Raw genomic sequence first — 144,179 nt, forward strand, 5'->3', positions numbered from 1 at the left:
TCTGCGGCCCTCTTGAAGATGAGCACTCTGCAGCCACCACAGCAGAGACACCCTTGTCCTTGGAGACAGGGTTATCAGACGATGCATCTGAAGATGCGATCCGGACCACTTGTCCAACAGGTCCCACTGAAAGGTTCTTGCATGAAACCTGCCGAATGGAATCGCTTCGTAGGAAGCTACCATTTTTCCCAGGATCCGCGTGCAGTGATGCACCGACACCTGTTTTGGCTTTCGGAGGCCTCTGACTAGAGATGACAGCTCCTTGGCCTTCTCCTCCGGGAGAAACACTTTTCTCTGTTCTGTGTCCAGAACCATCCCTAGGAACAGCAGACGTGTCGTAGGGACCAGCTGTGACTTTGGAATGTTTAGAATCCAGCCGTGCTGTTGTAGCACTTCCCGAGATAGTGCTACCCCTACCAACAACTGCTCTCCGGACCTCGCCTTTATCAGGAGATCGTCCAAGTACGGGATAATTAAAACTCCCTTCTTTCGAAGGAGTATCATCATTTCGGCCATTACCTTGGTAAAGACCCTCGGAGCCGTGGATAGACCGAACGGCAACGTCTGGAATTGGTAATGACAATCTTGTACCACAAATCTGAGGTACTCCTGGTGAGGATGGTAAATGGGGACATGTAGGTAAGCATCCTTGATGTCCAGTGATACCATGTAATCCCCCTCGTCCAGGCTTGCAATAACCGCCCTGAGCGATTCCATCTTGAACTTGAATTTTTTTATATATGTGTTCAAGGATTTCAAATTTAAAATGGGTCTCACCGAACCGTCCGGTTTCGGTACCACAAACATTGTGGAATAGTAACCCCTTCCTTGTTGAAGTAGGGGCACCTTCACTATCACTAGTTGTGAATACAGCTTGTGAATTGCCTGTAACACTGCCTCCCTGCCTGAGGGAGTGGTTGGCAAGGCAGATTTGAGGAAACGGCGGGGGGGAGACGTCTCGAATTCCACCTTGTACCCCTGAGATACTACTTGAAGGATCCAGGGATCCACCCGTGAGCGAGCCCACTGATTGCTGAAGTTTTTGAGACGGGCCCCCACCGTACCTGGCTCCGCCTGTGAAGCCCCAGCGTCATGCTGTGGACTTAGAGGAAGCGGGGGAGGACTTTTGCTCCTGGGAACTGGCTGTATGCTGCAGCTTCTTTCCCCTACCTCTGCCTCTGGGCAGAAAGGACGCGCCTTTAACCCGCTTGCCCCTATTGGGCCGAAAGGACTGTACCTGATAATACAATGCTTTCTTTGGTTGTGAGGGAACATGGGGTAAAAATGTAGACTTCCCAGCTGTTGCTGTGGAAACGAGGTCCGAGAGACCATCCCCGAACAACTCCTCACCCTTATAAGGCAGAACTTCCATGTGTCGTTTGGAATCTGCATCTCCTGTCCACTGCCGAGTCCATAACCCTCTCCTGGCAGAAATGGACATTGCACTAATTTTGGATGCCAGCCGGCAAATATCCCTCTGTGCATCCCTCATGTATAAAAGTGCGTCTTTTATATGCTCTACGTTTAGCAATATAGTGTCCCTGTCTAGGGTATCTATATTTTCTGACAGGGAATCTGACCACGCAGCAGCAGCACTGCACATCCAGGCTGACGCAATAGCCGGTCTCAGGATAACACCTCTGTGTGTATATATAGATTTCAGGATAGCCTCCTGCTTTCTATCAGCAGATTCCTTCAGGGCGGCCGTATCCGGAGACGGTAGTGCCACCTTCTTTGACAAGCGTGTGAGCGCTTTATCCACCCTAGGGGATGTTTCCCAGCGTGACCTATCCTCTGGCGGGAAAGGGTACGCCATTAGTAACCTCTTAGAAATTACCAGCTTTTTATCAGGGGAAGCCCACGCTTCTTCACACACTTCATTTAACTCTTCAGAAGGAGGAAAAGCTACTGGTAGTTTTTTCTCTCCAAACATTATACCCTTTTTTGTGGTACCGGGGGTAACATCAGAAATGTGCAACACATTTTTCATTGCCTCAATCATGTAACGGGTGGCCCTACTGGAAGTTACATTAGTCTCATCGTCGCCGACACTGGAGTCAGTATCCGTGTCGACATCTGTGTCAGCCATCTGAGGTAGCGGGCGTTTTAGAGCCCCTGATGGCCTTTGAGACGCCTGGGCAGGCACAGGCTGAGTAGCCGGCTGTCCCACAATAGGTATGTCATCAAACCTTTTATGCAAGGAGTCGACACTGTCGCGTAAGTCCTTCCACAGCACCATCCACTCAGGTGTCGACCCCGCAGGGGGTGACATCACGTTTACAGGCATTTGCTCCGCCTCCACATAAGCCTCCTCATCAAACATGTCGACACAGCCGTACCGACACACCGCAAACACACAGGGAATGCTCTGACAGAGGACAGGACCTGGGGAGACAGAGAGAGAGTATGCCAGCACACACCAGAGCGCTATATAACACAGGGATCCCACTATCAATGAGTGTTTTCCCTTATAGCTGCTTTTTTATATATATATCTATGTATATATTATCTATACTGCGCCTAAATTTAGTGCCCCCCCTCTCTTTTTTACCCTTCTGTAGTGTTCAGACTGCAGGGGAGAGCCAGGGAGCTTCCTTCCAGCGGAACTGTGAGGGAAAAATTGCGCCAGTGTGCTGAGGGAGAAGCCCCGCCCCCTTTTCGGTGGACTTTCTCCCGCTTTTTCTGGAATACTGGCAGGGGTAATTTTACATCTATATAGCCTCTAGGACTATATATGATGTATATTTGCCAGCCAAGGTGTCATATATTGCCCTCAGGGCGCCCCCCCCAGCGCCCTGCACCCATCAGTGACCGGAGTGTGAGGTGTACATGAGGAGCAATGGCGCACAGCTGCAGTGCTGTGCGCTACCTTGGTGAAGACCGAAGTCTTCTGCCGCCGATTTTCCGGACCTCTTCGTGCTTCTGGCTCTGTAAGGGGGACGGCGGCGCGGCTTCGGGAACGAACACCAAGGTCGGGTCCTGCGGTCGATCCCTCTGGAGCTAATGGTGTCCAGTAGCCTAAGAAGCCCAAACTACCACCTGTTAGGTAGGTTCGCTTCTTCTCCCCTTAGTCCCTCGCTGCAGTGAGTCTGTTGCCAGCAGATCTCACTGTAAAATAAAAAACCTAAATATACTTTCTTTCTAGGTGCTCAGGAGAGCCCCTAGTGTGCATCCAGCTCAGCCGGGCACAAGAATCTAACTGAAGTCTGGAGGAGGGTCTTAGTGGGAGGAGCCAGTGCACACCAGTAGTCTAAAAGCTTTCTTTATAGTTGTGCCCAGTCTCCTGTGGAGCCGCTAATCCCCATGGTCCTTACGGAGTCCCCAGCATCCACTTAGGACGTTAGAGAAACATTTGTACCAGGGTGCGGTTTGAGAAAGAAGATTATTTAGGGGATTACTCCATTAGATAATAGACAGGTTGGACTATAGAGTATTCAGCAAATTATTGTCGACCATTGAACATATATAATTGCGTCACATGCAGGTGACCCTTGACTTATTCCAGGTTCTAGTGGCCTGTGGATGCAAAGGCATGTTGGCGCATCCAGTTCTACAAGTGCCAGCATGTTCCTGCAGTTGTGGGTAGGCTGGCCACTGTAGCAATACAAGCACCAAGTTTCTGCATGCCAGTGCTTGCTGTGGGCTACCCAGGTGCAGTTTTACCAGCACAGACTGGCATAACCAAACTCGGATTTGGAAGTTCTGAGGTGTCATGCCGGGAGCCTGGCACAGCGGCCAGGAGATGGAGAACACAAGTTGAGGGTTTACAGCATGCTCAGATCAATCCTTAGGCCAGAGGTTTTCAAACGTGGTCCTCAAGGCACCCAAAGGCCCAGGTTTTAAGTTTATCCATGCTTGGTCACAGGTGACTTCATTAGCACATCAGACAATTTGATTTAACCATCTGTGCTGAGCCATGGATATACCTAAAACGTGGACTGTTGGGGAGCCTTGAGGACCTCGCTTGAGAATGTCTGCCTTAGGCCTTTCTGGAAAAGTTTAGGAAGTAGATTGTGGGCCTAATTGGGCAACAATATAGAGTTCAGCTGGTTTGGCACGTATGAAGGTTCCATGGAACCTCTTAGATCATGAAAAATGTATACAGCAAGACGAGTTGAACATAATCAAATTTTTTAGAAGAAAATCTGCAACTACAGTACCGGGCGTGCTCCAAAAACAGATACAATTGTATGTATGCAGACACGCTGCTTGCTTCTATTTAGGCAGGAGAAGGGATGTAAGGGGCGGACCAACAGTTAGGGCCTGTTCACATAATTAGCAGACATATGAAGACCAGCACAGAGGTACATATAAGCTTGTCATCCTCATTATATGCAGATGCCTAAAGGCTGGTGCCAAGTCTCTAAAAGGTGATCGACAATAATATCAGGGCTACAGTGTTGAATTTCAACGATGTCCACTATCCAGTTATCCTTAAGCCTAGGATAAGTCAATGCTTTCCATCTTTGCATTGAATTAAACTCACATAGAGGCAGGTTCCTGACCTTCACTCCTCTAGCTCAATGAGTACACGGAGGTGAACATGGTTTTCTCCTGCAGGGTCCACAGGATAACATTGGGATATGATGTAGCGACAGCGGATTGTCACCAAACGGTCAAAGCTTTTTGGCCTCCCCGTATGCAATGGGCCCATCCATATATCCCCGCCTCCTGGCTCAGGCAAATCAGTTTTATGTTTGGTGCGGCAGGAGCCGGAAAATGGTGAAATGGGCTGCTGGTTTTTAGCATCCCTAAGCTTGATTTTATTTTTGTCTTACTATTTTTTCTGAGCGATCTTTCTATACAGCGTCTTATACGTACCTTAGAAAGAGCTGCTCCAACAACTCCCCTCCGGGTCACGACAACACTTACCCACGTGTACAGTGCTGTTTCAGCTGGCATCTGTGTAGGATATACTAGCAGTTCCAGCATACGTTACCAGGATGTGGCTGGGGCACGGGAAGAAGGCATCGGTTCCGCTTAGGAGGGGAAATGCGAGACACAGCCGCATTGGTTCGGGATGGAGACTACCGAACAGTCGCTGACGCGGCTGCCACCTCTGGTGCACCAGCGTTAGGCCTCAGGGATCAGAGACTCCAGGGATAGTATGAGGCCGCGATACCTGGGGTTGATGTCAGCAGTGGGGAGGGAGATGCTCCCTTGGTCACCCCTGACCCTGGTTCATGACCAGTTTCCTCTGAGTTTCCCATAATGAACCGATTTCCCACTTCTGTCTGAGACACTGTGTACAGGACACAGTCGCAGCTTAGGTGGCTGTATGACTGGTGCATAGAGGGAAAGAAAAGACAAAAGAAATCATTTTTGGGAGCACTCTTATTTGAAAATTATTGCAGTATTAAATCGTGATATGCAGTAAGATGATGTAAAAATGAATAATCTAAAACTTAACATTTATTCTGTTCCTTAAGATATTGACCAGTGTGGTCTTCTGTTCATAGAAATATCGACCTATGTGGTCCAAATAATTAATATCTCTATCTAAATTTTTTAATAAGGAGATAGGAAGGTGAAAATATAGATTAAAATAGTGAGAGTGAGCAGCATAGAGTTGCTCCACCAGTGTTGTTCAATTGAAAATATAGGTGATCATCTTGGTGATATCCACAGTGCCTGGTATTCCTGAGTGGTCCCCCTTCAGAGTACTAGCCAGGTCTATCCTATCAGCTTCCGAGGTTGAAGATCGGGCTACTTTCAGGATAGTACGACCTTGAATAGTAAAGATGATATATGAAGGAAGAAAGAACCCACTTCTGCTGTCTGTACTCTGCCTGCTATGCGTCACTGGAAAAATTGGCCCCAGGCTTTTCCAGATGAGAGAGTGTTGGAAGTGGAATAGAGAAATTTTCTTCCCCCTTGAATGGGAGATAGAAAAAGGGAAGAAAGAAAGAAACACTTCTGCTTTCTGTTGTGACAGTAAAATGTACGCTGAAGAGGGCGGAGCCCTTGCCAGCACTACTGTCAGCCAGATGAGAGAGTGATGAAAAAAGGAAAAGGTATAGCACAAATGGATTAATTTTATTTAATACTAAATAGTATGGAGAACAACAATGATTGGTCTAATATTTCTGAATGAGGAACTGGCCAATATTCACACACTATTAAGTTCAGTTGTGTTGCCTAGGTATTGGTCATTCAGCAATTAGTAGTAATCCAGTTAATAATCAAGGCAAGAGTAATGATATCTGTGGAGATGAATGAGCTAATGTTCACCTAGAACGCATTAAAATGGTGGATCATTTGAAAAAACTCTGGTCTCTCACATAAAAATTAAACAATGTTGCAAAAACATCCTCAATCATTTGGTATGTAGACTTAATTCATTGATCAAATGCAATAGATCTGTGTTGATTCCACAAAACAGTATCCACATATGCAAAAAATGTTTAATTGAACTCGTTGAATAGCACAGTATGGTACAAGATGTATCATCAGAAATAATTAATTAGGTTAAATTAATTCAATTCAAAAATTCATTTATCCTCTGATGAACCAAATATAAATTTATACAAGTTCAGACACTTTGGAAATGCTGATCAATATAGAGGTATCAATGTACATGAACTCTGGTCTCTCACATAAACATGAAGCACTGTTGCAAAAGCATCCTCAATCATTTAATATGCAGAATAAATTCATTGATCAAATGCAATGGATCTGTGTTGATTCCACAAAAAAGTATCCACATATGCAGAAGTGCTTAATTGAACTCGTTAGATAGCACAGTACAGCAAAAGATGTATCATCAGAAATAATTAATTAGGTCAATTAATTCAGTTCAAAAATTCATTTATCTTCTGATGAACCAAATAAATCTATACAAGTTCTGACACTTTGAAAAATGCTGATCAATATAAAGGTATCAATGTACATGTATCCTTAAATTGTATTCATGAAATATCACTTTATTGCTATAGGTATATAATCAGAGATCATAGGGCTAATTGATTCACATAATTCACTCATCAGATAACAAATTAGGTCTGTAGGGATTCGGGCGCTTTTTAAATGCTGATCAACAGTGTAAACAGTTCTAAACCAGAGTCTCTTGCAAGGAGAATTGCAACATATGTAACAGTATAATAAAGCACATCAGTGGTGATAAAGGGATATGTGTAAATAAACATAAATCCGAGGTGGTGGTCCTGAGCATAGAGTAAGGGAGGAGGGAGCAAGGACAAATACAGCCGTGAATGAGCACTACATGGTGACGAGCATTACGTTACCAATCGCCGCTCCAAGCACGTTTGGATGCCGGCGTTTAGTTAGTCTCCTCTGCTGCTTCGGCGTGGCCTACTTCCACTTGACCTCACACACCTCTCACGTACACAGAGGTGCAGCGGCTACCCGAACCGGAGAGGGGGGGCGTGGCCGCACGACGTCCTTGATGATCAGTCCCGACGTACGTTTCACCACTGGGCTTGTTCACGGGAGCCTCAATCCCACAAGCCCAGCCCTGACTTTATAAAGGAAAAGCATGAATGATCAAATGGTAATTAGAATCAATCCACTTGATCAAGTGAAATCTTTTCAATTCATATGTAGTTTATACTCCAGAAAGATCCCAAAGAAATGGATAAGCTACAGCCCACACATTGCGCTGGATTTCATCTGTATATTCAGAATATGAATCTAGAGTAGATCAATCTTAGTTAATAGGTAGATTAGTATAGTAATTAAAATGACAGACAGATACAATTTAATTATGATGTAATTAGACCGAAGAACCAAGGAAAAGGAATGTTTCTTCATTGGAAACAGTTTTTTTTATTCTTATTAACTCTGATAGAACAGCAGCAACGGCCATATATATGCACACACAAGAGTGAATATGGAAGGAGATTTTAACTAATAATGATGCTACATGAACAGAACTGCATGACATAAATGTCAAAATGACTGGCTCTATAGAACTGCTAATAGAAGAAAGCATGTATATGTGAGCATAGGTCAAAATCTCCAAGCATATAGAATAAGCTGTTGTAAATAAATCAATTTCATATTTTTTATTTTATACTTAACTCAATATTGAATCTATGAGTTTTTATATATAACTGGTGCGTCAGTGTTCACTTGGGCGTCTGTGTTCACTGTAGGTTCACGGAGCGGTTGTGTACACTAATAGCATCTGGATCCACTCAGCGTTTGCTAACGTATTAATCGGTCCTGGAAGCGGGGGTGAAGTCTCCCTGTATCCCACACTCCTGAGCCAGGTGATACAGCATTAAATCTCTATCCATCTTTGAGTCGAATAGTTGGATAAGTGCCTGATGCACAGGAGTCTGTAAACTCTTGCTGCGGTTTCTTTCGCTTTGCGACTGAATACAGTTAAGGTCCTATATAAGGTAATGCAGTAATATGTTTCTCCTACATACTTGAAATGTATCTAGATGATTACATGCTTATATTGCTTATTATACTAATGTATAACCTGTGACTGATTGCTAGTGTGATTGCTAACTTTACTATAATTCTGTCAGCTTCTGTGTATTCTGATCCTCAATGCTGGTGCAAAGCAGGGAGGGATCGGATTGTATGTCACTATAACAAAATTGAAAGTGATTGCAGTCACAAATTGTGTAGTAAACACTGTACAGATGTGGTTTATTTATCATGACTAAGAGAGGCACGGGTGAGGAGGATACACTCTCCTTAGCAGCACCAACACTCAATTCATGTTTGCCCTGAAAAGCTGGGTTAACCTCTCAGGATCTGGTTCAAAATGGATTATGTGCAAATTGTTTTAGCTTCCATCAAAGCCTCTTGAATAATCCGAGGCAGGCTCAGGTTTAAGTTGAACCCCCATGTGCTACTTTTGCACAGACATTATCCAGTATAGCTGAGCGGATAATGCCAGCTCCTATACTAGGGATAGGTTACCCTATTAACCCTTACATGCAACATACCACCTGGGGTTTATCATATCCAGTACAGGAAACGACAGCCTCTCAACAAAAACAGGCTGAAAGGCCGGTGGTAAGTAAATCACATAGACATGAAACATCTTCACAGTCTACACGTTTCAGATGAGGACTCATCACACTCTGGGTCTGCATACAGAGACGAGAATGAAGGCCTCAGCTCAGTGGACATATCTGATCTAATTAGTGCTATGAAAGCAATTCTATCCTTAGAGGAGGCAGCAGAGCCTTTGTTAAAATCTAAGGCACCTGTGTTTAAATGTCCCAAAACAGTTAGAACTGAGTTTCCTGGGTCAGAACAGCTGACAGAAATTATGCAAGAGGCTTGGGTTACACCCAGTAAGAGGTTTAGAATTCCAAAGAAATGGAATTCCAATTATCCTCTTCCAGTTGGGGACTGTTTAAAAAGGGAGGTGGCTCCCAAAGTAGATACGCATGTCATTCGATTAGTGCGAAAATCTACATTGTCTCTGCCTTCAACATCATTAAATGATGTTACGGATAGGAAGATAGATGGTTTTTAACAACAATTTTTTCCTTGTCTGGGGCAATCATAAGACCAGTCATGGCTTCAGCCTGGATGGCAAAAGCAGTGGCAGCCTGGGCTAATGCATTGGAGGATGACCTTTCATTGGCATCCAGAGAGCAAAAATCCCATATTGCACACGTTAAACAGGCGGCTATTTTTATGGAAGAAGAAGCCTTGGATATGGGTACAATTGCCTCTCAAGTGTCAACAGTTTCAGCTCGCAGAGCAGTTTGGCTGCGTACATGGAAAGCTGACTCTTGAGTCTTTGCCTATTACTGGAGATATTCTTTTTTGTAAAGAATTAAACAGTATTTTGGAATCAGAAGCAGACTCCAAGAAAGCGAAGTTTCCTTCCACACACAAATCTAAGCCTATATTTCCAGCTTTTCGGTCCTTTCGGACTCAAGGAAAAGCAAAAGGAAAGGGTTATGGCAAACAGTCTCAATCTGACAAGTCTGGTAAGACTAAAAAGTATTGGGCTACTAGAGGGCCGGCATTCAGACCAGAAGATAAGCCATCAGCCTGATGGTGCGGGCCTCCACCTGGGGGTCCCCAGGGTGGGAGGCGGACTTCTTCATTTTGCACAGATCTGGCAGTTCACCACGGATGCCTGGGTGCAAAATGCGGTATCTCACGAGTTTCTGTTTGCTTTCAAAAAACACCCTCCTTAAATGTTTTTTTGTACAGCCCGTCTTCAGTGGAAACGAAGGCCAGGGCTTTGAAGGTGGCAGTTCAGAAGTAGCTTTAGTCAGGAGTAATAATTCCAGTTCCTCCTGCGCAAAAAGGACAAGGTTTTTATTCCAACATGTTTCTGGTTCAGAAGCCAAATGGGTCGTTCCGGCCCATACTCAATCTCAAAGTGCTGAACAAGTACATTTGGGTGCCTCGGTTTCACATGGAGACTTTACGTTACATTATTTTGGCAATGGAGCTGGAGGATTCTATGGTATCCCTGGATATCCAGGATGCTTACCTGCATGTTCCTATAGCTCTGTCCCATCAGTGCTATCTCAGGTTTGCTATCCTCCAGCAAAACTTTCAGTTTTAGGCCCTACTATTTGGACTGGCCACAATTCCCAGAGTATTCACCAAAATTATGGTGGTAATGGCAGCTTATCTCAATCAGCAGGGGATAAGGATTGTTCCATACCTCAACGACTTATTAATCCTGGCGCAATCTCAGGAATTGCTTCTTTGTCATCTGCAACAGACAATAGCTTGTTTGCAGAGACACGGTTGGCTCATAAATTGGCAAAGTCGTCCCAGGTTCCGTCACAATGGATGACTCACTTGGGGGCTGTGTTGGATATGGGTCTTCAGAGAATAATGTTACCTCTGAACAAAATATCCAAAATTCAGTCAATGATTCAGAAGCTGCTACACAGTCAAAAGGTATCCATTCATGCAGCAATGCATGTGATGGGGCTGATGGTGTCTACATTCGACATGGTGGAGTATGCTCAGTTCCACTCGAGGCCTCTGCAACATCTGATCCTTTCCACATGGAATGGTTTTCATCAGACAATAAAAATGCAGACTATGGTCCTTCCTCTGGAAGTGAGGTCATCCTGGTGGCTACTGACATCCTATCTGGACAAAGGGAGGCTCCTTTGGTATCAGATTGGGAAACTGACAATGGATGCCATCCTTCAGGGCTGGGGAGCGGTGTCAGGAAGGAGTTGCTTCCAGGTGCAGTGGACCAAGGAAGAAAGTTGCCTGCCAATAAATATATTGGAACTTCAGGTCATATATATGGCACTTATTTAGGCAAAGGACATCCTTCAAGGGAAACCAGTCCAAATCCGCTCGGACAATGCAATAACAGTAGGGTACCTCAACCATCAGGGAGGAACTCGCAGCCAAAACACATTGAAGGAGGTAAGTTACACATTAAAGTGGGCAGAACTTCATCATCCAGCCTTGTCCGCAGTGTTCATTCCAGGAGTCCTAAACTGGGAAGCGGATTTTCTCAGTCGACACACCATTCATGCAATGGGCTTTACACCCTGAGGTCTTCCAGACTCTGGTAGACAAATGGGGGTTACCGGAGATAGATCTCATGGCGTCCGATCTGAACAAAGTTCCCGAATACGGGTCAAGAACAAAGGATCCCAAAGCGACCTTTGTGGATGCCCTGTCAGTGAGATGGGACTTTCGTCTGGCCTATGTGTTTCCACCAATCGCCCTGTTGCCCAGTGTGATGCGAAAGGCAAAACAAGGCAGGGGCGCCGTGATACTAATAGTTTCGGCTTGGCCCAGAAGACATTGGTACACAGATCTGCAGAGGATGTCGATGGATGCTCCATTCCTACTCCCTCAACGTACAGATCTACTGGCTCATGGTCCTTGCTATCACAAGCACCTGGATCGACTGTCTTTGACGGCGTGGCTCTTGAGACTTCCATCCTGAAAGCAAGAAGATTCTCACAACAGGTAATTCAAACAGTGCTTAGAGCAAGGAAACCACCCTCAGCTCGCATTTATCACCGAATAAGGCAAGCCTATATTCAGTGGTGCAGCGACCAGAAATTTGACTCAAGTCCTTTCAGAGTTTCCGGCCTGAAGCATTCCTTCAGGCAGTAATGGACAAAGGTTTAAGGGTGGCTTCATTGAGAGTGCAAGTGTCAGCATTGACTGTATGGTTCCAAAAGAAAATTGCTAACCTACAGGATGTGCGTACTTTTTTCCAGGGAATGCTGCACACTCAACCTCTTTTTGTTCCTCCTACAGTGCTTTGGGACTTAAGTTTAGTCTTAAAGGTCCTTCAAGTTGCTCCATTTGAACCACTAAAATGAGTGGATCTTAAATGGTTGACAGCTAAATTTCTCTATCTACTTGACATTGCTTCAGCTAGAAGAGTTTCAGATTTAGGGGCATTTGTTATGTCGCCCTTCTTTACTGATAATTTATCCAGATAGAGTGGTCCTCAGAGCCAAAACGGAGTATATTCTGTGGTGTCTGAATTCCACCTTAACGAAGAAATTGTAGTCCCGGCCTTCCAAGGGCCGGACCTTTCTGCGGGAGATGCATCGTTGGACGTAGTCCGTGCCTTAAGGATCTACGTGTATCGTATCAGTGCTATCAGAAAGACAGATTCTCTTTGTTCTCTACGGATTTCACAAGAGAGGATGGCCTGCTGATAAGCAGACACTTGCGAGTTGGCTTCGGATGACGATTTCAGAAACATATTCTCAAGCCGATCTCCCTGTTCCGGCTAATGTCTCTGCTCACTCTACTCGTAAGGTAGGTCCATCATGGGCAGCACAACATGGTGCTTCAGCAGAACAGATATGTAAGGCAGCCACATGGTCTTCAATTAACACATTCATTAGACATTATGCCTTTGATACCTTTTCCTCTCAGGACGCTGAATTCGGGAGAAGGATCTCCTGTCCAATCAGGAGCGTCCCCATCACTAAATTGCTTTGGGACATCCCAATGTTATCCTGTGGATAACCTGTGGACCCTGCAGGAGAATTATTCATTATGGTAGACTTACCGTTGATAACTCTATTTCTCCTAAGTCCACCGGATCCACAGGGATCCCACCCTGACGCACCTGATTTGAGGATCCTTTCATTTACTAACCTCTTCCTTCTTGTACAGAAGTGTGCGCATGTGTGTTCTTTTTGCCTGATTAGGGCTCTCTATGATGCTCCTGCCTTGAGCTTTAGAAAACAACTGATATGCCTGAGCCAGGAGGTGAGGACATAGGGACAGCCCTTTGCATGCTGGGCGGCCGAAAGCTTTGATCCTTTGGTGCCAATCCGCTGTCGCTACATCATATCCCAATGTTATCCTGTGGACTTAGGAGAAATAGAGTTATCAACGGTAAATCTACCATAACAAATATTTTCTTGTCTGGAGGTAAAATACTTCATCCACATCTTCAGTCTGAATATCTAACTTATGAATGGTAAAATCCATATCTGGCATGGATGATAGTTGGGGTTCGCAGACAACAATGAGGTACCCTGCTTTGATGGATGCCTTATTGTGTCAAGTGGACCACAACAGGGTTTGCAAACACCAATGCTGGTACACTAAGGGACCATGCTCTGAAGGATGCCAGTTGCCGATATCAACTCCATAATGCCTTGTATACCCAACAGCACCTCAAAAGGAACATCCCTAGGAGGAAAAGATTATATCCTTAATACCACTATAGGTATTAATATAATGGAGGTGAAACAACAACAGTGACTGAGAAGAAGCGACACAACATCTGTCCAGATACTCCATTGAGCCTTCAGAAGATCCTACTCTGCGTCGGCATAGAACTCAAGAACTGTCGGAGTTCAGGAAGAAGGTAATCCTGACTAAACTCAAGGAGACATGGAATCAAGTGTCCATCAAGTTAGAACATGACACCATCCAAGTAACAGGAATCGTGCAGGTCTCAGAGTGAGATGACAACGTATCTTGGTAGAAACGCCTCTGAATACAGTTCAATAGTTATGATACAACTGTTGATTTATGGCCTCCCATTACTGTGGGCACTTGTCCTCCTTGCTGAATATCATAGGCTGATATTTGAGGGGAGGTTTATGGCAGGAACAGGTCTGTCAGATCTTATGACCTACAGATGTATCCTCATACATCTAGCCTCAATACACCATGTAGTGCAAGATGGCTGGTGAGCCGCGAGGACCCATTTAACATTGCGTAGTCGCAATGAGATGTGAGTAGGATGCACCAGGTATATTTGTATGCAACTGAGTCTGTATAAGAAGTACAATAGATCTTGGAATGGATGAAAACGGTGGCGGCTGCTTCATAGCACTTCTGATACTGATTCAGAGACTTCGTCATACACAGATATGCAAGGGTCACATATGAAATGAATCAGCAGTCTCCCGGTGCAACATTGTCAAATTATGTTGCGACCAAGATGCATTTTAGGAAAAAAATAAAATAAAAAAGATGCACAATACTAGCAGAATCTTACGGTACCTGGTGCACCCAGAGGGGCTGTTTGGCATTACTGCAGCAATAATGTATAAGGACCCATCTATATGATTAATCAACAGGAGTTTCCCCCACCCAGATCATGGAAATAGTTTCTCACTTGTGTGAAGCCTTTTATGTCTCACAAGAGAGGATTTATCTGTAAAACATTTCCCACACTCAGAACATGGAAATGGCTTCTCTCCTGTGTGATGTCTCTGATGTATAACAAGATCTGTTTTTTGTATAAAACATTTCCCACACACAGAGCATGCAAACGGTTTCTCACCTGTGTGACGTCTCTCATGCCTAACAAGAGAGGATTTATCAGTAAAACATTTCCCACACTCATCGCACGAATATGGTTTCTCACCTGTATGAAGTCTATTATGTGTAACAAGATGTGACTTTTCTGTAAAACATTTTCCACACTCAGGACATGGAAATGGTCTCTCACCCGTGTGAATTCTCTGATGTCTACCAAGAGAGGATTTATCTGTAAAACATTTTCCACACTCAGAACATGGAAATGGCTTCTCACCTGTGTGACTTCTCTGATGTGTAACAAGATCTGGATTTTGTGTAAAACATTTCCCACACTCAGCACAAGCAAATGGCCGGTCACTTGTATGAATTCTCTCATGTCTAACAAGAGAGGATTTATCTGCAAAACATTTCCTGCACTCATCGCACGTATATGGTTTCTCCCCTGTGTGGAGTCTCTTGTGTGTAACTAGATGCGATTTATCTGCAAAACATTTCCCACACTCTGCACACAAAAACGGCCTCTCACCTGTGTGAGTTCTAACATGTGAGACAAGATCTAACTTCTGTATAAAACATTTTCCACACTCTGAACATGAAAAAGGCCTCTCACCTGTGTGAATTCTCTTGTGTCTATAAAGAGAGGATTTATCTGTAAAACATTTCCCGCACTCAGGACAGGGAAATGGTTTCTCCCCTGTGTGAAGTCTCTTATGTGTAACAAGATGCGATTTATGTCTAAAACATTTCCCACAGTCAGAGCATGGAAATGGTTTCTCACCTGTGTGATGTGTCTCATGTCTAGCAAGATTTGATTTGCGTGTAAAACATTTTCCACACTTGCCACATGAGAATGGCCTCTCACCTGTGTGATTTCTCTCATGTCTAACAAGATCTGATTTCTGGGTAAAACATTTCCCACACTCAGAGCATGTAAATGGCTTTTCCTTTGAGTTAGCTGACTGATGGGTATTCAGCTTTGAGCTCTCTGTAAAATATCTGGGGTCTGTAGAACAGGAAAAAATATTAACTCCAAGAGCCAATCTATGTTTAACAAGACCAGAGTTTTGCGGAGAATACTCCTCGTGATTAAAAGGACCAGATGATATATCTGCACCATGTGTCACTGGATGTATATTTAGGGTAATGGCGTTTTCTCCTGGAGAATCCAGTGTGATGTCATTATCTTCTATTTTATAATCAGGAATTAAGTTGACGTGCTCCTCCGAGATATCTCCTCCGTCACATCCAGCTGCTGGGAATAAAATATATGGAAATAGGAATAAAAAAATGCAATTCCAAATAAAGAATCTGGCAAATGGTCAAACCCCACCCCCCCAATCAAACTAGCAAAATTCAATATGTTTGACAAATTCAAGGTACGATTTATAACTCATTATCTGAGTTTATTAACATAATATGGGGTTACGTTACAACTTTGAAATGTGATTTAAAATACTAAACCATTGGCCGCAAATGAATGCTGTCAGGTTACTACAAAAGAACAATAAATAAATAAATAAATTCAGGCAGAATAAGAGTCTAAAAACTAGATAGACCCCAAATGATCTCTTTAAACAAATGGTTGCTGCTCGGAACAGAATAATTCTGATCTAGCCCAATACATAAACAAATCTCATCCTTTCCTTCTGAGGAAACAGCCTTAAGCTGTGAAACGCGTTAGCCTCCACTAAATTGTGACGCCAAGTGACAGCTGAGCGTGGATCCCAGCAGAATCAGCTTGTGTTAGGCACCGGGGTCCGCTTGTCTGCGCGGCCCGGCGCCTAGCAACTAGAGACGCCGTGCGCGTACAGCCGCCGGCTCCCTAGCAACGCTAGACGCCGGGCGCGCTGAGCCGCACGGACCCTAGCAACGGGGACGCCACTGGCGGACCGCGTTCCCCGTTGCTAGGCTTTAGGAAATTAAGATATTCACCTGCTCTCTGGCCGTGCAGCAAGGCAGCTGCACGGCATTTATTCTAATCAGCCTTTAGCAGCTGATTGGAGGACTCCTTGTTAAATACACTCCCAGGGCTTCTCACAGACGCCGGTAATAGCTTCCTGCATGCTGCCTTTGTTTGCTGAGAGTCTGTTTCCAGTCCTGCTGTATCCGGTCATTCCAGTCATCAGAAGTCCGGTATTCGGGAGTTGTCATCTCATCCCAAGAGGTCGTTTGGTTCCCTGGAGTCCTGACTGATCACCGTTTTATATCCAGTGGTGTTCGTGAGTTGCGGCTCTGCCGTGTCTTGCGGCTCAGCCGCTTTACCTTTTATATTTTGTGTTTGGAGCATTTGCGGAGGGTTCCGCTTCCACAAGTCCTCTCTGGTACTCGGCGGTGCCGGGTAGGAGAATTGGACAAGTGGATATTTTGGTTGTCCTTTTCCCTGGCGGTTTCTCCGCACATATTATAGTTTTGAGTTTGCTTAGCCCCTGGCCTGGTTGTTTAGTTAGAGGGCCTCTTGTTATCACCCTGTCTCGGGTTTCCCTTTGTCTCTCATTAAGACCGGGGGGCATCGAAGTTGGGCAGACATAATCCGCCCTTCAAACGCGGCTGCCAAGGGCTCAAGAAACCATAGTCTCGCAGGGGATTTCTGACAACACGGGTGAGACAACAGAGTTAGGGCGCCAGGGGCTATTTTCCTGTCCTGCTCCCTTCCCCAGCATTCCGTTCCAGTGCTCCGGTCCTTGCCATAAGATCTCCTCTGGCCAGAGTGCTGGAATCATAACAGCTTGTGTGAAAAGAACTGCCCCAACCCACTCATGGAGCACACACTCTATACTGGCAACATAGGATCAGTCGGATTACTCAAATGAGCCTTTAACCTTTATCACCAGGATTCCTCCAAGATAAGGGTGAAACGTTCGTACTCCCATTTAAAATGTTATCAACTGATTTAGTTTTATCTGAGTGAGTTTTCCATCGTACACTTTGCCAGTGTTTATATTCATATTTAAATTTTAAATTGATATTACATCTTGCATGCATACTATTGTAACGTATTCGCATTATGCTAACAATTCTTGTGATCTTTAGGAGAATTTGGTATAATATATTTGTTTTTGCACAAAACTGTGAGATGTACTAACAGAAATGCAGTAAATGCACCAGTTTACAGTTATTACGGTGTCGGCATACTGGTCACACTTACAATTGCATTTATAGCAGAACTGTGTATTTTTATGGAGCTCGTGCTATAAATGTCCCTATATTACTACTTTCAGACAGCAGCCGAGCCCAATTTGAACCCGAGTAGACCCTTTCACAAAAAGAAAGGACCTGGGTTTCCTCTGTAGGACAGATCTGGGACACCGTACATCTAGTGTCCCCGCATCCCCGGCAGTGTGACAGGGCAGATCTGTGACACCGTACATCTAGTGTCCCCGCATCCCCGGCAGTGTGACAGGGCAGATCTGTGACACCGTACGTCTAGGGTTAATGCATCCCCGGCAGTGTGACAGGGCAGATCTGTGACAGTGTATGTCTAGTGTCCCCGCATCCCCGGCAGTGTGACAGGGCAGATCTGTGACAGTGTATGTCTAGTGTCCCCGCATCCCCGGCAGTGTGACAGGGCAGATCTGTGACACTGTACGTCTAGGGTCCCCGCATCCCCGGCAGTGTGACAGGGCAGATCTGTGACAGTATACGTCTAGTGTCCCCGCATCCCCAGCAGTGTGACAGGGCAGATCTGTGACACCGTACGTTTAGTGTCCCCGCATCCCCGGCAGTGTGACAGGGCAGATCTGTGACAGTGTACGTCTAGTGTCCCCGTATCCCCGGCAATGTGACAGGGCAGATCTGTGACAGTGTACGTCTAGTGTCCCCATATCCCCGGCAGTGTGACAGGGCAGATCTGTGACACCGTACGTCTAGTATCCCCGGCAGTGTGACAGGGCAGATCTGTGACAGCGTACGTCTAGTGTCCCCGCATCCCCGGCAGTGTGACAGGGCAGATCTGTGACACCGTACGTCTAGTGTCCCCGCATCCCCGGCAGTGTGACAGGGCAGATCTGTGACACCGTACGTCTAGTGTCCCCGCATCCCCGGCAGTGTGACAGGGCAGATCAGTGACACCGTACATCTAGTGTCCCCGCATCCCCGGCAGTGTGACAGGGCAGATCTGTGACACCGTACGTCTAGAGTCCCCGCATCCCGGCAGTGTGACAGGGCAGATCTGTGACACCGTACGTCTAGTGTCCCCGCATCCCCGGCAGTGTGACAGGGCAGATCTGTGACATTGTACGTCTAGTGTCCCCGCATCCCCGGCAGTGTGACAGGGCAGATCTATGACACCGTACGTCTAGTGTCCCCGCATCCCCGGCAGATCTGTGACATTGTACGTCTAGTGTCCCTGCATCCCCGGCAGTGTGACAGGGCAGATCTGTGACAGTGTACGTCTAGTGTCCCCGCATCCCCGGCAGTGTGACAGGGCAGATCTGTGACAGTATACGTCTAGTGCCCCCGCATCCCCGGCAGTGTGACAGGGCAGATCTGTGACACCGTACATCTAGTGTCCCCGCATCCCCGGCAGTGTGACAGGGCAGATCTGTGACATTGTACGTCTACTATCCCCGGCAGTGTGACAAGGCAGATCTGTGACAGTGTACGTCTAGTGTCCCCGCATCCCCGGCAGATCTGTGACACCCTACGTCTAGTGTCCCCGCATCCCCAGCAGTGTGACAGGGCAGATCTGTGACACCGTACGTCTAGGGTCCCCGCATCCCCGGCAGTGTGACAGGGCAGATCTGTGACAGTGTACGTCTAGTGTCCCCGCATCCCCGGCAGTGTGACAGGGCAGATCTGTGACACTGTACGTCTAGGGTCCCCGCATCCCCGGAAGTGTGACAGGGCAGATCTGTGACACTGTACATCTAGTGTCCCCGGCAATGTGACAGGGCAGATCTGTAACAGTGTACGTCTAGTGTCCCCGCATCCCCGGCAGTGTGACAGGGCAGATCTGTGACAGTGTACGTCTAGTGTCCCCGCATCCCCGGCAGTGTGACAGGGCAGATCTGTGACACCGTATGTCTAGTGTCCCCGCATCCCCGGCAGTGTGACAGGGCAGATCTGTGACACTGTACGTCTAGTGTCCCCGCATCCCCGGCAGTGTGACAGGGCAGATCTGTGACAGTGTACATCTAGTGTCCCCGCATCCCCGGCAGTGTGACAGGGCAGATCTGTGACAGTGTACGTCTAGTGTCCCCGCATCCCCGGCAGTGTGACAGGGCAGATCTGTGACACCGTACGTCTAGGGTCCCCGCATCCCCGGCAGTGTGACAGGGCAGATCTGTGACACCGTACGTCTAGGGTCCCCGCATCCCCAGCAGTGTGACAGGGCAGATCTGTGACACCGTACGTCTAGTGTCCCCGCATCCCCGGCAGTGTGACAGGGCAGATCTGTGACACTGTACGTCTAGTGTCCCCGCATCCCCGGCAGTGTGACAGGGCAGATCTGTGACAGTGTACGTCTAGTGTCCCCGCATCCCCGGCAGTGTGACAGAGCAGATCTGTGACACTGTACGTCTAGGGTCCCCGCATCCCCGGCAGTGTGACAGGGCAGATCTGTGACACTGTACGTCTAGGGTCCCCGCATCCCCGGCAGTGTGACAGGGCAGGTCTGTGACACCGTACGTCTAGTGTCCCCGCATCCCCGGCAGTGTGACAGGGCAGATCTGTGACACTGTACGTCTAGTGTCCCCGCATCCCCGGCAGTGTGACAGGGCAGATCTGTGACACCGTACATCTAGTGTCCCCGCATCCCCGGCAGTGTGACAGGGCAGATCTGTGACATTGTACGTCTACTATCCCCGGCAGTGTGACAGGGCAGATCTGTGACAGTGTACGTCTAGTGTCCCCGCATCCCCGGCAGATCTGTGACACCCTACGTCTAGTGTCCCCGCATCCCCAGCAGTGTGACAGGGCAGATCTGTGACACCGTACGTCTAGGGTCCCCGCATCCCCGGCAGTGTGACAGGGCAGATCTGTGACAGTGTACGTCTAGTGTCCCCGCATCCCTGGCAGTGTGACAGGGCAGATCTGTGACAGTGTACGTCTAGTGTCCCCGCATCCCTGGCAGTGTGACAGGGCAGATCTGTGACAGTGTACATCTAGTGTCCCCGCATCCCTGGCAGTGTGACAGGGCAGATCTGTGACAGTGTACGTCTAGTGTCCCCGCATCCCCGGCAGTGTGACAGGGCAGATCTGTGACACTGTACGTCTAGGGTCCCCGCATCCCCGGCAGTGTGACAGGGCAGATCTGTGACACTGTACATCTAGTGTCCCCGGCAATGTGACAGGGCAGATCTGTGACACCGTACGTCTAGGGTCCCCGCATCCCCAGCAGTGTGACAGGGCAGATCTGTGACACCGTACGTCTAGTGTCCCCGCATCCCCGGCAGTGTGACAGGGCAGATCTGTGACACTGTACGTCTAGTGTCCCCGCATCCCCGGCAGATCTGTGACATTGTACGTCTAGTGTCCCCGCATCCCCGGCAGTGTGACATGGCAGATCTGTGACAGTGTACGTCTAGTGTCCCCGCATCCCCGGCAGTGTGACAGGGCAGATCTGTGACACCGTACGTCTAGTGTCCCCGCATCCCCGGCAGTGTGACAGGGCAGATCTGTGACAGTGTACGTCTAGTGTCCCCGTATCCCCGGCAATGTGAAAGGGCAGATCTGTGACAGTGTACGTCTAGTGTCCCCGTATCCCCGGCAGTGTGACAGGGCAGATCTGTGACACCGTACGTCTAGTATACCCGGCAGTGTGACAGGGCAGATCTGTGACAGTGTACGTCTAGTGTCCCCGCATCCCCGGCAGTGTGACAGGGCAGATCAGTGACACCGTACATCTAGTGTCCCCGCATCCCCGGCAGTGTGACAGGGCAGATCTGTGACAGTGTACGTCTAGTGTCCCCGCATACCCGGCAGTGTGACAGGGCAGATCTGTGACACCGTACGTCTAGTGTCCCCGCATCCCGGCAGTGTGACAGGGCAGATCTGTGACATTGTACGTCTAGTGTCCCCGCATCCCCGGCAGTGTGACAGGGCAGATCTATGACACCGTACGTCTAGTGTCCCCGCATCCCCGGCAGATCTGTGACATTGTACGTCTAGTGTCCCCGCATCCCGGCAGTGTGACAGGGCAGATCTGTGACACCGTACGTCTAGTGTCCCCACATCCCCGGCAGTGTGACAGGGCAGATCTGTGACATTGTACGTCTAGTGTCCCCGCATCCCCGGCAGTGTGACAGGGCAGATCTATGACACCGTACGTCTAGTGTCCCCGCATCCCCGGCAGATCTGTGACATTGTACGTCTAGTGTCCCCGCATCCCCGGCAGTGTGACAGGGCAGATCTGTGACACTGTACGTCTAGGGTCCCCGCATCCCCGGCAGTGTGACAGGGCAGATCTGTGACACCGTACATCTAGTGTCCCTGCATCCCCGGCAGTGTGACAGGGCAGATCTGTGACGCCGTACGTCTAGTGTCCCCGCATCCCCGGCAGTGTGACAGGGCAGATCTGTGACAGTGTACGTCTAGTGCCCCCGCATCCCCGGCAGTGTGACAGGGCAGATCTGTGACACCGTACGTCTAGTGTCCCCGCATCCCCGGCAGTGTGACAGGGCAGATCTGTGACAGTATACGTCCAGTGCCCCCGCATCCCCGGCAGTGTGACAGGGCAGATCTGTGACATTGTACGTCTACTATCCCCGGCAGTGTGACAGGGCAGATCTGTGACAGTGTACGTCTAGTGTCCCCGCATCCCCGGCAGATCTGTGACACCCTACGTCTAGTGTCCCCGCATCCCCAGCAGTGTGACAGGGCAGATCTGTGACACCGTATGTCTAGTATCCCCGGCAGTGTGACAGGGCAGATCTGTGACACCGTACGTCTAGGGTCCCCGCATCCCTGGCAGTGTGACAGGGCAGATCTGTGACGCCGTACGTCTAGTGTCCCCGCATCCCCGGCAGTGTGACAGGGCAGATCTGTGACAGTATACGTCTAGTGTCCCCGCATCCCCGGCAATGTGACAGGGCAGATCTGTGACGCCGTACGTCTAGTGTCCCCGCATCCCCGGCAGTGTGACAGGGCAGATCTGTGACAGTGTACGTCTAGTGTCCCCGCATCCCCAGCAGTGTGCGTACGTCTAGTGTCCCCCCATCCCCGGCAGTGTGACAGGGCAGATCTGTGACACCGTACGTCTAGGGTCCCCGCATCCCCGGCAGTGTGACAGGGCAGATCTGTGACACCGTACGTCTAGTGTCCCCGCATCCCCGGCAGTGTGACAGGGCAGATCTGTGACAGTGTACGTCTAGTGTCCCCGCATCTCCAGCAGTGTGACAGGGCAGATCAGTGACAGTGTACGTCTAGTGTCCCCGCATCTCCGGCAGTGTGACAGGGCAGATCTGTGACAGTGTACGTCTAGTGTCCCCGCATCCCCGGCAATGTGACAGGGCAGATCTGTGACACCGTACGTCTAGGGTCCCCGCATCCCCAGCAGTGTGACAGGGCAGATCTGTGACAGTGTACGTCTAGTGTCCCCGCATCTCCGGCAGTGTGACAGGGCAGATCTGTGACAGTGTACGTCTAGTGTCCCCGCATCCCCGGCAGTGTGACAGGGCAGATCTGTGACACCGTACGTCTAGTGTCCCCGCATCCCCGGCAGTGTGACAGGGCAGATCTGTGACAGTGTACGTCTAGTGTCCCCGCATCCCCGGCAGTGTGACAGGGCAGATCAGTGACACCGTACATCTAGTGTCCCCGCATCCCCGGCAGTGTGACAGGGCAGATCTGTGACACCGTACGTCTCGTGTCCCCGCATCCCGGCAGTGTGACAGGGCAGATCTGTGACACCGTACGTCTAGTGTCCCCACATCCCCGGCAGAGTGACAGGGCAGATCTGTGACATTGTACGTCTAGTGTCCCCGCATCCCCAGCAGTGTGATAGGGCAGATCTGTGACACCGTACGTCTAGTGTCCCCGCATCCCCGGCAGTGGGACAGGACAGATCTATGACACCGTACGTCTAGTGTCCCCGCATCCCCGGCAGATCTGTGACATTGTACATCTAGTGTCCCCGCATCCCCGGCAGTGTGACAGGGCAGATCTGTGACAGTGTACGTCTAGTGTCCCCGCATCCCCGGCAGTGTGACAGGGCAGATCTGTGACAGTATACGTCCAGTGCCCCCGCATCCCCGGCAGTGTGACAGGGCAGATCTGTGACATTGTACGTCTAGGGTCCCCGCATCCCCGGCAGATCTGTGACACCCTACGTCTAGTATCCCTGCATCCCCAGCAGTGTGACAGGGCAGATCTGTGACACCGTATGTCTAGTATCCCCGGCAGTGTGACAGGGCAGATCTGTGACACCGTACGTCTAGGGTCCCCGCATCCCCGGCAGTGTGACAGGGCAGATCTGTGACACCGTACGTCTAGTGTCCCCGCATCTCCGGCAGTGTGACAGGGCAGATCTGTGACAGTGTACGTCTAGTGTCCCTGCATCCCCGTCAGTGTGACAGGGCAGATCTGTGACACTGTACATCTAGTGTCCCCGGCAATGTGACAGGGCAGATCTGTGACAGTGTACGTCTAGTGTCCCCGCATCCCCGGCAGTGTGACAGGGCAGATCTGTGACAGTGTACGTCTAGTGTCCCCGCATCCCCGGCAGTGTGATAGGGCAGATCTGTGACACTGTACGTCTAGTGTCCCCGCATCCCCAGCAGTGTGACAGGGCAGATCTGTGACATCGTACGTCTAGGGTCCCCGCGTCCCCGGCAGTGTGACAGGGCAGATCTGTGACACCGTACGTCTAGTGTCCCCGCATCCCCGGCAGTGTGACAGGGCAGATCTGTGACAGTGTTTGTCTAGTGTCCCCGTATCCCCGGCAATGTGACAGGGCAGATCTGTGACAGTGTACGTCTAGTGTCCCCGCATCCCCGGCAGTGTGACAGGGCAGATCTGTGACGCCGTACGTCTAGTGTCCCCGCATCCCCGGCAGTGTGACAGGGCAGATCGGTGACACTGTACATCTAGTGTCCCCGCATCCCCGGCAATGTGACAGGGCAGATCTGTGACACCGTACGTCTAGTGTCCCCGCATCCCCGGCAGTGTGACAGGGCAGATCTGTGACAGTGTACGTCTAGTGTCCCCGCATCCCCGGCAATGTGACAGGACAGATCTGTGACAGTGTACGTCTAGTGTCCCCGCATCCCCGGCAGTGTGACAGGGCAGATCTGTGACGCCGTACGTCTAGTGTCCCCGCATCCCCGGCAGTGTGACAGGGCAGATCTGTGACACTGTACATCTAGTGTCCCCGCATCCCCGGCAATGTGACAGGGCAGATCTGTGACACCGTACGTCTAGTGTCCCCGCATCCCCGGCAGTGTGACAGGGCAGATCTGTGACAGTGTACGTCTAGTGTCCCCGCATCCCCGGCAGTGTGACAGGGCAGATCTGTGACAGTGTACGTCTAGTGTCCCCGCATCCCCGGCAGTGTGACAGGGCAGATCTGACACCGTACGTCTAGTGTCCCCGCATCCCCGGCAGTGTGACAGGGCAGATCTGTGACAGTGTACGTCTAGTGTCCCCGTATCCCCGGCAATGTGACAGGGCAGATCTGTGACAGTGTACGTCTAGTGTCCCCGTATCCCCGGCAGTGTGACAGGGCAGATCTGTGACACCGTACGTCTAGTATCCCCGGCAGTGTGACAGGGCAGATCTGTGACAGTGTACGTCTAGTGTCCCCGCATCCCCGGCAGTGTGACAGGGCAGATCAGTGACAGTGTACGTCTAGTGTCCCCGCATCCCCGGCAGTGTGACAGGGCAGATCAGTGACACCGTACATCTAGTGTCCCCGCATCCCCGGCAGTGTGACAGGGCAGATCTGTGACACCGTACGTCTAGTGTCCCCGCATCCCCGGCAGTGTGACAGGGCAGATCTGTGACACCGTACGTCTAGTGTCCCCGCATCCCGGCAGTGTGACAGGGCAGATCTGTGACACCGTACGTCTAGTGTCCCCACATCCCCGGCAGTGTGACAGGGCAGATCTGTGACATTGTACGTCTAGTGTCCCCGCATCCCCAGCAGTGTGATAGGGCAGATCTGTGACACCGTACGTCTAGTGTCCCCGCATCCCCGGCAGTGTGACAGGGCAGATCTGTGACAGTGTACGTCTAGTGTCCCCGCATCCCCGGCAGTGTGACAGGGCAGATCTGTGACACCGTACGTCTAGTGTCCCCGCATCCCCGGCAGTGTGACAGGGCAGATCTGTGACAGTGTACGTCTAGTGTCCCCGTATCCCCGGCAATGTGACAGGGCAGATCTGTGACAGTGTACGTCTAGTGTCTTCGTATCCCCGGCAGTGTGACAGGGCAGATCAGTGACACCGTACATCTAGTGTCCCCGCATCCCCGGCAGTGTGACAGGGCAGATCTGTGACAGTGTACGTCTAGTGTCCCCGCATACCCGGCAGTGTGACAGGGCAGATCTGTGACACCATACGTCTAGTGTCCCCGCATCCCGGCAGTGTGACAGGGCAGATCTGTGACACCGTACGTCTAGTGTCCCCACATCCCCGGCAGTGTGACAGGGCAGATCTGTGACATTGTACGTCTAGTGTCCCCGCATCCCCGGCAGTGTGACAGGGCAGATCTATGACACCGTACGTCTAGTGTCCCCGCATCCCCGGCAGATCTGTGACATTGTACGTCTAGTGTCCCCGCATCCCCGGCAGTGTGACAGGGCAGATCTGTGACACTGTACGTCTAGGGTCCCCGCATCCCCGGCAGTGTGACAGGGCAGATCAGTGACACCGTACATCTAGTGTCCCTGCATCGCCGGCAGTGTGACAGGGCAGATCTGTGACGCCGTACGTCTAGTGTCCCCGCATCCCCGGCAGTGTGACAGAGCAGATCTGTGACAGTGTACGTCTAGTGCCCCCGCATCCCCGGCAGTGTGACAGGGCAGATCTGTGACACCGTACGTCTAGTGTCCCCGCATCCCCGGCAGTGTGACAGGGCAGATCTGTGACAGTGTACGTCTAGTGTCCCCGCACCCCCGGCAGTGTGACAGGGCAGATCTGTGACAGTGTACGTCTAGTGCCCCCGCATCCCCGGCAATGTGACAGGGCAGATCTGTGACAGTGTACGTCTAGTGTCCCCTCATCCCCGGCAGTGTGACAGGGCAGATCAGTGACATCGTACATCTAGTGTCCCTGCATCCCCGGCAGTGTGACAGAGCAGATCTGTGACAGTGTACGTCTAGTGTCCCCTCATCCCCGGCAGTGTGACAGGGCAGATCTGTGACGCCGTACGTCTAGTGTCCCCGCATCCCCGGCAGTGTGACAGAGCAGATCTGTGACAGTGTACGTCTAGTGTCCCCGCATCCCCGGCAATGTGACAGGGCAGATCTGTGACACCGTACGTCTAGTGTCCCCACATCCCCGGCAGTGTGACAGGGCAGATCTGTGACAGTGTACGTCTAGTGTCCCCGCATCCCCGGCAGTGTGACAGGGCAGATCAGTGACATCGTACATCTAGTGTCCCCGCATCCCCAGCAGTGTGACAGGGCAGATCTGTGACACCGTATGTCTAGTATCCCCGGCAGTGTGACAGGGCAGATCTGTGACACCGTACGTCTAGTGTCCCCGCATCCCCGGCAGTGTGACAGGGCAGATCTATGACACCGTACGTCTAGTGTCCCCGCATCCCCGGCAGATCTGTGACATTGTACGTCTAGTGTCCCCGCATCCCCGGCAGTGTGACAGGGCAGATCTGTGACAGTGTACGTCCAGTGCCCCCGCATCCCCGGCAGTGTGACAGGGCAGATCTGTGACATTGTACGTCTACTATCCCCGGCAGTGTGACAGGGCAGATCTGTGACAGTGTACGTCTAGTGTCCCCGCATCCCCGGCAGATCTGTGACACCCTACGTCTAGTGTCCCCGCATCCCCAGCAGTGTGACAGGGCAGATCTGTGACACCGTATGTCTAGTATCCCCGGCAGTGTGACAGGGCAGATCTGTGATACCGTACGTCTAGGGTCCCCGCATCCCCGGCAGTGTGACAGGGCAGATCTGTGACACCGTACGTCTAGTGTCCCCGCATCTCCGGCAGTGTGACAGGGCAGATCTGTGACAGTGTACGTCTAGTGTCCCCGCATCCCCGTCAGTGTGACAGGGCAGATCTGTGACACTGTACATCTAGTGTCCCCGGCAATGTGACAAGGCAGATCTGCGACAGTGTACGTCTAGTGTCCCCGCATCCCTGGCAGTGTGACAGGGCAGATCTGTGACAGTGTACGTCTAGTGTCCCCGCATCCCCGGCAGTGTGACAGGGCAGATCTGTGATACCGTACGTCTAGGGTCCCCGCATCCCCGGCAGTGTGACAGGGCAGATCTGTGACACCGTACGTCTAGTGTCCCCGCATCTCCGGCAGTGTGACAGGGCAGATCTGTGACAGTGTACGTCTAGTGTCCCCGCATCCCCGTCAGTGTGACAGGGCAGATCTGTGACACTGTACATCTAGTGTCCCCGGCAATGTGACAAGGCAGATCTGCGACAGTGTACGTCTAGTGTCCCCGCATCCCTGGCAGTGTGACAGGGCAGATCTGTGACAGTGTACGTCTAGTGTCCCCGCATCCCCGGCAGTGTGACAGGGCAGATCTGTGACACTGTACGTCTAGGGTCCCCGCATCCCCGGCAGTGTGACAGGGCAGATCTGTGACACCGTACGTCTAGTGTCCCCGCATCCCCGGCAGTGTGACAGGGCAGATCTGTAACAGTGTACGTCTAGTGCCCCCGCATCCCCGGCAGTGTGACAGGGCAGATCTGTGACACCGTACGTCTAGTGTCCCCGCATCCCCGGCAGTGTGACAGGGCAGATCTGTGACAGTATACGTCCAGTGCCCCCGCATCCCCGGCAGTGTGACAGGGCAGATCTGTGACATTGTACGTCTACTATCCCCGGCAGTGTGACAGGGCAGATCTGTGACAGTGTACGTCTAGTGTCCCCGCATCCCCGGCAGATCTGTGACACCCTACGTCTAGTGTCCCCGCATCCCCAGCAGTGTGACAGGGCAGATCTGTGACACCGTATGTCTAGTATCCCCGGCAGTGTGACAGGGCAGATCTGTGACACCGTACGTCTAGGGTCCCCGCATCCCCGGCAGTGTGACAGGGCAGATCTGTGACGCCGTACGTCTAGTGTCCCCGCATCCCCGGCAGTGTGACAGGGCAGATCTGTGACAGTATACGTCTAGTGTCCCCGCATCCCCGGCAATGTGACAGGGCAGATCTGTGACGCCGTACGTCTAGTGTCCCCGCATCCCCGGCAGTGTGACAAGGCAGATCTGTGACAGTGTACGTCTAGTGTCCCCGCATCCCCAGCAGTGTGACAGGGCAGATCTGTGACGCCGTACGTCTAGTGTCCCCGCATCGCCGGCAGTGTGACAGGGCAGATCTGTGACACCGTACGTCTAGTGTCCCCCCATCCCCGGCAGTGTGACAGGGCAGATCTGTGACACCGTACGTCTAGTGTCCCCGCATCCCCGGCAGTGTGACAGGGCAGATCTGTGACAGTGTACGTCTAGTGTCCCCGCATCTCCGGCAGTGTGACAGGGCAGATCAGTGACAGTGTACGTCTAGTGTCCCCGCATCTCCGGCAGTGTGACAGGGCAGATCTGTGACAGTGTACGTCTAGTGTCCCCGCATCCCCGGCAATGTGACAGGGCAGATCTGTGACACCGTACGTCTAGTGTCCCCGCATCCCCAGCAGTGTGACAGGGCAGATCTGTGACAGTGTACGTCTAGTGTCCCCGCATCCCCGGCAGTGTGACAGGGCAGATCAGTGACACCGTACATCTAGTGTCCCCGCATCCCCGGCAGTGTGACAGGGCAGATCTGTGACACCGTACGTCTCGTGTCCCCGCATTCCGGCAGTGTGACAGGGCAGATCTGTGACACCGTACGTCTAGTGTCCCCACATCCCCGGCAGAGTGACAGGGCAGATCTGTGACATTGTACGTCTAGTGTCCCCGCATCCCCAGCAGTGTGATAGGGCAGATCTGTGACACCGTACGTCTAGTGTCCCCGCATCCCCGGCAGTGTGACAGGACAGATCTATGACACCGTACGTCTAGTGTCCCCGCATCCCCGGCAGATCTGTGACATTGTACATCTAGTGTCCCCGCATCCCCGGCAGTGTGACAGGGCAGATCTGTGACAGTGTACGTCTAGTGTCCCCGCATCCCCGGCAGTGTGACAGGGCAGATCTGTGACAGTATACGTCCAGTGCCCCCGCATCCCCGGCAGTGTGACAGGGCAGATCTGTGACATTGTACGTCTACTATCCCCGGCAGTGTGACAGGGCAGATCTGTGACAGTGTACGTCTAGTGTCCCCGCATCCCCGGCAGATCTGTGACACCCTACGTCTAGTGTCCCCGCATCCCCAGCAGTGTGACAGGGCAGATCTGTGACACCGTATGTCTAGTATCCCCGGCAGTGTGACAGGGCAGATCTGTGACACCGTACGTCTAGGGTCCCCGCATCCCCGGCAGTGTGACAGGGCAGATCTGTGACACCGTACGTCTAGTGTCCCCGCATCTCCGGCAGTGTGACAGGGCAGATCTGTGACAGTGTACGTCTAGTGTCCCTGCATCCCCGTCAGTGTGACAGGGCAGATCTGTGACACTGTACATCTAGTGTCCCCGGCAATGTGACAGGGCAGATCTGTGACAGTGTACGTCTAGTGTCCCCGCATCCCCGGCAGTGTGACAGGGCAGATCTGTGACAGTGTACGTCTAGTGTCCCCGCATCCCCGGCAGTGTGATAGGGCAGATCTGTGACACTGTACGTCTAGTGTCCCCGCGTCCCCGGCAGTGTGACAGGGCAGATCTGTGACACCGTACGTCTAGTGTCCCCGCATCCCCGGCAGTGTGACAGGGCAGATCTGTGACAGTGTTTGTCTAGTGTCCCCGTATCCCCGGCAATGTGACAGGGCAGATCTGTGACAGTGTACGTCTAGTGTCCCCGCATCCCCGGCAGTGTGACAGGGCAGATCTGCGACGCCGTACGTCTAGTGTCCCCGCATCCCCGGCAGTGTGACAGGGCAGATCTGTGACACTGTACATCTAGTGTCCCCGCATCCCCGGCAATGTGGCAGGGCAGATCTGTGACACCGTACGTCTAGTGTCCCCGCATCCCCGGCAGTGTGACAGGGCAGATCTGTGACAGTGTACGTCTAGTGTCCCCGCATCCCCGGCAGTGTGACAGGGCAGATCTGTGACAGTGTACGTCTAGTGTCCCCGCATCCCCGGCAGTGTGACAGGGCAGATCTGACACCGTACGTCTAGTGTCCCCGCATCCCCGGCAGTGTGACAGGGCAGATCTGTGACAGTGTACGTCTAGTGTCCCCGTATCCCCGGCAATGTGACAGGGCAGATCTGTGACAGTGTACGTCTAGTGTCCCCGTATCCCCGGCAGTGTGACAGGGCAGATCTGTGACACCGTACGTCTAGTATCCCCGGCAGTGTGACAGGGCAGATCTGTGACAGTGTACGTCTAGTGTCCCCGCATCCCCGGCAGTGTGACAGGGCAGATCAGTGACAGTGTACGTCTAGTGTCCCCGCATCCCCGGCAGTGTGACAGGGCAGATCAGTGACACCGTACATCTAGTGTCCCCGCATCCCCGGCAGTGTGACAGGGCAGATCTGTGACACCGTACGTCTAGTGTCCCCGCATCCCCGGCAGTGTGACAGGGCAGATCTGTGACACCGTACGTCTAGTGTCCCCGCATCCCGGCAGTGTGACAGGGCAGATCTGTGACACCGTACGTCTAGTGTCCCCACATCCCCGGCAGTGTGACAGGGCAGATCTGTGACATTGTACGTCTAGTGTCCCCGCATCCCCAGCAGTGTGATAGGGCAGATCTGTGACACCGTACGTCTAGTGTCCCCGCATCCCCGGCAGTGTGACAGGGCAGATCTGTGACAGTGTACGTCTAGTGTCCCCGCATCCCCGGCAGTGTGACAGGGCAGATCTGTGACACCGTACGTCTAGTGTCCCCGCATCCCCGGCAGTGTGACAGCGCAGATCTGTGACAGTGTACGTCTAGTGTCCCCGTATCCCCGGCAATGTGACAGGGCAGATCTGTGACAGTGTACGTCTAGTGTCTTCGTATCCCCGGCAGTGTGACAGGGCAGATCAGTGACACCGTACATCTAGTGTCCCCGCATCCCCGGCAGTGTGACAGGGCAGATCTGTAACAGTGTACGTCTAGTGTCCCCACATACCCGGCAGTGTGACAGGGCAGATCTGTGACACCGTACGTCTAGTGTCCCCGCATCCCGGCAGTGTGACAGGGCAGATCTGTGACACCGTACGTCTAGTGTCCCCACATCCCCGGCAGATCTGTGACATTGTACGTCTAGTGTCCCCGCATCCCCGGCAGTGTGACAGGGCAGATCTGTGACACTGTACGTCTAGGGTCCCCGCATCCCCGGCAGTGTGACAGGGCAGATCAGTGACACCGTACATCTAGTGTCCCTGCATCCCCGGCAGTGTGACAGGGCAGATCTGTGACGCCGTACGTCTAGTGTCCCCGCATCCCCGGCAGTGTGACAGAGCAGATCTGTGACAGTGTACGTCTAGTGCCCCCGCATCCCCGGCAGTGTGACAGGGCAGATCTGTGACACCGTACGTCTAGTGTCCCCGCATCCCCGGCAGTGTGACAGGGCAGATCTGTGACAGTGTACGTCTAGTGTCCCCGCATCCCCGGCAGTGTGACAGGGCAGATCTGTGACAGTGTACGTCTAGTGCCCCCGCATCCCCGGCAATGTGACAGGGCAGATCTGTGACGGTGTACGTCTAGTGTCCCCGTATCCCCGGCAGTGTGGCAGGGCAGATCTATGACACCGTACGTCTAGTATCCCCGGCAGTGTGACAGGGCAGATCTGTGACAGTGTACGTCTAGTGTCCCCTCATCCCCGGCAGTGTGACAGGGCAGATCAGTGACATCGTACATCTAGTGTCCCCGCATCCCCAGCAGTGTGACAGGGCAGATCTGTGACACCGTATGTCTAGTATCCCCGGCAGTGTGACAGGGCAGATCTGTGACACCGTACGTCTAGTGTCCCCGCATCCCCGGCAGTGTGACAGGGCAGATCTATGACACCGTACGTCTAGTGTCCCCGCATCCCCGGCAGATCTGTGACATTGTACGTCTAGTGTCCCCGCATCCCCGGCAGTGTGACAGGGCAGATCTGTGACAGTGTACGTCTAGTGTCCCCGCATCCCCGGCAGTGTGACAGGGCAGATCTGTGACAGTATACGTCCAGTGCCCCCGCATCCCCGGCAGTGTGACAGGGCAGATCTGTGACATTGTACGTCTACTATCCCCGGCAGTGTGACAGGGCAGATCTGTGACAGTGTACGTCTAGTGTCCCCGCATCCCCGGCAGATCTGTGACACCCTACGTCTAGTGTCCCCGCATCCCCAGCAGTGTGACAGGGCAGATCTGTGACACCGTATGTCTAGTATCCCCGGCAGTGTGACAGGGCAGATCTGTGATACCGTACGTCTAGGGTCCCCGCATCCCCGGCAGTGTGACAGGGCAGATCTGTGACACCGTACGTCTAGTGTCCCCGCATCTCCGGCAGTGTGACAGGGCAGATCTGTGACAGTGTACGTCTAGTGTCCCCGCATCCCCGTCAGTGTGACAGGGCAGATCTGTGACACTGTACATCTAGTGTCCCCGGCAATGTGACAAGGCAGATCTGCGACAGTGTACGTCTAGTGTCCCCGCATCCCTGGCAGTGTGACAGGGCAGATCTGTGACAGTGTACGTCTAGTGTCCCCGCATCCCCGGCAGTGTGACAGGGCAGATCTGTGACACTGTACGTCTAGGGTCCCCGCATCCCCGGCAGTGTGACAGGGCAGATCTGTGACACCGTACGTCTAGTGTCCCCGCATCCCCGGCAGTGTGACAGGACAGATCTGTGACAGTGTTTGTCTAGTGTCCCCGTATCCCCGGCAATGTGACAGGACAGATCTGTGACAGTGTACGTCTAGTGTCCCCGCATCCCCGGCAGTGTGACAGGGCAGATCTGTGACGCCGTACGTCTAGTGTCCCCGCATCCCCGGCAGTGTGACAGGGCAGATCGGTGACACTGTACATCTAGTGTCCCCGCATCCCCGGCAATGTGACAGGGCAGATCTGTGACACCGTACGTCTAGTGTCCCCACATCCCCGGCAGTGTGACAGGGCAGATCTGTGACAGTGTACGTCTAGTGTCCCCGCATCCCCGGCAGTGTGACAGGGCAGATCTGTGACGCCGTACGTCTAGTGTCCCCGCATCCCCGGCAGTGTGACAGGGCAGATCTGTGACAGTGTACGTCTAGTGTCCCCGCATCCCCGGCAGTGTGACAGGGCAGATCTGTGACAGTGTACGTCTAGTGTCCCCGCATCCCCGGCAGTGTGACAGGGCAGATCTGTGACAGTGTACGTCTAGTGTCCCCGTATCCCCGGCAGTGTGACAGGGCAGATCTGTGACAGTGTACGTCTAGTGTCCCCGTATCCCCGGCAATGTGACAGGGCAGATCTGTGACAGTGTACGTCTAGTGTCCCCGTATCCCAGGCAGTGTGACAGGGCAGATCTGTGACACCGTACGTCTAGTATCCCCGGCAGTGTGACAGGGCAGATCTGTGACAGTGTACGTCTAGTGTCCCCGCATACCCGGCAGTGTGACAGGGCAGATCTGTGACACCGTACGTCTAATGTCCCCGCATCCCGGCAGTGTGACAGGGCAGATCTGTGACACCGTACGTCTAGTGTCCCCACATCCCCGGCAATGTGACAGGGCAGATCTGTGACATTGTACGTCTAGTGTCCCCGCATCCCCAGCAGTGTGATAGGGCAGATCTGTGACACCGTATGTCTAGTGTCCCCGCATCCCCGGCAGTGTGACAGGGCAGATCTATGACACCATACGTCTAGGGTCCCCGCATCCCCGGCAGATCTGTGACATTGTACGTCTAGTGTCCCCGCATCCCCGGCAGTGTGACAGGGCAGATCTGTGACAGTGTACGTCTAGTGTCCCCGCATCCCCGGCAGTGTGACAGGGCAGATCTGTGACAGTGTACGTCTAGTGTCCCCGCATCCCCGGCAGTGTGACAGGGCAGATCTGTGACAGTGTACGTCTAGTGTCCCCGCATCCCCGGCAGTGTGACAGGGCAGATCTGTGACAGTGTACGTCTAGTGCCCCCGCATCCCCGGCAGTGTGACAGGGCAGATCTGTGACAGTGTACGTCTAGTGTCCCCGCATCCCCGGCAGTGTGACAGGGCAGATCTGTGACAGTGTACGTCTAGTGTCCCCGTATCCCCGGCAGTGTGACAGGGCAGATCTGTGACAGTGTACGTCTAGTGTCCCCGCATCCCCGGCAGTGTGACAGGGCAGATCTGTGACACCGTACGTCTAGTATCCCCGCATCCCCGGCAGATCTGTGACATTGTACGTCTAGTGTCCCCGCATCCCCGGCAGTGTGACAGGGCAGATCTGTGACACCGTACGTCTAGTGTCCCCGCATCCCCGGCAGTGTGACAGGGCAGATCTGTGACTCCGTACGTCTAGTGTCCCCGCATCCCCGGCAGTGTGACAGGGCAGATCTGTGACAGTATACGTCTAGTGCCCCCGCATCCCCGACAGTGTGACAGGGCAGATCTGTGACACCCTACGTCTAGTGTCCCCGCATCCCCAGCAGTGTGACAGGGCAGATCTGTGACACCGTATGTCTAGTATCACCGGCAGTGTGACAGGGCAGATCTGTGACACCGTACGTCTAGGGTCCCCGCATCCCCGGCAGTGTGACAGGGCAGATCTGTGACACCGTACGTCTAGGATCCCCGGCAATGTGACAGGGCAGATCTGTGACACCGTACGTCTAGTGTCCCCGCATCCCTGGCAGTGTGACAGGGCAGATCTGTGACACCGTACGTCTAGGGTCCCCGCATCCCCGGCAGTGTGACAGGGCAGATCTGTGACACCGTACGTCTAGGGTCCCCGCATCCCTGGCAGTGTGACAGGGCAGATCTGTGACACCGTACGTCTAGGGTCCCCGCATCCCCGGCAGTGTGACAGGGCAGATCTGTGACACCGTATGTCTAGTATCACCGGCAGTGTGACAGGGCAGATCTGTGACACCGTACGTCTAGGGTCCCCGCATCCCCGGCAGTGTGACAGGGCAGATCTGTGACACCGTACGTCTAGGGTCACCGCATCCCCGGCAATGTGACAGGGCAGATCTGTGACACCGTACGTCTAGTGTCCCCGCATCCCTGGCAGTGTGACAGGGCAGATCTGTGACACCGTACGTCTAGGGTCCCCGCATCCCCGGCAGTGTGACAGGGCAGATCTGTGACACCGTACGTCTAGGGTCCCCGCATCCCTGGCAGTGTGACAGGGCAGATCTGTGACACCGTACGTCTAGGGTCCCCGCATCCCCGGCAGTGTGACAGGGCAGATCTGTGACACCGTACGTCTAGGGTCCCCGCATCCCCGGCAGTGTGACAGGGCAGATCTGTGACAGTGTACGTCTAGTGTCCCCGCATCCCCGGCAGATCTGTGACACTGTACGTCTAGTGTCCCCGCATCCCCGGCAGTGTGACAGGGCAGATCTGTGACAGTGTACGTCTAGTGTCCCCGCATCCCCGGCAGTGTGACAGGACAGATCTGTGACACCGTACGTCTAGTGTCCCCGTATCCCTGGCAGTGTGATAGGGCAGATCTGTGACACCGTACGTCTAGGGTCCCCGCATCCCCGGCAGTGTGATAGGGCAGATCTGTGACAGTGTACATGTAGTGTACCCGCATCCCCGGCAGATCTGTGACACTGTACGTCTAGTGTCCCCGCATCCCCGGCAGTGTGACAGGGCAGATCTGTGACAGTGTACGTCTAGTGTCCCCGCATCCCCGACAGAGTGGCAGGGCAGCAGGAGTACCATAGGAACATCTGGATAAAAAAAGTGTGCCACCTTACTGCTACTGAAAACTAGAGGAACTGTGTATTCATTAAAACACCTCAGACCATTCTTATCTGGAAAAAAAAAGTCACCAAAAAAGTATTCCAAATCTCTAACACAATCCAGCAAGGCAAATCCCAAAATAGACCAGAGATAAGATCTCGTACATATAACCTCAAAATAAGTGTAAGAATAGGGAAGAATGCTCTTGTTTAGAGAAGACTGAAGATGCTTCATTTAAACATACAGTATCTGCCTCAGTAGCTACAGTATAAAGTTAGGAGAGGTGACATGAAATTTGTGATCCAAAGTACCTCCAGATGCCTCCTCACATGACAAACTTGAGAATCTGGGATTGAGATATGGATTTTAATATTTGGGATAATGGACTTCTGGGTAACGCAGTGCCACAAAAGACATCTGATAGCATTAAACCACTTGCGATGGAGGAGCAGCTTATCATCAATATCCTATTGTTCTACCCTTGGACTGTGTCAGACAATGGGGCATAAAAACATCAGGAGGGTTCTCATCATGACTTATATGTTACAGTCCCCACTGAATTCTGCCAATCAGGGGAGAACTTTTCCTAAAACCAAACTTTGCAGTGGGACTTCAGTGGTGGAACCTGACCCTTTTTTAAAAAAAAAGAGGATGAAAGAGAGCCCCAAGGGGAGTGTTTGCTCATCTAAAAGCTACTGGTCCTGAAGTATCAGCTACTGAATTACAGGCTTTTATTGGGATGGCAAACTGGTTTGCTCTGCCTGATATATTCTACAATTGTGGACTTACAGATTTATGGCTTTCAGTTCATCAAAATCTCTTAATGACTACTTGAATTGGCCAATGTCTTCGGATTCTGCAGCCTCACGTGGTTGATACCTGACCGAACTTTGTTAAAAGGTCTGTTATTGATCAGCAAGAGTTGGGTTAGTTGACAGAAGAGGGAGCTGGAAGATCCGCACATGGGCCCTCATTCCGAGTTGTTCGCTCGGTAATTTTCTTCGCATCGCAGCGATTTTCCGCTAATTGCGCATGCGCAATGTTCGCACTGCGACTGCGCCAAGTAAATTTGCTATGCAGTTAGGAATTTTACTCACGGCATTACGAGGTTTTTTTCTTCGTTCTGGTGATCGTAATGTGATTGACAGGAAGTGGGTGTTTCTGGGTGTGTGTGAAAAAACGCTACAGTTTCTGGGAAAAACGCGGGAGTGTCTGAAGAAACGGGGGAGTGACTGGGCGAACGCTGGGTGTGTTTGTGACGTCAAACCAGGAACGAAACTGACTGAACTGATCGCAGTTGCCGAGTAAGTCTGGAGCTACTCAGAAACTGCTAAGAAGTGTCTATTCGCAATTCTGCTAATCTTTCGTTCGCAATTTTACTATGCTAAGATTCACTCCCAGTAGGCGGCGGCTTAGCGTGTGCAAAGCTGCTAAAAGCAGCTAGCGAGCTAACAACTCGGAATGACCACCATGGAGATGAACTTTGCTTTATATCCATCCATGCCCCTCCTCTCCACCCATGACCATATATGGGCATTGATCACCCAGCATGGTCAACATCCAGAACGAATTGTTGGAATCATATTAGAATGAATCCATATAACCCCATAGAAAGCATACATTTATCCAACAACATGAATTCCATAGAGGTACCTGTAATAATAATATTGGATCTGTATTAGTATGTGAATCAGAAAAATATTTTTCTAAGGCTAAAAATTGTATGTACATTTCATACATGCCATGTAAACAGAAGTCAACTTTACAGTACTTTAAGGATGCCTAGGAATATTAAAAACTATGAACGACAAATAAGCCCCTCTCCTTTAGTCTCAACTTAATGATTAGCCCTGCCTCCTTGCTGAGGACCGAATGGTAACCACATGAGGTACATTTATATGTTAAAACCAGAAGAGACGCGAGATGGGAACACACAGGGACATGATGTGAGGGGGAGAGCAGGAGTATAATAGGGGCTGATGGCTCCTGATGTATGAGATACACCAGAGAGTGTGGGGAGGAGACTGGTCAGATATCTGGGCTGGTAACACACAGTGACATGATGTGAGGGGGAGAGCAGGAGTATAATAGGGGCTGATGGCTCCTGATGTATGAGATACACCAGAGAGTGTGGGGAGGAGAATGGTCAGATCTCTGGGCTGGTAACACACAGTGACATGATGTGAGGGGGAGAGCAGGAGTATAATAGGGGCTGATGGCTCCTGATGTATGAGATACACCAGAGAGTGTGGGGAGGAGACTGGTCAGATATCTGGGCTGGTAACACACAGTGACATGATGTGAGGGGGAGAGCAGTAGTATAATAGGGGCTGATGGCTCCTGATGTATGAGATACACCAGAGAGTGTGGGGAGGAGACTGGTCAGATCTCTGGGCTGGTAACACACAGTGACATGATGTGAGGGGGAGAGCAGGAGTATAATAGGGGCTGATGGCTCCTGATGTATGAGATACACCAGAGAGTGTGGGGAGGAGAATGGTCAGATCTCTGGGCTGGTAACACACAGTGACATGATGTGAGGGGGACAGCAGGAGTATAATAGGGGCTGATGGCTCCTGATGTATGAGATACACCAGAGAGTGTGGGGAGGAAACTGGTCAGATATCTGGGCTGGTAACACACAGTGACATGATGTGAGGGGGAGAGCAGTAGTATAATAGGGGCTGATGGCTCCTGATGTATGAGATACACCAGAGAGTGTGGGGAGGAGACTGGTCAGATCTCTGGGCTGGTAACACACAGTGACATGATGTGAGGGGGAGAGCAGGAGTATAATAGGGGCTGATGGCTCCTGATGTATGAGATACACCAGAGAGTGTGGGGAGGAGAATGGTCAGATCTCTGGGCTGGTAACACAGTGACATGATGTGAGGGGGACAGCAGGAGTATAATAGGGGCTGATGGCTCCTGATGTATGAGATACACCAGAGAGTGTGGGGAGGAGAATGGTCAGATCTCTGGGCTGGTAACACAGTGACATGATGTGAGGGGGAGAGCAGGAGTATAATAGGGGCGGATGGCTCCTGATGTATGAGATACACCAGAAAGTGTGGGAAGGAGACTGGTCAGATCTATGGGCTGGTAACACATAGTGACATGATGTGAGGGGGAGAGCAGGAGTATAATAGGGGCTGATGGCTCCTGATGTATGAGATACACCAGAGAGTGTGGGGAGGAGACTGGTCAGATCTCTGGGCTGGTAACACATAGTGACATGATGTGAGGGGGAGAGCAGGAGTATAATAGGGGCTGATGGCTCCTGATGTATGAGATACACCAGAGAGTGTGGGGAGGAGACTGGTCAGATCTCTGGGCGGGTAACACTCAGTGACATGATGTGAGGGGGAGAGCAGGAGTATAAATAGGATTTAATTACCTACTAGTAAATCCTTTTCTCGTAGTCCGTAGAGGATGTTGGGGTCCATATTAGTACCATGGGGTATAGATGGGTCCACCAGGAGCCATGGGAACTTTAAGACTTTGATAGTGTGGGCTGACTCCTCCCTCTATGCCCCTCCTACCAGACTCAGTCTAGAAACTGTGCCCGAGGAGACAGACAACTTTGAGAGAAGAATTTTACACAGATAGTGGCGAGATTCACATCCGCTCAAACATAACAAGGCAAACCAAGCTAACCAGCTTGAAAACTCAGCAACGGCTGAACAATATTACTTACCAAGTAACAAAACAGTACTTAACCAAGAACTAAGCAGTACTGAACGAAGTAACCACTGCAGGATCACGAAGCGCTGGGCGGGTGCCCAGCATCCTCTATGGACTACGAGAAAAGGATTTACCGGTAGGTAATTAAAATCCTATTTTCTCTTACGTCCTAGAGGATGCTGGGGTCCATATTAGTACCATGGGGATGTACCAATGGTCCCAGAACGGGAGGGAGAGCGCGGAGGCTCCTGCAGAACTGCTTAGCCACTGAGGACCTAAAGTTTGGTCAAAGTATTGAACTTGTAGAACTTACCAAACGTGTTCGACCCTGACCAAGTAGCCGCTCGGCAAAGCTGTAAAGCTGAGACACCCCGGGCAGCAGCCCAGGAAGAACCCACCTTACGAGTAGAGTGGGCCTTAACAGATTTTGGACATGGCAATCCTGACATAGAATATGCATGCTGGATAGTGACCCTGATCCAGCGAGAGATCGTCTGCTTAGAAGCAGGACACCCAATTTTCTTGGGATCATACAGGACAAACAGAAAGTCCAATTTCCTGTGACGAGCAGTACTCTTCACATAGATTTTCAGAGCCCTTACAACATCCAAGGACTTTGACGGAATTGAGGAGTCAGTAGCAACTGGCACCACAATAGGTTGGTTGATATGAAAAGCCGACACAACCTTTGGAAGGAATTGCTGATGTGTCCGGAGCTCAGCTCTATCTTCATGGAAGATCAAGTAGGGGCTTTTAAAAGACAAAGCCCCCAACTCCGACACAGGTCCAGCAGAAGCTAAGGCCAACAAAATGACAGCCTTCCACGCGAGAAACTTGACCTCCAACTCCTGTAGAGGCTTAAACCAATCCGATTGGAGGAACTGTAACACCACGTTAAGATCCCAGGGTGCCGTAGGCGGCACAAAGTGAGGCTGGATGTGCAGAACCCCTTTCAAGAAAGTCTGAACCTCAGGGATGGAAGCCAGTTGTTTCTGGAAGAAAATGGATAAGGCTGAAATCTGGACTTTTACAGACCCCAACTTCAGGCCCATATCCACACCTGATTGCAGGAAGAGGAGAAACCGTCCCAGTTGAAACTCCACCGTAGGAAACTTCTTGGATTCATACCAAGATGCATACGTTTTCCAAATGCGATGGTAATGTTACCCTTTCCTAGCCTGTATCAGGGTAGGAATAACCTTGTTCGGAATGCCCTTCCGAAACTAATATCTGGCGTTCAACCTCCATGCCGTCAAACGTAGCCACGGTAAGTCTTGATAAGGGAACGGCCCCTGTTGCAGTAGGTCTTCCCGAAGAGGAAGAGGCCTCGGATCTTCCAGCCGTAGAGCCATAAGATCCGCGTACCAAGCCCTTCTTGGCCAGTCCGGAGCAATGAGGATCGCCTGAACGCTTGTTCTCTTTATGAGTTTTAGAATCCTTGGAATGAGTGGAAGTGGAGAAAACACGTACACTGAATGGAACACCCACGGAGTCACCAGGGCATCCACTGTCACTGCTTGTGGGTCTCTTGACCTGGAACAGTACCTCCAAAGTTTCTTGTTGAGACGGGAGGCCATCATGTCTATTTGGGGTACACCCCAAAGATTTGTCACCTCTTTGAACACCTCCGGATGGAGGCCCCACTCTCCTGGATGGAGATCGTGTCTGTTGAGGAAGTCCGCTTCCCAGTTGTCCCCCCCCGGAATGAAGATTGCCGACAGCGCCAACGCGTGCCTTTCTGCCTTGAGGATGATTCTTGTTACCTATGACATCGCAGCTCTGCTCTTCGTACCGACCTGTCAGTTTATGTAGGCCACCGTCGTTACATTGTCCGACTGCACTTGAATGGCGTCATCTTGTAGAAGATGCGCCGCTTGTAGAAGACCGTTGTATTCGGCCCTTAGTTCCAGAATGTTGATTGGAAGACTGGAATCCAGACCTGACCACCTCCCTTGGAAGGTTTCCCCTTGAGTGACTGCGCCCCAACCTCTGAGACTTGCATCCGTGGTTAGAAGGATCCAGTCCTGAATCCCGGACCTGCGGACCTCTAGAAGGCGAGGCAATTGTAGCCACCACAGGAGTGAAATCCTGGCTTTCGGCGACAGACGTGTCCTCTGGTGCATGTGCAGATGAGATCCCGACCACTTGTCCAGGAGGTCCAGTTGGAAGGACCGTGCATGAAATCTTCCGTACTGAAGAGCCTCGTAGGAGGCAACCATCTTCCCCAGAAGGTGAATGCAAGGATGAACCGATACCCGGGTAGGTTTCAAGACATCCCGGACCATACTTTGGATCACCAACGCCTTTTCCACCGGTAGAAATACCACCTGCACTTCCATGTTGAGGATCATCCCCAGGAAAGACAATCTCCTTGTCGGCTCCAAATGCAATTTTGGAAGAGATTCAGGATCCATCCATGGTCCCTGAGCAGTCGACTCGTGAGAGCAATGGACTGCAACAACCTCTCCCTGGAAGATGCCTTATCAGCAGATCGTCCAGATAAGGGATTATATTCACCCCCTACCTACGGAGGAGGATCATCATCTCCGCCATTACCTTGGTGAACACCCTTGGTGCTGTGGAGAGGCCGAACGGCAGTGCCTGGAACAGATAGTGACAGTCCAACAGCGCAAATCTGAGATAAGCCTGGTGTGGGGGCCAAATCGGAATGTGGAGGTATGCATCCTTGATGTCCAAGGATACCAGAAACTCTCCCTCCTCAGCCCTGAGATCACCGCTCTCAGAGGCTCCATTTTGAACTTGAATTCCCTTAAATAAGGGTTTAGTGACTTCAGAGTCAAAATTGGCCTGACCGAACCATCCGGTTTCGGTACCACAAAGAGGTTTGAATAGTAACCCTGGTTTACCAGAGGAGGTGGAACTGGAACAATTACATCCGCCCTTTCCATTTTGCGAATGGCTTCCTGAAGAATAGCCCTGTCTGACAGCAAAGCTGACAGACCTGATTTAAACAACCTGTGGGGTGGGAGCTCTTGAAACTCCAGTTTGTACCCCTGGGACAAAATATCCTGTACCCAGGGATCCAGATCGGACAACACGCATACGTGACCGAAACGTCTGAGCCTCACTCCCACCTGCCTGTTATCCAGGCAGGGAGGTCCACTGTCATGCTGAGGATTTTGAGGACACAGAGGCAGGTTTCTGGTTTTGTGAACCTGCAGGTGCCGGTTTTTTGGATTTGGCTCGGCCACCTCTGAAGAAAGTGGTAGGAGTCTTGGACTTTTTAGCTTTTGCGGACCGAAAGGACTGCACAAAGGACGTAGAAAAGGGTTTCTTCATCATCTGAGAGGCTGAGGGAAGAAAGGTTGACTTACCAGCGGCTGCCGTGGAGATCCACGCATCCAATGCTTCCCCAAATAGAGCCTGACTTGTGAAGGGTAGGTTCTCCACACTTCTCCTGGATTCCGCGTCTGCAGACCATTGGTGTAGCCAGAGTCCCCTGCGTGCTGAGACAGCCATGGACGACGTCCTTGCAGTCAGATTACCCAGATCCTTCATGGCATCCACCAGGAACCCCACAGAATCCTGTATGTTACGTAAAAACAATTCAATGTCACTTCGATCAATAGATTCGGAGTCCTCTAGTAATGTGCCCGACCACTTTACTATGGCTTTAGAAATCCATGAACAGGCAATAGTGGGCCTTAACGCCACTCCTGAAGCAGTGTATATGGATTTGAGCGTAGTTTCAATCTTGTGGTCTGCCGGTTCTTTCAAAGCGGTAGACCCAGGGACAGGTAACACCACCTTTTTAGACAGTCTAGATACAGAGGCGTCTACTATAGGTTGGTTTTCCCACTTTTTCCTATCATCCTCAGGGAAAGGAAAAGCCACAAGAATCCTCTTTGGGATCTGAAAATTTTTTCTCTGGGATCTTCCCAGGATTTTTCAAATAATGCATTTAATTCCTTAGACCAGGCATGTCCAAACTGTGGCCCTCCAGCTATTTAGAAACTACACATCTCAGCATGCCCTGACACGGCTTTAGCATTCACGGACAGCAAAATTGTGTTAGGGCATGCTGGGATATGTAGTTTCACAAAAGCTGGAGGGCCGCAGTTTGGACATGCCTGCCTTAGATGCAGGGAAGACCAGGGAGGCTTTCTTATTGTCTGTAAAGTAAGCCTCCTTTACCTGTTCAGGTGGTTTGTCAGTAATGTGTAACACATCCCTAATAGCCTCAATCATGAGTTGCACCCCTCTTGCCAGGGAAGCCTCACCCCCCGCAAATCCGTATCACACCGAGTCGGTGTCCGTGTCAACCTGCATAATCTGAGCAAGCGCACGTTTCTTGGATACACCAGGTGAGTTTGAGGTAGTGGGGACAGAACCAGACAAAATCTCCACAGATTGTTTTAAAATCTGTGATTCAGTCTCATAATGTGCAATCCTAGTAGAAATCTGGGATATTCCCTTAATAGAAGCCACCCACTGGGGCTCGGATTCGGAAGGCTGAGTCAAAATATTACATTCCTGGGTACGAGGAATGGATTCCTCTGGAGAAGATACATATTCTGCCACACAAGGGGGGTAATTCCAAGTTGATCGCAGCAGGATTTTTGTTAGCATTTGGGCAAAACCATGTGCACTGCAGGGGAGGCAGATATAACATATGCAGAGAGAGTTAGATTTGGGTGGGGTGTGTTCAATCTGCAATCTAATTTGCAGTGTAAAAATAAAGCAGACAGTATTTACCCTGCACAGAAACAAAATAACCAACCCAAATCTAACTCTCTCTGCACATGTTATATCTGCCTCCCCTGCACTGCACTGCACATGGTTTTGCCCAACTGCTAACAAAATTCCTGCTGCGATCAACTTGGAATTACCCCCAAGACACAGAGTCCCTGGACATGGCTATGTGATAATCAGCATACACACAGGAAAATGTCAGACACAGTTTTCCCCAAGTACCTTTAGAGAAACACAAAGATTGGAGCCAGCACACACAGCGCCCCAGTATACAGTTACAGAGTAATTGCCTGGCGCTGACTGTGTACCTTAATAGATTACACAGTGAAATTACAGCCCCCCCTCTTCTACAACCCCCTGGTACCGTACAGGATAGCTGGAGTCGTGTGGAGGGTCAGCGCTCCCTGTAAGCGTCTCTCAGTGATGAACTGTAGGAAGAAAATGGAGCTAGTGAGCTGCTGGATCCGCTCTGAGAAGCTCCGCCCCCAAACATGGTGCGGCTTCCCGCACCTACAGGATTATACTGGCCTGAGGTAATTTATACTAGCAGCAGAACAACGTCCCTGATTTAGTGACCAGTTTTTTAGGGTATATGCGCTGGCCCAGGGCGCCCCTCACATCGCTGCACCATATGTACGCTGAGCCTCCGGAGCGCAGTGTCAGTACTGCGCTTGCACCCTGATGCCGCCAGTCAGGTCACCGGGGACACACTCACCACCGCAATGTTCTGGCTATGTTCGGGGGTGGCGGCAAGCTGCGGGAGTCAGCGGTCACCTCGGGGGCTAACAATCATCACCCTCAGGAGCTTAATGTCCTGTCAGCGGAGATAGCTGCCATTAACCTCTGAGGGTTGGACACTACTCCCCCCCTAAGTCCAAAGAAGCAGGGAGGCTGTGGCCAGCAGCCTCCCTGTACCTAACATCTTTAAAAAAAACAATAAAACCAGAAAAGCTCTAAGAGCTCCCCTAGCAGTGACCGGCTGCTCCGGGCACATTTTCTAAACTGAGTCTGGTAGGAGGGGCATAGAGGGAGGAGCCAGCCCACACTATCAAAGTCATAAAGTGCCCATGGCTCCTGGTGGACCCGTCTATACCCCATGGTACTAATATGGATCCCAGCATCCTCTAGGACGTAAGAGAAATAGGGGCTGATGTCTCCTGATGTATGAGATACACCAGAGAGTGTGAGGAAGAGACTGTTAAGATCTCTGGGCTGGTAACACAGAGTGACATGATGTGAGAATGAGTGTAGGAGTATAATAGAGGCTGATGGCTCCTGATGTATGAGACACACCAGAGAGTGTGGGGAGGAGACTGGTCAGATCTCTGGGCTGGTAACACACAGTGACATGATGTGAGGGGGAGAGCAGGAGTATAATAGAGGCTGATGGCTCCTGACTAACTGGTCAGACACATTTCCTTTATTAGTTTGGACTGGCAGAGGAAGGTGTAGGAAAAGAGACTGCTGTAGAGACTGAGCAAGGAGAATGCGTGACTATTTCCTGAAATAAGTGATTATTACTCACCTCTGCTGATATCTGTAGGGATTTCCTCCTCCTTACACTGCTGATCACCCCTCACGTACGTCTCTTCTTCTCCCTCTATATTTTCTGCCTGCATATCAGTCACATACGTCTCTTCTTCTCCCTCTATATCTTCTGCCTTCATATCAGTCACATACGTCTCTTCTTCTCCCTCTATATCTTCTTCCTTCATATCAGTCACATACGACTCTTTTCCTTTTGCATATTCTACATTTTTATCAACCACATACTTATGTTCTTCTTCCTCTATATCTTCTACCTTAAAATCAGTCATACCTTCACCCTAATAACCCCAAAAACAACAGTAATAGCATTTTAAAATGAAACAGTATAATATAAGTGTATTAGACACATAGCAGAACTACACGTCATATAGTAAAAATTCACTTTGGTGTATTGGTGAGACCCTAAATCCCACCTACCTGATCCTCCTGTGGGATCCTGTGATTCTCCTCTGTACAATCCTGGGAATACAGAGGACGGGGACATCTCTCTGGGGTAGCTCTGTTACTGGGTCCATCTGTAGGAGACACACAGTGACTGAGTACAGTGTATATATGTGATTATAAGGTGATGTGTGTATATCGGGGCCCCCATACCTGCTCTCCCCTGTACAATACATGACAGTCTCCTCTTACCCAGTGATGTGAGGGGCCGGTGATTCTCCATCATCACGTCCTTATACAGACCCCTGTGTTCCTCTATATACTCCCCCTCCTGCATGGAGAGATAGACAGTGACATCCTGACACCGTATAGGAACCTGACACACACAATGATACAGTCATCACCCAGACACATCCCCTGGTGTTACTGTATAATGTCCCATTCCCAGCAGTCACCTCTCCAGTCACCATCCAGACACGTCCCCTGGTGTTACTGTACAATGTCCCATTCCCAGCAGTCACCTCTCCAGTCATTACCCAGACACATCCCCTGGTGTTACTGTATAATGTCCCATTCCCAGCAGTCACCTCTCCAGTCATCACCCAGACACGTCCCCTGGTGTTACTGTACAATGTCCCATTCCCAGCAGTCACCTCTCCAGTCATCACCCAGACACGTCACCTGTTGTTACTGTACAATGTCCCATTGTCATCACCCGGACACATCCCCTGGTGTTACTGTATAATGCCCCCTTCCCAGCAGTCACCTCTCCAGTCATCACCCGGACACATCCCCTGGTGTTACTGTATAATGCCCCATTCCCAGCAGTCACCTCTCCAGTCATCACCCGGACACATCCCCTGGTGTTACTGTATAATGCCCCATTCCCAGCAGTCACCTCTCCAGTCATCACCCAGACACGTCCCCTGGTGTTACTGTATAATGTCCCATTCCCAGCAGCCACCTCTCCAGTCATTCCCAGCAGTCACCTCTCCAGTCATCACCCGGACACATCCCCTGGTGTTACTGTATAATGCCCCATTCCCAGCAGTCACCTCTCCAGTCATCACCGCGACACATCCCCTGGTGTTACTGTACAATGTCCCATTCCCAGCAGTCACCTCTCCAGTCATCACCCAGACAAGTCCCCTGGTGTTACTGTATAATGTCCCATTCCCAGCAGCCACCTCTCCAGTCATCACCCAGACACGTCCCCTGGTGTTACTGTACAATGTCCCAATCCCAGCAGTCACCTCTCCAGTCATCACCCAGACACGTCCCCTGGTGTTACTGTACAATGTCCCATTGTCATCACCCGGACACATCCCCTGGTGTTACTGTATAATGCCCCATTCCCAGTAGTCACCTCTCCAGTCATCACCCGGACACATCCCCTGGTGTTACTGTATAATGCCCCATTCCCAGCAGTCACCTCTCCAGTCATCACCTGGACACATCCCCTGGTGTTACTGTATAACGCCCCATTCCCAGCAGTCACCTCTCCAGTCATCACCCAGACACATCCCCTGGTGTTACTGTACAATGGGGGTCATTCCGAGTTGTTCGCTCGCAAGCGGATTTTAGCAGATTTGCTCATGCTAAGCCGCCGCCTACTGGGAGTGAATCTTAGCATCTTAAAATTGCGAACGATGTATTCGCAATATTGCGATTACACACCTCGTAGCAGTTTCAGAGTAGCTCCAGACTTACTCGGCTTCTGCGATCAGTTCAGTGCTTGTCGTTCCTGGTTTGACGTCACAAACACACCCAGCGTTCGCCCAGACACTCCCCCGTTTCTCCGGCCAATCCTGCGTTTTTTCCGGAAACGGTAGCGTTTTTTCCCACACGCCCATAAAACGGCCTGTTTCCGCCCAGTAACACCCATTTCCTGTCAATCACATTACGATCGCCAGAACGATGAAAATGCCGTGAGTAAAATTCCTAAGTTCATAGCAAATTTACTTGGCGCAGTCGCAGTGCGGACATTGCGCATGCGCATTAAGCGGAAAATCGCTGCGATGCGAAGATTTTTACCGAGCGAACAACTCGGGATGACCCCCAATGTCCCATTCCCAGCAGTCACCTCTCCAGTCATCACCCAGACATATCCCTTGGTGTTACTGTATAATGTCCCATTCCCAGCAGTCACCTCTCCAGTGATCACCCAGACACATCCCCTGGTGTTACTGTATAATGCCCCATTCCCAGCAGTCACCTCTCCAGTCATCACCCAGACACATCCCCTGGTGTTACTGTATAATGCCCCATTCCCAGCAGTCACCTCTCCAGTCAGCAGCTGAATGATCTTGTTGGTGAGTTCCAGGATCCTCTGGGGCAACACTGTATCACAATTGTGTTATTCCCCCTCTTATATCACTGTACGGTCCCCTCTCCCCTATATAATAATACCACATATCAGTGTGTGCCGGGAGCTGTTATTCCCCCTCATATATCACTGTACGGTCCCCTCTCCCCTATATAATAATACCACATATCAGTGTGTGCCGGGGGCTGTGTTATTCCCCCTCATATATCACTGTACGGTCCTCTCTCCCCTATATGATAATAATACCACATATCAGTATGTGCCGGGAGCTGTGTTATTCCCCCTCATATATCACTGTACGATCCCCTCTCCCCTATATAATAATACCACATATCAGTGTGTTGGGTGCTGTGTTATTCCCCTCATATATCACTGTACGGTCCCCTCTCCCCTATATAATAATACCACATATCAGTGTGTTGGGTGCTGTGTTATTCCCCTCATATATCACTGTACGGTCCCCTCTCCCCTATATAATAATACCACATATCAGTGTGTTGGGTGCTGTGTTATTCCCCTCATATATCACTGTACGGTCCCCTCTCCCCTATATAATAATACCACATATCAGTGTGTTGGGTGCTGTGTTATTCCCCTCATATATCACTGTACGGTCCCCTCTCCCCTATATAATAATACCACATATCAGTGTGTGCCGGGGGCTGTGTTATTCCCCCTCATATATCACTGTACGGTCCCCTCTCCCCTATATAATAATACCACATATCAGTGTGTGCCGGGGGCTGTGTTATTCCCCCTCATATATCACTGTACGGTCCCCTCTCCCCTATATAATAATACCACATATCAGTGTGTGCCGGGAGCTGTGTTATTCCCCCTCATATATCACTGTACAGTCCCCTCTCCCCTATATAATAATACCACATATCAGTGTGTTGGGTGCTGTGTTATTCCCCTCATATATCACTGTACGGTCCCCTCTCCCCTATATAATAATACCACATATCAGTGTGTGCCGGGAGCTGTGTTATTCCCCTCATATATCACTGTACGGTCCCCTCTCCCCTATATAATAATAATACCACATATCAGTGTGTGCCGGGGGCTGTGTTATTCCCCTCATATATCACTGTACGGTCCCCTCTCCCCTATATAATAATAATAACATATTGAATAAGTTACCTCTTGTAGTTATGAGGATCTCCAAAACGGCGGCTGAGGACTCCCTAACTCCGCCCCCTCCTGCGCGTCACTTCTAGAGGACATGACAGCCTATCCTGTATGAGAGACTATTGGAAAATGGCCGCCGCATACATGAGGACACTGATAGTAACAATTATTGGTTACTCTAGTGATGACCTGTGTGATGCAGCTGCCGCTATCTACATGACATCCGGAGTATTATCTGCCGCCTAATTGGCTGCTCGAAGCGTCAATGACAGCACTGACTGGGATGGGGCAGAAGCTGTAGCTATAGAGAGAGTGGGTGGGAGGAGCCAGTAAGACAGCTGTGAGATGCAATTGGCAGATGTGGGGCGAGCGGGAGGGGACAGCTGTGGGGTGGACGTGTCAGTAGGATAATAGGAGGAAGAGCAGCAGGGACAGTAACCATGGCTACAGAGAGACGCCGAGGAGGCCCCGCCCCTCCCCATAGTAACACTGGCTGTCATGTGACTAATGAGGGATATATAATAATCTCCTGACTGTATTAGTACCCAATATGCCCCCCCCCCCCCCCCCCCCCCCGGGCAGTGTCCTGTGTTATTATGTTGTGTCACCTCACTGTACCGCAGGGGGAGTGGCCTGTGGTGTCACCTTACTGTACCACAGGGGAAGCGGCCTGTGGTGTCACCTTACTGTACCACAGGGGAAGCGGCCTGTGGTATCTCCTCACTGTAGTGAAGGGGGGGCAGCCTGTAGTGTCACCTCACTGTACCACAGAGTGAGCGGCCTGTGGTGTCACTGTACCGCAGGGGGAGCAGCCTGTGGTGTCACCTCACTGTACCGCAGGGGGAGCAGCCTGTTGTGTCACCTCACTGTACCGCAGGGGGAGTGGCCTGTGGTGTCACCTTACTGTACCACAGGGGAAGCGGCCTGTGGTGTCACCTTACTGTACCACAGGGGAAGCGGCCTGTGGTATCTCCTCACTGTAGTGAAGGGGGGGGCAGCCTGTAGTGTCACCTCACTGTACCACAGAGTGAGCGGCCTGTGGTGTCACTGTACCGCAGGGGGAGCAGCCTGTGGTGTCACCTCACTGTACCGCAGGGGGAGCAACCTGTTGTGTCACCTCACTGTACCGCAGGGGGAGTGGCCTGTGGTGTCACCTTACTGTACCACAGGGGAAGCGGCCTGTGGTGTCACCTTACTGTACCACAGGGGAAGCGGCCTGTGGTATCTCCTCACTGTAGTGAAGGGGGGGCAGCCTGTAGTGTCACCTCACTGTACCACAGAGTGAGCGGCCTGTGGTGTCACTGTACCGCAGGGGGAGCAGCCTGTGGTGTCACCTCACTGTACCGCAGGGGGAGCAGCCTGTGTTGTCACCTTACTGTACCGCAGTGGGAGCATCCTGTGCTCTCACCATACTATACCGTAGGGGGAGCGGCCTGAGGTGTCACCCTACTGTACTGCAGGGGGAGCGGCCTGTGGTGTCACTGTACTGAGGGGGAGGAGCCTGTGGTGTCACCTTACCGTATTATACCCATCAGACCGCAGTGTCAGAAGTGGTCTCATCAACAGACAACAGAGATATCTCCTGCAGGTAGTCACAGTCACATCAGCAGTTCCTGCAGCTTTCTAGGAGGACATATTGGAGATTGGCAGATGAGTCCTGCTGCACCCACTGAGGGCGGGGAGTCCTCTAGCACTTAGGAACACATCAGAAGAGATGGGATGTGTGTAGCTGGGGTGGAAACCATTTCCCATCCTGCCAGATACTGTAGATGGGGGCAATCAGTGAGATGGGTGGTGGCCCAGAGGCTGGTGGGGCTGGCAGTATTTGGAGGTGGGTTAATCAGTGAGACTGGGCATTATGTCTCTGTAGCTGCCACTAAGGGAGACCAAGTAGACAGGCCCCTCACATCTCTAGTGAGCAACTGAGGTGACAGAATGTAAGGGTATTTAATAGATATTTTTAGAAACACACTGGAAACTGTGGAGAGCGCTCAGTAATAGTGACTGGTGCTGGAGTATCACAGGAACACACTGGAAACTGGAGAGCGCTCAGTAATAGTGACTGGTGCCGGAGTATCACAGGAACACACTGGAAACTGTGGAGAGTGCTCAGTAATAGTGACTGGTACTGGAGTATCACTGGAAACTATGGAGAGCGCTCAGTAATAGTGACTGGTGCTGGAGTATCACAGGAACACACTGGAAACTGGAGAGTGCTCAGTAATAGTGACTGGTGCTGGAGTATCACAGGAACACACTGGAAACTGTGGAGAGTGCTCAGTAATAGTGACTGGTGCTGGAGTATCACAGGAACACACTGGGAACTGTGGAGAGCGCTCAGTAATAGTGACTGGTGCTGGAGTAACACAGGAACACACTGGAAACTGTGGAGCGTGCTTAGTAACAGTGACTGGTGTTGGAGCAACACAGGAGAACACTGGAAACTGTGGAGAGCGCTCAGTAATAGTGACTGATGCGGGAGTAACACAGGAACACACTGGAAACTGTGGAGAGCGCTCAGTAACAGTGACTAGTGTTGGAGTAACACAGAAACACACTGGAAACTGTGGCGAGCGCTCAGTATTAGTGACTGGTAGTGGAGTATCACAGGAACACACTGGGAACTGTGGAGAGCGCTCAGTAATAGTGAAGGGCGCTGGAGTATCACAGGAATACACTGGAAACTGTGGAGAGCGCTCAGTAATAGTGACTGGTGCTGGAGTATCACAGGAACACACTGGAAACCATAGAGAACGCTCAGTAATAGTGACTGGTGCTGGAGTATCACAGGAACACACTGGAAACTATGGAGAACGCTCAGTAATAGTGACTGCTGCTGGAGTATCACAGGAACACACTGGAAACTGTGGAGAGTGCTCAGTAATAGTGACTGGTGCTGGAGTATCACAGGAACACACTGGAAACTATGGAGAACGCTCAGTAATAGTGACTGGTGCTGGAGTATCACAGGAACACACTGGAAACTGTGGAGAGTGCTCAGTAATAGTGACGGGTGCTGGAGTATCACAGGAACACACTGGAAACTGTGGAGAGCGCTCAGTAATAGTGACTGGTGCTGGAGTATCACAGGAACACACTAGGAACTGTGGAGAGCGCTCAGTAATAGTGACTGGTGCTGGAGTATCAGAGGAACACACTGGGAACTGTGGAGAGTGCTCAGTAATAGTGACTGGTTCTGAAGTATCACAGGAACACACTGGGAACTGTGGAGAGCGCTCAGTAACAGTGACTGGTGCTGGAGTGTCATAGGAACACACTGGGAACTGTGGAGAGCGCTCAGTAACAGTGACTGGTGCTGGAGTATCACAGGAACACACTGGAAACTGTGGAGAGTGCTCAGTAATAGTGACTGGTACTGGAGTATCACTGGAAACTATGGAGAGCGCTCAGTAATAGTGACTGGTGCTGGAGTATCACAGGAACACACTGGAAACTGTGGAGAGTGCTCAGTAATAGTGACTGGTGCTGGAGTATCACAGGAACACACTGGGAACTGTGGAGAGCGCTCAGTAATAGTGACTGGCGCTGGAGTATCACAGGAATACACTGGAAACTGTGGAGAGCGCTCAGTAATAGTGACTGGTGCTGGAGTATCACAGGAACACACTGGGAACTGTGGAGAGTGCTCAGTAATAGTGACTGGTTCTGGAGTATCACAGGAACACACTGGAAACTGTGGAGAGCGCTCAGTAACAGTGACTGGTGCTGGAGTATCACAGGAACACACTGGAAACTGTGGAGAGTGCTCAGTAATAGTGACTGGTGCTGGAGTGTCATAGGAACGCACTGGGAACTGTGGAGAGCGCTCAGTAACAGTGACTGGTGCTGGAGTATCACAGGAACACACTGGAAACTGTGGAGAGTGCTCAGTAATAGTGACTGGTACTGGAGTATCACTGGAAACTATGGAGAGCGCTCAGTAATAGTGACTGGTGCTGGAGTATCACAGGAACACACTGGAAACTGTGGAGAGTGCTCAGTAATAGTGACTGGTGCTGGAGTATCACAGGAACACACTGGGAACTGTGGAGAGCGCTCAGTAATAGTGACTGGCGCTGGAGTATCACAGGAATACACTGGAAACTGTGGAGAGCGCTCAGTAATAGTGACTGGTGCTGGAGTATCACAGGAACACACTGGAAACTATGGAGATCGCTCAGTAATAGTGACTGGTGCTGGAGTATCACAGGAACACACTGGAAACTATGGAGAACGCTCAGTAATAGTGACTGGTGCTGGAGTGTCATAGGAACACACTGGGAACTGTGGAGAGCGCTCAGTAACAGTGACTGGTGCTGGAGTATCACAGGAACACACTAGGAACTGTGGAGAGCGCTCAGTAACAATGACTGGTGCTGGAGTATCACAGGAACACACTGGAAACTGTGGAGCGCGCTTAGTAACAGTGACTGGTGTTGGAGCAACACAGGAGAACACTGGAAACTGTGGAGAGCACTCAGTAATAGTGACTGGTGCGGGAGTAACACAGGAACACACTGGAAACTGGAGAGCGCTCAGTAACAGTGACTAGTGTTGGAGTAACACAGAAACACACTGGAAACTGTGGCGAGCGCTCAGTATTAGTGACTGGTAGTGGAGTATCACAGGAACACACTGGAAACTATGGAGAACGCTCAGTAATAGTGACTGGTGCTGGAGTATCACAGGAACACACTGGAAACTGTCGAGAGTGCTCAGTAATAGTGACTGGTGCTGGAGTATCACAGGAACACACTGGAAACTATGGAGAACGCTCAGTAATAGTGACTGGTGCTGGAGTATCACAGGAACACACTGGAAACTGTGGAGAGCGCTCAGTAATAGTGACGGGTGCTGGAGTATCACAGGAACACACTAGGAACTGTGGAGAGCGCTCAGTAATAGTGACTGGTGCTGGAGTATCAGAGGAACACACTGGAAACTGTGGAGAGCGCTCAGTAATAGTGACTGGTGCTGGAGTATCACAGGAACACACTAGGAACTGTGGAGAGCGCTCAGGAACAGTGACTGGTGCTGGAGTATCACAGAAGAACACTAAACTGTGCAGAGCGCTCAGTAATAGTGACTGGTGCTGGAGTAACACAGGAACACACTGGAAACTGTGGAGCGCGCTTAGTAACAGTGACTGGTGTTGGAGTAACACAGGAGAACACTGGAAACTGTGGAGAGTGCTCAGTAATAGTGACTGGTGCTGGAGTAACACAGGAACACACTGGAAACTGTGGAGAGCGCTCAGTAACAGTGACTAGTGTTGGAGTAACACAGGAACACACTGGAAACTGTGGCGAGCGCTCAGTAATAGTGACTGGTAGTGGAGTATCACAGGAACACACTGGGAACTGTGGAGAGCGCTCAGTAATAGTGACTGGCGCTGGAGTATCACAGGAATACACTGGAAACTGTGGAGAGCGCTCAGTAATAGTGACTGGTGCTGGAGTATCACAGGAACACACTGGGAACTGTGGAGAGCGCTCAGTAACAGTGACTGGTGCTGGAGTATCACAGGAACACACTGGAAACTGTGGAGAGCGCTCAGTAACAGTGACTGGTGCTGGAGTGTCATAGGAACACACTGGGAACTGTGCAGAGCGCTCAGTAATAGTGACTGGTGCTGGAGTATCACAGGAACACACTGGGAACTGTGGAGAGCGCTCAGTAACAGTGACTGGTGCTGGAGTATCACAGGAACACACTGGGAACTGTGGAGAGTGCTCAGTAACAGTGACTGGTGCTGGAGTATCACAGGAACACACTGGAAACTGTGGAGCGCGCTTAGTAACAGTGACTGGTGTTGGAGTAACACAGGAGAACACTGGAAACTGTGGAGAGCGCTCAGTAATAGTGACTGGTGCTGGAGTAACACAGAAACACACTGGAAACTGTGGAGAGCGCTCAGTAACAGTGACTAGTGTTGGAGTAACACAGGAACACACTGGAAACTGTGGCGAGCGCTCAGTAATAGTGACTGGTAGTGGAGTATCACAGGAACACACTGGGAACTGTGGAGAGCGCTCAGTAATAGTGACTGGCGCTGGAGTATCACAGGAATACACTGGAAACTGTGGAGAGCGCTCAGTAATAGTGACTGGTGCTGGAGTATCACAGGAACACACTAGGAACTGTGGGGAGCGCTCAGTAACAGTGACTGGTGCTGGAGTGTCATAGGAACACACTGGGAACTGTGGAGAGCGCTCAGTAACAGTGACTGGTGCTGGAGTGTCATAGGAACACACTGGGAACTGTGGAGAGTGCTCAGTAATAGTGACTGGTTCTGGAGTATCACAGGAACACACTGGGAACTGTGGAGAGCGCTCAGTAACAGTGACTGGTGCTGGAGTATCACAGGAACACACTGGAAACTGTGGAGAGCGCTCAGGAATAGTGACTGGTGCTGGAGTATCACAGGAACACACTGGGAACTGTGGAGAGCGCTCAGTAACAGTGACTGGTGCTGGAGTATCACAGGAACACACTGGAAACTGTGGAGAGCGCTCAGGAATAGTGACTGGTGCTGGAGTATCACAGGAACACACTGGGAACTGTGGAGAGCGCTCAGTAATAGTGACTGGTGCTGGAGTGTCACAGGAACACACTGGAAACTGTGGAGAGCGCTCAGTAATAGTGACTGGTGCTGGAGTATCACAGGAACACTGGAAACTGTGGAGAGTGCTCAGTAATAGTGACTGGTACTGGAGTATCACTGGAAACTATGGAGAGCGCTCAGTAATAGTGACTGGTGCTGGAGTATCACAGGAACACACTAGGAACTGTGGAGAGCGCTCAGGAACAGTGACTGGTGCTGGAGTATCACAGAAGAACACTAAACTGTGCAGAGCGCTCAGTAATAGTGACTGGTGCTGGAGTAACACAGGAACACACTGGAAACTGTGGAGCGCGCTTAGTAACAGTGACTGGTGTTGGAGTAACACAGGAGAACACTGGAAACTGTGGAGAGTGCTCAGTAATAGTGACTGGTGCTGGAGTAACACAGGAACACACTGGAAACTGTGGAGAGCGCTCAGTAACAGTGACTAGTGTTGGAGTAACACAGGAACACACTGGAAACTGTGGCGAGCGCTCAGTAATAGTGACTGGTAGTGGAGTATCACAGGAACACACTGGGAACTGTGGAGAGCGCTCAGTAATAGTGACTGGCGCTGGAGTATCACAGGAATACACTGGAAACTGTGGAGAGCGCTCAGTAATAGTGACTGGTGCTGGAGTATCACAGGAACACACTGGGAACTGTGGAGAGCGCTCAGTAACAGTGACTGGTGCTGGAGTATCACAGGAACACACTGGAAACTGTGGAGAGCGCTCAGTAACAGTGACTGGTGCTGGAGTGTCATAGGAACACACTGGGAACTGTGCAGAGCGCTCAGTAATAGTGACTGGTGCTGGAGTATCACAGGAACACACTGGGAACTGTGGAGAGCGCTCAGTAACAGTGACTGGTGCTGGAGTATCACAGGAACACACTGGGAACTGTGGAGAGCGCTCAGTAACAGTGACTGGTGCTGGAGTATCACAGGAACACACTGGAAACTGTGGAGCGCGCTTAGTAACAGTGACTGGTGTTGGAGTAACACAGGAGAACACTGGAAACTGTGGAGAGCGCTCAGTAATAGTGACTGGTGCTGGAGTAACACAGAAACACACTGGAAACTGTGGAGAGCGCTCAGTAACAGTGACTAGTGTTGGAGTAACACAGGAACACACTGGAAACTGTGGCGAGCGCTCAGTAATAGTGACTGGTAGTGGAGTATCACAGGAACACACTGGGAACTGTGGAGAGCGCTCAGTAATAGTGACTGGCGCTGGAGTATCACAGGAATACACTGGAAACTGTGGAGAGCGCTCAGTAATAGTGACTGGTGCTGGAGTATCACAGGAACACACTAGGAACTGTGGGGAGCGCTCAGTAACAGTGACTGGTGCTGGAGTGTCATAGGAACACACTGGGAACTGTGGAGAGCGCTCAGTAACAGTGACTGGTGCTGGAGTGTCATAGGAACACACTGGGAACTGTGGAGAGTGCTCAGTAATAGTGACTGGTTCTGGAGTATCACAGGAACACACTGGGAACTGTGGAGAGCGCTCAGTAACAGTGACTGGTGCTGGAGTATCACAGGAACACACTGGAAACTGTGGAGAGCGCTCAGGAATAGTGACTGGTGCTGGAGTATCACAGGAACACACTGGGAACTGTGGAGAGCGCTCAGTAACAGTGACTGGTGCTGGAGTATCACAGGAACACACTGGAAACTGTGGAGAGCGCTCAGGAATAGTGACTGGTGCTGGAGTATCACAGGAACACACTGGGAACTGTGGAGAGCGCTCAGTAATAGTGACTGGTGCTGGAGTATCACAGGAACACTGGAAACTGTGGAGAGTGCTCAGTAATAGTGACTGGTACTGGAGTATCACTGGAAACTATGGAGAGCGCTCAGTAATAGTGACTGGTGCTGGAGTATCACAGGAACACACTGGGAACTGTGGAGAGCGCTCAGTAACAGTGACTGGTAGTGGAGTATCACAGGAATACACTGGAAACTGTGGAGCGCGCTTAGTAGCAGTGACTGGTGTTGGAGTAACACAGGAGAACACTGGAAACTGTGGAGAGCGCTCAGCAATAGTGACTGGTGCTGGAGTAACACAGAAACACACTGGAAACTGTGGAGAGTGCTCAGTAACAGTGACTAGTGTTGGAGTAACACAGGAACACACTGGAAACTGTGGCGAGCGCTCAGTAATAGTGACTGGTAGTGGAGTATCACAGGAACACACTGGGAACTGTGGAGAGCGCTCAGTAATAGTGACTGGCGCTGGAGTATCACAGGAACACACTGGGAACTGTGGAGAGCGCTCAGTAACAGTGACTGGTTCTGGAGTATCACAGGAACACACTGGGAACTGTGGAGAGCGCTCAGTAACAGTGACTGGTGCTGGAGTATCACAGGAACACACTGGGAACTGTGGAGAGCGCTCAGTAACAGTGACTGGTGCTGGAGTATCACAGGAACACACTGGAAACTGTGGAGCGCGCTTAGTAACAGTGACTGGTGCTGGAGTATCACAGGAACACACTGGGAACTGTGGAGAGCGCTCAGTAATAGTGACTGGCGCTGGAGTATCACAGGAACACACTGGGAACTGTGGAGAGCGCTCAGTAATAGTGACTGGCGCTGGAGTATCACAGGAACACACTGGGAACTGTGGAGAGCGCTCAGTAATAGTGACTGGTGCTGGAGTATCACAGGAACACACTGGAAACTGTGGAGAGCGCTCAGTAATAGTGACTGGTGCTGGAGTATCACAGGAACACACTGGAAACTGTGGAGCGCGCTTAGTAACAGTGACTGGTGTTGGAGCAACACAGGAGAACACTGGAAACTGTGGAGAGCACTCAGTAATAGTGACTGGTGCGGGAGTAACACAGGAACACACTGGAAACTGGAGAGCGCTCAGTAACAGTGACTAGTGTTGGAGTAACACAGAAACACACTGGAAACTGTGGCGAGCGCTCAGTATTAGTGACTGGTAGTGGAGTATCACAGGAACACACTGGAAACTATGGAGAACGCTCAGTAATAGTGACTGGTGCTGGAGTATCACAGGAACACACTGGAAACTGTCGAGAGTGCTCAGTAATAGTGACTGGTGCTGGAGTATCACAGGAACACACTGGAAACTATGGAGAACGCTCAGTAATAGTGACTGGTGCTGGAGTATCACAGGAACACACTGGAAACTGTGGAGAGCGCTCAGTAATAGTGACGGGTGCTGGAGTATCACAGGAACACACTAGGAACTGTGGAGAGCGCTCAGTAATAGTGACTGGTGCTGGAGTATCAGAGGAACACACTGGAAACTGTGGAGAGCGCTCAGTAATAGTGACTGGTGCTGGAGTATCACAGGAACACACTAGGAACTGTGGAGAGCGCTCAGGAACAGTGACTGGTGCTGGAGTATCACAGAAGAACACTAAACTGTGCAGAGCGCTCAGTAATAGTGACTGGTGCTGGAGTAACACAGGAACACACTGGAAACTGTGGAGCGCGCTTAGTAACAGTGACTGGTGTTGGAGTAACACAGGAGAACACTGGAAACTGTGGAGAGTGCTCAGTAATAGTGACTGGTGCTGGAGTAACACAGGAACACACTGGAAACTGTGGAGAGCGCTCAGTAACAGTGACTAGTGTTGGAGTAACACAGGAACACACTGGAAACTGTGGCGAGCGCTCAGTAATAGTGACTGGTAGTGGAGTATCACAGGAACACACTGGGAACTGTGGAGAGCGCTCAGTAATAGTGACTGGCGCTGGAGTATCACAGGAATACACTGGAAACTGTGGAGAGCGCTCAGTAATAGTGACTGGTGCTGGAGTATCACAGGAACACACTGGGAACTGTGGAGAGCGCTCAGTAACAGTGACTGGTGCTGGAGTATCACAGGAACACACTGGAAACTGTGGAGAGCGCTCAGTAACAGTGACTGGTGCTGGAGTGTCATAGGAACACACTGGGAACTGTGCAGAGCGCTCAGTAATAGTGACTGGTGCTGGAGTATCACAGGAACACACTGGGAACTGTGGAGAGCGCTCAGTAACAGTGACTGGTGCTGGAGTATCACAGGAACACACTGGGAACTGTGGAGAGCGCTCAGTAACAGTGACTGGTGCTGGAGTATCACAGGAACACACTGGAAACTGTGGAGCGCGCTTAGTAACAGTGACTGGTGTTGGAGTAACACAGGAGAACACTGGAAACTGTGGAGAGCGCTCAGTAATAGTGACTGGTGCTGGAGTAACACAGAAACACACTGGAAACTGTGGAGAGCGCTCAGTAACAGTGACTAGTGTTGGAGTAACACAGGAACACACTGGAAACTGTGGCGAGCGCTCAGTAATAGTGACTGGTAGTGGAGTATCACAGGAACACACTGGGAACTGTGGAGAGCGCTCAGTAATAGTGACTGGCGCTGGAGTATCACAGGAATACACTGGAAACTGTGGAGAGCGCTCAGTAATAGTGACTGGTGCTGGAGTATCACAGGAACACACTAGGAACTGTGGGGAGCGCTCAGTAACAGTGACTGGTGCTGGAGTGTCATAGGAACACACTGGGAACTGTGGAGAGCGCTCAGTAACAGTGACTGGTGCTGGAGTGTCATAGGAACACACTGGGAACTGTGGAGAGTGCTCAGTAATAGTGACTGGTTCTGGAGTATCACAGGAACACACTGGGAACTGTGGAGAGCGCTCAGTAACAGTGACTGGTGCTGGAGTATCACAGGAACACACTGGAAACTGTGGAGAGCGCTCAGGAATAGTGACTGGTGCTGGAGTATCACAGGAACACACTGGGAACTGTGGAGAGCGCTCAGTAACAGTGACTGGTGCTGGAGTATCACAGGAACACACTGGAAACTGTGGAGAGCGCTCAGGAATAGTGACTGGTGCTGGAGTATCACAGGAACACACTGGGAACTGTGGAGAGCGCTCAGTAATAGTGACTGGTGCTGGAGTGTCACAGGAACACACTGGAAACTGTGGAGAGCGCTCAGTAATAGTGACTGGTGCTGGAGTATCACAGGAACACTGGAAACTGTGGAGAGTGCTCAGTAATAGTGACTGGTACTGGAGTATCACTGGAAACTATGGAGAGCGCTCAGTAATAGTGACTGGTGCTGGAGTATCACAGGAACACACTAGGAACTGTGGAGAGCGCTCAGGAACAGTGACTGGTGCTGGAGTATCACAGAAGAACACTAAACTGTGCAGAGCGCTCAGTAATAGTGACTGGTGCTGGAGTAACACAGGAACACACTGGAAACTGTGGAGCGCGCTTAGTAACAGTGACTGGTGTTGGAGTAACACAGGAGAACACTGGAAACTGTGGAGAGTGCTCAGTAATAGTGACTGGTGCTGGAGTAACACAGGAACACACTGGAAACTGTGGAGAGCGCTCAGTAACAGTGACTAGTGTTGGAGTAACACAGGAACACACTGGAAACTGTGGCGAGCGCTCAGTAATAGTGACTGGTAGTGGAGTATCACAGGAACACACTGGGAACTGTGGAGAGCGCTCAGTAATAGTGACTGGCGCTGGAGTATCACAGGAATACACTGGAAACTGTGGAGAGCGCTCAGTAATAGTGACTGGTGCTGGAGTATCACAGGAACACACTGGGAACTGTGGAGAGCGCTCAGTAACAGTGACTGGTGCTGGAGTATCACAGGAACACACTGGAAACTGTGGAGAGCGCTCAGTAACAGTGACTGGTGCTGGAGTGTCATAGGAACACACTGGGAACTGTGCAGAGCGCTCAGTAATAGTGACTGGTGCTGGAGTATCACAGGAACACACTGGGAACTGTGGAGAGCGCTCAGTAACAGTGACTGGTGCTGGAGTATCACAGGAACACACTGGGAACTGTGGAGAGCGCTCAGTAACAGTGACTGGTGCTGGAGTATCACAGGAACACACTGGAAACTGTGGAGCGCGCTTAGTAACAGTGACTGGTGTTGGAGTAACACAGGAGAACACTGGAAACTGTGGAGAGCGCTCAGTAATAGTGACTGGTGCTGGAGTAACACAGAAACACACTGGAAACTGTGGAGAGCGCTCAGTAACAGTGACTAGTGTTGGAGTAACACAGGAACACACTGGAAACTGTGGCGAGCGCTCAGTAATAGTGACTGGTAGTGGAGTATCACAGGAACACACTGGGAACTGTGGAGAGCGCTCAGTAATAGTGACTGGCGCTGGAGTATCACAGGAATACACTGGAAACTGTGGAGAGCGCTCAGTAATAGTGACTGGTGCTGGAGTATCACAGGAACACACTAGGAACTGTGGGGAGCGCTCAGTAACAGTGACTGGTGCTGGAGTGTCATAGGAACACACTGGGAACTGTGGAGAGCGCTCAGTAACAGTGACTGGTGCTGGAGTGTCATAGGAACACACTGGGAACTGTGGAGAGTGCTCAGTAATAGTGACTGGTTCTGGAGTATCACAGGAACACACTGGGAACTGTGGAGAGCGCTCAGTAACAGTGACTGGTGCTGGAGTATCACAGGAACACACTGGAAACTGTGGAGAGCGCTCAGGAATAGTGACTGGTGCTGGAGTATCACAGGAACACACTGGGAACTGTGGAGAGCGCTCAGTAACAGTGACTGGTGCTGGAGTATCACAGGAACACACTGGAAACTGTGGAGAGCGCTCAGGAATAGTGACTGGTGCTGGAGTATCACAGGAACACACTGGGAACTGTGGAGAGCGCTCAGTAATAGTGACTGGTGCTGGAGTATCACAGGAACACTGGAAACTGTGGAGAGTGCTCAGTAATAGTGACTGGTACTGGAGTATCACTGGAAACTATGGAGAGCGCTCAGTAATAGTGACTGGTGCTGGAGTATCACAGGAACACACTGGGAACTGTGGAGAGCGCTCAGTAACAGTGACTGGTAGTGGAGTATCACAGGAATACACTGGAAACTGTGGAGCGCGCTTAGTAGCAGTGACTGGTGTTGGAGTAACACAGGAGAACACTGGAAACTGTGGAGAGCGCTCAGCAATAGTGACTGGTGCTGGAGTAACACAGAAACACACTGGAAACTGTGGAGAGTGCTCAGTAACAGTGACTAGTGTTGGAGTAACACAGGAACACACTGGAAACTGTGGCGAGCGCTCAGTAATAGTGACTGGTAGTGGAGTATCACAGGAACACACTGGGAACTGTGGAGAGCGCTCAGTAATAGTGACTGGCGCTGGAGTATCACAGGAACACACTGGGAACTGTGGAGAGCGCTCAGTAACAGTGACTGGTTCTGGAGTATCACAGGAACACACTGGGAACTGTGGAGAGCGCTCAGTAACAGTGACTGGTGCTGGAGTATCACAGGAACACACTGGGAACTGTGGAGAGCGCTCAGTAACAGTGACTGGTGCTGGAGTATCACAGGAACACACTGGAAACTGTGGAGCGCGCTTAGTAACAGTGACTGGTGCTGGAGTATCACAGGAACACACTGGGAACTGTGGAGAGCGCTCAGTAATAGTGACTGGCGCTGGAGTATCACAGGAACACACTGGGAACTGTGGAGAGCGCTCAGTAATAGTGACTGGCGCTGGAGTATCACAGGAACACACTGGGAACTGTGGAGAGCGCTCAGTAATAGTGACTGGTGCTGGAGTATCACAGGAACACACTGGAAACTGTGGAGAGCACTCAGTAATAGTGACTGGTGCTGGAGTAACACAGGAACACACTGGGAACTGTGGAGAGCGCTCAGTAACAGTGACTGGTGCTGGAGTATCACAGGAACACACTGGGAACTGTGGAGAGCGCTCAGTAACAGTGACTGGTGCTGGAGTATCACAGGAACACACTGGGAACTGTGGAGAGCGCTCAGTAACAGTGACTGGTGCTGGAGTATCACAGGAACACACTGGGAACTGTGGAGAGCGCTCAGTAACAGTGACTGGTGCTGGAGTATCACAGGAACACACTGGGAACTGTGGAGCGCGCTTAGTAACAGTGACTGGTGTTGGAGTAACACAGGAGAACACTGGAAACTGTGGAGAGCGCTCAGTAATAGTGACTGGTGCTGGAGTAACACAGGAACACACTGGAAACTGTGGCGAGCGCTCAGTAATAGTGACTGGTAGTGGAGTATCACAGGAACACACTGGGAACTGTGGAGAGCGCTCAGTAATAGTGACTGGCGCTGGAGTATCACAGGAATACACTGGAAACTGTGGCGAGCGCTCAGTAATAGTGACTGGTAGTGGAGTATCACAGGAACACACTGGGAACTGTGGAGAGCGCTCAGTAACAGTGACTGGTGCTGGAGTATCACAGGAACACACTAGGAACTGTGGAGAGCGCTCAGTAACAGTGACTGGTGCTGGAGTATCACAGGAACACACTGGGAACTGTGGAGAGCGCTCAGTAACAGTGACTGGTGCTGGAGTATCACAGGAACACACTGGGAACTGTGGAGAGCGCTCAGTAACAGTGACTGGTGCTGGAGTATCACAGGAACACACTGGAAACTGTGGAGCGCGCTTAGTAACAGTGACTGGTGTTGGAGTAACACAGGAGAACACTGGAAACTGTGGAGAGCGCTCAGTAATAGTGACTGGTGCTGGAGTAACACAGAAACACACTGGAAACTGTGGAGAGCGCTCAGTAACAGTGACTGGTGCTGGAGTATCACAGGAACACACTGGGAACTGTGGAGAGCGCTCAGTAACAGTGACTGGTGCTGGAGTATCACAGGAACACACTGGGAACTGTGGAGAGCGCTCAGTAACAGTGACTGGTGCTGGAGTATCACAGGAACACACTGGGAACTGTGGAGAGCGCTCAGTAACAGTGACTGGTGCTGGAGTATCACAGGAACACACTGGGAACTGTGGAGAGCGCTCAGTAACAGTGACTGGTGCTGGAGTATCACAGGAACACACTGGGAACTGTGGAGAGTGCTCAGTAACAGTGACTGGTGCTGGAGTGTCACAGGAACACACTGGAAACTGTGGAGAGCGCTCAGGAATAGTGACTGGTGCTGGAGTATCACAGGAACACACTGGGAACTGTGGAGAGCGCTCAGTAATAGTGACTGGTGCTGGAGTATCACAGGAACACACTGGGAACTGTGGAGAGCGCTCAGTAATAGTGACTGGTGCTGGAGTATCACAGGAACACACTGGAAACTGTGGAGAGCGCTCAGTAACAGTGACTGGTGCTGGAGTGTCATAGGAACACACTGGGAACTGTGGAGAGCGCTCAGTAATAGTGACTGGTGATGGAGTATCACAGGAACACACTGGGAACTGTGGAGAGCGCTCAGTAACAGTGACTGGCGCTGGAGTATCACAGGAACACACTGGGAACTGTGGAGAGCGCTCAGTAACAGTGACTGGCGCTGGAGTATCACAGGAACACACTGGGAACTGTGGAGAGCGCTCAGTAACAGTGACTGGTGCTGGAGTATCACAGGAACACACTGGGAACTGTGGAGAGCGCTCAGTAACAGTGACTGGTGCTGGAGTATCACAGCAACACACTGGGAACTGTGGAGAGCGCTCAGTAACAGTGACTGGTGCTGGAGTATCACAGGAACACACTGGGAACTGTGGAGAGCGCTCAGTAATAGTGACTGGTGTTGGAGTAACACAGGAGAACACTGGAAACTGTGGAGAGCGCTCAGTAATAGTGACTGGTGTTGGAGTAACACAGGAATACACTGGAAACTGTGGCGAGCGCTCAGTAATAGTGACTGGTAGTGGAGTATCACAGGAACACACTGGGAACTGTGGAGAGCGCTCAGTAACAGTGACTGGTGCTGGAGTATCACAGGAACACACTGGGAACTGTGGAGAGCGCTCAGTAATAGTGACTGGTGCTGGAGTATCACAGGAACACACTGGGAACTGTGGAGAGCGCTCAGTAACAGTGACTGGTGCTGGAGTATCACAGGAACACACTGGGAACTGTGGAGCGCGCTTAGTAACAGTGACTGGTGTTGGAGTAACACAGGAGAACACTGGAAACTGTGGAGAGTGCTCAGTAATAGTGACTGGTGCTGGAGTATCACAGGAACACACTAGGAACTGTGGAGAGCGCTCAGTAACAGTGACTGGTGCTGGAGTGTCACAGGAACACACTGGGAACTGTGGAGAGCGCTCAGTAACAGTGACTGGTGCTGGAGTATCACAGGAACACACTGGGAACTGTGGAGAGCGCTCAGTAACAGTGACTGGTGCTGGAGTATCACAGGAACACACTGGGAACTGTGGAGAGCGCTCAGTAATAGTGACTGGTGCTGGAGTGTCATAGGAACACACTGGGAACTGTGGAGAGCGCTCAGTAATAGTGACTGGCGCTGGAGTATCACAGGAATACACTGGGAACTGTGGAGAGCACTCAGTAATAGTGACTGGTTCGGGAGTATCACAGGAACACACTGGGAACTGTGGAGAGCGCTCAGTAACAGTGACTGGTGCTGGAGTATCACAGGAACACACTGGGAACTGTGGAGAGTGCTCAGTAATAGTGACTGGTGCTGGAGTGTCATAGGAACGCACTGGGAACTGTGGAGAGCGCTCAGTAACAGTGACTGGTGCTGGAGTATCACAGGAACACACTGGAAACTGTGGAGAGTGCTCAGTAATAGTGACTGGTACTGGAGTATCACTGGAAACTATGGAGAGCGCTCAGTAATAGTGACTGGTGCTGGAGAATCACAGGAACACACTGGGAACTGTGGAGAGCGCTCAGTAATAGTGACTGGTAGTGGAGTATCACAGGAATACACTGGAAACTGTGGAGAGTGCTCAGTAATAGTGAAGGGTGCTGGAGTATCACAGGAACACACTGGGAACTGTGGAGAGCGCTCAGTAATAGTGACTGGCGCTGGAGTATCACAGGAATACACTGGAAACTGTGGAGAGCGCTCAGTAATAGTGACTGGTGCTGGAGTATCACAGGAACACACTGGAAACTGTGGCGAGCGCTCAGTAACAGTGACTGGTGCTGGAGTATCACAGGAACACACTGGGAACTGTGGAGAGCGCTCAGTAATAGTGACTGGTGCTGGAGTATCACAGGAACACACTGGAAACTGTGGAGAGCGCTCAGTAATAGTGACTGGTGCTGGAGTATCACAGGAACACACTGGGAACTGTGGAGAGCGCTCAGTAACAGTGACTGGTGCTGGAGTGTCATAGGAACACACTGGGAACTGTGGAGAGCGCTCAGTAACAGTGACTGGTTCTGGAGTATCACAGGAACACACTGGAAACTGTGGAGAGCGCTCAGTAACAGTGACTGGTGCTGGAGTATCACAGGAACACACTGGGAACTGTGGAGAGCGCTCAGTAACAGTGACTGGTGCAGGAGTATCACAGGAACACACTGGGAACTGTGGAGAGCGCTCAGTAACAGTGACTGGTGCTGGAGTATCACAGGAACACACTGGAAACTGTGGAGCGCGCTTAGTAATAGTGACTGGTAGTGGAGTATCACAGGAACACACTGGGAACTGTGGAGAGCGCTCAGTAACAGTGACTGGTGTTGGAGTAACACAGGAGAACACTGGAAACTGTGGAGAGCGCTCAGTAATAGTGACTGGTGCTGGAGTAACACAGAAACACACTGGAAACTGTGGAGAGCGCTCAGTAATAGTGACTGGTGCTGGAGTATCACAGGAACACACTAGGAACTGTGGAGAGCGCTCAGTAACAGTGACTGGTGCTGGAGTATCACAGGAACACACTGGGAACTGTGGAGCGCGCTCAGTAACAGTGACTGGTGCTGGAGTATCACAGGAACACACTGGGAACTGTGGAGAGCGCTCAGTAACAGTGACTGGTGCTGGAGTATCACAGGAACACACTGGAAACTGTGGAGAGCGCTCAGTAACAGTGACTGGTGCTGGAGTATCACAGGAACACACTGGGAACTGTGGAGAGCGCTCAGTAATAGTGACTGGTGCTGGAGTATCACAGGAACACACTGGGAACTGTGGAGAGCGCTCAGTAACAGTGACTGGTGCTGGAGTATCACAGGAACACACTGGGAACTGTGGAGCGCGCTTAGTAACAGTGACTGGTGTTGGAGTAACACAGGAGAACACTGGAAACTGTGGAGAGCGCTCAGTAATAGTGACTGGTGCTGGAGTAACACAGGAACACACTGGAAACTGTGGCGAGCGCTCAGTAATAGTGACTGGTAGTGGAGTATCACAGGAACACACTGGGAACTGTGGAGAGCGCTCAGTAATAGTGACTGGTGCTGGAGTAACACAGGAACACACTGGAAACTGGCGAGCGCTCAGTAATAGTGACTGGTAGTGGAGTATCACAGGAACACACTGGGAACTGTGGAGCGCGCTTAGTAACAGTGACTGGTGTTGGAGTAACACAGGAGAACACTGGAAACTGTGGAGAGCGCTCAGTAATAGTGACTGGTGCTGGAGTATCACAGGAACACACTGAAAACTGTGGAGAGCGCTCAGTAATAGTGACTGGCGCTGGAGTATCACAGGAATACACTGGAAACTGTGGCGAGCGCTCAGTAATAGTGACTGGTAGTGGAGTATCACAGGAACACACTGGGAACTGTGGAGAGCGCTCAGTAACAGTGACTGGTGCTGGAGTATCACAGGAACACACTGGAAACTATGGAGAGCGCTCAGTAATAGTGACTGGTTCTGGAGTATCACAGGAACACACTGGGAACTGTGGAGAGCGCTCAGTAACAGTGACTGGTGCTGGAGTATCACAGGAACACACTGGAAACTGTGGAGAGCGCTCAGTAACAGTGACTGGTGCTGGAGTATCACAGGAACACACTGGGAACTGTGGAGAGCGCTCAGTAACAGTGACTGGTGCTGGAGTATCACAGGAACACACTGGGAACTGTGGAGAGCGCTCAGTAACAGTGACTGGTGTTGGAGTAACACAGGAGAACACTGGAAACTGTGGAGAGCGCTCAGTAATAGTGACTGGTGCTGGAGTAACACAGGAACACACTGGAAACTGTGGCGAGCGCTCAGTAATAGTGACTGGTAGTGGAGTATCACAGGAACACACTGGGAACTGTGGAGAGCGCTCAGTAATAGTGACTGGCGCTGGAGTATCACAGGAATACACTGGAAACTGTGGCGAGCGCTCAGTAATAGTGACTGGTAGTGGAGTATCACAGGAACACACTGGGAACTGTGGAGAGCGCTCAGTAACAGTGACTGGTGCTGGAGTATCACAGGAACACACTGGGAACTGTGGAGAGCGCTCAGTAACAGTGACTGGTGCTGGAGTATCACAGGAACACACTGGGAACTGTGGAGAGCGCTCAGTAACAGTGACTGGTGCTGGAGTATCACAGGAACACACTGGGAACTGTGGAGAGCGCTCAGTAACAGTGACTGGTGCTGGAGTATCACAGGAACACACTGGGAACTGTGGAGAGCGCTCAGTAACAGTGACTGGTGCTGGAGTATCACAGGAACACACTGGGAACTGTGGAGAGCGCTCAGTAATAGTGACTGGTGCTGGAGTATCACAGGAACACACTGGGAACTGTGGAGAGCGCTCAGTAACAGTGACTGGTGCTGGAGTATCACAGGAACACACTGGGAACTGTGGAGCGCGCTTAGTAACAGTGACTGGTGTTGGAGTAACACAGGAGAACACTGGAAACTGTGGAGAGCGCTCAGTAATAGTGACTGGTGCTGGAGTAACACAGGAACACACTGGAAACTGTGGCGAGCGCTCAGTAATAGTGACTGGTAGTGGAGTATCACAGGAACACACTGGGAACTGTGGAGAGCGCTCAGTAATAGTGACTGGCGCTGGAGTATCACAGGAATACACTGGAAACTGTGGCGAGCGCTCAGTAATAGTGATTGGTAGTGGAGTATCACAGGAACACACTGGAAACTGTGGAGAGCGCTCAGTAATAGTGACTGGTGCTGGAGTATCACAGGAACACACTGGGATCTGTGGAGAGCGCTCAGTAACAGTGACTGGTGCTGGAGTATCACAGGAACACACTGGAAACTGTGGAGAGCGCTCAGTAACAGTGACTGGTGCTGGAGTATCACAGGAACACACTGGGAACTGTGGAGAGCGCTCAGTAACAGTGACTGGTGCTGGAGTATCACAGGAACACACTGGGAACTGTGGAGAGCGCTCAGTAACAGTGACTGGTGCTGGAGTATCACAGGAACACACTGGGAACTGTGGAGAGCGCTCAGTAACAGTGACTGGTGCTGGAGTATCACAGGAACACACTGGGAACTGTGGAGAGCGCTCAGTAATAGTGACTGGTGCTGGAGTATCACAGGAACACACTGGGAACTGTGGAGAGCGCTCAGTAACAGTGACTGGTGCTGGAGTATCACAGGAACACACTGGGAACTGTGGAGAGCGCACAGTAACAGTGACTGGTGCTGGAGTATCACAGGAACACACTGGGAACTGTGGAGCGCGCTTAGTAACAGTGACTGGTGTTGGAGTAACACAGGAGAACACTGGAAACTGTGGAGAGCGCTCAGTAATAGTGACTGGTGCTGGAGTAACACAGGAACACACTGGAAACTGTGGCGAGCGCTCAGTAATAGTGACTGGTAGTGGAGTATCACAGGAACACACTGGGAACTGTGGAGAGCGCTCAGTAATAGTGACTGGCGCTGGAGTATCACAGGAATACACTGGAAACTGTGGAGAGCGCTCAGTAATAGTGACTGGTGCTGGAGTATCACAGGAACACACTAGGAACTGTGGAGAGCGCTCAGTAACAGTGACTGGTGCTGGAGTGTCATAGGAACACACTGGGAACTGTGGAGAGCGCTCAGTAACAGTGACTGGTGCTGGAGTATCACAGAAGAACACTAAACTGTGGAGAGCGCTCAGTGATAGTGACTGGTGCTGGAGTAACACAGGAACACACTGGAAACTGTGGAGAGCGCTCCGTAATAGTGACTGGTGCTGGAGTATCACAGGAACATACTGGAAACTATGGAGAGTACTCAGTAGTAATGGAAGCATTGGAATATCACAGGAACACACAACTGTGTTGAACACTTTGTAGCATTAGCTGGTGCTTGGGGTATCACAGGAACACACAGGATACTAGCAGTAATGGCTGGCACTTTAATTATCACAGCAGCAGATTGAACACACTGGATGAAGGAGCCAAAACCAGCAAGCAGTTTACATCAGAAGATGTTCTGGCAAAGGACTATGGACAGAGAGAGATTTATATAGGGTGCCCTGGCTGCTTATAGGTCACAGGAGTCATGTGCAGGGAATCAGCTCCGAGACTGGTAGGGCTGCTGCGCCATTTTGATGTTTATCTGTTCAGTTTACGTTTAATGTTTATATTCGTGATTATGCTTTATTACTTTTTCATTTAGCTATGCTGTGGGATAACGTATGAGGAAACATTTGCTAGTTTTAACTTAAATCATTTAGCAGATCTTGCTGCAATTATTTTAAGACAACATTTCAGCCATCTTGTACTGTTTTAGGAATGTGCTTTAGTGTCATACTTTGACTAGCTGCGTCTAAGTATGTGGCCCTGTCTGCTTTTAGCAAGGAACCTTGGACATTTAGGTTATCCAAGGTCTGTATAAATGTCAATGCCAGAAGTTGTAATACTTTTCCATTAACCATATGAGGCAATGCTGCCCCCTGTTGCTAATAATAAATAGAGCAAGTGCAAGAGGGCAATTTCCTGTTTATCCAGTTATTTTACTTACTTTATGATTTTTTAAAACTTATAAGGCAAATAGCACTCAGTCTGTGTGAAGAGCCCTATAATTGGTTGTGAAAGTATTGAGCCTTAATTCCCAAAGCACAGACTGACAGCAGAAAGTGCTGGGACGGTGTGTTGTATTTAAACATAATCAGGATTAATTGGAAACTCTAAGCTAAGTAATGAAATTATTCAATTTAAACTGTGTGTGTGTATTGTGTCACTCATATCACTTCGCTGCTGTCTTCCTGAAGCTTTTGATCCAACCGGAAACAGCAGCGGACAGCTGATTGCAGGCAAGGTGGCAGCGCGTATGTCCTGGATCCACCAGCTCCACATGAGGAAAGCAAACAATCTCTGACCTTAGTACTGCATGAGGCATGCCCTGACAGTCTAAGAGAGATGTAATACAATAAAGAGAAAGCATTGGGTACAGTAACAGGGTCTACCAGTCCGGTGTGTGACGGGATGCGTTCCTGGTGGTCGGGAATTCCGTCAGCCATTTGACCAACACCAGGAACACCGACAGTTCAAAGGTGAGTATCGGGGTGAGGGATAGGGCCTGGGGGGTGGTTTAGGCACTAGTGCGGGGTTAGCCATAGTCGACACTGCCTCAGAGTTATCCGTAGCCAACAACCGCAGAGGGTTAGCCATAGCCACCACCCCGCAGAGGGTTAGGGGAGGGGTGGGGAGAGGGTAAAAAAAAGGATTTTGGTTACCTAGCGGTAAATCCTTTTCTCGTAGTCCATAGAGGATGCTGGGGTCCATATTAGTACCATGGGGTATAGATGGGTCCACCAGGAGCCATTGGCACTTTCAGAGTTTAATAGTGTGGGCTGGCTCCTCCCTCTATGCCCCTCCTACCAGACTCAGTCTAGAAACTATGCCCAAGGAGACAACATACTTTGAGAGAAGGAATTACACAGATAGTGGCGAGATTCATACCAGCTCACACAACATGCAAATCCACCCAACATGCCAGAAAAAACTCAGCAACAGCTGAAACAGTAAATAACACAGAACTTACCTAGGAACCAGGCAGTACTGAACTATAAAACCAAAACAGGAAAACGCAGCGCTGGGCGGGCGCCCAGCATCCTCTACTGACTACGAGAAAAGGATTTACCGGTAGGAAACCAAAATCTTATTTTCTCTTACGTCCTTAGAGGATGCTGGGGTCCATATTAGTACCATGGGGATGTACCAAAGCTCCCAGCACGGGAGGGAGAGCGCGGAGGCTCCTTCAACACTGCTTGACCAAACTTGAGGTCATCAGAGGCCAAAGTATCGAACTAGTAAAACTTGGCAAACGTGTTCGACCCAGACCAAGTAGCTGCTCGGCAGAGTTGTACCGCCGAGACACCCCGGGCAGCCGCCCAGGAAGAGCCCACTTTACGAGTAGTGGGGGCCTTTACAGATTTCGGACACGGCAATCGGACACGGCAATCCTGCCGTGGAATAAGCATTCTGGATAGTGAACTTGATCCAGCGTGAAATCGACTGCTTAGAAGCAGGACATCCAATTTTCTTGGGATCATAGAGGACAGAGAGTCACTTTTCCTATGACGAGCCATCCTCTTCACGTAAATCTTCAAAGTCCTCACTACATCCAAGGCCTTTGAAGCAATTGAGGAGTCAGTAGCCACTGGCACCACAATTGGTTGGTTGATATTGAAAGCCGATACAACCTTAGCCAGGAACTGTGGACGAGTCCTAAGTTCCGCCTTGTCTTCATGGAAGATCAGATAGGGGCTTTTACAAGATAAAGCCCCCAATTCCGACACGCGTCGTGCAGAAGCCAAGGCCAACAAGGTGACCGCCTTCCACGTGATAAACTTGAGATCAGCCTCCTATTGAGGCTCAAACCAAGCAGATTGCAGAAACTGCAACACCACATCAAGATCCCATGGTGCCGTAGGCGCCACAAAGGGAGGCTGGATGTGCAGAACCCCTTTCAAAAAAGTCTGAACCTCAGGAAGAACAGCCAATTGTTTTTGGAAGAAGATGGACAAAGCAGAGATCTGGACCTTGATGGAGCCCAATCTCAGTCCCATATCCACCCCTGCTTGCAGGAAAAGGCGAAAACATCCAAGTTGAAACTCTACCGCAGGAAACATCTTGGCCTCACACCAAGAAACATATTTCTTCCAAATGCGATGGTAATGTTTAGAAGTCACCCCTTTCCTAGCCTGCAGCAGGGTAGGAATAACCTCACTCGGGATACCTTTCCGAGCTAAGATCTGGCGTTCAACCGCCATGCCGTCAAATGTAGACGCGGTAAGTCTTGATAAGCGAACGGCCCCTGCAGGAGCAGATCCTCCTGAAGAGGTAAAGGCCGTGGATCTTCCAGCAGAAGATACAGAAGATCCGCAAACCAAGCCCTCCTTGGCCAGTCCGGAGCAATGAGGATTGCCAGAACCTTTGTTCTTCTCACGAGTTGAAGAACCTTTGGTATCAGAGGAAGTGGAGGGAACACATACACTGACTTGAACACCCACGGAGTTACCAGTGCATCCAACGCCGCTGCCTGTGGGTCTCTTCACCTGGAACAGTACCTCTGTAGCTTCTTGTTGAGACGGGAGGCCATCATGTCTATGTGAGGAACCCCTCACCAACCAGTTACCTCCTCGAACACCTCCGGATGGAGCCCCCACTCTCCTGGATAGAGATCATGTCTGCTGAGGAAGTCTGCTTCCCAGTTGTCTACGCCCGGAATGAAGATTGCCGGCATCGCCACCGCGTGCCTTTCTGCCCAGATGAGGATTTTTGACACCTCTGACATGGCAGCCCTGCTCTTCGTTCCGCCTTGTTGGTTTATGTAGGCCACTGTGGTCACGTTGTCCGACTGCACCTGAACAGCCCGATCCTGTAGAAGGTGTGCTGCTTGCAGAAGGGCGTTGTACACAACCCTGAGTTCCAGGATGTTTAGTGATTCTTGATCAGACCACCGTCCCTGAAAAGGTTTCACCCAGAGCGACAAGCTCCCCAACCTCTTAGACTTGCATCTGTGGTTAAAAGGATCCAGTCTTGAATTCCAAACCTTCGCCCTTCCAGAAGGTGCGGAAGTTGTAGCCACCAGAGGAGTGAAATCCTGGCTTTCGGAGACAGGCGTATCCTCTTGTGCATGTGTAGGTGAGAGCCCGACCACTGGTCCAAGAGGTCCAGCTGAAAAGGTCGAGCATGAAACCTGCCATACTGCAGAGCCTCGTAGGCGGCAACCATCTTCCCCAGAAGGCGTATGCATTGATGAACCGATGCCCGGGTAGGCTTTAGGACATCCCGGACCATTGTTTGAATCACCAATGCTTTCTCCACCGGGAGAAATACCCTCTGCACTTCCGTGTTGAGGATGATTCCCAGGAAAGACAGCCGCCTTGTCGGCTCCAGATGAGACTTTGGAAGGTTCAGGATCCAACTGTGCTTCCTGAGCAGCTGCGTCGTGAGCGCAATGGACCGCAACAACCTCTCCCTGGACGACGCCTTGATCAGGAGATCGTCCAGATATGGAATTACGTTCACCCCCGACTTGCGAGGAGAACCATCATCTCCGCCATCACCTTGGTGAAGATCCTCGGTGCTGTGGAAAGGCCAAACGCAGCGCTTGGAACTGATAGTGATCGTCCAACAGTGCAAACCTGAGATATGCCTGATGCGGCGACCAAATGGGAATGTGGAGGTATACATCCTTGATGTCCAGAGACACTAGGAACTCCCCCTCCGCCAGTCCTGAGATGACAGCTCTCAGAGATTCCATCTTGAATTTGAACTCCCTGAGATAAGGGTTCAAAGACTTTAAGTTCAGGATAGGCTGTACCGAACCATCCGGTTTTGGTACCACAAAAAGGTTCGAATAATAATCTTTGTTCCGCTGCTGAGGCGGAACTGGAACAATGACCTCTGACACCACCAATTTTCTGATGGCCTCCAGAAGAATTGTTCTGTCTGCCAGCAGAGCTGGCAAGCCTGACTTGAAGAAACGGTGAGGCAGGGGATCTTGAAACTCCAGTCTGTACCCTCTGGACACTATATCCAGGACCAGGGGTCCAGACCAGACGACACCCAGACGTGGCTGAACTGCCAGAGTCTTGCCCCCACCTGACCCTCCTCCAGGCCTAGCTGTCCACCGTCATGCGGAAGACTTAGGGGTATCAGAAGCGGGCTTCTGGGTTTGGGAACCTGTGGGAGCAGGTTTCTTTCCTTTGGCACGACCACCTCTGAAGAAGGTGTTCGAAGGCTTGTTCTTTCTAGGCCTCGCGGGCCGAAAGGACTGTGACGTGGCTGATGAAAAAGGCTTCTTCGTAGCCGCTGCAGCTGAGGGGAGAAAAGGAGACTTACCCGCGGTAGCCGTGGCAATCCACGCATCCAGCACCTCCCCAAAGACAGCCTGACCTTTATATGGTAGGCCCTCCACACTCTTCCTGGATTCCGCGTCCGCAGACCAGTGGCGCAGCCAGAGACCCCTGCGAGCCGAGACGGACATGGAGGAGATCCCGGCAGCCATGGAACCCAGGTCCTTCATGGAATCTACCAGGTACCCTGCAGAATCCTGAATATTACGTAAAAATAAATCAACGTCACCTTTATCCATCTGGAATTTTTTTCCGGAGTTTCCCAGGCTTTTCAAAGATAGCATTTAATTCTTTGGATGCCGGGAAGGTGAGGGGGGGCTTCTTATTATCTGTAAAGAAGGCCTCCTCCACCTGCTCCGGAGCTGTGTCCGAAATGTGTAAAACATCTCTAACAGCCTCAATCATCAACTTCACCCCCTCGGCAAGTGATGCTGACCCCCTCAATACATCCCCGTCACCGTCTGCAGTGTCAGAGTCGGTGTCAGTGTCATCCTGCATAATTGCAAGCGCACGTTTATGAGAATGTACCGCAGGGGACCCCGAGTAGGCAGTATCAGACCATACAACCATAGAGGATTGGAGGACCTGAGTGGCATGCTCAGTCCTAGCAACTCTATCAGAAATCTGAGAAATAGTCCCCCTCAGAAAGACTAACCATTCTGGCTCTCTAGCTGGGATCTGTGCTAAAACAGTGCAATCCTGATTACATGGTATGGAGTCTTCCTGGGAAGATAAATCCTCTGCAGCATATGAAGCAGTGTCCCTAGACATGTACATACACCCCAAACACCCCACAAACACACAGGGTACTGGGTAGACAGAGTTCCCCCCCCCCAAGAATGGCAGAGAGACACAGAGATTGGAGCCAACCCACACACAGTGTTATTAGAGTATAGGGAGACCCTAAGCCCGCGCTGACTGTGTCCATTAATAGGTGACACAGTCTTTACAGTCTCCCCTCCCTTCCTCAACCCCCTGGTACCGTACAGATAGCTGGAGTCGCTCTGAAGGGACCTGTGCATCCACTGGCAGTGAGCTGCAGGCAGGAAAATGGCGCTGAACGCTGCTGGGTCCGCTCTGAGAAGCTCCGCCCCCTCAATGGTGCTGTCTTCCCGCTCTTTGAAGATTATACTGGCCGGAGCATTTTGTGCTGGCTTGGATCCACAGACCCCGACAGGCTTGTATTGGTCAGTGCAGGGTCCGGAGCTGGCTCATGGTGCCCCTCACAGCGGCGCACCGCAGTACTGCTGAGCCTTCCAGCCTTTAGCCGCCCTCTTCACACTGACCCCTCGCTTGTAAGGGGGGACAGTGACTCACTCGCCACACTTTAGCTCCCTGAGGGGGTGGTGGCTGGCTGCCGGGGTGAGCATTTCCCTGTGGCGGGGCGCGATCAGACCCCTCTGGAGCTCAATGTCCAGTCAGGGGAGGCAGTGGCTCAAGACCCCGCAGGGCGGACACTGCTCCCCCCTCAGTACCTCGATGCTGGGAGGCTGTCGCCAGCAGCCTCCTGTAAAGAAATAAACGCTAAAAAAACTCTTTTACCAAGGAAGCTCAGGAGAGCTCCCCTAGCTGTGACCGGCTCCTCCGGGCACATTTTCTAAACTGAGTCTGGTAGGAAGGGCATAGAGGGAGGAGCCAGCCCACACTATTAAACTCTTAACGTGCCAATGGCTCCTGGTGGACCAGTCTATACCCCATGGTACTAATATGGACCCCAGCATCCTCTAGGACGTAAAGAAAATACTTACCCCTTCCAGTTTTGGGATTTTCAGTGCCGGGATGCCGCTACTGCCCACGTGATTGGCATCTAGACCGCCGGGATGTCATACTGAACCCTGTGTGACCGAGTAAAGTAGCAAAACGTTGGAAGTAGTACGCAGCACAGGAATTACACCAGGCCGCTCGTGCCGCCAGGCAGAGAAGGGATAGCTGTGTGAGGACACGTCTGTATGAGGAAACATGAACATAATGGTGTTGCGGTTCCCACATTATTTCTCCAGGCCATTGTCAAAGCCATATATTACTGAGGACCCCATATAACAATGTGTTCATGGAAAACAATTCACTTCAAAACCATAAGTAAATGCAGCAGGTTCTTATTTATTTAGTGCAGACGTGAGACGTCAACTTACACCTGAGGAAACGCTGTTCACACAGAAAGTGATAGAACAAAACATTATTTACAGAATATGCTACAAACTGCCTTGAAACATACACTGTATAAATTATTTAATTAATACTAAGCCTATTAAAGGTCATTTCAGGGTAAAACTGAAGTTTCGTAAGAGAAGAAAAAATAAAAAACACTTGTGATCGTTTCCCATGTAACTAAAAAGTTCCCAGCATCCACCACTGCTGTACTCTAACATAACAGGAGATACAAACATGAGAGCAAAATGCATTCACATATAAACACCTTATCAGACAGTTTAGGTTTATAATATTAACCCCACCAGAGTCCTTTGAAACTATCACTTTCCTCTCTCTGTTGCTTCTCGGCAACACATTTTATGTCACAAATAAACATCCGCAACTTCAGAACTTTCTGAGGATGATCAAGATACAACAAAAGTAAGATGCACCCGCGATCGGGCCAACAGCTAGAACTTGCAGTTCTACACCACAGGCATCCTTACAATTGAAGATGCTGACTACAAAGTAACATGAGTATTCTAAACTACTATTCCTAAACTGCATCAATCTGATGTTGATTTATACACCTAAGTCACTTCACTGATATGTGACAGGAACTGATTTATAGGTAAAACATTTCCCACACTAAGAACATGGAAATGGTCTCTCACCTGTGTGACTTCTCTGATGTGCAATAAGATGTGATTTCAGTAAAAAAACATTTCCCACAGTCAGCACATGGAAGATGGCCTTTCACCTGTGTGACTTCTCTGATGTGTAACCAGATGTGATTTCTTTGTAAAAGATTTACCACACTCAGAACATGAAAATGGCCTCTCATCTGTGTGAGTCATTTGATGTTTAATAAGAACTGATAGCCGTGAAACACATTTCCCACACTCAGAGCATGAAAATGGTTTCTCACCTGTGTGGCTTCTCTGATGTGTAATAAGAGCCGATTTCTGTATAAAAGATTTCCCGCATTCAGAACACGGAAATGGTCTCTCACCTGTGTGGCTTCTCTGATGTGTAATAATAGCCGATTTCTGTATAAAACATTTCCCACACTCAGAACACGGAAATGGTCTCTCGCCTGTGTGACTTCTCTGATGTGTAATAAATTTTGATTTAAATGTAAAACATTTCCCACACTCAGAACATGTAAATAACTTCTTATCATTGTGACTTCTCTGATGTATAGTAAGTTTTGATTTATATGTAAAACATTTCCCACACTCCGAGCAAGTAAATGGTCTCTCACGCGTGTGACTTCTCTGATGTGAAGCAAGAGCTGATTTCTGTATAAAACATTTCCCACATTCGACACACGGAAATGGTCTCTCCCCGCTGTGTCTTCTCTGATGTGCAGCAAGAGCTGATTTATGTGTAAAATATTTCCCACATTCAGAGCATGGAAATGGTCTCTCACCTGTGTGACTTCTCTGATGTGAAATAAGTTTTGATTTATATTTAAAATATTTCCCACACTCAGAGCATGAATATTGTTTCTTACCTGTGCGCTTCTTCTGTCTAATAAAGACTGACTGATTATTAAAGCATGTAACAATTTCAGAAGAGGGAAAGACTGTAGCATCTGCAGGAACTGTACTATGTGTAGCAACATCTGAATTAATGTTACACTCCTCATGGTTAGAGGCATCAGATGATATATCTGCACTGTGAGGTACTGGATGTATAATTGGGGTAATGGGGTTTTCTCCTGCAGAATCCCGTGTCATGTTCTTCTCTTCTAGTTTACAATCTGGAAACGAAGTTAGATGTCCCTTTGAGGTATCACTCTGTCCATCTGCTGGAAGAAAGATACATGGAAATAAGGAGAGTTATGGTAGACTTACCATTGTTAAATCTCTTTCTGTAAGGTACATTGGTTCCACAGGGAAACATAGAGGTGTAGAGATGAATCTTGATCCAGGCACCAACAGGCTTAAGCTTTATATGGTCCCAGGATGCATTGGGGCCTCCTCTATAACCCCACCTCCAGGCACTGTGAGCTCAGTTTCATTAACCAGTCCAATGTAGGAGCAGGTAAGAGAGAAGGCAGATGTTAGTCACATAGAACCACGTTCTCACGACAGGAGAAGGGACTAGCAGCTAATGCCATACAAACCCATAGAAGCTAGGTGCGTCAGGGTGGGTGCCCTGTGGAACAAATGAACCTCGCAGAAAGAGATTTAACAATGGCAAGTCTACCATAAATCTCCTTTTCTGCAGCGGGGTAAATTGGGTTCCACAGGGAAACATTGGGGATGTCCTACTCCTAAAGCAGTTCCTTATGGGAGGGGATGCGCCGTAGCGGATATGAGAACCAGGTGTCCAAAGGAAGCATCCTGGGAGGCGGAAGTATCAAAGACATAGAACCTGATGAACGTGTTCACTGCGACCACGTAGCCGCCTTGCACAATTGTTCAGTGGATGCGCCTCGGCAGTCCGCCCAAGAAGGCCCAACAGACTGAGTAGAATGGGCTTTGATAGCAGCAGGAGCTGGGAGTCCAGCTTGTGCATACACTTGTGCAATCACCATTCTAATCCATCTGGCCAAGGTTTGCTTATTCGCAGGCTAGTCACGTTTGTGAAAACAAAAAAGTACAAAAAGGGTATCTGACCTCCTGAGAGAGGCAGTCCTCTCCACGTAAATACGGAGAGCCCTTACCACATTCAAAGGTCACTCTTTAGAGGACAAATCAAAAGAGACAAAGGCTGGAACCACAATCTCTTGGTTAAGGTGAAAAGAGGACACCACATTAAGCAAATAACCAGGGCGAGTTCTAAGAACTGCCTGGTCACAGTGAAATATCAGAAAGGGTGGACAACAGGACAAAGCGCCTAGGTCTGACACCCTCCAAGCAGAGGCAATAGCCAGAGGGACAGGACCATGACTGTGAGCCATTTAAGGTCCACTGAGTCAAGAGGTTCAAATGGAGACTCTTGCAGGGCATTGAGAACAACAGACAGATCCCAAGGAGCCACAGGAGGGACATAGGGAGGCTGGATCCGTAAAACACCCTGAGTGAAAGTATGAACGTCCGGAATAGACGCAATTTTTCTCTGAAACCACACCGACAACTCAGAGATATGAACCTTGAGGGAGACCAGACGAAGGCCTAAGTCCAGGCCTTGTTGCAGAAAAGCCAGAAGTCTGGAAATACTGAATTTGTAAGCATCGTAATTCTTAGCAGCACACCAGGTGAAGTAAGAATTCCAGACCCTATAATAAATCCGCGCAGATACCGGTTTGCGAGCCTTCAGCATAGTTTGGATAACCGCATTGGAGAATCCTTTGGCCCTCAGGAGTAAAGCTTCAAGAGCCACGGCGTCAAAGCTAGTCTGGCCAGGTCCAGGTAGACACAAGGGCCCGGAACGAGGAGGTCTGGGTGTTAAGGAAGTAGAAGAGGACGCTCTATCGATAGACCCTGCAGGTCTGAGAACAAATGCCGTCTGGGCCACACCGAATCGACTAGAAGTAGTATTCCTCCTTCTTGCTTGAACTTCCATAATACCATGGGCAGGAGTGACTGGAGGGAACACGTAGGGCAGCCGAAAGTTCCATGGAATTACCAGTGCGTCCATGAACACTGCTTGTGGATCCCTTGTTCTTGAACCGAAGACCGGAACTTTGTGATTGTGTCGAGACGCCATCAGGTCTACATCTGGGAGACCCCGCTTGTCCAGTAGGAGTTGAGAGACTTCCTGATGAAGACTCCACTCTCTGGGGTGCACATCCTGACAACTGAGGAAATCCGCTTCCCAGTTGAGGACTCCTGGAATGAACACTGCCGAAATCGCTGGCAGATGGCGTTCCGCCTAACGAAGGAGTTTTGACACTTTCACCATTGCCATGCGGCTTCGAGAGCTGCCTTAATGGTTTATGTATGCCACCGTGGTGGCGTTGTCTGACCGTACTTGAACAGGCCTGTTCTATAACAGAGGCAGGGTGAGAGACAAAGCATTGAACACTGCCCGCAATTCCAGAATGTTTATCGAGAGAAGTGATTCCTCCTTGGTCCACCGACTCTGGGAAGAGTGTTGCTACAACACCGCGTCCCAACCCCTAAGACTGGCATCTGTCGTCAGTAGGACCCAGTTGGGGATCCAGGAGGGATTAACTGCTGGTCCTGTAGCCAACAGGACAGCGACAGATGAACCTCCGGAGTCAAGGAGATCATGCGAGACCTGATCTGATGAGGTAGGCCATCCCACTTGGAGAGAATTTACCTCTGTAGAGGCGGGAATTAAATTGAGCGTACTCCAACATGTTGAAAACCGAACCATGAGGCCTAATACTTGCATTGCCGAGTGTATCGACACTATGGGGCGAGAGAGGAAGTATCTGATCCTGTCCTGAAGTTTCAGGACCTTCTCTGGAGACAGATACAGCCATTGACTGTGTGTGTGTCCAGGAGTGCCCCCAGGTGCACCATGCTCAAAGCAGGGACCAGCGAGGACTTCTTCCAGTTGATTAACCACCCAAGGGCTTGTAGGAAGTTTACCGTCAGTTGTAGATGACTGAGGAGGACATCGTGGGAGTTCGCCAGAACCAGCAAGTCGTACAGATACAGCAGGATCCTGACTCCCTGGCAACGGGGGATGAGCCGTCATAACGGCCATAACCTTGGTGAAGATCCGAGGGGCAGAGCCTGGAATTGATAGTGGAGGTTGGCAATAAGTATCTTGTATATCCAAGGATACCATATAGTCTCCGGGTTCCATGGCCAGTACAAATGAGCGCAGCGTTTCCATATGGAACTTGGACACTCTCATAAACTAGTTCAATGACTTGAGGTTGAGTACAGGCCGGAAATACCCATTGGGTTTCAGGACTAGAAACAGGGTTGAGTAGTATCCTCTGCCTCTCTGGGACAGAGGTACCGGCACCACCACTCCTGTATCCAGGAGTGAACGCACAACCAATTGTAGAGCTTGCGCCTTCAACGGTTCTGAAGGGATAACCGTGGTGCAAAACTGGCGAGGGGGGACGTCTCTTGAAAGAGACTGCGTACCCGTGAGAGACAACTTCTCGCACCCATGTGTCTGAAGTGGTCGTTAACTAGACATGGATGAATACCAGAAGTCGGCCTTCCCACCTTGGGGTCCCCCCGGGGGAGGCCCGCCCTGTCACCCAGCAGGCTTGTTGTGTTTAGAAACAGGCTGACGGTCGGCCCAGGATTGTTTTGCTTTGGGCTTAGTGGTTTTGGGAGCACGAGATTGTCTCGGGAATGCATGACCTTTTCCTTTCCCTTGAGGCCAAAAGGAGCGAAAAGTGGTACCTTTTGCCTTTTGTGCAGAAGGATTACTATTCAGGAGAAATTCAGTCTTAGCAGTCGCTAAGTCAGTCACAATCTTATTGAGATCTTCCCCAAATACGATGCCTCCAAGGTCTTTTTGGAGTCCAGGTCCACCTTCCATGGCCTCAACCACAGAATTCGGAGAGCCAGGATGGACGTAGTTGATGCCTTGGCCGCCAACACACCTGCCTCAGAGGACGCCTCCTGAATGTAATAGGCGGCGGTGGTAATATGAGACAGGTATTGTCTGGCAGTGTCAGATATATCCTGAGGCAGCTCTTCCTCTAATGCCTGAACCCATGCTTCAATTCAATTTGCAGCCCAGGAGACTGCCATAGTGGGTCTTTGTACAGCACCTGTAAGGGAGTAAATAGACTTCAGGCAACCCTCCGTATGCTTGTCTATCGGTTCCTTCAGCGAGGTGACAGTGGTGACAGGCAGAGTAGATGACACCACGAGACGGGTGACATGGGAATCCACCGGCGGTGAATTTTCCCACTCCAAAGGGAGAAGATAGCGTGCTATCATCTTTTTAGATAGGGAGAATTTATTTCCTGGAGATGCCCAGGGTTCTTGACGTATGTCTACTAAATGGTCAGAATGCGGTAATAATGTTTTAGTTAACTTCTGACGTTTAAAATTATCAGGTTTCTTAGACACCATAGTGGTATGATCATCACCAGTGATCTGTAGGATCTGCTTAATAGCAACCACTAAGTCAGGGACATCAACCTGAGTCGTCAGAAGCAGCTGTGTCAGAGTCTGATGGGACAGTATACTCCCCATCCTCATTAGAAGAATCTTCTGAGAGATTAGTGGATTGTGAGGAGGAAGTGGCCCCCTTAGATGACCCCGTGACACGTGAGTGACTTGGGGCAGTCTTATGTCTAACCAAAGATTGATTCAATTGCTGCAACTTGGTAGACAAATTATCCGCCCGAGGCGGAATTACCATAGGGATAAGATGTGGCTGCAATGGCACAGGAGGTCCCATAGGGGACATAAGGCGTGTCACAAGCGTATTGAGCATAGTTGAGAGCGCCGCCCAAGGTGGCTCTTGATTGGTTACAGGAGCTGCGGACTGACTGGGAGATGTATGGCACGTTGTACACAGACCATCATACAAAGATTCCCCCTAGAGCAAATCCCTGGCGCATGCGCTACATGATACAGGAGCGTCCGTGGATTTCCCGCCCTTTGTGTTAGACATTTTCAGTGAATGTAACCGCAGAGTGTATGAGTACGATACAACCAGACAGAGTACAATACCGGCGAATAGATCCCCTAGTATGTGACAGCGTACACAGTCCAGTATAATGTGACAGCGTACACAGTACACAACATCAGCAAATTAATCCGGTATGATGTGACTGATTACACCGTAGAATACTCTTAACGGCAAATACTGTGCAGCACTATATATGAGACCCTGACGCACCTAGTCCCTTAGGGTACAGAATACAGTGATAGCTAAAGCTGGGATACACTGAAAGTGAAATCCACACAGCAGATACAGGCACACACAGTCACAGTGACAATGCAGAAAAATATTTTAGTAAGACAATAAAACTGCACTGGACTATTATATGTATATTATATATAACAATGCACGGTCTGAGACCGGATGTACACATCAGAATACTCGTACAATATATTCTGGCACAGGTACACTTGTTCTTAACTAACGCTGTCTTATTATTGAAATGTAGAATACTTAAGTGTCTGTAAAATCACAGCACTGATGTACAGGCGGATTTACCGAGGAGACCTTGCCCTGCAGTCCTGGAGACCAGTCGCAGCTAATCATAGAAGATGGCGCCCATCGTCTCAGCCAGGGAGTGAGGGAGAGTGTGAGGCAGCTACAGGGCGGGAACACCAGCACTAGATGGCAGCCGGAGCTAGGGGAGGGGCTACAGGTCAAGCGCCTTCTCTCCTATGCTGGTACTCACCACTTGGTACTATGGAGTCTTAATAAAGTGGATATTAATATATCCAACCTGTACTCCTATGCCCTGGTGGATATAGTGGGGTCCCTGCTCTGTTACAGTGAGATACACCAGAGAGTGTGGGGAGGAGACTGGTCAGATCTCTGGGCTGGTAACACACAGTGACATGATGTGAGGGGGAGAGCAGGAGTATAATAAAGGCTGATGGCTCCTGATTCCCTCACTGGGCAGAGACTGTTGTAGTGACTGATCAAGGAGAATATGTGACTATTTTCTGTAATGTGTTTATTACTCACCTGTGCTGATAACTGTAGGGATTTCCTCCTCCTTACACTGCTGATCACCTCTCACATACGTCTCTTCTTCTCCCTTTGTATCTTCTGCCTTCATATCAGTCACATACGTCTCTTCTTCTCCCTCTATATCCTCTGCATTATTAGTCAGATCTTCAACCTAAATAACCCACACAACAATAAAAAAAATAGGAATTTAATACCTACCGGTAATTCTTTTTCTTGTAGTTCGTAGTGGATACTGGGGATGACATTAGTACCATGGGGTGTAGATCGGGTCCATTGGACCTGGCACTTTAAGAAAACATTAGTGTGTGCTGACTCCTCCCCTCAATGCACCTCCTAGCAGACTCAGTATAGGAAAACTGTGCTCGAGGAGACGGACATACCATGACAGAAGGATATAGTCATATACTGCGGTGAGGCAACGAACCAACACTCGATAATAAAGGATAGCATCGCTAACTAGAACAGAGGATAGCAACGCTAACCTTAACCAGGATAGCAACGCTAACCAAACATGGAACAGGGACAGCAACAGCAGACCCAACCAAGAACACTTACGACAAGCAGGAAACGAAGCACCGGGTGGGCGCCCAGTATCCACTACAGACTACGAGAAAAGGAATTACCGGTAGGTATTAAATTCCTATTTTCTCTAACGTCCTAGTGGATACTGGGGATGACATTAGTACCGTGGGGAAGTCCCAAAGCTCCCAGAATGGGTGGGAGAGTGATGAGACCCCTGTAAAACCACCTGATCAAACTTCAGGTCATCTCTGGCTAAGATGTCGAACCTATAGAACTTAATGAACGTGTTCGATCCAGACCAAGTAGCTGCCCGGCACAACTGTAAGGCCGAGACACCCAGGGCAGCCGCCCAGGAAGAACCCACCAACTGTGTGGAGTGGGCCTGGATAGAACTCGGTAGCAGCAGAGCTGCCGAATAATAGGCTTGTTGAATGGTCAACCTGAGCCAACAAGCAATGGACTGCTTAGAAGCAGGACATCCAATTTAGGTAGCGTTTTAAAGGACAAACAGCGAGTCAGACTTCCTGTGATGAGCCGTCCTTTTGACGTACATTTACAAAGCCCTCACCACATCCAAGGACTTTAGAGCAACCATAGTATCTGACAGAATCGGAACCACTATTGATTGATTTATGTGAAAAGCTGAAACCACCTTTGGCAAAAACTGCGGGCAGGTCCTGAGCTCCGCCCTATCCTCGTGAAAAATCAGACATGGGATCTACAAGATAAGGCCCCCAATCCTGACACACGTCAAGCAGAGGCTAAAGCCAGCAGCATGACAGTTTCCAAGTAAGATATTTCAAGTCCACCCTGTGCAAGGGTTCAAACCAATCTGACTGGAAAAAGGTCAAGACCACATTGAGATCCCATGGAGCCGTGGGAAGGACAAAGGGTGGTTGGATGCTAAGAACACCCTTCAGGAATGTCTGTACATTGTCGGAAGTACCGCTGGTTGTTTCTGGAAGAAGATAGAGAAAGCCGAAAACTGAACTTTGATGGAGCCTAACCTGAAGCCCATATCCATGCCTGCTTGCAGGAAAAGCAAAAAACCTTTTCTGGCTAGAATCTCCCTCTCAACTTACAAGCCCTCAAACGTAGCCACGGTAAGTCTGGATAGATGAACAGTCCTTGTTGAAGAAGGTCCTTGAGAAGCGGAGGCCAGGGTTCCTCAAGCAATTAGAATTGCCAGAACATTTTCCCTTTTGAGTCTGTTTAGAATGAGAGGGATTGGAGGAAACAGGTACACAAACCGATAAGTCCACGGTGCCCTCAGACCATCCACTGCTGCAGCCTGCGGATCCCTCATTCTGGAACAGTAATGACAGAGTTTCTTGTTGAGACGAGAGATGGCATCAGGTCAATCTGTCGACAGCCCCACTGGTGAACCAGTTGTTGAAACACCTGATGGTGAAGGCCCCATTGCCCCGGATGGAAGTTCGTGCCTGCTGAGGAAGTCTGCTTCCCAATTGTCCATGCCTGGAATGAATATGGCTGAGATGGCCTTTGCATTTGTCTCCGCCCAGAGGAGTATCTGCGTCACCTCTCGCATTGCGGCCATGCTTCTTATTACTCCCTAGAATACAAAAAGGATGTACTGGCGCTGGCTGTTGGTCAAATAACGATTACCAATGTAAAAAGTATAACAAATTTATTTAGACATTCATAAAAGGCAGTAAAATACCCCCATTCATCAAGGAAAAATAATATAAATATAGCAGCTGCTAAAATTAATATATCTAAAAAAGCAGGGTACCACTATTTATCGTTTTTTGTTGGATATAATGTCCACAGTTTCTGGCTAGGGCTCTATCTCCACATTGCTCACAAGTCACCAGATGACAAGATTATTTACCAGACTTGCTTCCGGATGAGAAAAGTCCCCCTAGGTATCTTTGTGCAGATAAGATCCAAATAGCATCAGGGGAAAGTCCGGGTCTTTAAAGCACTTGTGTTTGGAATAATCCGGTGGATGCAAAGAGTCCATAAATTGCCAGAGAGTCTGTTAGAGTAAATCCAATATCAGTGGTCCTGCAGAATGTGGCTCAACGCGTTTCGCTGGTCTGACCACTGCCAGCTTCCTCAGGAGCATATGTACGTCGACAGCCTCACTGGTGAACCAGTTGTTGAAACACCTGATGGTGAAGGCCCCATTGCCCCGGATGGAAGTTCATGCCTGCTGAGGAAGTCTGCTTCCCAATTGTCCATGCCTGGAATGAATATGGCTGAGATGGCCTTTGCATTTGTCTCCGTCCAGAGGAGTATCTGCGTCACCTCTCCCTGTCGGTTTATGTACGCCACCGTCGTGGCGTTGTCCGACTGCACCTGGATGGCTTGATTTCGGAGGAGATAGGAGGCTTGCAGAAGAGCATTGTAAATTGCCCTGAGTTCCAGAAAATTTATCGGGAGTGTAGATTCCCGACTCGTCCCTTCCCCCGGAACTGAACCCCCTGGGTCACAGCACCCCAACCTCTGAAGCTGGCATCCGTCGTCAGTAGAGTCCAGGGTTGGGTACTGAAACTCCGACCCTTCACAAGGCGAGAGACTTGTACCCACCGTAACAGGGAAATCTGTGCTTTTAGCGACAGGGTTATACTCTGGTGAATGTACACGTAAGACCCTGACCAGAAGAACCAGCTGGAACGAACGGGCATGAAATCTGCCGTACTGGATTGCCTCGTAAGAAGATACCAGCTTGCACAGTAGGAGGATGCAGAGATGAATAGAGATCTTGAGGGGTCTGAGCACAGAGCGGACCATAGCCTGGATAGTCAAGACCGTATCCATTGGAAGGAATACCTTCTGAGACACCGTGTCCAGAATCATTCCCAGGAACTGAATTCTCTGTGATGGTTCCAGGTGAGACTCCTTGAAATTTAGGATCCACCCATGGTCCGTAAGCAGGCGAGTAGTTAAGTCGATGCAGTGTAGCAGATATTCCCTGGACACCACCTTTATCAGGAGATCGTCTAAATAGGGGACTATGTTGACTCCCATCCTACGCAACTGCAGCATCATCTCCGCCATGACTTTTGTGACTACCCTTGGAGCTGTGGAGAGACCAAAGGGTAAGGCCTGAAACTGGAAGTGGTGGTCTAGTATCGCGAACCGTAGGTAAGCCTGTTGAGGAGGCCATATGGGAATATGTAGGATCCTTGACATCCAGGGATACTAGGAACTCCCCCTCCTCCAGACCAGAGACCACAGCCCTCAGGGACTCCATTTTGAATTTGAACACTCTTAGATACGGGTTCAAGGATTTTAGGTTTAAGATGGGCCGTACCGAATTGTCCGGTTTCGGTACAACAAAAAGGCTGGAGTAAAAAGTAAAACCCCTGTTGTGCAATGGAGGAGGTACTAAAACAACAACCCCCGTTTGTAGCATTTTTTTAATGGCGTCTTGCAAGGTAACCCTTGCTACGGGTGAAGCTGGTAAACTGGACTTGAAGAATCTGAAAGGAGGTGGTGCTTGAAATTCCAACCGGTACCCTTGAGATATGAGGTCCCTCACCCAAGGGTCCCAGCAGGACTGTGCCCACACGTGGGCGAAGTGTTGAAGGAAAGCACCTACCTGAGAGTCGTCCTGCTGCTGGGACCAATAGTCATGCGGAGGGTTTCATGGATGAGGATCCGGTGGTCTGGTCCAGCAATCAAACAGCTGCTGGTTTATGGGACTTACTGCGAGTTCACACGAAAGGACTGCAGAAAGGGCCCAGGGTAGGGACGTCTAGCAGGAGGTGCAGCAGACGGCAGATAGGTAGACTTACCCGCCATCACCTGAGAAATCCACTTGTTCAGTTCTTCCTCAAACAAGGCGTCTCCTGTAAAAGGAAGATTCTCCACAACTTTCTTGGAGTTTGGATCCACTGACCATTGTCGTAGCCATAGAGCACTGCGAGCAGAGACTGCCATAGCTGAGGTACAGCCATTGATGAGACATAATTCTTTTACGCCTCACTCATAAAATTTGCAGCATCCTGAATATGATGTAGCAGTGTAATCATCTCCTCCATTAATTATATTATCCGACCATTTTACCATGGCCCTCGAAATTCAGCCGCAAGCTATAGTGGGCCTTTGAGCTATGAACACCGCGGTATAGACTGATTTGAGTGGTCTCAATCTTGCAGTCAGCTAGCCCCAGGTACAGGCAGTACAAGTTTAAGTGACAGCCTGGACACTGAAGTATCCACTGATGGGTGATTTTCCCAAACTTCACTTTTCTCAGGAGGGAAAGGAAAATAATTGAATAACTGTTGAGGCAGTTTAAATTTCTTGCCAGGAATGACCCACGCCTCCCTGGAAAAGGAGATTTATGGTAGACTTACCATAGTTAAATCTCTTTCTGCGAGGTACACTGGGTTCCACAGGGATAACATTGGGGTGTAGAGTTGGATCTTGATCCAGAGGCACCAAACAGGCTAAAGCTTTGACTGTTTCCAGGATGCATTGCACAGCCTCCTCTATAACCTCGCTTCCGGACACTGGAGCTCACTTTCGTTAACCATTCCAGTGCAGTAGCAGGTAAAGAGAAGGCAGATTGTAGTCACATAGAACCATATTCTCACGACAGGAAAAGGGACCAGCGGCTAATGCCATACAAACCCAAAGAAGCCAAGTGCGTCTGGGTGGGCGCCCTGTGGAACCCAGTGCACCTCGCTGAAAGAGATTTAACTATGATAGGTCTACCATAAATCTCCTTTTCTGCATTGGGGGAACACGGGAATACATCAGGGATGTCCTAAAGCAGTTCCTCATGGGAGGGGACTCATCGTAGCGGGCACAAGAATCCGGCGTCAAAAGGAAGCATCCTGGGAGATGGAAGTATCAAAGGCATAGAACCTAATGTACGTGTTCACTGAGGACCATGTAGCTACCTTGCACAATAGTTCAGTGGGCGCGCCTCGGCAGGCCGCCCAAGACGGTCCAACAAACCGAGTAGAACGGGCTTTGATAGCAGCAGGAGCTGGGAGTCCAGCCTGCGCATAGGCTTGTGCAATCACCATTCATCTGGCCAAGTTTTGCTTATTCGCAGGCCAGCCACGTTTGTGAAAACCAAAAAGTACAAAAAGGGTATCTGACCTCCAGAGAGAGGCAGTCCCCTCCACATATATACGGAGAGCCCGTACCACATCCAAAGACCGCTCTTTGGAGGACAAACCAGAAGAGATAAAAGGCCGGAACAACAATCTCTTGGTTAAGATGGAAAGATGACACCACCTTAGGTAGATAACCAGGGCGAGTTCTAAGAACCGCACGGTCACGGTGAAAAATCAGAAAGGATGGACGACAGGACAAAGGGGATTATTCTGAGTTGTTCGCAATGCAGCAATCAGGCTAAAAATTGGCATTTCTGCGCATGCACCACAATGCGCACGTGCGACGTACGTGTACAAAGGCATTTGTTGTTTTGCACAGGTTCTAGCAAAGTTTTCAGTAGCACTGACGGCCGCAAGAAGATTGACAGGAAGGGGGCATTTCTGGGTGTCAACTGACCGTTTTCAGGAAGTGTCTGCAAAAACGCAGGCGTGGCTGGGTGGGTGTATGACGTCAAATCCGGACACGAATAGGCTGAAGTGATCGCAAGCACTGAGTAGGTTCAGAGCTACTCAGAAACTGCACAAACTGTTTTTGCTGAGCTCGGCTGCACACGCGTTCACACTTCTGCTAATCTAAAATACACTCCCCAGTGGGTGGCGGCATATCGCTTGCACAGCTGCTAAAATTAGCTAGTGAGCGATCAACTCGGAATGACCCCCATAGTGCCTAAGTCAGACACCCTCCGAGCAGAGGCAATAGCCAGCAGAAACACGACCTTAAGCGTAAGGCATTAGGGTCCACAGACTCAAGAGGTTCAAATGGAGACAGATCCCATGGAGCCACAGGAGGGACATAGGGGGTAATTCCAAGTTGATCGCAGCAGGAATTTTGTTAGCAGTTGGGCAAAACCATGTGCACTGCAGGGGAGGCAGACATAACATGTGCAGAAAGAGTTAGATATGGGTGGGTTATTTTGTTTCTGTGCAGGGTAAATACTGGCTGCTTTATGTTTACACTGCAATTTAGATTGCAGATTGAACACACCACACCCAAATCTAACTCTCTCTGCACATGTTACATCTGCCTCCCCTGCACTGCACATGGTTTTGCCCAACTGCTAACAAAACTCCTGCTGCGATCAACTTGGAATTACCCCCATAGGGAGGCCGAATCCGTAAAATATCCTGAGTGAAAGTATGAACGTCAGGAATAGACACAATTTTCCTCTGAAACCATACCGATAAGGCAGACATAAGAACCTTGAGGGAGGCCAGACAAAGGCCTAAGTCCAGGCAGAAAAGCCAAAAGTCTGGCATTTCTGAATTTGTAAGCATCGTAATTCTTAGCAGCACACCAGGTGAAGTAAGAATTCCACACCCTATAATAAATCCGTGCCAAAGCCGGTTTGCGAACCTTCAGCATAGTTTGGATAACCATATCGGAGAATCCTTTGTCCCTCAGGGAGTGAAGCTTCAAAAGCCACGCCGTCACGACCCCCATAGAGGGAGAATAAAATAGTGTGGCGCGCGTAGCGCACCACCGTGCCCGAAGCGTGGCGAGCGCAGCGAGCCCGCAAGGGGCTCATTTGCGCTCGCCACACTGTCGGTAAGCCGGTGGTCGGGCTCCCGGCGCCGGTATGCTGGTCGCCGGGAGCCCAACCGCCGGCCAGCCGTAGTGAACCCCCCGTGGGCTTGTAGGAATTGGACAGTCATTTCCAGATGACTGAGAATTTTTTTTTTTCTAAACTGAGTCTGCTAGGAGGGGCATAGAGGGGAGGAGCCAGTACACGCTAATGTTTTCTTAACGTGCCAGGCTTTAATGGACCCGAGCTATATCCCATGGTATTAATGTCATCCCCAGTATCCACTAGGACGTTAGAGAAAAAACGTTCATAATGTCTAATTTCATTACTTGATATTAAGCAGAAGAATATCAGTGTATGAAACACAATTTTAATATAGTTCATACATTGAAAAGTCACTTTGGTATATTGGTGAGACCCTAAATCCCACCTACCTGATGCTCCTGTGGGACCCTGTGATTCTCCTCTGTACAATTCTGGGAATACAGGGGACGGGGACATCTCTCTGGGGTATCTCTGTTACTGGGTCCATCTGTAGGAGATACACAGTGACTGAGTACAGCAGGGCAGCCATCAGAAACTATAGGATACTGTCAGAATAGGCAGGGCCCTCTCTTCTTCTGCTCCCATTGCAGCCCCACAACTTACCTTTCTGGGCGCCGGTTGCCGCTCCCGGCATGACCGCAGCAGGGCCGGGACCACAGCAGCAGCACAGGAAAAGAGATCGGAGCAGGCACCCATAGAAAGACAGCACCGGTAGTATTTCAAATTTGGAGCAAGCCACGAGCCAATTGGAGCTCACGGAACGACAGCAAATCAGAAGCTGCCGCTGCAAATTCAGAATGCCACTACTGCGGTCCCTCTATGGCAACCTGTGGTGCACTCTAATCCACACTACTGCCATGCAGGCCCCCTCTTGGTCAGGGCTTGATAGCAGCCCTAGAGTACAGTGTATACATTTTATTATTATTATCCTTTATTTATATGGCGCCACAAGGTTTCCGTAGCGCCCAATTACACAGTACATATGCACATGATCAAAACAGGAAAACTTACAGTTGAAGACAATGTAACTTACAGTTGAAGATAATATCGGACAAGTACAGGGTAACTAAGCATAACTACACCAGTAGACGGCACTGAGATAAGTATCAAGGTGGCCGAGAACTCTAGGATTTGGTCAGTTGAGGAATATTAAAGTAAGAAGAGGATAATCCAATGAGGGAAGAGAAGTGGGTCTTGAGAGCCCGTTTGAAGTTCTGTAGAGAGGTGGAGAGTCTGAGGGGGAGAGGTAGAGAATTCCAGCACAGCACATGAAAAATCTTGGAGGTAGGAATGGGAGGAAGCAATCAGAAGACAGGAGAGTCGGCATGCATTAGCAGAGCGAAGAGGATGGGTGGGAGAGTAAATAGGATTTTAAATACTTACTGGTAAACCCTTTTCTCGTAGTCCATAAGGGGTATTGGGGGAGACTAAGTATGATGGGTATAGTCGGGGTCCAAAGGAACCAGTGCACTTTAAACTTCTTCACTGGGTGTGCTGGCTCCTCCCCTCTATGTCCCCTCCCAGTACGATGGGGACGTCCCAAAGCTTCCAGAATGGGCGGGAACGTATGGAGACTGCTGCAGCGCCACCTGCCCAAACTGGGTATCCTCTTTGGCCAGGGTATCAAACTTGTAGTACCTAACAAAAGTGTTCTTCCCCGACCAGGTAGCCGTTCGGCATAGTTGCAAGGCCGAGACTCCACGGGCAGCTGCCCAGGAAGAGCCCACCGATCTGGTAGAGTGGGCCTTCAGAGACTTAGGAACAGGAAAGGCTGCTGACACATAGGCCTGTTGGATAGTAAGCTGAAGCCAACGAGCAATAGACTGCTTTGAAGCAGGACAACCCTTGTTCTGTGCATCATAGAGCACGAACAAAGAATCCGTCTTTCTGATCCGAGCTGTTCGCTTGATATAGCTCTTCAAGGCTCGCACTGCATTCAATGCCTCCGGAGGAGTAGAAGAACCAGAACCCGACGGAACCACAATAGGTTGATTCAGATGAAACGCAGAGACTGCCTTCGAAAAGAACTGCTGTCTAGTCCAGAGCTCCGCTCTGTCCTTGTAAAAGACCAAGTAGGGACTTTTACACAATAAGGCCCCCAATTCAGACACGTCTAGCAGAAGCCAGAGCCAGTAACATCACTGTCTTCCACGTGAGGTACTTGTCTTCAACCTTCATCAGAGGTTCAAACCAGGAGGAATGTAGAAAATTCAACACCACATTCAAATCCCAGGGTGCTGTAGGCAGCACAAACGGAGGTTGTATGTGGAGTACCCCTTTGCAAGAATGTCTGAACTTCAGGCAACACAGCCAATTTCTTCTGGAAGAAAATGGAGAGTGCTGAAATGTGGACGTTTATGGAACCCAGACGTGAGCCCTTATACACACCAGCCTGCAGGAAATGCAAGAAACGTCCCAAGTGGAACTCTGCGGGTGGAAATGTGCGTTCCACGTACCAAGAGACATATCTCCTCCAGATATGATGAAAGTGTTTTGACGTCACAGGTTTCCTGGCCTGAACCATGTTTGCAATAACCTTTTTGGAAAGGCGCTTGTGAGACAGGGTGTTCCGCTCAACCTCCATGCCGTCAAACGAAGTCGCCGTAAGTCCAGGTAGATGAATAGTCCTTGCTGAAGAAGTAGTGGTAGAGGCCAAGGGTCTTCGACGGACACGTCCAGAAGACCTGTGTACCACGCCCTCCGAGGCCAATCAGAATTGCCTAGACTCCTTGATTTTGGATTAGCTTGAGCACCCTTGGGAGCAACGGAATTGGAGGAAACAGGTAGACCAGCTGGTAAGGCCAAGGCGACGTTAGGACATCTATGAGAAACACCAATGAAGCTTCTGGTTGAGGCGAGAAGCCATCATAACTATCTGAGGACAGCCCCACCGGAAGATGATCTGTTGGAACACCTGCTGTAGACCCCATTCCCCCGGGTTAAGGTGGTGACGACTCAGTAAGTCCGCTTCCCAGATGTCTACTCCCGGAATGAAGATTGCGGACATTGCGCTTGCATTTCTTTCTGCCCAGAGGAGTATTCTTGACACCTCCCGCATGCAGGCTCTGCTTTTTGTCCCTCCTTGCTGATTGATGTACGCCACTGTTGTGGCGTTGTCCGACTGTACTTGGATCGCGTGATCCCTGAGTAGAGGAGAGGCCTGAAGCAGAGCATTGTAGATCTCCCGAAGTTCCAGAATCGGAGGCTTTCGTGGGCTGACCATCTGCCCTGGAACTGCGCCCCTTGGGTGACAGCTCCCCATCCTCTTAGACTCGCATCCGTCATGAGAAGGGTCCAATCCTGAATTCCGAAACTCTGGTCCTCCAGGAGATTGGAGGACTGCAACCATCACAGGAGGGAAATCCTGGCCTGAAGTGACAGCCGTATCATCCGGTACATCTGAAGATGTGAGCCGGAGCATTTTCTCAGGAGATCCAATTGAAAAGTTCTGGCATGGAACCTCCCATGGTGGATCGCTTCGTATGAGGCGACCATCTTGCCCAACAATCTTATGCAAAGATGGATGGACACTTCAGTTGGCCGGAGCACCACGCGGACCATCTCCTGAATTGTTCTCGCCTTGTGCTCCGGTAATAACACCTTTCAGGCCACAGTATCCAGCAACATCCCCAGGAACAGGCGCCGCCGAGTCGGATCCAGGTGGGATTTCTGTAAGTTGATGATCCACCCATGTTGCGACAGAAGTTGGATAGTGCGGTCGATATGGAGCAACAAAAGCTCTCTGGATCTTGCTTTGATCAGAAGATCGTCCAGGTAGGGGACAATATTGACCCCCTGGACCCGGAGCTGAAACATCATCTCCACCATGTCCTTTGTGAACACCGCCGGAGCTGTGGACAGGCCAAAGGGCAGTGGTAGTGCGTGTCCAGCAGGGCAAACCTCAGGTATGCCTGATGAGGCGGCCAAATCGGAATATGGAGGTAGGCGTCTTTGATGTCCAAGGAAACCATGAATTCCCATTCTTCCAGGCCCGCAATCACCACTCGCAAGGATTCCATTTTGAACTTGAACACCTTGAGGTGAGGATTCAAGGATTTTAGATTGAAAATGGGCCTTACCGAACCGTCCGGTTTTGGCACTACAAACAGGTTGGAGTAATAACCCCTGCCTTGTTGCGGTATTGGTACTGGAACAATGACGTGGGACTGGACCAACTTTAGGATGGCCTGTTGCAATGTAACCGGCATATCTTCCAAAACTGGTAAGCTTGATTTGAAAAATTGTTGGGGAGGAGCACTGTCGAACTCCAGCTTATTGCTCTGAGAAACGAGGTCCTTGACACAGGTATCCTGGCAGGAAGTCTCCCAAACGTGGCTAAAGTGGCGCAGTTGAGCTCCCACGTCGAGATCCCCTCGGGGTGGGTGAGCATCGTCATGCTGAGGCCTTAGCAGAAGCAGAACTGGTGGTCTGTTCCTGGGAGCTGGTGCTTGCAGGCTTTCTTGACTTACCTCTGGTGCCTCTAGTTGCATTGGAGACACCTCTGGCCTTAGATCGAAATCTGTGAGACCAAAAGGACTGTACAGTCAGCCTCGGGTAGGAGCATTTCGCTGGTGGGGCCCCAGAGGGGAGAAACGTGGATTTCCCAGCTGTAACTTTGGAAATCCATGTATCCAATTCAACCCCAAAGAGCCATTCCCCCAAGAAGGGGAGGATTTATACACTGCATTTGGATTCTATGTCCGCTATCCACTGACGCAACCACAAGGCCCTGCGCGCCGACACTGCCATGGCAGAAGTCCTAGCATTAATATTCCCCATCTCCTTTAGCGAATCACAAAGGAGGCGGGTAGTATCCTGAATGTGCTTCAGTAGGGTCACCATAGTTACCAGAGGCATAGCCCCGGAGAGGCCCTGCTGAATTTGAGTGGCCCATGAATGAATGGCACGTGACATCCAGCAACCTGCGATGACCGGTCGTTGCAATACACCTGCTGCCATGTAAATAGATTTAAGCGTAGCCTCTATTTTTCTTTCCCCAGGATCTTTTATAGTAAAGGAGCCCCGGGCAGGCAGCACCGCCTTTTTGGACAGTCGAGAGACTGATACATCAACTACCGGGGGTTCCTCCCAAAATTTCCTACCTTCAGGAGCAAATGGGAAAGTGCACAAAAACTTTTTTTTTGACACTTGGAATTTCTTGTCTGGATTTTTCCAGGCTACCTTAAATAGGTTATCTAACTCTGTAGAATCAGGGAAAGTGACACTAGGCTTGTTTTGTGTAAAGAAAATGACTGCTGTGACGCAGTGTCCTCCAGAGGAAGCTTTAACACGTCCCGTATAGCCAGAATTAGGGGTTCAATCAATACCTTGAGCAGAATCAGGATCCCCACTAATGTGGTTCAAATCCTCCCCATCCTCCTGTACATCCTTATCTGAGTCAGATAGTAGAGCAGACAAATCACGCTTTTGTGGCCCTGCACGAGAAGATGGGGGCTGTGTAACATCTGCCCTAGCAGCTAAGTCTGCAACAGCCTGTTGTAGGAGTTGAGATTTTTGTATATTAGCAGTGAGCTGTGATAACATATCAGACATCATATTTTGAAGAGACCATGCGGGCTCTGCACACTCTCCTTCAGCCCCTTCACTGATCTGTGATTGGCTGCATTTTTCACAGGAGACAGAATCAAATGATAGAGGAGAGAATCTGGTGTGGCACACAACACAGTTTGTGTTTACCCATGTTTCAAAGTAAGTACAATAACATACACACAGACAGTATTTGCAAGCCTGCCCTACTGTATGTGAGAGGAGACACAGAGGGAGAAGGACACCAGCACACCCCTAGCTGTACAGCCCCAGTGAGGCTAACAGCTCACTATATCACAGTGAACACTAAGAAATTCTGTCCTGTAGAGGGCCCAGATAGTGTACAATAGCAGCTCCCCCCTCTTCCTACACCCTGTACCAGTTTTCCATGGTGTCTTGTGAGGCAGGAAGTGCTGAGTGTGCTGTCTGTGGCTGCATTAAGTAGAGGAAAGCGTCAAAATGCATCTGGTCCCGCTCTGAGGTAGCTCCGCCCTCCCCCAATGGCGCCGGAGCTACAGTGAATGTTTATACTGGCAAAGTCTCCTCTCAGCTAAAAAACATCACATGAGTGCTAGTCTTAGCAGTTTTGTGCCAGTCTACAAGGGGGATCTTAGCGGGACCCCCTTGGGGGTGGGGGGAGGGGGTGTCCCGTAAGCCGCGCCCGTGATCAGCTGCGCAGTGAACCGGGGGACCCCTCTACCGTGTAAAAACCTCACATAAATGATTGGTTTACCATTATTTAGCCAGTCTCATGCGGGGGTTATAGCGGGTCCCCCCCCCCCCCCCCCCAGGAGGTATCCGCCCGCCACACCCGCGCTGTCAGCCGCACAGTAAACCGGGGGACCCCGGTTAGTACTCACCACAGATGACACCATCAGGCAGCGTGAGGGGTGTGCGGCGTGCTGCTGCTGTGACAGCCAAGGCGCGGTGACCCGCTGAACAACAACCTCTCAACAGTGGGGAAGCGGCACTGCATCTCTGTGAGGCCGGTGACCATTCCCCCACTAACTTCCACAGAGTGCAGGTACGCTGTTGCCCAAACAGCATACCGAAAATAACAAACAGAAAAAAGAAACTGAAGAAAAACTCTGGAGCTTCAGCGTGCATCCTCTCCTGAGGGCACTTTTTTCTAAACTGACTGTGGGAGGGGGCATAGAGGGGAGGAGCCAGCAAACCCAGTCTCCCCCAATATCCCTTATGGATGCTAGATAAAAGGGAGATAAGGTCAGAGATGTAAGTGGGAGAGGAGTGGGTGAGGGCTTTGTAAGTGAGTGTGAGAAGTTTGAATTGAATTCTGAAAGGGAAGGGGAGCCAGTGAAGGGCTTGTAGGAGATGGGAGGTTGGACGTAGTGCGTTTGGTGAGGAAGATGAGACGGGCTGCAGCACTGAGGATAGATTGGAGTGGAGAGAGGTAATTGTCAGGGAGGCCAGTTAGGAGGAGATTACAGTAATCCAGTCAGGAAATGATCAGTGAGTGGATAATGGTCTTGGTGGCATCCTGGGTGAGAAAGCGTCTGATTCTGGAAATGTTTTTGAGATGAAAATGGCAGGTTTGTGAGAGGTGCTGAATGTGTGGTTTGAAGGAGAAGGAGAGGGATGAGTCAAGGATTACACCAAGACAGCGTACTTGGGGGCTAGAGTAGATAGTCGTACCATCAATGGATAATGAGATTGTGGGAGGTGAGGTTGTGCGGGAGGGTGAGAAGATGATCAGCTCGGTCTTGGACATGTTGAGTTTAAGAAAGCGCTGGGACAGTTGGAGGCACGAGTGAGGACAGCAGGGGAGAAATCAGGGGAGGAAAGGTAGATTTGATTGTCATCAGCATAGAGGTGGTATTGAAAGTTAAAAGAACTAATGAGTTCACCTAAAGAGGACGTATAGAGAGAGAAAAGGAGAGGACCAAGAACAGAACCTTGGGGGACACCAACAGTTAGTGGAAGTGCGAGGGAGGTGGAGTCATGAAAGGAGACAGAGAAGGAACGATCAGAGAGGTAGGAGGACAGCCAGGTGATTGCAGTATCACACAGACCAAGGGAGTGAAGGATTTGCAGAAGGAGGGGGTGATCCACACTGTCAAAAGCAGCAAAGAGGTCAAGAAGAATAAGTAGAGAGTAGTGGCCATTAGATTTGGCCGCATGGAGGTCATTGCACACTTTTGTGAGGGCAGTTTCAGTGGAGTGGAGAGAACAGAAACCAGACTGGAATGGGTCAAGTAGTGAGTGGGAGTAAAGAAAGGCAGTGAGGCAGTTATAGACAATACGCTAAAGGAGTTTGGAGGCAAAAGGGAGGAGGGAGATGGGTCGATAGTTGGAGAAGGTGTTTGGATCAAGGGTAGGCTTTTTAAGAATATGGGAGACAAGAGCATGCTTGAAGGCAGAGGGGACATTGCCTGATGAGAGTGAGAGATTGAGAAAGTGAGCAAGATGGGAACAGGCAGGAGACAGGTAGCGGAGGAGGTGGGAGGGGATAGGGTCGAGCGGGGAGCTTGTGTGTGTGTGGGGGGAATGAATGAGGGCCATGACTTTCTCGCCAGATACATGGGAGAAAGATATCAAAGTTGGTGAGAGGGGAGGGAAGGGGAGAGGTGGCAAGGGATGGGTGGTGGCTGGTTGCTGGTCTGGTGGGATGTGATGTCCTGACGTATGGAGTCAATCTTGGATGTGAAATAAGTGGCAAAGTCAAGCGCAGACAATTAGGAAGGGAGAGGAGGTGGAGGTGGGCAGTGGAGGGAGTTCACAATGGAAAAGAGGCGCCGGGGGTTGGAAGACTGGGTAGAGATGAGGATTTTGAAGTATGATTGTTTAGCAAGGGAAAGGGCAGCACTGAAGGATGAGAGCATAAGTTTGTAATGGAGGAAGTCTGCCTTAGAGCGTGATTTCCTCCACTGTCGCTCGGCAGTGCGTGAGCATTTATGAAGATATCTGGTGCATTTGGTGTGCCAGGGTTGAGGTGTTGATCTGCGAGGATGAATAGTGGTTGGTGGAGCGACAGAGTCAAGAGCAGAAGTAAGTGATGCATTGTATAGGGATGTGGCTTGTTCAGGGCATGTGTGAGAGAGAATAGGAGAGAGAAGCGAGTTGAACAGGGAGGATAGGGATTAGGTGTCAATAGCCTCAATATTACGCTTAGTGATGGTAGCCTTAGGAGGAAGAGATTGGGAAGCAAAGATAGATAGGTTGAAAGAGATCACATGGTGGTCAGAGAGGGGAAAAGGGGAGTTGGAGAAATCAGAAATATTGCAGCGGTGAGTGAAAACCAGATCCAGTGAACTCCCGTTCACATGGAGAGTGAGGTGGTCCACTGGGAGAGACCAAGTGAAGAGGTGAGGTTAAGGAGTCTAGAGGCGGGTGATTTTGTGGGGTTATCGATAGGGATGTTGAAATCACCTAGAATAATGGAGGGAATGTCAGAAGAGAGGAAGTGAGGTAGCCACGAAGCAAAGTGGTTAAGGAATTTGGAGGAAATGCAAGGTGGACGATAAATGACAGCAACTCGAAGATTAGTAGGTTGATAGATGCGTAGTGCATGGACCTCAAATGTAGAGAATGTAAGGGATGTTCTGGAGGTATAAGTTGGTATGTGTAGCTAGAGGGTAAAAGGACCCCAACACCACCACCATGGCAGAGAGAGCAGCAGGAAAAGTGGTGTGATTGTCAGATGATGTGTGTATATAGGGTACCCCACACCTGCTCTCTCCTGTACAAAAAAACAGAAGTCTCCTCTTACCCAGTGATGTGAGGGGCCGGTGATTCTCCATCATCACGTCCTTGTACAGACTCTTGTGTTCCTTTATATACTCCCACTCCTCCATGGAGAGATAGACAGTGACATCCTGACACCTTATAGGAACCTGACACACACAATGATACAGTCATCACCCAGACATCCCCTGGTGTTACTGTATAATGACCCATTCCCAGCAGTCACCTCTCCAGTCATCACCCAGACACATCCCCTGGTGTTACTGTATAATGTCCCATACCCAGTAGTCACCTCTCCAGTCATCACCCAGACACATCCCCTGGTGTTACTGTATAATGCCCCATTACCAGCAGTCACCTCTCCAGTCATCACCCAGACACATCCCCTGGTGTTACTGTATAGTGTCCCATTCCCAGCAGTCACCTCTCCAGTCAGCAACTGAATGATCTTGTTGGTGAGTTCCAGGATCTTCTGGTCATTGTATCTCTCATGTAATAGCGAGTGAGGTGGAGGCCCCGTGATGGGACTCTGGGTCCTGCTCAGTCCTCCTGACACACAGGGATGGCTGCTGTGTGTCTCACACTCCCCAGATGTCTTCATTACTGTGTAATCCTGTGAATTGGAAAATACATTATCATTGCATATACTCCTCACCTCCCCAGTCATGTCCCCGTATTATTAATATAGACAAAAAGTGATGTCACTGTGACACTCCTAGATCCCCTCACCTCTCCAGTCATGTCTCTATATTATTACTATAGATATGTGATGTAACTATGACACTCCCAGATCCCCTCACCTCCCCAGTCATGTCCCTGTATTATTACTATGGATATAAGTGATGTGACTGTGAAGCTCCCAGATCCCCTCACCTCCCCAGTCATGTCCCTGTATTATTACTATAGATATAAATTATGCCACTGTGACACACTTAGACCCCCTCACCTCCCCAGTCATGTCACCATATTATTACAATAGATAAAAAGTGATGTCACTGTGACAATCACAGATCCACTCAGCTCCCCAGTCATGTCCCTATAATATTACTATGGATATAAGTGATGTCACTGTGACGCTCCCAGACATCCTTACCTCCCCAGTCATGTCCCTGTATTATTACTACTGATATAAGTGATTATTATTATTATTATTATCATCATCATCAACATCCTTTATTTATATGGTGCCACAAGGGATCCGCAGCGCCCACTACACAGTACATAATCAAATGAGCAAACAAGAAAACAGCACTTACAGTACAGGATAATATAGGACAGGTATAGAAAACCTGGGGTTAGGTGCCATCAAAGGGAGTATGGAGTGTAAGATAGTATAAGAAAAGGAAAGGCACATGAGGAAAGAAGTCCCTGCTCTTGCAAGCGTGATTTCACAGTGATGCTCCCAGATCCCCTCACCTCCCCAGTCATGTCCCTGTATTATTACTACAGATTGTGATGTCACTGTGACACTCCCAGATCCCCTCACGCCCCCAGTTATGTCCCTGTATTATTACTATAAAATAAGAATTTACTTACCGATAATTCTATTTCTCGTAGTCCGTAGTGGATGCTGGGGACTCCGTAAGGACCATGGGGAATAGCGGCTCCGCAGGAGACTGGGCACAAAAGTAAAGCTTTAGGACTACCTGGTGTGCACTGGCTCCTCCCCCTATGACCCTCCTCCAAGCCTCAGTTAGGATACTGTGCCCGGACGAGCGTACACAATAAGGAAGGATTTTGAATCCCGGGTAAGACTCATACCAGCCACACCAATCACACCGTATAACTTGTGATCTAAACCCAGTTAACAGCATGATAACAGAGGGGCCTCTAGAAAAGATGGCTCACTACAGCAATAACCCGATTTTTGGTAACAATAACTATGTACCAGTATTGCAGACAATCCGCACTTGGGATGGGCACCCAGCATCCACTACGGACTACGAGAAATAGAATTATCGGTAAGTAAATTCTTATTTTCTCTGACGTCCTAGTGGATGCTGGGGACTCCGTAAGGACCATGGGGATTATACCAAAGCTCCCAAACGGGCGGGAGAGTGCGGATGACTCTGCAGCACCAAATGAGAGAACTCCAGGTCCTCCTCAGCCAGGGTATCAAATTTGTAGAATTTTACACACGTATTTGCTCCTGACCAAGTAGCTGCTCGGCAAAGTTGTAAAGCCGAGACCCCTCGGGCAGCCGCCCAAGATGAGCCCACCTTCCTTGTGGAGTGGGCATTTACAGATTTTTGGCTGTGGCAGGCCTGCCACAGAATGTGCAAGCTGAATTGTACTACATATCCAACGAGCAATAGCCTGCTTAGAAGCAGGAGCACCCAGCTTGTTGGGTGCATACAGGATAAACAGTGAGTCAGATTTTCTGACTCCAGCCGTCCTGGAAACATATATTTTCAGGGCCCTGACAACGTCTAGCAACTTGGAGTCCTCCAAGTCCCTAGTAGCCGCAGGCACCACAATAGGTTGGTTCAGGTGAAACGCTGAAACCACCTTAGGGAGAAACTAAGGACGAGTCCTCAATTCCGCCCTGTCCGAATGGAAAATCAGATAAGGGCTTTTACAGGATAAAGCCGCCAATTCTGACACGCGCCTGGCCCAGGCCAGGGCCAACAGCATGACCACTTTCCATGTGAGATATTTTAACTCCACAGATTTAAGTGGTTCAAACCAATGTGACTTTTAGGAACCCAAAAACTACATTGAGATCCCAAGGTGCCACTGGAGGCACAAAAGGAGGCTGTATATACAGTACCCCTTTTACAAACGTCTGAACTTCAGGGACTGAAGCTAGTTCTTTTTGGAAGAAAATTGACAGGGCCGAAATTTGAACCTTAATGGACCCCAATTTCAGGCCCATAGACACTCCTGTTTGCAGGAAATGTAGGAATCGACCCAGTTGAAATTCCTCCGTCGGGCCTTACTGGCCTCGCACCACGCAACATATTTTCGCCAAATGCGGTGATAATGTTTTGGGGTTACATCCTTCCTGGCTTTGATCAGGATAGGGATGACTTCATCCAGAATGCCTTTTTCCTTCAGGATCCGGCGTTCAACCGCCATGCCGTCAAACGCAGCCGCGGTAAGTCTTGGAACAGACAGGGTCCTTGCTGGAGCAGGTCCCTTCTTAGAGGTAGAGGCCACGGATCCTCCGTGAGCATCTCTTGAAGTTCCGGTTACCAAGTCCTTCTTGGCCAATCCGGAGCCACGAATATAGTGCTTACTCCTCTCCATCTTATAATTCTCAGTACCTTGGGTATGAGAGGCAGAGGAGGGAACACATACACTGACCGGTACACCCACGGTGTTACCAGAGCGTATACAGCTATTGCCTGAGGGTCCCTTGACCTGGCGCAATACCTGTCGAGTTTTTCCCAACGGTTTATAATCATGTGGAAGACTTCTGGGTGAAGTCCCCACTCTCCCGGGTGGAGGTCGTGTCTGCTGAGGAAGTCTGCTTCCCAGTTGTCCACTCCCGGAAAGAATACTGCTGACAGTGCTATCACATGGTTTTCCGCCCAGCGAAGAATCCTTGCAGCTTCTGCCATTGCTCTCCTGCTTCTTGTGCCACCCTGTCTGTTTACGTGGGTGACTGCCGTGATGTTGTCCGACTGGATCAACACCGGCTGACCTTGAAGCAGAGGTCTTGCTAAGCTTAGAGCATTGTAAATGGCCCTTAGCTTCAGGATATTTATGTGAAGTGATGTCTCCAGGCTTGACCATAAGCCCTGGAAATTCCTTCCCTGTGTGACTGCTCCCCAGCCTCGCAGGCTGGCATCCGTGGTCACCAGGACCCAGTCCTGAATGCCGAATCTGCGGCCCTCTAGAAGATGAGCACTCTGCAACCACCACAGGAGGGACACCCTTGTCCTTGGTGACAGGGTTATCCGCTGATGCATCTGAAGATGCGACCCGGACCATCTGTCCAGCAGGTCCCACTGGAAAGTTCTTGCGTGGAATCTGCCGAATGGGATTGCTTCGTAGGAAGCCACCATTTTTCCCAGAACCCTTGTGCATTGATGCACTGAGACTTGGCTCGGTTTTAGGAGGTTCCTGATTAGCTCGGATAACTCCCTGGCTTTCTCCTCCGGGAAAAACACCTTTTTCTGGACTGTGTCCAGGATCATCCCTAGGAACAGAAGACGAGTCGTCGGAACCAGCTGCGATTTTGGAATATTGAGAATCCAACTGTGCTGCCGCAACACTACCTGAGATAGTGCTACACCGACCTCCAACTGTTCTCTGGATCTTACCCTTATCAGGAGATCGTCCAAGTAAGGGATAACTAAAACTCCCTTCCTTCGAAGGAGTATCATCATTTCGGCCATTACCTTGGTAAAGACCCGGGGTGCCGTGGACCATCCAAACGGCAGCGTCTGAAACTGATAGTGACAGTTCTGTACCAAAAACCTGAGGTACCCTTGATGAGAAGGGTAAATTGGGACATGGAGATAAGCATCCTTGATGTCCAGAGACACCATATAATCCCCTTCTTCCAGGTTCGCAATCACTGCTCTGAGTGACTCCATCTTGAATTTGAACCTCTGTATGTAAGTGTTCAAAGATTTTAGATTTAAAATCGGTCTCACCGAGCCGTCCGGCTTCGGTACCACAACAGTGTGGAATAATACCCCTTTCCCTGTTGCAGGAGGGGTACCTTGATTATCACCTGCTGGGAATACAGCTTGTGAATTGCTTCCAAAACTGCCTCCCTGTCGGAGGGAGACGTCGGTAAAGCCGACTTTAGGAAACGGCGAGGGGGAGACGTCTCGAATTCCAATTTGTACCCCTGAGATACCACCTGAAGGATCCAGGGGTCTACTTGCGAGTGAGCCCACTGCGCGCTGAAATTCTTGAGACGGGCCCCCACCGTGCCTGAGTCCGCTTGTAAAGCCCCAGCGTCATGCTGAGGGCTTGGCAGAGGCGGGAGAGGGCTTCTGTTCCTGGGAACTGGCTGATTTCTGCAGCCTTTTTCCTCTTCCTCTGTCACGGGGCAGAAATGAGGAACCTTTTGCCCGCTTGCCCTTATGGGAACGAAAGGACTGCGCCTGATAATACGGCGTCTTCTTATGTTGAGAGGCGACCTGGGGTAAAAACGTGGATTTCCCAGCTGTTGCCGTGGCCACCAGGTCTGAAAGACCGACCCCAAATAACTCCTCCCCTTTATAAGGCAATACTTCCATATGCCGTTTGGAATCCGCATCACCTGACCACTGTCGTGTCCATAACCCTCTTCTGGCAGAAATGGACAACGCACTTACTCTTGATGCCAGTCGGCAAATATTCCGCTGTGCATCACGCATATATAGAAATGCATCTTTTAAATGCTCTATAGGCAATAATATACTGTCCCTATCTAGGGTATCAATATTCTCAGTCAGGGAATCCGACCACGCCAACCCAGCACTGCACATCCAGGCTGAGGCGATTGCTGGTCGCAGTATAACACCAGTATGTGTGTAAATACATTTTAGGATACCCTCCTGCTTTCTATCAGCAGGATCCTTAAGGGCGGCCATCTCAGGAGAGGGTAGAGCCCTTGTTTTTACAAGCGTGTGAGCGCTTTATCCACCCTAGGGGGTGTTTCCCAACGCACCCTAACCTCTGGCGGGAAAGGATATAATGCCAATAACTTTATAGAAATTATCAGTTTTTATCGGAGGAAACCCACGCTTCATCACACACCTCATTTAATTTCTCAGATTCAGGAAAACTACAGGTAGTTTTTCCTCACCGAACATAATACCCCTTTTGGTGGTACTCGTATTATCAGAAATGTGTAAAACATTTTTCATTGCCTCAATCATGTAACGTGTGGCCCTACTGGAAGTCACATTTGTCTCTTCACCGTCGACACTGGAGTCAGTATCCGTGTCGGCGTCTGTATCTGCCATCTGAGGTAACGGGCGCTTTAGAGCCCCTGACGGCCTATGAGACGTCTGGACAGGCACAAGCTGAGTAGCCGGCTGTCTCATGTCAACCACTATCTTTTGTAAAGAGCTGACACTGTTAATTCCTTCCAACAGTTCACCCACTCAGGTGTCGACCCCCTAGGGGGTGACATCCCTATTACAGGCAATTTGCTCCGCCTCCACATCATTTTCCTCCTCATACATGTCGACACAAACGTACCGACACACAGCACACACACAGGGAATGCTCTGATAGAGGACAGGACCCCACTAGCCCTTTGGGGAGACAGAGGGAGAGTTTGCCAGCACACACCAGAGCGCTATATATATACAGGGATAACCTTATATAAGTGTTTTTCCCCTTATAGCTGCTGTATTGTTAATACTGCGCCTAATTAGTGCCCCCCTCTCTTTTTTAACCCTTTCTGTAGTGTAGTGACTGCAGGGGAGAGCCAGGGAGCTTCCCTCCAACGGAGCTGTGAGGGAATATGGCGCCAGTGTGCTGAGGAGATAGGCTCCGCCCCTTTTTCGCGGACTTTTCTCCTGCTTTTTTATGGATTCTGGCAGGGGTTAAAATTCATCCATATAGCCCTGGGGGCTATATGTGATGTATTTTCGCCAGCCAAGGTGTTTTTATTGCTGCTTAGGGCGCCCCCCCCTAGCGCACTGCACCCTCAGTGACCGAAGTGTGAAGTGTGCTGAGGAGCAATGGTGCACAGCAGCAGTGCTGTGCGCTACCTTGGTGAAGACAGGATGTCTTCTGCCGCCGATTTTCCGGACCTCTTCTTGCTTCTGGCTTTGTAAGGGGGCCGGCGGCGCGGCTCTGGGACCGGACTCCGAGGCTGGGCCTGTGTTCGATCCCTCTGGAGCTAATGGTGTCCAGTAGCCTAAGAAGCCCAATCCACTCTGCACGCAGGTGAGTTCGCCTCTTCTCCCCTTAGTCCCTCGATGCAGTGAGTCTCTTGCCAGCAGATCTCACTGAAAATAAAAACCCTAAAATATACTTTCTTTTCTACAAGCTCAGGAGAGCCCCTAGTGTGCATCCAGCTCAGCCGGGCACAAGATTCTAACTGAGGTCTGGAGGAGGGTCATAGTGGGAGGAGCCAGTGCACACCAGGTAGTCCTAAAGCTTTCTTAGATGTGCCCAGTCTCCTGCGGAGCCGCTATTCCCCATGGTCCTTACGGAGTCCCCAGCATCCACTAGGACGTCAGAGAAATATAAGTGATGTCACTGTGGCACTCCCAGATCCCCTCACCTCCCCAGTCATGTCCCTGTATTATTACTATAGATATAAATGATGTCACTGCGGCACTCCCAGATCCCCTCACCTCCCCAGTCATGTCCCTGTATTATTACTATAGATATAAATGATGTCACCGTGACACTCCCAGATCCCCTCACCTCCCCAGTCATGTCCCTGTATTATTACTATAGATATAAATGATGTCACTGCGGCACCCCCTAGATCCCCTCACCTCCCCAGTCATGTCCCTGTATTATTACTATAGATATAAATGATGTCACTGCGGCACCCCCTAGATCCCCTCACCTCCCCAGTCAGCAGGTAGATGATCTCCAGGGTGAGACTTAGTATTCTCTCAGTCATAGGACTTCTGTCCTTGTCCATCCTCAGTGACTCAGTGATGTACATAGGACACGTCTCTCCGGACTGACACTGTGTAACTATCTAGGAATAAATATAATAATTAAATTAATTAACATATCACATTGTACACCTGTAACATAATCAGATATGTGACCATTTATATTAGTACAAGGAACCAAGTCCTGGAATATAACAATAATAAGATTTCACTTACCGGTAAATCTATTTCTCGTAGTCCGTAGTGAATGCTGGGGACTCCGTAAGGACCATGGGGAATAGACGGGCTCCGCAGGACACTTGGGCACTTTAAGAAAGAATTTGTATTCTGGTGTGCTCTGGCTCCTCCCTCTATGTCCCTCCTCCAGACCTCAGTTAAGGAAACTGTGCCCAGAAGAGCTGACAGTACTAGGAAAGGATTTTTGGAATCCAGGGCAAGACTCATACCAGCCACACCAATCACACCGTATAACTTGTTGTTCATACTGTTAACTGGGTAAGTTTATCACAACAGAGCATCAGATGCAACTATAACATAACCCTTATTTCTCTAACGTCCTAAGTGGATGCTGGGGACTCCGTAAGGACCATGGGGAATAGCGGCTCCGCAGGAGACTGGGCACAACTAAAGAAAGCTTTAGGACTACCTGGTGTGCACTGGCTCCTCCCCCTATGACCCTCCTCCAGACGTCAGTTAGAATCTTGTGCCCGGCCGAGCTGGATGCACACTAGGAGGCTCTACTGAGATCCTAGAAAGAAAGTAATAGTTTAGGTTTTTTATTTTCAGTAAGATCTGCTGGCAACAGACTCACTGCTACGAGGGACTAAGGGGAGAAGAAGCGAACCTACCTGCTTGCAGCTAGCTTGGGCTTCTTAGGCTACTGGACACCGTTAGCTCCAGAGGGATCGAACACAGGGCCCGACCTCTATCGTCCGGTCCCGGAGCAGCTATAGGGGAAAAATCACTCAGTTATAGTGTTAATTCCTGTGTTATATAGCGCTCTGGTGTGTGCTGACATACTCTCCCTCTGTCTCCCCAAAGGGCTTTTGTGGGGTCCTGTCCTCAGTCAGAGCATTCCCTGTGTGTGTGCGGTGTGTCGGTACGGCTGTGTCGACATGTTTGATGAGGAGGCTTATGTGGAGGCGGAGCAGGTGCAGGCGGAGCAGGTGGGCAGAAAGGACGCGCCTTTAACCCGCTTGCCCTTATGGGGCCGAAAGGACTGTACCTGATAATACGGTGCTTTCTTTTGCTGTGAGGGGACATGGGGCAAAAATGCTGATTTTCCAGCTGTCACTGTGGAAACTAGGTTCGAGAGACCATCCCCAAACAACTCCTCACCCTTGTAAGGCAAAACTTCCATGTGCCTTTTAGAATCTGCATCCCCTGTCCACTGCAGAGTCCATAAACCCCTCCTGCCAGAAATGGACAGTGCATTTATTCTAGATGCCAGCCGGCAAATATCCCTCTGTGCATCTCTCATGTATAAGACAACGTCTTTTATATGCTCTATGGTTAGCAATATAGCGTCCCTGTCTAAGGTATCAATATTTTCTGACAGGGAGTCTGACCACGCAGCTGCAGCACTGCACATCCATGCTGAAGCAATAGCTGGTCGCAGTATAATGCCTGAGTGTGTATAAACAGACTTCAGGAAAGCCTCCTGCTTTCTATCAGCAGGTTCCTTGAGGGCGCCCGTGTCCGGAGACGGCAGTGCCACCTTCTTTGATAGACGTGTGGGCGCTTTATCCACCTTAGGGGGCGTCTCCCAGCGTAACCTGTCCTCTGGCGGGAAAAGGTACGCCATTAGTAGCTTTTTAGAAATTACCAATTTCTTATCGGGGGAAGCCCACGCTTCTTCACACACTTCATTTAATTCATCAGATGGGGGGAAAACCACTAGTAGTTTTTTCTCCCCAAACATTATACCCTTTTTTGTGGTACCTGGGGTAACATCAGAAATGTGCAAGACATTTTTCATTGCCGCAATCATATAGCGGGTGGCTCTATTGGAATGTACAGTAGTCTCCTCGTCGTCGACACTGGAGACGGTATCCGGGTCGACGTCTGTGTCTGCCATCTGAGGTAGCGGCCATTTAGGGCCCCTGATGGCTTTGGAGACGCCTGGGCAGGCACAAGCTGAGAAGCCGGCTGTCCCACATCTGTTATGTCGTCAAACCTTTTATGTAAAGAGTGAAAAAAGTGGAAAAAGAGGGATGGCGCTGAGAGTGGTTTGCTAATACTTATCTGAATATCGGGATATCCTGATATTGTGGGTGGTCTTCCTTCTCCTTCTGTTTTCTTTGGAGGTAATCTTCCAAAGAATTTCGGATGGTATATGTGAATAGAAAAATTGGGATAACTAGGTTATGTTCTAATTCCAATTTGTTCTATGTAAATTATGCAATATAAAATTTATTGCCGGATATACCTAGCTTACACAATAATTGGTAAGACTCAGCACATAATGATTTCTTTAAATGATGATTGGAGCTAGAAGATCTCTCAAACATGCGCACTTTTTTTAGAGTGAGTGCGTACCTCCACTTACACTATAACGATAGCTGGTAAACTTATAAAGGTATCTTTGTTTCCTTTCAAATTCGTATCAGGGTTTGATCTTAATTTCAAATGATGTTACAAATGCATAGACATCTTCTAAGCGTACCTAACTTACACTCGTTAGGTGCAATGTCCTCCTATAAAGGTATCTTTCTAAGTGTAGGAAGTCGTACCAGTACTCACGGTGTTGGTGTGTGTTACATTCGCATCAAGGTATCTTTGTTCTTCATGAAGATAGAGACTTATATATTTATGGTAAATTTAAAAAAATACATAATTTATTTTCTTTTTACAAAAAAGACAATGATAAGATCCAAAAATGTTAAAAAATATATATATATTGGCTGCCGGAGGGCACCGCCCGTATTATGGATTTAGGAAGACCAGCCAAATCTGTGCATAGGAACCGGTAACTATGAAATTGAGATGGAGAAAAAATGGTCGTACCTTTAATCCAAACAGCGGGCGGTGTGGTGTCCAGCAGGCAATAGTCCTCAGCCGACGCGTTTCGAGTATGCTACTCTTTTTCAAGGCTTTTTCTCCATCTCAATTTCATATTTTTTAACATTTTTGGATCTTATCATTGTCTTTTTTGTAAAAAGAAAATAAATTATGTATTTTTTTAAATTTACCATATATATATATATGTCTCTATCTTCATGAAGAACAAAGATACCTTGATGCGAATGTAACACACACCAACACCGTGAGTACTGGTACGACTTCCTACACTTATAAAGATACCTTTATAGGAGGACATTGCACCTAACGAGTGTAAGTTAGGTACGCTTAGAAGATGTCTATGCATTTGTAACATCATTTGAAATTAAGATCAAACCCTGATACGAATTTGAAAGGAAACAAAGATACCTTTATAAGTTTACCAGCTATCGTTATAGTGTAAGTGGAGGTACGCACTCACTCTAAAAAAAGTGCGCATGTTTGAGAGATCTTCTAGCTCCAATCATCATTTAAAGAAATCATTATGTGCTGAGTCTTACCAATTATTGTGTAAGCTAGGTATATCCGGCAATAAATTTTATATTGCATAATTTACATAGAACAAATTGGAACTAGAACATAACCTAGTTATCCCAATTTTTCTATTCACATATACCATCCGAAATTCTTTGGAAGATTACCTCCAAAGAAAACAGAAGGAGAAGGAAGACCACCCACAATATCAGGATATCCCGATATTCAGATAAGTATTAGCAAACCACTCTCAGCGCCATCCCTCTTTTTCCACTTTTTTCACTGTCTACATATTTCATTTTGGATCTATTGGGATAGATCCGGGATAAAAGTAGGAGGCAGCAGAGACCATTTGGAGCGCCAAGAGATTCCCCAAACAATCATCCAAAAACTTTTATGTAAAGAGTCGACACTATCACGTAATTTCTTCCACATTACCATCCACCATTCAGGTGTCGGCCCCGCAGGGGGTGACATCACATTTATCGGCATCTGCTCCGCCTCCACATAAGCCTCATCAAACATGTCGACACAGCCGTACCGACACACCGCACACACACAGGGAATGCTCTGACTGAGGACAGGACCCCACAAAGCCCTTTGGGGAGACAGAGAGAGAGTATGCCAGCACACACCAGAGCGCTATATAACACAGGGATTAACACTATAACTGAGTGATTTTTCCCAATAGCTGCTTATATATGTAGTATTGCGCCTAATTTTAGTGCCCCCCCTCTCTTTTTTACCCTGTGTAGTCTGGAAACTGCAGGGGAGAGCCTGGGAGCGATCCTTCCAGAGGAGCTGTGAGGGAAAATGGCGCCAGTGTGCTGAGGGAGATAGCCCCGCCCCTTTTCCGAGCTGACTTTTCCGGCTTTTTTCTGTATATCTGACAGGGGTATTTTACACATATATAGTCTCTATGACTATATTATGTGGTCTTTTGCCAGCAAGGTACTTAAATTGCAGCCAAGGGTGCCCCCCCTCCCCCCCAGCGCCCTGCACCCATCAGTGACCGGAGTGTGAGGTGTGCATGGGGAGCAATGTCTGATGTCTTCTGCCGCCGATTTTCCGGACCTCTTCTTGCTTCTGGCTCTGTAAGGGGGACGGCGGTGCGGCTCCGGGACCGGACGACCGAGGCTGGGCCTGTGTTCGATCCCTCTGGAGCTAATGGTGTCCAGTAGCCTAGAAGCCCAAGCTAGCTGCAAGCAGGTAGGTTCGCTTCTTCTCCCCTTAGTCCCTCGTAGCAGTGAGTCTCTTGCCAGCAGATCTCACTGAAAATAAAAACCCTAAAATATACTTTCTTTTCTACAAGCTCAGGAGAGCCCCTAGTGTGTATCCAGCTCAGCCGGGCACAAGATTCTAACTGAGGTCTGGAGGAGGGTCATAGTGGGAGGAGCCAGTGCACACCAGGTAGTCCTAAAGCTTTCTTTAGTTGTGCCCAGTCTCCTGCGGAGCCGCTATTCCCCATGGTCCTTACGGAGTCCCAGCATCCACTTAGGACGTTAGAGAAAATAATAATACCACATATCAGTGTGTGCCGGGGGCTGTTATTCCCCCTCATATATCACTGTACGGTCCCCTCTCCCCTATATAATAATAATACCACATATCAGTGTGTGCCGGGGGCTGTGTTATTCCCCCTCATATATCACTGTACGGTCCCCTCTCCCCTATATAATAATACCACATATCAGTGTGTGCCGGGGGCTGTGTTATTCCCCTCATATATCACTGTACGGTCCCCTCTCCCCTATATAATAATACCACATATCAGTGTGTGCCGGGGGCGGTGTTATTCCCCTCATATATCACTGTACAGTCCCCTCTCCCCTATATAATAATACCACATATCAGTGTGTGCTGGGAGCTGTGTTATTCCCTCTCATATATCACTGTACGGTCCCCTCTCCCCTATATAATAATAATACCACATATCAGTGTGTGCCGGGGGCTGTGTTATTCCCCCTCATATATCAGTGTACGGTCCCCTCTCCCCTATATAATAATAATATCATATAGAATAAGTTACCTCTTGTAGTAATGAGGATCTCCACAATGGCGGCTGAGGACTCCTTAACTCCGCCCCGTATGCTAGAGGATCTGACACCCTATCATGTATTAGAGACTATAGGAAAATGGCCGCCGCACATATGAGGATACTGACAGTAGGTGCAGTTGGTTACTCTAGTGATGACCTGTGTGATGCAGCTGCCGCTATCTACATGACGTCGGGAGTATTTTTTTGCCGCCTGATTGGTTGCTCGGTGCGTCAATCACAGAACTGAACGGGATGGGGCGGTATCTGTAGCCATAGTGAAAGTGGGTGGGAGGAGCCGGTGAGACAGCTGTGAGCTGCGATTGGCTGATGTGGGGTGAGCGGGAGGGGACAGCTTCGGGGTGGGCGTGTCAGTAGGATAATAGGAGGCAGAGCAGCAGGGACAGAGTAACCATGGCTACAGTGAGACGCTGATGAGGCCCCGCCCCTCCCCATAGTAACATTGGCTATCATGTGACTAATGAGGGATATATAATAATCTCCTGACTGTATTAGTAACAGGTAGTAATGTGCTGCTCTGTCCCCAATATGTCCCCCCCGGGCAGTGTCCTGTGTTATTATGTATCAGCTATGGCTTATGCTCATACTTGCCTACCTGACCCTCTCCATGAGGGAGAAAATGCTCTGTTCCTGGACTTTCCTGGTGATGTATGATTGCCATCACCTGTGGTGAAACACCTTTCTTAGCAATTAACTAGCTCACCACAGGTGATGACAATCATACATTACCAGGACAGTCCAGGAACAGAGCATTTTCTCCCTCATGGAGAGGGTCAGGTAGGCAAGTATGCTTATACTGCAGCCTGAGGTTAGGTGCACTGTACCGCAGGTGGAGCAGCCTGTGGTGTCACCTCACTGTACCGCAGGGGAAGAGGTCTGTGGTGTCACCTCACTGTACCGCAGGGGAAGAGGCCTGTGGTGTCACCTCACTGTACCGCAGGGGAAGCAGCCTGTGGTGTCACCTTACTGTACCGCAGGGGGAGTGGCCTGAGGTGTCACCTCATTGTACCGCAGGGGGTGGAGCCTGTGGTGTCACCTTCCTGTACTGCAGGGGGAGCAGCCTGTGGTGCCACCTTCCTGTACTGCAGGGGGAGTTGCCTGTGGTGCCACCTTCCTGTACCAGAGGGGGAGTGGCATGCCTGCGGTGTCACATTACCATACTGCAGGGGGAGCGACCTGTGGTGTCACCTTACTGTATTATACCCCTGACAGACCGCAGAGGAAGATGTGGTCTCATCAGCAGACAACAGAGACATCTCCTGCAGGTAGTCACAGTCACATCAGCAGTTCCTGCAGCTTTCTAGGAGGACATATTGGGGATTGGCAGATGAGTCCTGCTGCACCCACTGAGGGCGGGGAGTCCTCTAGCACTTAGGAATGCATCCAAAGAGACGGCATGGGTGGAGCTTGGGCGGAATCCACCATTTCCTGCGCAGCCGGGGCTATAGATGGGGGGCAATCAGTGAGATGGGTGGTGGCCCAGAAGCTGGTGGGGTAGGCAGTATTTGGAGGTGGGTCATTCACTGAGACTGAGGTAGATGGCCTGCATAGTGTTGGGGTGGGCAATATGTCTCTGTAGCTGCCACTAAGGGAGACCAATGTGATAGGGTCCCTCTCATCTCTAATGAGCAACTGAGGAGACAGAATGTAAGGGTATATAGTAGATATTTTTAGAAACACACTGGAAACTGTGGAGAGCGCTCAGTAATAGTGACCGGTGCTGGAGTATCACAGGAAAACACTGGGAACTGTGGAGAGCGCTCAGTAATAGTGACCGGTAGTGAAGTATCACAGGAACACACTGGAAACTGTGGAGAGCGCTCAGTAATAGTGACTGGTGCTGGAGTATCACAGGAACACACTGGAAACTGTGGAGAGCGCTCAGTAATAGTGACTGGTGCTGGAGTATCACAGGAACACACTGGAAACTGTGGAGAGCGCTCAGTAATAGTGACTGGTGCTGGAGTATCACAGGAACACACTGGGAACTATGGAGAGCGCTCAGTAATAGTGACTGGTGCTGGAGTATCACAGGAAAACACTGGGAACTGTGGAGAGCGCTCAGTAATAGTGACTGGTAGTGAAGTATCACAGGAACACACTGGAAACTGTGGAGAGCGCTCAGTAATAGTGACTGGTGCTGGAGTAACACAGGAGAACACTGGAAACTGTGGAGAGCGCTCAGCAATAGTGACTGGTGCTGGAGTATCACAGGAAAACACTGGGAACTGTGGAGAGCGCTCAGTAATAGTGACCGGTAGTGAAGTATCACAGGAACACACTGGAAAGTGTGGAGAGCGCTCAGTAATAGTGACCGGTAGTGAAGTATCACAGGAACACACTGGGTACTGTGGCGAGCGCTCAGTAATAGTGACTGGTGCGGAAGTATCACAGGAACACACTGGAAACTGTGGAGAGCGCTCAGTAATAGTGACCGGTAGTGAAGTATCACAGGAACACACTGGAAACTGTGGAGAGCGCTCAGTAATAGTGACCGGTAGTGAAGTATCACAGGAACACACTGGAAACTGTGGAGAGCGCTCAGTAATAGTGACTGGTGCTGGAGTATCACAGGAACACACTGGAAACTGTGGAGAGCGCTCAGTAATAGTGACTGGTGCTGGAGTATCACAGGAACACACTGGAAACTGTGGAGAGCGCTCAGTAATAGTGACTGGTGCTAGAGTAACACAGGAACACACTGGAAACTGTGGAGAGCGCTCAGTAATAGTGACTGGTGCTAGAGTATCACAGGAACACACTGGAAACTATGGAGAGCGCTCAGTAATAGTGACTGGTGCTGGAGTATCACAGGAAAACACTGGGAACTGTGGAGAGCGCTCAGTAATAGTGACTGGTAGTGAAGTATCACAGGAACACACTGGAAACTGTGGAGAGCGCTCAGTAATAGTGACTGGTGCTGGAGTAACACAGGAGAACACTGGAAACTATGGAGAGCGCTCAGTAATAGTGACTGGTGCTGGAGTATCACAGGAAAACACTGGGAACTGTGGAGAGCGCTCAGTAATAGTGACTGGTAGTGAAGTATCACAGGAACACACTGGAAACTGTGGAGAGCGCTCAGTAATAGTGACTGGTGCTGGAGTATCACAGGAACACACTGGGAACTATGGAGAGCGCTCAGTAATAGTGACTGGTGCTGGAGTATCACAGGAACACACTGGAAACTGTGGAGAGCGCTCAGTAATAGTGACTGGTGCTGGAGTAACATAGGAACACACTGGAAACTGTGGAGAGCGCTCAGTAATAGTGACTGGTGCTAGAGTATCACAGGAACACACTGGAAACTGTGGAGAGCGCTCAGTAATAGTAACTGGTGCTGGAGTATCACAGGAACACACTGGAAACTGTGGAGAGCGCTCAGTAATAGTGACTGGTGCTGGAGTATCACAGGAACACACTGGGGACTGTGGAGAGCGCTCAGTAATAGTGACTGGTGCTGGAGTATCACAGGAACACACTGGAAACTGTGGATAGCGCTCAGTAATAGTGACTGGTGCTGGAGTATCACAGGAACACACTGGAAACTGTGGAGAGCGCTCAGTAATAGTGACTGGTGCTGGAGTATCACAGGAACACACTGGAAACTGTGGATAGCGCTCAGTAATAGTGACTGGTGCTGGAGTATCACAGGAACACACTGGGTACTGTGGCGAGCGCTCAGTAATAGTGACTGGTGCTGGAGTATCACAGGAACACACTGGAAACTGTGGAGAGCGCTCAGTAATAGTGACTGGTGCGGAAGTATCACAGGAACACACTGGAAACTGTGGAGAGTGCTCAGTAATAGTGGCTGGTGCTGGAGTATCACAGGAACACACTGGAAACTGTGGAGAGCGCTCAGTAATAGTGACTGGTGCTGGAGTAACACAGGAACACACTTGGAACTGTGGAGAACGCTCAGTAATAGTGACTGGTGCTGGAGTATCACAGGAACACACTGGAAACTGTGGAGAGCGCTCAGTAATAGTGACTGGTGCTGGAGTATCACAGGAACACACTGGAAACTGTGGAGAGCGCTCAGTAATAGTGACTGGTGCTGGAGTATCACAGGAACACACTGGAAACTGTGGAGAGCGCTCAGCAATAGTGACTGGTGCTGGAGTATCACAGGAACACACTGGAAACAGTGGAGAGCGCTCAGTAATAGTGACTGGTGCTGGAGTATCACAGGAACACACTGGAAACAGTGGAGAGCGCTCAGTAATAGTGACTGGTGCTGGAGTATCACATGAACACACTGGGTACTGTGGCGAGCGCTCAGTAATAGTGACTGGTGCGGAAGTATCACAGGAACACACTGGAAACTGTGGAGAGTGCTCAGTAATAGTGGCTGGTGCTGGAGTATCACAGGAACACACTGGAATCTGTGGAGAGTGCTCAGTAATAGTGACTGGTGCTGGAGTATCACAGGAACACACTGGAAACTGTGGAGAGCGCTCAGCAATAGTGACTGGTGCTGGAGTATCACAGGAACACACTGGAAACAGTGGAGAGCGCTCAGTAATAGTGACTGGTGCTGGAGTATCACAGGAACACACTGGAAACAGTGGAGAGCGCTCAGTAATAGTGACTGGTGCTGGAGTATCATAGGAACACACTGGAAACTGTGGAGAGCGCTCAGTAACAGTGACTGGTGCTGGAGTAACACAGGAGAACACTGGAAACTGTGGAGAGCGCTCAGCAATAGTGACTGGTGCTGGAGTATCATAGGAACACACTGGAAACTGTGGATAGCGCTCAGTAATAGTGACTGGTGCAGGAGTATCACAGGAACACACTGGGTACTGTGGAGAGTGCTCAGTAATAGTGGCTGGTGCTGGAGTATCACAGGAACACACTGGAAACTGTGGAGAGCGCTCAGTAATAGTGACTGGTGCTGGAGTAACACAGGAACACACTGGGAACTGTGGAGAACGCTCAGTAATAGTGACTGGTGCTGGAGTATCACAGGAACACACTGGAAACTGTGGAGAGCGCTCAGTAATAGTGACTGGTGCTGGAGTATCACAGGAACACACTGGAAACTGTGGAGAGCGCTCAGTAATAGTGACTGGTGCTGGAGTATCACAGGAACACACTGGAAACTGTGGAGAGCGCTCAGCAATAGTGACTGGTGCTGGAGTATCACAGGAACACACTGGAAACAGTGGAGAGCGCTCAGTAATAGTGACTGGTGCTGGAGTATCACAGGAACACACTGGAAACAGTGGAGAGCGCTCAGTAATAGTGACTGGTGCTGGAGTATCACATGAACACACTGGGTACTGTGGCGAGCGCTCAGTAATAGTGACTGGTGCGGAAGTATCACAGGAACACACTGGAAACTGTGGAGAGTGCTCAGCAATAGTGGCTGGTGCTGGAGTATCACAGGAGCACACTGGAAACTGTGGAGAGCGCTCAGTAATAGTGACTGGTGCTGGAGTATCACAGGAACACACTGGAAACTGTGGAGAGCGCTCAGTAATAGTGACTGGTGCTGGAGTATCACAGGAACACACTGGAAACTGTGGAGAGCGCTCAGCAATAGTGACTGGTGCTGGAGTATCACAGGAACACACTGGAAACAGTGGAGAGCGCTCAGTAATAGTGACTGGTGCTGGAGTATCACAGGAACACACTGGAAACAGTGGAGAGCGCTCAGTAATAGTGACTGGTGCTGGAGTATCATAGGAACACACTGGAAACTGTGGAGAGCGCTCAGTAACAGTGACTGGTGCTGGAGTAACACAGGAGAACACTGGAAACTGTGGAGAGCGCTCAGCAATAGTGACTGGTGCTGGAGTATCATAGGAACACACTGGAAACTGTGGAGAGCGCTCAGTAATAGTGACTGGTGCTAGAGTAACACAGGAACACACTGGAAACTGTGGAGAGCGCTCAGTAATAGTGACTGGTGCTAGAGTAACACAGGAACACACTGGAAACTGTGGAGAGCGCTCAGTAATAGTGACTGGTGCTGGAGTATCACAGGAACACACTGGAAACTGTGGAGAGCGCTCAGCAATAGTGACTGGTGCTGGAGTATCACAGGAACACACTGGAAACTGTGGAGAGCGCTCAGTAATAGTGACTGGTGCTGGAGTATCACAGGAACACACTGGAAACTGTGGAGAGCGCTCAGTAATAGTGACTGGTGCTGGAGTATCACAGGAACACACTGGAAACTGGAGAGCGCTCAGCAATAGTGACTGGTGCTGGAGTATCACAGGAACACACTGGAAACAGTGGAGAGCGCTCAGTAATAGTGACTGGTGCTGGAGTATCATAGGAACACACTGGAAACTGTGGAGAGCGCTCAGTAACAGTGACTGGTGCTGGAGTAACACAGGAGAACACTGGAAACTGTGGAGAGCGCTCAGCAATAGTGACTGGTGCTGGAGTATCACAGGAACACACTGGAAACTGTGGAGAGCGCTCAGTAATAGTGACTGGTGCTGGAGTATCACAGGAACACACTGGAAACTGTGGAGAGCGCTCAGTAATAGTGACTGGTGCTGGAGTATCACAGGAACACACTGGAAACTGTGGAGAGCGCTCAGTAATAGTGACTGGTGCTGGAGTATCACAGGAACACACTGGAAACTGTGGAGAGCGCTCAGTAATAGTGACTGGTGCTGGAGTATCACAGGAACACACTGGAAACTGTGGAGAGCGCTCAGTAATAGTGACTGGTGCTGGAGTATCACAGGAACACACTGGAAACTGTGGAGAGCGCTCAGTAATAGTGACTGGTGCTGGAGTATCACAGGAACACACTGGAAACTGTGGAGAGCGCTCAGTAATAGTGACTGGTGCTGGAGTATCACAGGAACACACTGGAAACTGTGGAGAGCGCTCAGTAATAGTGACTGGTGCTGGAGTATCACAGGAACACACTGGAAACTGTGGAGAGCGCTCAGTAATAGTGACTGGTGCTGGAGTATCACAGGAACACACTGGAAACTGTGGAGAGCGCTCAGTAATAGTGACTGGTGCTGGAGTATCACAGGAACACACTGGAAACTGTGGAGAGCGCTCAGTAATAGTGACTGGTGCTGGAGTATCATAGGAACACACTGGAAACTGTGGAGAGCGCTCAGTAATAGTGACTGGTGCAGGAGTATCACAGGAACACACTGGAAACTGTGGATAGCGCTCAGTAATAGTGACTGGTGCTGGAGTATCACAGGAACACACTGGGTACTGTGGCGAGCGCTCAGTAATAGTGACTGGTGCTGGAGTATCACAGGAACACACTGGAAACTGTGGAGAGCGCTCAGTAATAGTGACTGGTGCGGAAGTATCACAGGAACACACTGGAAACTGTGGAGAGTGCTCAGTAATAGTGGCTGGTGCTGGAGTATCACAGGAACACACTGGAAACTGTGGAGAGCGCTCAGCAATAGTGACTGGTGCTGGAGTATCACAGGAACACACTGGAAACAGTGGAGAGCGCTCAGTAATAGTGACTGGTGCTGGAGTATCACAGGAACACACTGGAAACAGTGGAGAGCGCTCAGTAATAGTGACTGGTGCTGGAGTATCACATGAACACACTGGGTACTGTGGCGAGCGCTCAGTAATAGTGACTGGTGCGGAAGTATCACAGGAACACACTGGAAACTGTGGAGAGTGCTCAGTAATAGTGGCTGGTGCTGGAGTATCACAGGAACACACTGGAATCTGTGGAGAGTGCTCAGTAATAGTGACTGGTGCTGGAGTATCACAGGAACACACTGGAAACTGTGGAGAGCGCTCAGCAATAGTGACTGGTGCTGGAGTATCACAGGAACACACTGGAAACAGTGGAGAGCGCTCAGTAATAGTGACTGGTGCTGGAGTATCACAGGAACACACTGGAAACAGTGGAGAGCGCTCAGTAATAGTGACTGGTGCTGGAGTATCATAGGAACACACTGGAAACTGTGGAGAGCGCTCAGTAACAGTGACTGGTGCTGGAGTAACACAGGAGAACACTGGAAACTGTGGAGAGCGCTCAGCAATAGTGACTGGTGCTGGAGTATCATAGGAACACACTGGAAACTGTGGATAGCGCTCAGTAATAGTGACTGGTGCAGGAGTATCACAGGAACACACTGGGTACTGTGGAGAGTGCTCAGTAATAGTGGCTGGTGCTGGAGTATCACAGGAACACACTGGAAACTGTGGAGAGCGCTCAGTAATAGTGACTGGTGCTGGAGTAACACAGGAACACACTGGGAACTGTGGAGAACGCTCAGTAATAGTGACTGGTGCTGGAGTATCACAGGAACACACTGGAAACTGTGGAGAGCGCTCAGTAATAGTGACTGGTGCTGGAGTATCACAGGAACACACTGGAAACTGTGGAGAGCGCTCAGTAATAGTGACTGGTGCTGGAGTATCACAGGAACACACTGGAAACTGTGGAGAGCGCTCAGCAATAGTGACTGGTGCTGGAGTATCACAGGAACACACTGGAAACAGTGGAGAGCGCTCAGTAATAGTGACTGGTGCTGGAGTATCACAGGAACACACTGGAAACAGTGGAGAGCGCTCAGTAATAGTGACTGGTGCTGGAGTATCACATGAACACACTGGGTACTGTGGCGAGCGCTCAGTAATAGTGACTGGTGCGGAAGTATCACAGGAACACACTGGAAACTGTGGAGAGTGCTCAGCAATAGTGGCTGGTGCTGGAGTATCACAGGAGCACACTGGAAACTGTGGAGAGCGCTCAGTAATAGTGACTGGTGCTGGAGTATCACAGGAACACACTGGAAACTGTGGAGAGCGCTCAGTAATAGTGACTGGTGCTGGAGTATCACAGGAACACACTGGAAACTGTGGAGAGCGCTCAGCAATAGTGACTGGTGCTGGAGTATCACAGGAACACACTGGAAACAGTGGAGAGCGCTCAGTAATAGTGACTGGTGCTGGAGTATCACAGGAACACACTGGAAACAGTGGAGAGCGCTCAGTAATAGTGACTGGTGCTGGAGTATCATAGGAACACACTGGAAACTGTGGAGAGCGCTCAGTAACAGTGACTGGTGCTGGAGTAACACAGGAGAACACTGGAAACTGTGGAGAGCGCTCAGCAATAGTGACTGGTGCTGGAGTATCATAGGAACACACTGGAAACTGTGGAGAGCGCTCAGTAATAGTGACTGGTGCTAGAGTAACACAGGAACACACTGGAAACTGTGGAGAGCGCTCAGTAATAGTGACTGGTGCTAGAGTAACACAGGAACACACTGGAAACTGTGGAGAGCGCTCAGTAATAGTGACTGGTGCTGGAGTATCACAGGAACACACTGGAAACTGTGGAGAGCGCTCAGCAATAGTGACTGGTGCTGGAGTATCACAGGAACACACTGGAAACTGTGGAGAGCGCTCAGTAATAGTGACTGGTGCTGGAGTATCACAGGAACACACTGGAAACTGTGGAGAGCGCTCAGTAATAGTGACTGGTGCTGGAGTATCACAGGAACACACTGGAAACTGGAGAGCGCTCAGCAATAGTGACTGGTGCTGGAGTATCACAGGAACACACTGGAAACAGTGGAGAGCGCTCAGTAATAGTGACTGGTGCTGGAGTATCATAGGAACACACTGGAAACTGTGGAGAGCGCTCAGTAACAGTGACTGGTGCTGGAGTAACACAGGAGAACACTGGAAACTGTGGAGAGCGCTCAGCAATAGTGACTGGTGCTGGAGTATCACAGGAACACACTGGAAACTGTGGAGAGCGCTCAGTAATAGTGACTGGTGCTGGAGTATCACAGGAACACACTGGAAACTGTGGAGAGCGCTCAGTAATAGTGACTGGTGCTGGAGTATCACAGGAACACACTGGAAACTGTGGAGAGCGCTCAGTAATAGTGACTGGTGCTGGAGTATCACAGGAACACACTGGAAACTGTGGAGAGCGCTCAGTAATAGTGACTGGTGCTGGAGTATCACAGGAACACACTGGAAACTGTGGAGAGCGCTCAGTAATAGTGACTGGTGCTGGAGTATCACAGGAACACACTGGAAACTGTGGAGAGCGCTCAGTAATAGTGACTGGTGCTGGAGTATCACAGGAACACACTGGAAACTGTGGAGAGCGCTCAGTAATAGTGACTGGTGCTGGAGTATCACAGGAACACACTGGAAACTGTGGAGAGCGCTCAGTAATAGTGACTGGTGCTGGAGTATCACAGGAACACACTGGAAACTGTGGAGAGCGCTCAGTAATAGTGACTGGTGCTGGAGTATCACAGGAACACACTGGAAACTGTGGAGAGCGCTCAGTAATAGTGACTGGTGCTGGAGTATCACAGGAACACACTGGAAACTGTGGAGAGCGCTCAGTAATAGTGACTGGTGCTGGAGTATCATAGGAACACACTGGAAACTGTGGAGAGCGCTCAGTAATAGTGACTGGTGCAGGAGTATCACAGGAACACACTGGAAACTGTGGAGAGCGCTCAGTAATAGTGACTGGTGCTGGAGTATCATAGGAACACACTGGAAACAATAATGGCACATTAAACACACTGGATGGAGAAGACAAAGAACCTCATTCTGACCTGATCGCACGCAGCAACTTTTTGCTGCCCGTGCGATCAGGTAGACGCCGCCTATGGGGGAGTGGATTTTTGCATAGCAAGAAAAAGGAGCCGGCTGCGCTAGATTTCAGAAAAATGTAAATGACAGTGGAGAGAGCCAATATGTCAATGTTAAAAAGCAACCAAATTTATTAAAACATTATGAATAATAAATAAATAAAACAACAAAAATTTGCATGAATAGTTTCACGGTCCGGTATCTCAGTGTCAGCAACGTGTGGACTTGTACAGAGTTGCAGCTGCAATGTATAATACTGAAGTCCGTAATCCGTAACAGGATTTGGGTACCGTTCGTAATGCTCAATAATGATGATAAGCAAAAGTGCAATGTGTGGAATTCCAATAATGAGTCACGTAAAAGGGCCAGTGAGTCCATCAAGTGTAAATAATTACCTCTCCAGTGGGTTGGTCCATCTACCGGGCGTCCCCGGACAGGAATCCTGCGTTACCCACACAAAGCAATGCAGCGGAGAGGAGAAGGACTGCTGTTTGGAAATCAGCTGGCTTGAGCAACGTGAGTAGCAGCGGCTGTTTGAAAGTCTAGAAGCCGTCCGGAATAGGTCGTCTGAAGGTGCTGAGCTGGTATCACATGTGAGACACCTGAGCAGGTGTATAGGAGGCGGGTCCTAACGCGTTTCGTCACGCTCCACGTGACTTTTTCAAGGCTGTGATCGCTTTTGCTGCCGAGCTATGCAAAAACATTTTGTGCAGTTTGTGAGTAGCTCTGGACTTACCACCTGCGATGACGACAGCCTGTCTGGTCCTGGAATTGACGTCAGACACCCGCCCTGCAAACGCCTGCGTTCGGCTCACCACTCCCCGCAAACGGTCAGTTGACGCCCGGATCCACCTCCTGCCTGTCAATCTTCTTGTGGTCACTGATGCGACCGCTTTCTTCATAGGAAGAAAAAGTGCAGCATGCGATCGGGTCAGAATGACCCCCAAAGCTATCAAGCAGTTTACATCAGAAGTTGTTCTGGTAAAGGACTATCGCCAGAGAGAGAATATAGGGTGCCCTGGCTGACGATAGGTCACAGGTGTCATGTACATGGAATTAGCGCAGAGACTGGTAGAGAAGCTGTGACATGGGATACAAACAAAATGGCTGCTGCACATTTTTGCTCATCTGTTTACTTTTAATGTTTATATTCGAAATTGTGCTTTTTTATTACTTTTTAATTTAGCTATGCTGTGGGATAACATATGAGGAAACATTTGCTAGTTTTAACTTAAATTATTTAGCAGATCTTGCTGCAATTATTTTAAGCCAACCTTTCAGCCATCTTGTACTATTGTAGGAATGTGCTTTAGTGTCACACTTTGACTAGCTGTGTCTAAGTATGTGGCCCTGTCTGCTTTTAGTAAGGAACCTTGGACATTTAGGTTATCCGAGGTCTTTATAAATGTCAATGCCAGTTGTTGTAATACTTTGCCAATAACCATATGTGAGGCAATGCTGCCCCCTGTTGCTAATAATAAATAGAGCAAGTACAAGAGGGCATTCTCCTGTTTATCCAATTATTTTACTTATTTTGTTTTTTTTCAACTTTATAATGCAAGTACCATCCGGTCTGTGTTAAGAGCCCTATAATTGTTTGTGAAATGCGGAGCCTTAATTCCCAAAGCAGAAAGTGCTGGGACGGTGTAAGGGCCAAGGCGCCTGGATGAAATGTGTTGTCAGGGTTAAGTTATCAAATTATTTTAATCATTTAATTTAAACTGTATGTGTATTTTTACTCATATCACTTTACTGCTGTCGTCCTGAAGCTTTTGTTTCAACAGGAAAGAACAGCGGATAGCTGGTTGCAGGCAGTGCCTATGTCCTGGAGCTTCAAGGTCCACATGTGGAAAATAGTCTGTGACATTAGTACTGCATGGGACATACGCTGAGATATGTACACCATAAAGCGAAAGCATTGGGTACAGTAACGGGGCCTGCCAGTCCCGTGTGTGACGGGATGTGTTCATGGTAGTTTGGAATGCCGGCAGCCATGTGACCTACACCACTCAGGAGACTGGCACAGGAACACTGACAGCCTGAGGGATAGGGCCCAGGGGGGTTAGGGTTAGGCACTAGGGTGGATTAGCAATAGTCGACACCCCCAGAGGGATATCCATAGTCACCAGCCCCAGAGTGTTAGGGTAGGGGAGAGGGATAAAATACTTAGCCCCTCCAGTGTCATGTTGCCACTGTTGCGTCAGGTCATGTGACCGGCAGCATTCCTACTGCCGGGATGTCATAATGAACCCTGTGTGACAACATCATAAAAATTGCATTTGCTCTGCGGCCCACAATTCTGCGGCACCATAAAAGGACCCAGTGAGACAGTAAGAAATAGCAGTAAATATATAAACCTTGTCACACCTTTACAGTGTACAGATGTGTCCACATACACCTGTCCTCAAATTCCACCCAATAGCCCTTTTTATGGCTACACAGACTTTGCTACTCAGCCGCACCAATACACTGATGCTATGTACCTAGTACATTATAAGTAGAGATGTGCGCCGGACCCGATGATTTGGATTCGTCGGCGGGATTTGTTTTGCCAAACAGCTGTGACAGGCTTTGGATTTGTATTTTTTTCAAAAATTGTCAAAAAAAACTCCCAAACCAGATAATTTTTGCGTTATTTTTTTTGTCCCTAGAGTATTATTAACCTCAATAACACTAATTTCCAGTCATTTGCATACAATTTTGACCAACTTATAGCTTACAATGTTGTTTTCATCCACTTCAGGTCAAAGTCTGCAGCGAGCTGGCTGGTTACTTACTACTAGGCGACAGAGCAGCGGCAGAAACAGACGACAGTTTGTAGCATATCTATGAAACACTGCCACACAGCAGCGGGAAAAATGAACGGTGGTGCTAGATGGAACTGTCCTTGGGCACTCCCACCCACCCCTATGTTGGATATTAAACAGGACATGTACACTTTAACAAACCAATCATTTCAGTGACAAGGACTGCCACACTTGTGGCTGAAGTGATTGGTTTGTTTGGGCCCCCCAAAAAGCTACCAATTGCCTTAAAGTAACAGCTCCACAGTGTCTAAAAGACTTCATCGCCACTGCCATCCTGATCCTCATCAGTGTGTACATCCTCCCAGCCATTACAGCGGTCTCTGTATCTCAGTGTAATTGCTGGGAAAGGTCCTCCAAGTGGAATTTCCAATTCATTTTGATGAACATCTTTTCCACATTTTGAGGAAGTAGCACTTGCAAGGTTTCCAGCTGTGATGAAAACTCTCTCCAAGTACACATTGGAGGGTGGGCAGCTTAAGTAATACAAAGCCACTTTGTACAAGGGCCTCCATTTTGACTTTTTTTTCCCCAGTACATGAAGGAACTCTGTGACATGCCTACTTTTACGGTGTTGTGAAAGTAATCCTCCTGAGGGATTTGTGAAATTTCATGAATCGGAATGCAGTTTGTTTTGCTGCCTTAGTGGTTTTCAGGTTTTTACACCTCTAAAGTTTGAGTAACAAGGTCTTTCATTGTCACGAGAGGCAGAAGATGCCTCACTAACAGCCGTGAATCTTTCCTTGCCACTGCGTGATGTGAATGGCATGTTGGCAATTTTACTTTTTTTTCCGGCAGGAACAAACTATCTTTTTCTGCTGGAGGTCTTTATATCTTTACCAGCCCTTGAGAATCAGCGTTAGTACGAGATGACATTAAATCGGCATCATGGCTGGTGGCAGCAGCTGGAGCGTTGGTATTTAGTTCTGTAAACTGATTGTTATCCATTTTTTCAATTCACAGATCACAATTCACAAATAGGGTGCAGTGCACACAACAAACAATGTAAAGAGCAAAGAATTGGTTTTTTTTGGCGATGCAGCTTGTACCACACTGCGAGGAGTCAGACCGCTTTCACACACGGTACTATATAACTATGGTGTACTGGGGTGCAGTGCACACAGCAAACTATTTTATTTTAGGGGGGACGCAGCCTGTCCTACACTGCGAGGAGTCAGACCGCTTTCACACACGGTACTGTACAACTATGGTGTACTGGGGTGCAGTGCACACAGCAAACTATTTTATTTTGGGGGGGACGCAGCCTGTCCCACACTGCGAGGAGTCAGACCGCTTTCACACACGGTACTATACAACTATGGTGTACTGGGGTGCAGTGCACACAGCAAACTATTTTATTTTGGGGGGGATGCACCTTGTTCCACACTGCGTGGAGTCAGACCGCTTTCACACACGGTACTATACAACTATGGTGTACTGGGGTGCAGTGCACACAACAAACAATGTAAGCCGCAAACAATTTATTTATTTTTTTGGGACACAGCTGGTCCCACACTGCGAGGAGTCAGACCGCTATCAGACACGCACTGTGAATGCAGAGGGTGGGGCCTACGTAGTCACTGCAGTACCACTGTGATGGACTTAGGACACAGTGACAGCACCACAGCCCCTTTGATAGACAGTGACAGCACCAAAAACCCCTACTAGGTGTGCTGAACAGAATGACTAACAGCCCCTCAGATGTACACTACTAACTGACTGACACAGCCGCCCCTTATGTACACTACTACACTGACACAGCCCTGGCCGTTATACCACTGACTGGCAGACCCACAGACAGCCCCTGATGGACACTCTGACAGCACAGCCCCTGATGGACACTCTGACAGCACCACAGCACAGCCCCTGATGGACACTCTGACTGACAGCACAGCCCCTGATGGACACTCTGACTGACAGCACAGCCCCTGATGGACACTCTGACAGCACAGCCCCTGATGGACACTCTGACAGCACCACAGCACAGCCCCTGATGGACACTCTGACTGACAGCACAGCCCCTGATGGACACTCTGACTGACAGCCCCACAGCCCAGCCCTGATGGACACTGACAGCCCCACAGCACAGCCCCTGATGGACACTGACAGCCCCACAGCACAGCCCCTGATGGACTCTGACAGCCTGCCCTTATCAAAGACTGACAGCACTCAACAGAGCTCCTCGCAGCATGGATGCATGCAGGGAAATGGCGCCGAGCCACGAGCCTTTATAGACTCGAAGTCTCGCAAGAATCCGACGCGGGATGAAGACATTCAGCCTCTTCAGCGATCCCGAGCCTGGAGGAAACTACGTGGGCCGGGCTCGCGAATGGCTCCACAGGCTATGTTCGGAGCCGTTCCATTTCCTGGGAATCCGAACCGCTCATCTCTAATTATAAGTGAACTCAGATGCAAAAGTGAGGAAAAAGGAGCAAAATGAAGGAACAAGTATCCGGAATAATGAGCAAGGCTGAGGAAAAGTACACAGGGCAGATCTGATACCAGTAACCCGCTCCGCTCTGTACATTATTGTCAATCTGAGACCTTATACTAATTCCTTTAGACCAGTGGTTCCCAAACATTTTTGAATCAGGGCTCCCTAGAGTATCACAATTTTTCCACAGCACCCCTAGGCCAAAAGTTTCCTATTGAGCATTTTAGAAAACGATAAGTAATTTATGTTTATGTGTCATCCTTAGTTTCTTCAGTGTGGTGCGGGACAATATGTGCTTCTGTTTGTCCTCCTATTTTATAATTGGCAGCCACAAGCACTGGTTTTGTCTATTACTTTGACCAAAAATAGTTTGAATTGATCCTGGACCACCAATCCAAGGCACCCCTGCTAGTGTCCTGAGGCACCCCAGGGTGTCTAGGCACAGTTTGGGAACCACTGCTTTAGACAATAAACAAAGTACAGTAGTTGTGAATGGAGGGTCTGATTCAGATATGGAAGCAAAGCAAAAAAGCAAGCAACTGGACAGAGCCATGCTGCACTGCAGGCAGGGCATGTGTAACATGTGCAGAGAGACTATGATGTGGGTGGGGTGTGTCCAAACTGAAATCTAAATTGCAGTGTCAAAATAAATCTGTCTAACATTTGTGGGATACATGCAAATGCAGCCAGTATTTACCCTTCACAGAAATTTTTTTTAACTGTATTTGCTCCACTTGTATGGTAACATGGTTTGATCCAGACACAAAGTTACTTGCTTTTTTTTGCTTTACTTTCAAATAATATTAAGGCCCAAAAGGTACAAGAATGATGTAGCAGCAGCACAATAAAGGAGAAAGTACGCAGCACGGGAATTACACCAGGCCACTCGTGCCGCCAGGCAGAGAAGGGATAGCTGTGTGAGGACACGTCTGTATGAGGAAACATGAACATAATGGTGTTGAGGTTCCCACATTATTTCTCCAGGCCATTGCCAAGGCCATATATTACTGAGGACCCCATATAACAATGTGTTCATGGAAAACAATTCACTTCAAAACCATAAGTAAATGCAGCAGGTTCTTATTTATTTAGTGCAGACGTGAGACGTCAACTTACACCTGAGGAAACGCTGTTCACACAGAAAGTGATAGAACAAAACATTATTTACAGATTATGCTACAAACTGCCTTGAAACATACACTGTATAAAATAGGATTTTAATTACCTACCGGTAAATCCTTTTCTCTTAGTCCATAAGGGATATTGGGGAGACTTAGTATGATGGGGTATAGACGGGGTCCAAAGGAGCCGGTGCACTTTAAATTTCTTCACTGGGTGTGCTGGCTCCTCCCCTCTATGCCCCTCCCACAGGCAGTTATAGGTAAAATAGTGCCCGAAGGTGAAAGGACATATATGAGAGAAGGAACAAGATAACATAAAAGGTGGTGAGATTCACATACCAGCACACCGCTAACATACAACAACCAGCAACAGCTGGTAACAACAAACAGCAAAAGCTGAACAGGTAACCACACAACAAGAACCTGCAGAAAAGTCACCGCACAGAGGCGGGCGTCCAATATCCCTTATGGACTACGAGAAAAGGATTTACCGGTAGGTAATTAAAATCCTATTTTCTCTAGCATCCATAAGGAATATTGGGGAGACTTAGGGGGTCATTCCGACCCGTTCGCACGCAGCGGTTCTTCGCTGCCATGCGAACAGGTCTGTAAAGCGCACGCGCTTCATTGCCCGGCGACAGAAGACGCCGGGTAACGACGCTGACAGAGAAGAAAGCGGTCGCAGAGGCGACCGCAAGAAGATGGACAGCAAGAGGGCGTTCCGGGGTGTCAACTTAACGTTTGCTGCCGTTTTCGGGGAGTGGTAAGAAAAACGCAGGCATGTTCAGACGAACGGAGGGAGGAGAAGCCGGGCCCATCATCACTGGATCCGCTGCACAGGGTAAGTATGTCCAGGGCTGGTCTAGTTTTGTGTGAAACTTTTTTAGCATAGCAGGGCATCACAAGTGATCGCAGCCCTGCTATGCTAAAATACACTCCCCCATAGGCGCAGATTAGTTGATCGCACCAGCGCAAAAAGTTGCTTGGTGCGGTCAACTCAGAATGAGGGCCTTAGTACGATGGGGACGTCCCAAAGCTTCCAGAACGGGCGGGAATGTGCGGAGACTGATGCAGCACCGCCTTCCCAAACTGGGTATCCTCTTTGGCTGGAGTATCAAACCTGTAGAACTGCACAAAGGTGTTCCTCCCCGACCAGGTAGCAGCTCGGCATAGTTGCAAGGCTAAGACTTCACAGGCAGCCGCTCAGGAAGAGCCCACTGATCTTGTAGAGTGGGCTTTTAGAAACTTAGGAACAGGTAAGGCTGCCGACACATAGGCCTGTTGGATGGTAAGACTAAGCCAACGAGCAATGGACTGTTTCAAAGCAGGACAACCGTTTTTCTGAGCATCATAGAGCACGAACAAAGAATCCGTCTTTCTGATCCGAGCTGTTCGCTTGATATAGATCTTCAGGGCTCGCACCGCATCCAATGCCTCCGGAGGAGCAGAAGTGTCAGAACTGGACGGAACCACAATAGGTTGATTCAGAAGAAACACAGAGACAACCTTCGGCAGGAACTGCTGCCTAGTCCTGAGCTCCGCTCTGTCTTCGTAAAAGACCAAAGTATGGACTTTTACACGATAAGGCCCCCAACTCTAAGACACACCTAGCAGAAGCCAGGGCCAGTAACATCACTGTCTTCCACGTGAGATACTTGTCTTCTACCATCATCAGAGGTTCAAACCAGGAGGACTGTAGAAAATTCAACACCACATTCAAATCCCAAGGTGCCGTGGGCAGCACAAACGGAGGTTGTATGTGGAGTACCCCTTGCAAGAAGGTCTGAACTTCTGGCAACACTGCCAATTTTTTCTGGAAGAAAATGGAGAGTGCTGAAATCTGGACCTTAATGGAACCCAGATGCAAGCCCTTATCCACACCAGTCTGCAGGAAACGTATGAAACATCCCAAGTGGAACTCTGTAGGTGGATACGTACGTTCCTCGCACCAAGAGACATATCTTCTCCAGATATGATGATCGTGTTTTGACGTCACAGGTTTCCTGGCCTGAACCATGTTTGCAATAATCTTTTTAGAAAGGCCCTTGTGAGCTAGGATGTTCTGCTCAAACTCCATGCCGTCAAACGAAATCGCCGTCCTTGTTGAAGAAGTTCGCTTCTTAGTGGTAAAGGCCAAGGGTTTTCGACGGACATGTCCAAAATATCCGCGTACCACGCCCTCCGAGGCCAATCCGGGGCAATCAGAAAGGCCCTTGTGAGCTAGGATGTTCTGCTCAACCTCCATGCCGTCAAACGAAGTCGCCGTCCTTGTTGAAGAAGTTCGCTTCTTAGTGGTAAAGGCCAAGGGTTTTCGACGGACATGTCCAAAATATCCGCGTACCACACCCTCCGAGGCCAATCCGGGGCAATCAGAATTGATAAATCAGAAAGAAGGGATTTGATCAAAGGCGACACAAAAAAGAATACTGGAAAATGCACTAAAGGATAGTATAAAAAGTAATAAAATGTACAATACGGTTAAATGTTCACAAGGATATTCTTGGGGAACTCGTTTGGTCCAAATTTCCACAGCACATGTACAAAAGAAACAAAGAAAAAAGTCCAATGTGTAATATTTTCTAAATAGTCTGTTTTCGTGACTTCCAGAAATAGAGCCCTGCTGTGGGTTTATACTTGATAGGAGAAAGGATAGGGTCTCACCACCGATCACAGATTAGGGGAGCGTACCAGAACTCACATAACAGAAGGTGGAACAGTATATATAAAAGGTATCTTTTCTAATGATGTAGGAAATATTCCTATAGGTACAGCGTACCCAACTCACGTGTTGAAGGAGTTCTTTCCGCATATAAGGGTATCTTTAAATATGGATCCAACAAAACTTGAATAAAAAAATGTTTTACTTTATTTTTCCAAAGAATTCAAACAAACAATAGGCAAGAATACCCTAAAGGTCACCGTACAATGTCCTGCCAGGGTTGGGTGGAGTAGAATGGAAAAAACTCCAATGTGAGTGGGGGATTCGGAATACCCACTCTGTCCCAAAACTCAGCGTGACATAACAGATGGTAAGGGTAAAATGGCTTGCTTTAAAATAGATAAAATTAAAACAAAGTAAGACAAAATAGGGACTAAAAGTCTCCACTTTCAGCATGTACCAACGCCGTTTTGACCAACCGGTCTTTTTCAAGGTAAACGGGGCAATCAGAATTGCCTGGACTCCTTGATTTCTGATTCGCTTGAGCACCTTTAGCAGCAACGGAAAAGGAGGAAACAGGTAGACCAGCCGGTAAGGCCAAGGCGACGTCAGTGCGTCCACTGCCCTCGCCTGAGGGCCCCTGGTTCGAGAGCAATACCAGTGAAGCTTCTTGTTGAGATGAGAAGCCATCATGTCTATCTGCGAGCAGCCCCACCGGTGGATGATCTGCTGGAACACCTGATGGTGGAGTCCTCATTCTCCCGGGTGGAGATCGTGACGACTGAGGAAGTCTACTTCCCAGTTGTCTACGCCCGGAATGAAGATTGCCGACATTGCTCTTGCATTTCTTTCCACCCGGAGGAGTATCTGTGACACATCTCACATGCAGGCTCTGCTTTTTGTCCCTCCTTGCCGATTGATGTAAGCCACTGCAGTGGCGTTGTCCGACTGAACCTGGATCGCGTGACCCGTGAGCAGAGGAGAGGCCTGAAGCAGAGCATTGAAGATCGTCAGAAGTTCCAGAATGTTGATCGGAAGGAGGGTTTCGTGGGCTGACCGCCTGCCGTGGAACCGTGCCCCTTGGGTGACAGCATCCCATCCATGCAAACTCGCATCCTTCGTGAGGAGGGTTCAATCCTGAATCCCGAAACTCCGGCCTTCCAGGAGATTGGAGGACTGCAGCCACCGCAGGAGGGAAATCCTGGCATGAGGTGACCGCCGAATCATCCAATGCATCTGTAGATGTGATCCGGAGCACTTGCTCAGGAAATCCAATTGAAATGTTCTGGCATGGAACCTCCCATATTGGATCGCCTTGTAGGAGGCGAGCATCTTCCCTAACAATCTGATGCATAGATGGATGGATACACGAGCAGGTCGGAGGACCATGCGGACCATCTCCTGATGTGTTCTCGCCTTGTCTTCTGGGAGGACCTTCTGGGCCACCGTATCCAGTAACATCCCCCAGAACAGGAGCTGCTGAGTCGGCTCCTGGTGGAACTTCTGAAGATTGAGAATCCACCCATGGCGTGACAGAAGTTGGATAGTGTGGTCGATATGGAACAATAAAAGCTTCCTGGATCTTGCTTTTATCAGAAGATCGTACAGGTAAGGGACAACACTGACCCCCTGGACCCGGAGTTGGAACATCATCTCCGCCATCACCTTCGTGAATACCCTCAGAGCTGTGGACAGACCAAAGGGTAGTGCCTGGAACTGACAGTGATCGTCCAGTAGGACAAACCTCAGATAAGCCTGATGAGGTGGCCAAATTGGAATATGAAGGAAGGCATCCTTGATATCGAGGGAAACCAGGAATTCCTGTTCTTCCAGATCCGCAATCACTGCCCTCAGGGATTCCATTTTGAACATGAATACCTTTAGGTAAGGAGTCAAGGGCTTTATATTCAAAATGGGCCGTACTGAGCCGTCCGGCTTTGGTACCACAAACAGGTTGGAGTAACAACCCCTGCCTCATTGTGGTATTGGTGCTGGAACAATGATGTGGGACTGGACCAACTTTTGGATGGCCTGTTGCAACGTAACTTGCGTATCCTCCAAAGCTGGTAAGCTTGATTTGAAAAATCGCTGGGGAGGAGCACCGTCGAACTCCAGCTTGTAGCCCTGAGAAGTGAGGTCCCTTACCTAGGTATCCTGGCAGGAGCTTTCCCAGATGCGGCTGAAGTGACGCAGTTAGGCTACCACCTCGAGATCTCCTAGTGGTGGGTGGGCACCGTCATGCTGAGGACTTAGTGGAAGCAGAACTGGTGCTCTGTTCCTGAGAATTAGTGGGTGCAGGTCTTTTTGACTTACCTCTGGCGCCTCTATTTGCATTAGAGACACCTCTGGCTCTAGAATGAAATCTGTTAAACTGAAAGGACTGAACAGACAGCCCCGGGTAGGAAGGCCTAGCCGGCGGGGCCCCAAAGGGGAGAAACGTGGATTTCCCCGCAGTGACATTCTGCAATCACTACCCACTGACGCAACCACAAAGCCCTACACGCCGACACTGCCATGGGAGAAGTCCTACCATTAATATTTCCCATCTCCTTGAGCGAGTCCCACAGGAAGCGTGTAGTGTCCTGAATGTGCTTGAGGAGAGTCACCATAATGACCAGAGGCATAGCCCCGGAGAGGCCCTCCTGAATCTGAGTAGCCCACGTATGAATGGCATGGGTCATCCAGCAACCTGCTATGACCGGCCTCTGCGATATACCTTCTGCCATGTAAATAGAATCTAAGTCCTCCCCATCCTCCTGTATATCCTCCTCTGAATCAGAGAGTAGGGCAGGCAAACCATGCTTTTGTGGTCCTGCATGAGAGATGGAAGGCTGTGCAACATCTGCCCTAGCAGCTAAGTCTGCAACAGCCTGTTGTAGTAGCTGAGTTTTCTGAACATTAGCAGACAGTTGTGATGACATATCAGACATAATAGTTTTAAGAGCCCCCCAGCCAGGAAGGCTCTGGACCCTCTCCCTCAATCACTTCACTGAGTTGTGAAGATTGACTGCATTGTTCACATGAAACAGAATCAGTAGATAAGGGAGAGAATCTAGTGTGGCATACACAACAGAGTTTGTGTTTACCCATGTTTACAGTAATCACAATGACATACACATACACACAGACAGTAATACTGATCAAGCCAGCCCTTACTGTATGTGAAAGGAAACACACAGAGAGACAACAGCACAGCCCTAGCTGTACAGCTCCAGTGAGGCGGTCAGCTAATTATATTACAGTGAAACACTAGCAAATTCTGTCCTGCAGAGGATCCAGATTGTGTACAATAGCGGCTCTCCCCCATTGCTACACCCTGTACCAGTTTTCCAGCGTATCTTGGGAGTCAGGAAGAGCTGTGTGTGCTGATGGCTGCTGCAGTAAGCAGAGTAAGGCACCAAAATGCCTCTGGTCCAGCTCTGAGGTAGCTCCGCCCCTCCTCCAACTGCGCCGGAGCTAAAGCATTTTTTTATACTGGCAATGTCTCCAATTATGCTTAAAAACATCACACCAGTGCTAGTTTAAGCCATCCTGAGCTAGTTTACATGGGGGGCTCTAGCGGGTCCCCCCCAGGAGGGTCCCATGTGCCGCGCCCGCGTTCACCAGCACTAGCGGGACCCTTGGTTTGTACTCACCACAGACGTCACCTTCAGGCTAGTGTTAGGGGTATGATTGCGACAGCCAAGGTGCAGTGCCCGCTGAACAAACAACCTCTCAGGACGGTGGTCCTGCAGCGGGGAAGCAGCTCTGCACCGCATAAGGCCGGTGACCGTTTCCCCCCTTAACTCACACGGAGCAGGTATACTGTTGCCCAAACAGCATACAGGAAATAATAAAAGTTTAAAAGAAATTGAAGAAAACTCTGTTGCTGCAGAGATGTGCATCCTCTCCTGAGGGCACTTTTTTCTAAACTGCCTGTGGGAGGGGGCATAGAGGGGAGGAGCCAGCACATCCAGTGAAGAAATTTAAAGTGCACCGGCTCCTTTGGACCTGTCTATACGCCATCGTACTAAGATCCCAGTATCCCTTATGGATGCTAGAGAAAATAAGATTTTACTCACCGGTAAATCTATTTCTCGTAGTCCGTAGTGGATGCTGGGGACTCCGTACGGACCATGGGGAATAGACGGGCTCCGCAGGAGACTGGGCACTCTAAGAAAGAATTAGTACTACTGGTGTGCACTGGCTCCTCCCTCTATGCCCCTCCTCCAGACCTCAGTTAAGGAAACTGTGCCCGGAAGAGCTGACATTACAAGGAAAGGATTTTGGAATCCAGGGTAAGACTCATACCAGCCACACCAAACACACCGTATAACTTGTGAGAGCATCAAACAAACGGATGCCAACATAACATAACCCTTTATTAAGCAATAACTATATACAAGTATTGCAGAAGAAGTCCGCACTTGGGACGGGCGCCCAGCATCCACTACGGACTACGAGAAATAGATTTACCGGTGAGTAAAATCTTATTTTCTCTAACGTCCTAGTGGATGCTGGGGACTCCGTAAGGACCATGGGGATTATACCAAAGCTCCCAAACGGGCGGGAGAGTGCGGATGACTCTGCAGCACCGAATGGGCAAACACAAGGTCCTCCTCAGCCAGGGTATCAAACTTGTAGAATTTTGCAAAGGTGTTTGAACCCGACCAAGTAGCCGCTCGGCAAAGCTGTAATGCCGAGACCCCTCGGGCACCCGCCCAAGAAGAGCCCATTTTCCTTGTGGAATGGGCTTTTACTGATTTTGGATGCGGCAATCCCGCCGCAGAATGAGCCTGCTGAATCGTGTTACAGATCCAGCGAGCAATAGTTTGCTTTGAAGCAGGAGCACCCAGCTTGTTGGATGCATACAGGATAAACAGCGAGTCAGTTTTCCTGACTCCAGCCGTTCTGGCCACATAAATCTTCAAAGCCCTGACTACATCAAGCAACTTGGAATCCTCCAAGTCACAAGTAGCCGCAGGCACTACAATAGGTTGGTTCAAATGAAAAGATGACACCACCTTCGGCAGAAATTGTGGACGAGTCCGTAATTCTGCCCTGTCCATATGGAAAACCAGATAGGGGCTTTTACATGACAAAGCCGCCAATTCTGACACACGCCTAGCCGAAGCTAAGGCCAATAGCATGACCACTTTCCACGTGAGATACTTTAGCTCCACGGTCTTAAGTGGCTCAAACCAGTGGGATTTCAGGAAACCCAACACCACGTTGAGATCCCAAGGTGCCACTGGTGGCACAAAAGGGGGCTGAATATGCAGCACTCCCTTAACAAACGTCTGAACCTCAGGAAGAGAAGCCAGTTCTTTTTGAAAGAAAATGGATAGGGCTGAAATCTGGACCTTTATGGACCCCAATTTCAAGCCCAAAGTCACTCCCGACTGTAGGAAGTGCAGGAACCGGACCAGCTGGAATTCCTCTGTAGGGGCCTTCCTGGCCTCACACCAAGCAACATATTTTCGCCATATACGGTGATAGTGTTTTGCTGTCACGTCCTTCCTAGCCTTTATTAGCGTAGGAATAACTTCATCCGGAATGCCTGTTTCCGCTAGGATCCGGCGTTCAACCGCCATGCCGTCAAACGCAGCCGCGGTAAGTCTTGGAACAGACAGGGCCCCTGTTGCAACAGGTCCTGTCTGAGAGGCAGAGGCCATGGGTCCTCTGTGAGCATTTCTTGCAGATCCGGGTACCAAGTCCTTCTTGGCCAATCCGGAACAATGAGTATTGTTCTCACTCCTCTTTTTCTTACGATTCTCAGCACCTTGGGTATGAGAGGAAGAGGAGGAAATACATAGACCGACTGGAACACCCACGGTGTGACTAGTGCGTCCACAGCTATCGCCTGAGGGTCCCTTGACCTGGCGCAATACCTTTTTAGCTTTTTGTTGAGGCGGGATGCCATCATGTCCACCTGTGGCAGTTCCCATCGATTTGTAATCTGCTTGAAGACTTCTTGATGAAGTCCCCACTCTCCCGGGTGGAGGTCGTGCCTGCTGAGGAAGTCTGCTTCCCAGTTGTCCACTCCCGGAATGAACACTGCTGACAGTGCTTGCACGTGATTCTCCGCCCAACGAAGAATCCTGGTGGCTTCCGCCATCGCCACCCTGCTTCTTGTGCCGCCCTGGCGGTTTACATGAGCCACCGCGGTGATGTTGTCTGACTGAATCAGCACTGGTTGGTTACGTAGCAGAGGCTCCGCTTGACTCAGGGCGTTGTATATGGCCCTTAGTTCCAGGATATTGATGTGCAGACAAGCCTCCTGACTTGACCACAACCCTTGGAAGTTTCTTCCCTGAGTGACTGCCCCCCACCCTCGGAGGCTTGCATCCGTTGTCACCAGGACCCAGTCCTGTATGCCGAACCTGCGGCCCTCGAGAAGGTGAGCACTCTGCAGCCACCACAGAAGAGACACCCTGGCCCTGGGGGATAGGGTGATCAGCCGATGCATCTGAAGATGCGATCCGGACCACTTGTCCAACAGATCCCACTGAAAGATCCTCGCATGGAACCTGCCGAAGGGAATGGCTTCGTATGACGCCACCATCTTTCCCAGGACTCGCGTGCAGTGATGCACCGACACCTGTTTTGGTTTTAAGAGGTCTCTGACTAGAGTCACGAGCTCCTGAGCCTTCTCCGCCGGGAGAAACACCTTCTTCTGGTCTGTGTCCAGAATCATGCCCAGAAAGGGCAGACGCGTCGTAGGAATCAGCTGCGACTTTGGGATATTCAGAATTCAGCCGTGCTGTTGCAACACCTCCTGAGAGTGTGCTACGCTGATCAGCAACTGCTCTCTGGACCTCGCCTTTATGAGGAGATCGTCCAAGTATGGGATAATTGTGACTCCTTGCTTTCGAAGGAGCACCATCATTTCCGCCATTATCTTGGTAAATATTCTCGGTGCCGTGGACAGACCAAACGGCAACGTCTGGAATTGGTAATGACAGTCCTGTGCCACAAATCTGAGGTACTCCTGATGTGGTGGATAAATGGGGACATGCAAGTAAGCATCCTTGATGTCCAGAGATACCATAAAATCCCCCTCTTCCAGGCTTGCAATGACCGCTCTGAGCGATTCCATTTTGAACTTGAATCTTTTCAGATAAATGTTCAGGGACTTTAAATTCAATATGGGTCTGACCGAACCGTCCGGTTTCGGTACCACAAACATTGTGGAATAGTAACCCCTTCCCTGTTGAAGGAGGGGAACCTTTACCACCACCTGCTGGAGATATAACTTGTGTATTGCCGCTAACACTACCTCCCTTTCCATGGGGGAAGCTGGCAGGGCCGATTTAAGGTAACGGTGAGGGGGCATCACTTCAAATTCCAGCTTGTATCCCTGAGACACAATCTGTATAGCCCAGGGATCCACCTGTGAGCGAACCCACTGGTGGCTGAAATTTCGGAGACGCGCCCCCACCGCTCCCGGCTCCACCTGTGGAGCCCCAGCGTCATGCGGTGGATTTAGTGGAAGCCGGGGAGGACTTCTGTTCCTGGGAACTAGCTGTATGGTGCAGCTTCTTTCCTCTACTCCTGCCTCTGGCAAGAAAGGATGCACCTCTGACTTTCTTGCTTTTTTGCGATCGAAAGGACTGCATTTGGTAATACGGTGCTTTCTTAGGTTGTGAGGGAACATATGGCAAAAAATGTGACTTCCCAGCCGTAGCTGTGGAAACTAGGTCCGAGAGACCGTCCCCAAACAATTCCTCACCCTTATAAGGTAAAACCTCCATGTGATTTTTAGAGTCGGCATCACCTGTCCATTGCCGAGTTCACAGGACCCTTCTGGCAGAAACCGACATTGCATTTATTCTAGAGCCCAGTAGGCAAATGTCCCTCTGGGCATCCCTCATATATAGGACAGCGTCTTTTATATGCCCCAGGGTTAGCAAAATAGTATCCTTGTCCAAGGTATCCAGTTCCTCAGACAGAGTATCTGTCCATGCTGCTACAGCAGTACACATCCAGGCCGACGCAATTGCCGGCCTCAGTAGAGTACCTGAATGTGTATAAACAGACTTCATGATACCTTCCTGCTTCCTATCTGCAGGATCCTTTAGGGAGGCCGTATCCTGTGACAGCAGGGCCACCTTCTTAGATAAGCGTGTCAAAGCTTTGTCTACCCTAGGGGAGGATTCCCAGCGCATCCTGTCCGTTGGCGGGAAAGGGTACGCCATAAGTAACCTTTTGGAAATCAGCACTTTCCTAT

The 144,179-nt window shown here is 49.9% G+C and overlaps 1 pseudogene; it reads right to left on the reverse strand.

Moving 5' to 3' along the window:
• Nucleotides 1-7,761: 7,761 nt before the first annotated feature.
• On the reverse strand, nt 7,762-116,501 carry LOC135057135 (zinc finger protein 420-like; annotated as a pseudogene).
• Between the last annotated feature and the right edge of the window lie 27,678 nt (nt 116,502-144,179).

The sequence above is a fragment of the Pseudophryne corroboree genome, chromosome 3, assembly GCF_028390025.1.
Source record: "Pseudophryne corroboree isolate aPseCor3 chromosome 3, aPseCor3.hap2, whole genome shotgun sequence".
Classification (NCBI taxonomy): Eukaryota; Metazoa; Chordata; class Amphibia; order Anura; family Myobatrachidae; genus Pseudophryne; species Pseudophryne corroboree.